Source organism: Mus caroli, unplaced genomic scaffold (genome assembly GCF_978045245.1).
Source record: "Mus caroli unplaced genomic scaffold, Mus_caroli_1 scaffold_11, whole genome shotgun sequence".
In the NCBI taxonomy this organism is placed as follows: domain Eukaryota; kingdom Metazoa; phylum Chordata; class Mammalia; order Rodentia; family Muridae; genus Mus; species Mus caroli.
In genome coordinates this window covers 56,008,985-56,146,147 of record NW_028227266.1, presented here as the reverse complement: position 1 = coordinate 56,146,147, position 137,163 = coordinate 56,008,985, and the positions used below count along the sequence as shown (strand labels likewise).

The 137,163-nt window shown below is 47.2% G+C and overlaps 4 protein-coding genes and 1 pseudogene across 9 annotated transcripts; 2 read left to right on the top strand and 3 right to left on the bottom strand.

Moving 5' to 3' along the window:
* Window positions 1–19,630: 19,630 nt before the first annotated feature.
* Window positions 19,631–34,673, top strand: Clk3 (CDC like kinase 3). Of its 5 annotated transcripts, none has more exons than XM_021171661.3 (13): window positions 19,631–20,347; window positions 23,556–23,707; window positions 24,356–24,572; window positions 26,684–26,780; window positions 27,057–27,123; window positions 29,824–29,940; window positions 30,543–30,709; window positions 31,596–31,690; window positions 31,791–31,920; window positions 32,467–32,549; window positions 33,186–33,265; window positions 33,554–33,644; window positions 34,260–34,673. In XM_021171661.3, the coding sequence occupies exons 1-13, from the start codon at window positions 19,904–19,906 to the stop codon at window positions 34,434–34,436; spliced, it is 1,917 nt and encodes a 638-aa protein (XP_021027320.1). In that variant the 5' UTR covers window positions 19,631–19,903; the 3' UTR covers window positions 34,437–34,673. The 5 variants fall into 5 exon arrangements, with proteins under 5 accessions (XP_021027320.1, XP_085700784.1, XP_021027321.1 ...); XM_085844658.1 differs by having other exon boundaries at window positions 19,968–19,986; XM_021171662.2 differs by lacking the exon at window positions 19,631–20,347 and adding an exon at window positions 20,363–20,384.
* A 566-nt stretch (window positions 34,674–35,239) lies between these two features.
* Edc3 (enhancer of mRNA decapping 3) lies at window positions 35,240–77,243 on the bottom strand. 2 transcript variants are annotated; one of them, XM_021171667.2, is made up of 7 exons: window positions 77,108–77,243; window positions 72,298–72,478; window positions 69,429–69,748; window positions 58,187–58,522; window positions 45,426–45,579; window positions 40,674–40,891; window positions 35,240–37,247 (listed from the first exon to the last, which is right to left on the bottom strand). In XM_021171667.2, exons 2-7 carry the CDS (start codon window positions 72,459–72,461, stop codon window positions 36,913–36,915), a joined length of 1,527 nt encoding a protein of 508 aa, XP_021027326.1. In that variant the 5' UTR covers window positions 72,462–72,478; window positions 77,108–77,243; the 3' UTR covers window positions 35,240–36,912. The 2 variants fall into 2 exon arrangements, with proteins under 2 accessions (XP_021027326.1, XP_085700785.1); XM_085844659.1 differs by lacking the exon at window positions 69,429–69,748.
* A 3,975-nt stretch (window positions 77,244–81,218) lies between these two features.
* Window positions 81,219–88,162, bottom strand: Cyp1a1 (cytochrome P450 family 1 subfamily A member 1). Its single transcript, XM_021171665.3, has 7 exons — window positions 88,064–88,162; window positions 84,838–85,688; window positions 83,878–84,004; window positions 83,701–83,790; window positions 83,484–83,607; window positions 83,247–83,333; window positions 81,219–83,102 (listed from the first exon to the last, which is right to left on the bottom strand). The coding sequence occupies exons 2-7, from the start codon at window positions 85,672–85,674 to the stop codon at window positions 82,793–82,795; spliced, it is 1,575 nt and encodes a 524-aa protein (XP_021027324.1). The 5' UTR covers window positions 85,675–85,688; window positions 88,064–88,162; the 3' UTR covers window positions 81,219–82,792.
* A 13,610-nt stretch (window positions 88,163–101,772) lies between these two features.
* On the bottom strand, window positions 101,773–102,254 carry LOC110301285 (large ribosomal subunit protein eL28 pseudogene; annotated as a pseudogene).
* A 1,990-nt stretch (window positions 102,255–104,244) lies between these two features.
* On the top strand, window positions 104,245–111,188 carry Cyp1a2 (cytochrome P450 family 1 subfamily A member 2). The gene is made up of 7 exons (XM_021171666.3): window positions 104,245–104,344; window positions 105,394–106,229; window positions 106,804–106,921; window positions 107,607–107,696; window positions 107,974–108,097; window positions 108,871–108,957; window positions 110,444–111,188. Exons 2-7 carry the CDS (start codon window positions 105,402–105,404, stop codon window positions 110,736–110,738), a joined length of 1,542 nt encoding a protein of 513 aa, XP_021027325.1. The 5' UTR covers window positions 104,245–104,344; window positions 105,394–105,401; the 3' UTR covers window positions 110,739–111,188.
* Window positions 111,189–137,163: the final 25,975 nt, after the last annotated feature.

Below are 137,163 nucleotides of genomic sequence, written 5' to 3'. Positions count from 1 at the left end.
AAACTAGTTTCCGAACAAATGAAACAGACACTTGCCCCAGGGCTATGAAAACTGGCCCCTGGGTGTGTGTCATGGCAGTGAGCACTGATGGCAGTAATGAGCAGCCACTGAAGCTGGTGTGGGCTGAGGTCTCTTTGGCTTTTACGTGGACTAACTCCTTTCATTTGTGTGGTGATTTGAATGAGGATGGGCCCCATAAGCCCACATATTTGAATACTTGGTCCCCAGTTGGTGGACATGTTTGGGAAGGATTAGGGGGTGTGGCCTTGTGACTCTGGGGGAGGGCTTTGAGGTTTCAAAAAGCCCACATCATAAACAGTTAGCTCTCCTCTCGGACTCCTTGTGCATCAGACGTGAGCTCTCCACTTCTGCTTCAGCGCCTCGCCTGCGTGCCTGCCACGCTCCTGTTGTAATGATCATGGACTCTAATCCTCTGGACTGTGAGCCCCAATAAACATTCTCTTTTAGAAATTGCCTTGGCAATGGTGTTTCCTCTCTCCCCCAGCAATGCAAACATAACTAATTCAGTCCTCTACTTAGTTATCAGGTAGGACCCGTCATTTTGTTTACCTACTTTACAGATGAGGAACTAGGCAGAGAGGTTGAACAGCCAGGCCCACAGTGAGCAGGGCCTGGATTATCTGTAACCACCATGCCAAGCACTGTTGTGTCTGGCCAGTAGATCACAACCTGGGTTTTAGCCTGGAAAGGCATCTTGGAAACCTGTAAGAGAAGAGGGGCTGGGCTGTGCAAGATAAGGAAGGAACCAAGACAAAGCTCTCTGCTCAAGGTTTAATTTTTACTATTCTGGCACTCGGTTATAAAGGAAGGGGGAGGGGCCCAATTCCCGCCAAATAATCTCGGGGTCCAGTAGCAGGGTGATCACGTGATGGCTTCGGAACAGCAAAGCGGCAGGTTCCAGCAGTGGGCGTGGCAGAACGATTGAGCGGGAAGCTCCATCCAGGTGTAAACAGTGGAACCATTAAGGCTGGGGGAGGGGAGGCTACAAAGCACCCTGTGCACAGTGCTCACATTGTGGAGCCTGTGAAGTGCTTGCTGATCATTGTACACGTGTAGAAGTGTGCTTGATGAGCCATAAGGCAGTGATTAGACTTCAAAGTGGCCACCCTTCTGAGAAGGAAAAAAGAGAGGCAAAGGATCCATGGGTGTCTATCATCAGGTCTTGGCTCTACCCCATACCTATCCTGGGGCCGCCTAGAGGCCCTAGCACCCTGAGGGAAAACCTCTGCTGCTATCCATGTGTCTTGGCTAGGGTTTCTATTGCCTTGACAGAACACCATGACCATAACCAAAGTTGGGGAGAAACAGATTTAGGAGGTGGAAACTTTAAGGGCTCTTGGGAAGTCAGTTGTGTTGGATGGTGTTTTACTGGGGCAAACCTGTGAAGGAGTGTTTTCCTGGAGTGGACACAGGTGAAAGGCTAAGGCAGACTCCTGAAAGAACATTTCACTGAAGCAGCCACAGGTGAAAGGATGTTCAGTTAAAGCAAGCATGTGAAAGGACACGTGATGAAGGATTCTTAGCTAACAACAGGCATGCATTGGTCCACCTTACCTCAAAAGAGCAGAAGGCCGAGATGGTGAGAGAGTAGGGCAGTTTTAACAAGTTAGTGGCTTTTCCTACACTGGAGCCACTGAGACAAATAGGAGCTGGGGTTGTAAGAAATTGAGAGGCTGGGGCAAGGGAAGAGGGAGGCCTGGGATGCTTTGTCTATGGATGGTAGCCCCCTCCTGCTATAGATCACCCCAAGAGGTCAACTTGATGTCTTCTCAATGTGTGAGACCCCCTTAACCTGTCTATAATCTCTCCATCAAAATACTTCCTGAGAAATAATCTGCTCTCACCAAAATCCAGCTCTCTCCATGTAGGGAATTGGGGCAGTTGGCAGATTTACTCTCGTTACACATCCAGCAGGGGGCCCACAATCACATAGACCTTGTAGATTCTAAAAAGCTGGGTTAGAGTCTTAGGAAACCCAGCAGAGAAGCAAGAAGGTGACATGGCTGACTCTGTAGAGCCCTGCTGATATAGATGGGAGGGGGAAGTCACATGGCAGGGAAAAGAATGGCCAAGGGCTTGAGGGGACTGAGTTAGCCAGAGCCAGGCTGACTCCATGACAGGCTGCAAACCGGCAGTTTGGGAGACTAGGCCTAAGTTTCTGTTTCCCAGAAATGAGAACCCAGATCCAGGAACCTGTGGGCAGTCAATCTGAAGACACCTTGTCATCTGGTCTGAAGTAAGAACAGGTAGCTAAAATGAGTAAGCAACCCCCTGGGAGGTCTCCAGAGCCTGACCAATTGTAGAATCAGTCAGACCCCTAGAGACAGAGCTAAGCAATCAAGGTGAAAGGGCACACACCCCTCCCTGGAATTCCCCTAACTGACAATAAAAGCCAGGCCTGGGAGTCCACTATGCGTCTCCGTTCCCAATGGGGGACCCCTGCATGCAGGACATTCAGCTGAAGTGTTTAGTTCTTTGCTTTTGCATACTATTTCAGTCCAGGGTATCATTTGTTGGCAATTCTTGGACTCTAACAGTCTTGGGTTTCTATTGCTGTGAAGAAGCACCATGACCAACTGGAGAGGAAAGGGTTTATTCAGCTACCACTTCCACTTAGGGATGGAACTCAAACCGGGCAGGAACCTGAAGGCAGGCGCTGATGCACAGGCCAGTGCCACTCTCTGACTTGCTCCTCATGGCTTGCTCAGACTGCTTTCTCATAGAACTCAGGACAACCAGCCAAGGGATGGCATCACCCATGGGCTGGATCATCCCACGATCAATTACTAATTAAGACGATGCCCTACAAGCTTGCCTACAGCCTGAGCTCATGGAAGCATTTTCTCAACTGAGGCTCCTTGCTTTCTGATGACTCTAGCTTATGACAAGTTGAGATAAAACTAGCCAGCACAGCTGACCCCTTGTCATCTTGACACACAAACACATCATTGTTAAGCCATGACTTTTTTTTTTTTTTTGGTTTTTCAAGGCAGGGTTTCTCTGTGTAGCCCTGACTGACCTGGAACTCACTTTGTAGACCAGGCTAGCCTCGAACTCAGAAATCCACCTGCCACTGCCTCCTGAGTGCTGGGATCAAAGGCATGCACCACCACTGCCCGGCTCGACTTTTTCCTTTCTTGTTCACCCCGGAGAGCACACATTAATATGAACATCACTATATAAAATATTCCAAGTCTTAAAAGTCTGACAGTCTTCACAAGTTCAAACACTTAAAAAGTCTATTTAAAAATTCAAAGTCTCTTTTAAAAATCCAAAATATCTTTTAAAATTCAGCCTCTCTTAGGACTGGAGAGATGGGTCAGCAGTTACCAGTACTGACACTGCTCTTCCAGAGGACCTGGGTTCAATTCCCAACACTCACATGGCAGCTCACAACTGTCTGTAAGTCCAGCTCCAGTGGACCTGACACCCTCACACAGACATATGTGCAGGCAAAACACCAATGAACATAAAGTAAAAATAAATAAGTCATTAAAAAATGTTTCAGGGGCTGGCGAGATGGCTCAGTGAGTAAGAGCACCCGACTGCTCTTCTGACGGTCCAGAGTTCAAATCCCAGCAACCACATGGTGGCTCACAACCATCCGTAACAAGATCTGACTCCCTCTTCTGGTGTGTCTGAAGACAGCTACAGTGTACTTACATATAATAAATAAATAAATCTTTAAAAAAAAAAAATGTTTCAGAGCCGGCCGTGGTAGCGTACACCTTTAATCCCAGCACTCGGGAGGCAGAGGCAGGCAGATTTCTGAGTTCAAGGCCAGCCTGGTCTACAGAGTAAGTTCCAGGACAGCCGGGGCTATACAGAGAAACCCTGTCTCGGAAAAAAAAAAAAAAAAAGGTTTCAGGCCTCTCAAACTATGGGCTCCTATAAAATCAGACAAAGCTCTTTCTCCCTTTGAGAGGGAAGAATCAGGACACAGTCACAATCAGATCAAAGCAAAACCAAGCTCCAACTGTGTAAATGACCGAGTGTCTAAAGTCTGAGATCTAGTCACAATCTTCTAGACTCCTCCAAAGGGCTTGGGTCACCTCTCTGATTCTATCCTCTGCAGTGTACAGGGCTTGTCCTCTAGGCTTCAGAGGGCTCTGCTCCCTGCTCTGCTGGTTTTGGTGGTCATTCTGGTTTGGGGTCTGTTGCAACTGGGCTGCACTTTAACCAATAGCCTCTCCTGGCCTCTCTTCACAGTACCAAGACTCAGTTTCTTCTCATGACCCCCTCAGTCCTGGCCTGCCAGCTGCTACTGAGGCTACACCTTCACATAGTGCCGAGCCTCAGCTGTTCCCCATGCTTTCAAAACCAGTACCACATGTAGGTTCTGACGCTACCAGTTTGATTGCCAGTGCGAGGCACATCCTTAGCAATCTCGGAACACAAGTTCTGACTGCTAACTCTTTTTTTTTTTTTTTTTTTTTTGGTTTTTCGAGACAGGATTTCTCTGTGTAGCCCTGGCTGTCCTGGAACTCACTCTGTAGACCAGGCTGGCCTTGAACTAAGAAATCCTCCTGCCTCTGCCTCCCGAGTGCTGGGATTAAAGGCGTGCACCACCACGCCCGGCCTGAGTGCTGACTCTTAGAAAGCACCTCACAGAGCCTTCACCTTAGTGATGCTGGTCTCAGTCACAGCTAATGTCTCAGCTCCAGCTGATCCGCATCAATTGTCTCAGTAAGGCAAAGGTTTTACTTCCATGATGCCAGCCTCTTGTTAATCACTCTTCAGCCCCAGCTGACCAGACACCATAGACTTTACAGAAGTGGCCCAGTAGAAACCTTACAAACCAGGCCTCCCTCATCTGAAAGATCAACATTCTTATCTTCCAAGCTCCTAAAGAAGATCCGCTAAGCTCTCAACACTCAATGGCTTTTCTAACCCAGCCATTCCAAAGTCCTTCCACAATCCTCCCCCAAACACGGTCACAGTCATACCCTTTGTCCTGGTACCAGTCTCCGTTGGGGTTACTGTTGCTGATGAAACATCACACTCAAAAGCAACTTGGGAATGAAAGGGTGAATTCGACTTACCCTTCCACCTCGCTGTTCATCACTGGAAGAAATCAGGACAGGAACCTGGAGGCAGGAGCCGATGCAGAAGCCTTGGAGCAGCGCTGCTCAGTGGCTTGTTCCTTATGGCTTGCTGTATGGCCTGCTTTCTTTTTCTTTCTTTTTTTTTTTTTTTTTTTGTTTTGTTTTTTCGAGACAGGGTTTCTCTGTATAGCCCTGGCTGTCCTGGAACTCACTCTGTAGACCAGGCTGGCCTCGAACTCAGAAATCCGCCTGCCTCTGCCTCCCGAGTGCTGGGATTAAAGGCGTGCGCCACCACGCCCGGCTGCTTTTTTTTTTTTAAGATTTATTTATTATTATATCTAAGTACACTGTAGCTGTCTTCAGATGCATCAAAAGAGGGTGTTGGATCTCATTATGGGTGGTTGTGAGCCACCATGTGGTTGCTGGGATTTGAACTCAGGACCTTCGGAAGAACAGTCGGTGCTTTTACCCACTGAGCCATCTCTCCATCCCATGGCCTGCTTTCTTACAGAACTGAGGATCACCAGCCCAGGGCTGGCACCACTCACAATGAGCTGCCCATCCTCCCATCAACCACCATTTAAGAAAAGGTCCTACATGCTTGTCTGCAGCCCAGTCTTATGAAGACATTTTCTCAGTTGAGGTTCCTTCCTTTCTGAGGACTATGCACTGTTTCATGTTGACATAAAACTAGCCAGCTTAGCCGGGTAAGCTGAGGGAGATGCAAATCCCAAACTTACCTTGCCTGTGGCTGCTGAGGATGCTCAATGCAACCAGCTGAGCGCAAACACCTTTCTGAGACAGATTAGGAGACAGAGGGCTTAGCGGCTCTTGGACTGTGCGATCTGGGGCAAGCTACTCTCCTAGCAGTCTTCCTGCCTAGAAGGGGGATTATGCAGCTGCTCAGGTGAGGCACCAGTAAGCAGTACTGAGTCTCTAAAGCCAGTACTCAAGGGCCTTCCCAGCAGGACATAGGGTCACTGCTGGCATTCCTATGGCAGCAGGCACAAGAAGCCATATTGTGGCACCTTGACCTGATGATGTCTGTACCTAGCTCTCCTAGCCACAAGATCCAACTGGAGAGGGGCACGCACATGGCTTCATCCACCAAGAGTCAGCAGTTCGGTCAATGTAGGCATTTTTAGGCTCCATACCAGACAAGGACAGGGTTTTAACAGAGGGAATCTCTGACTCTGTGTGTCCAGGTCCCTTTGCCAGGTCTACCTATCTCCTAGAAGCAAGCAGGGTTAACCTGGGCCTCTGGAGCTTCAGGAGCACATCTGTGACAGTCCCAGTGGTCAGGGCCAGTTTTACAGAGCCTGGGCTTGTCCCCTGGCTCCCAGTTGCCTTCAGGTGCTCTCCTGGTCTCCAGGGCTGGGATTGGAACCTAGGAGCAGATGAGCAGAGGCTGACACCAAGAGACCAGGAGACACCCAGCTACCTAGACATGAGGCAGAAAGAGGACACAGATGATGAACCTACTGAGAACCAGTCAAGGCCCCAGCTGGGAATACCTTCTGAATCTTTTCTTTTCCTTCAGTTTGCTGGTGAGAGACCAGGGTCCAGACCAGATCTTCACTCGGGCTGCTCAGGGAGGAGTCACTCTGCTCACTCCTTCTGAGTGGGTCCCCAGGGGCTCTCCTCGGGGGCTGCAGTGAGACCCTGAAGCCCTTAGTGTTGAGAGTGGCATCAGTCCTACTCCCTGAGGACACAGTTCTCCCAAGTCCCAGAATGCCTAGAGTCACCTAGATCCTTTCAGAGATGCTGCTCTCTTCTCTAAAGTCCCCAAGAGAAGTTAGAGCAAAGGACAGGAGTCTCAGTCCCTGGTGCTCCTCTCCTCAGGGTCCCAGTGAGAGTATCATATCTGAACACAAGTGGGCCAGTGCCACCACTCAGTGGGTGTCTCATCAGTGACTACTGGCGGTCTCTCATATGTGTTTCTCACCGGGCAGAGGTGGCACATGCCTTTAATCCCAGCACTTGGTAGGCAGAGGCAGGCAGATTTCGAGTTCGAGGTCAGCCTGGTCTACAGAGTGAGTTCCAGGACAGCCAGGGCTACACAGAGAACCCTGTCTCCACCTCCACCCCACCCCCCTGTCTGGAACCCTCCACCCACCCACCCACAAAAAAGAAGTGTCTGTCGGGGGCTGGTGAGATGGCTCAGTGGGTAAGAGCACCCGACTGCTCTTCCGAAGGTCCAGAGTTCAATTCCCAGCAACCACATGGTGGCTCACAACCATCTGTAACGAGATCTGGCTCCCTCTTCTGGAGTGTCTGAAGACAGCTACAGTGTACTTACATATAATAAATAAATAAATCAAAAAAAAAAAAAGAAGTGTCTGTCAATGAAGCCTCATCCACTGGACATCTGATAAACAGACTGTGACCAACGTGCATGTGCAGTGGGCCCCAGCATGTGGTGTACTTCCTGACTTCGGGCCTCATTCAGTCTGACAGGATTCCAGCTCCAGGGAGAATCGGGGGGGGGGGGAGGATTGGGAAGGTAGCATTGACTGGTGTCACCCTCAGCCCTGTACAGCCAGGGCTGTCATTGCCCTCATTTTACAGACAGGTAGGTTTGAGGAAGGCAAGCCTGGCTCCTACTCTGAGCGCACAGTGGTCCAGTGCGAGCCCAGGGCTTCTAGGCTTGGAGGGCTACTCCTCTCCCATCTGTCACCCAGGCCCCCAACATCCAGAGTCCCGGCCCTAGCCCCTCCTCTTCCTCCCTGGATCCCCTGACCAGGGAGAAAAGGCTAATCAGGAGGTACATTGGTTCAGCCCATGTGCCTCGCAACTTCACCTCCCTCCTGAAGGCTCATGTGCCCAGATGGCCAGCTGCACACCAGGGATTAGGCCTGGGATCCTGAGGGGCCTGACAGACAGAGTTGGAGGTGGCTGCCGATTGGCTGCCCCTGTGTGGCTTCCAGAGTTCATACAAACCCCACAACCTGGAGGAGCTTGCCTGGGGCCTACTCTTGGAATAGAGTAGCAACTGCAGAGCTGGAAGCACTATATACTCTTGGGTCCAAATGCCCAAGGGACTACAGGTACCTGGACAGGGAGTTTGTGACCCATTATACAGAAAGAAGAGGCTCCATGGAGAAAGGGGTGCTAGTGACTGCGCCTGCACCTCTCACTGTTTTACAAGAGCTCTGGGGGTCCTCAGGACAGGTCCATTGAGGACCTGATCTCATGTGGTGAGATGAGATCAGGTCCATTAGCCGGGCGTGGTGGCGCACGCCTTTAATCCCAGCACTGGGGAGGCAGAGGCAGGCGGATTTCTGAGTTCGAGGCCAGCCTGGTCTACAAAGTGAGTTCCAGGACAGCCAGGACTATACAGAGAAACCCTGTCTCGAAAAACCAAAAAAAAAAAAAAAAAAAAAGAGATCAGGTCCATTGAGAACCTGATCTCATCTTCTTTCTGCTCCTAGCTCCTCTAAGTCTCAGCAGACATCTGATTGTCCCCCTACCCCCAGATCCTATGTCCTCCTGTTGGCCTCCAGGGAAGGCCTGGGAGGGGCAAACTGCATCCTCATCCCAGGCCCACATCTCTCCCTTGAGGTTGAGCAGGGCCCCACTGCAAAGCGCCCTACTCTGCAGCCTGGCCTCGCGTGCCCTCATGGCTCGTCTGTGGAGGAGGAGGGTATCCTGAGCAGTGCCCCCCACCATCCTCCCTGGGTCATGTAAGGAGACAAATGAAACAGATTAGCTGGTTCCCAAGATGCTAAGTCACACCCGCCCACCCAACAAGAAAGTAGCAGGAAGCAAGGTGGGGGTGTTGTGTGAGCTGCATCCCCAGAAAAAGGATTTTTGCAGTCTCCTGCACCTTAAGATATGACCATATTTGGAGATTATAACCAGATTAAAAGGAGGCTCCTGAACTAGGTCCTAATCCCACGTGACTGTGATCTTTACAGAGGAGGAAAGGTGTACCTCCTTTCCTTTTCAGATGCAGGTAATGGCAGAAGCTGCAGGAGCCAGTAGAGCCTACAGCTAGAAGCACACAGTAGTGACCCTGCAGCAGGGTCTGCTACTAAAATTCCAGCCTACAGAACTGTTTTAGCCTAAGGCTGAGGCTAGCTAGCAAACTAAAACAGGGGGAGCAAGAATTGGGCAGCTCTTGTGACCATAGATAATGTTGATTTCCATTTTTTTTAGATTTATTTATTTATTTATTTTATGTATGTGAGTACACTATTGCTATCTTCAGACACAGCTAAAGAGGGTGTCCGACCCCATTACAGATGGTTGTGAGCCACCATGTGGTTGCTGGGAATTGAATTCAGGACCTCTGGAAGAGCAGTCAGTGCTCTTACACACTGAGCCATCTCTTTAGCCCCAATAATCCTGACTTCAAAGGAAACTTTGTCTCCCTTTGTGTGTGTGGCCACACTTACAGCCCAAGATGCATGTAATAGTTAGCTATATGTGTAACTATGTGATGAGGGGGAGGACATTTGTCCTCATTTTTACAGCTGAGGCTCAGAGATGTAGGTACCAGTGACTTGCCTAAGGTCACACAGGTAATATGGAGCGGGGATTTCAAACTGGCATTCACATTTCTCATCTCTGCCTTAAACACAGCGAAATACTCCTTACTCCTGGGATTAAGGGCAGCCTGAGGTAGCGACCAAGAGAGAAGTTGGGTGGAAGGATCTTGAAGCCAGGAAAAGAATTAGAAGGCAGAATTTGTTGGCGGATTTGGGACCCTAAGTTCTGGACCTTTGCCAATCAGATGGCATAGCATGAGCTGCAGCCAGCCCCTGGCCATCTGCTGTTCTATGTGGTAGAGCCTCTACCTGGTAAGAGTACTGTGCTGAGCTTGGTCCATGATTCATGGACCACATGCCACAGGGCTATAGGAACTGGAGTGCACACTCTGTGCCACTTTTGACAGAGCTGGGATTCACACCGGTTCACAGGTGAGTCCTTGGCCAGTCTCCTCTCTCATCCCTTCCAGCCACATCAACAGGTCAGCCTAAGCAGAGGCCCATGGCTCTGTGTGGACTCCATCCCTACCCTTACAGCATTGTGTCACCAGGGTTCCCTTGGGAGGCCTCTGTGTCTTGCTGTGTGTACACGCTGCTGGGAGAGTGTTCATATGTGATGTGTCTGTGGGAGCATGCATTCACACTTCAGTCTGGCCATGAGACCAAAGAAGAAAGGCTGCCAGGAGGAGGCAGCTACTGAGCTGGAACTGGAGTGGGGGTGGGGATGTGGAAGGGGAGGGGATGTCAGGGCCTAAGGCACCTGAGCCCTTGATCTGGTTCCTGTCCCACCTCCCACAGTAACCCCTTCACCAAGCTGTCATTTAGGACAGGTATTATTTTTTATTTGTGTGTGTGTGTGTGTGCACATATAGAAACTAGAGGACAACTTTATGAAATCCATTCTCTCCTCCCACCTTTAAGTTGGTTCCAGGGATGGAACAAACCAGGTTTGTCTAGGTGCTATTCCCTTCTGAGCCATCTCTCCAGTTGTTGTGTAGCAATTTCCTTGGAGATAAAACATTCCATCTCGGAGGAACCTCACTAAGACTCAGGAAGTGCTGGGCAGTGGTGACAAATGCCTTTAATCCTAGCACTTGGGAGGCAGAGGCAGGTAGATTTCTAAGTTGGAAGCCAGTCTGGTCTACAGAGTGAGTTCCAGGACAGCCAGGGCTACACAGAGAAACCCTGTCTCGAAAAAATCCAAAAAAATAAATAAATTAAAATATATATATATATACACAGTGTTCTGCCTGCGTGTATGCTTGCAAGCCAGAAGAGGGCACTAGATCTCATTATAGATGGCTGTGAGCCACCATGTGGTTGCTGGGACTTAAACTCAGGACCTTTGGAAGAGCAGTCAATGCTCTTAACCGCTAAGCCATCTCTCTAGCCCTGGATTTATTATTGACATCCATACAAACATAAGATATTCTCTCTACAGAGGTTAAGACTCAAGAAGTAAACAACTCAAAAAGCCTCAGGAGGTCCCTGAAGCAGATGTGCTAGGGCCTTTCTCCCTGAGCTTGTGTGAGCAGTCATACTGTCAGCTGAGTTGCCTGTGACTTGTGTAATGAGCTCCAGGTTTCCAGCTTCTAAGAGCTGTCACCAGGGCTGGAGTGGGCTTTCAGTGACACAGCTGCCCTTGTGTCCTTCCTGCTCTTGAGAACCGCCCTTCGTTCATATACCTGTAAGGAACCCCAGCAAACTCAAAGCTTTCACCAAATTGGACTTGGGTGGTATCCTTACTTTGTCCGAAGTTCCTTATCTTGAGTGAGCAGATGTTTGTTTATGCCCCAGCCTGGGTCAGGGGTCACTTACAAGCTCCCACCCAGCTCTCTTTTTTCTGGACTTGTTGCTTGCTCTTTCTGAAGTGTCTTGTACTTAAGCATTCCTCCTGGAAAATACCCAGTCAACTTTCAGGAAGGGGTCAGTGTAGCTAGTCTTTGTAGGTTCTTCTTTTCCCACTTTTTATCCACCAGTTTCACCCCCATCACTAAATAGGAGAGGTGAGGAGGGAGAGGGAGAGAAAGAGAGAGAGATCACTGAATCTAATTTCTTTTCTTCTGTTTCTTCTTTAACCATGGCTACTAACTACAACTCCCCACCCAACATCACCAACCACCAACCCTATCAGGGCTCTAGCATTTATAGACCCTCTGAAAAGTTCCCAGAATTCCAAATGCCACACAACCACAGAAACTATCTTCAGCTGGGAAAACCGTGCTTCTACTAGAACAAAAGGCAAATCCTAGCTGCTGTTGACAGTCCAAGGCAGCCTCACATCCCCATACCTGGATTAAAACAAAAGCACATTCTTATAATATTGCTGTGTTTTTTTTAACTAAGCCAAAATTCCAGAATTATCAAAATGTTACTCCAGGTGAGAGGTATAGAATCCCCTCCTTTGGAGAGGCTCTGTCTCTCTGTTGTCCAGCCCCTGGATGAGCTCTCTAAATTGTAGTCATTTGTTTCTTGACTTGTATACTCCCAAGTCATGTGCTTTTGGGGACAAGGAACAGGCTTCTCTGACATAGGTTCTGTACGATAGGAGAAGCCCAAGTGTATAGTTAATGCATACTGAGTAGATGGGAACTCAATCAAGGGCAGGAAAAGAAAGAGAGAGAAGGCATAGGATACAGCTAGGGGAAGAACCTTGATGGCTTGCAGTTAGGAAGAGAGTGGAGAGCAGAAGGAGTGGAAAGAACACCCATCTGAGAAAGCCAGCCCCCATTTTGCCTCTGGAACCATCTATGTATCTATCTATGCATGTATCTACTATGTGTGTATCTATGTATGTATCTATGTATCTATCGATGTATCTATCTATATATCTATCTATATCAGAACAACTGCCACCTGGTGCTAGAATGCCCCCCAGTAGTCAGCTCCCTCCTCATGGTACAACCTGGGAGGTGACTCTTCCTCAAGGTCTCTCCTGAGGGAAACTGGCAACTCCCAGAAACTGAGGTGTGCTGATAAATGAGGCACTCTGGACCCTTATGGGCCTTTATTCTTTCAAAGACAGATGGCACTCACTGTCTTATTAGCTGGACAGGAAAGTCTCTTTTGTATCTTCCTCTACACCTGGAAGCCTTCTGTTCTGGAACTCTAGTTCCCGCACATCTTGAGTTGAGCAGCTATCTTCACGTTACGCTGCTCAGAACTGAGACTTAACTCCAACATTACCCAACCCTCTGCCTCTGCCTCTGGGTGAAGCCATGAGTAGTGGAGATAGAAGTCCCCCTCCTCAGTTCTTTAATACAGGGTCTCCTATAGTCCAGCTGGCCTCAGACTCATTGTGTAGTTGGGGATAACCTTGAATTCCTGACCCTTCTGCCTCCACCTTCTAAGTGGAGGTTATGGAAGTACTCATTACAGGGCCTGAGTATGCTCCTCGAACACTGTCAGCTTTCCTGGCAGCTGCTCCAAGAAGGCCCTTGTTGATCTGTAGCTCTGGCCCAGCTCTTCTGAGTCTCTTGTCTACCTAGGAAGAATCCAGCACACTCAGAGTAGTGGCTCAGCCTCCCCTGGGCTGTGGGGCCCAGGCTAGTCCTGACCAGTTTACCCAGATGCAGTCCCCTCCTCCCTGAATCATTGAGCCACTCTTTCTTGGGAACTACACAACTATTTTAGTCATTGTTCTATTGCTGAAAGAGACACCGTGACCAAGGCAACTCTGATGAAAGATAGCATTTAATTGGGGGCTTGCTTACAGTTTCAGATGCATAGTCTATTATCATCATGGTAGCAGAGAGCATGGTAGCAGATCAGACAGACATGGTGCTAGAGAAGTATCTGAGAGCTACATCCTGTCCAGAGACAGGGGGAGAGGGGAGGCAGAGGCAGAGAGAGAGGAGAGAGGAGAGAAAGGAGAGAGAGAGAGAGAGAGAGAGAGAGAGAGAGAGAGAGAGAGAGAGAGAGAGAGAAAGAGAAGCAGCATGAGTGCTTATGCCTGGCATGAGGAAGATTTATTTATTTATTTAATGTATATGAGTACACTGCAGCTGTCTTCAGACATGCCAGAGGATGACATCAGATCCTATTACAGATGGTTGTGAGCCACCATGTGGTTGCTGGGAATTAAACTCAGGACCTCAGGAAGAGCAGCCAGTGCTCTTAACCACTGAGCCATCTCTCCAGCCCCTCCTAATCCTTCTAATCCTTTCAAACCATGCCATTACCTGGTGACTAAGCATTCGAATATTTGAGACTTTGGGGGCCATTCTTATTCAAATCACACCAACCTTTCCAGGTAGTGTGGTGCCACCATTCCAGCTGCAGAGACATATTTCCATGGACCAATTACCAACTTTGGACTACCAACCAGCAGAGGTGGGTCAGCTATGGGAACTGCTGTATAGATGAACCTCCTCAGGTTACACTGTGTGAAGGCCTATTCCAGCAGGTCTCTCCTGGTCTTTCTCTTTCCCACCTGTTCTTAGTAGCCCTTGCCCAATCTCAGAAGTCCCCAGGAATAGGGCCTGGCTCTTCTTTCTCTGCCCCCAGGTATATATGTGCTGTCCTCTGTACCCAGATTTCTCCTAGCAGGGGTCTTAACCCACCTGAACAAGTATCAGATGATGTTCCTTCACAGAGGCCATCCAGAGCCAGGGCAGAGATGTCAGCTATTCCCATGGGGACTCTGCCTGGGCCCCCAAGGCATCTGGGCCCTGTCATCATCACAGCTCAGCTCCTGGCTCTGCAGGCCAGGCCTCAGCATTTGCTATGAATACACAGTGCAGGATCCTGGGGGCTTTTTTCCATTCAAGGGCTACATTGTGGCTTGGACCTCCCCACAACTTGAACCGTGCATCTATGTAAGCTCTCTCTACAGTCTGGTCTCAGTTTCTCCATCTGACCAGGTGAAATTGGACTGAAAGACTGAGAAGGGTGTCCTTCTACCTGGGTGAAAGCCTGCTTATTGCACTCCTTCCTTGGGTCCTGCTTTAAGATGGAAGACCAGACAATGAAGTACGGGGCAGGGTTGAAGTTGTAACAGATCTGGAGGCAGAGCTTTGCCATACACCCACTAGGAGGGGGAACTCTGGTATCATCCCTACCCTAGGGGTCTCTAGGCTAGGCTATGGGCCAAGAGGCTGTCAACACATCTGGTCCAAAGGCTGCTGAGCCTTTTCTGTCACTGTCTGCAGTAGAAAGACAAAAGGGGCTGTCTGCCTGCCCACTACCACTCCTGTCTCCTCCCAGTTCTCACCCTCACTTGCTTTCTGGACTGGCCTCTTCATTTCTGTTGTTCCTGGGGTCCCCACAGCAGGTGCCGGAGAGCATTCCACCTACTGGGAATAATCCTGAAAGTAGCAGGCCTGCAGAGTGGCTGGGGAGTGCTGGTTTAATAGCCCTCTTCATCTCACCCAGCACATCCTATAGCCTTGGGTAAAACAGATTCCTAGGCCAAGCCGCACACCTTTAATCCCAGCACTAGGGAGGCAGAGGCAGGTGGATTTCTGAGTTTGAGGCCAGCATGGTCAACAAAGTGAGTTCCAGGCCAGCCAGGGCTACACAGAGAAACCCTGTCTCGAAAAACCAACAACAACAACAACAACAACAACAACAACAAACAAACAAACAAACAAAAAAACAGATTCCTAGCTAGGGGCTCAGCTGATGGCCAGTCAGGAGTCTTGAGTCATAGCTTGTACACAAGGGGGTGTGGCTCATAGCTTGGGGAAGGGTGGGGTGGAGAAAGGTGGACTGCTCCACTGTTATCTATTACTGCAGAGCAAGCCAAGATGTGCAAGTTCCACCCTAGCTGATCTAAGGCTCACCACCTCTCCCTTGTAGCTGCAGAGGGCTCCAAAGCTCAGGACAGCTGTACCAAGGGCTCTGTTATAGAATGCCAGAGAGCAGGAAGGCTAAGGAGATGGGTTGTCTACCTGGTCCTGAGGGTTACCTAGCCCAGGTGAAGAGCAGTTGGATTCATGAGAATCATCAATGGGCCGACACACTGAGTCATTAAAACTTAGACATCTTAGCCAGGCATGGTGGTGCACACCTTTAATCCCAGCACTTGGGAGGCAGAGGCAAGTGGATTTCTGAGTTTGAGGCCAGCCTGGTCTACAAAGTGAGTTCCAGGACAGCCAGGACTATAAAGAGAAACCCTGTCTTGAAAGACCAAAAAACAAAACAAAACAAAAACAAAAACAAAAAAGCCACCTTAGACATCTTGACAGTCAAAGAGGCTTCACCCATATCCTTGCAAAGAGCAGAGATGGTGGTGGCTTTACCAGGAAGCCTCAGCCTACAAAGTCACCTCCCTATCTCTGGTGATAGCCACTTTATCTGGTTATATAAGGAACTGCTATCCTGCCCCTTCCTCTGTCTCCAGCCAGTGAGTGTCCCTCACCAGAGCCAGCACATGCCTTCCAAATATAAGCACAGCTCCACAAGAGAGAGAGAGAGAGAGAGAGAGAGAGAGAGAGAGAGAGCGCTGTCAACAAGGCCTCCCTGCTGGGTGTTCCATTCCCCTGTCTCCTTCATACTCCTAGAACATGAATCCAGATGTGGACAGGAGCTCTGAGCATCTTGGAGCTTTCATGCTGGTAAGGGGAACTTGTCAGTTTAGAAGAAGTTTGGGGCTGCAGGTAGGCAAGAAGGACCTGGAGGAGAGGATGGGAGAGTCGTTTTTCTTTTTGATCATTGACTCACAGCAGGCCTGGCTTAACCTCGTCTTGTGCTCACACTTCTGCAGCATTTGGGCTTGTTCTGACAGGGCCTCTGGCACTGCTCACAGGTGGCTGGCCAGCTTTATGTACAGCCAGCCACCTGTTCTCTGCCAGCCACACCGGAAGCTCCTTTGACATCTTCCTGTCCTACATGAGTTTGTCTGAACACCTGCCAGGAAGAAAGGAGACATGCTGTGACCTGGATTCCAGGAGGCTGCTGTAGTTGATTCCCTCACTTAGCTGTTTAGTGGGGTTCAGGGTGCCAGGCACAGCTGGCAGGGCTGTGTCTGTGTCCACAGATACTGTGCAGCAAGCCCTGCAGTTTTTAGATAAGGAACAGCCCTGATTCCTAAGTATAGGGTTGAGATACAGAAGTGGGGCCCATCCCACCCTTCACCCCTGGCCCAGAGTCCCTCAATGACTTGATTCAAACTTCATATAGACATCAACCCCACCCAGCTTGTGCTCAGCTCTAGGCTTCCCTGAGCTATGGGTGCTGACTGCAGGCAGCCTTCCCCAATCAAGACCTTGTTTGATCCTCACAAGAGCCAGTTTGGGAGGGGACTTGAAACTGAAAACAGGATGATGGGTGCCTTAGGTCATGCTGGCCATCCGGGAAAGCCTGGAGTTTGTACCCAGTACTGACTGGCTCAAGAGCCCACTTTTCCCAACTCTGCCACTGCCCAGTAGTCTTCCTCCAGGTACGGAATATGGAAACAGCAGGACTCAGGTGGATATTTGCAAGCTACTTACTTTATGATGTGGGGAGCCAGAAGCCCTCATCCCTACGATGGTACTTCTTTGGTTTCATTCCTGCCCTCCATGCCCACCACTTTGGTGAGGGGACTCATGGGATAGCAGCCCAGTTGGCACCAACGTTTCTCACCACTGGCCTCTTCACAAGGACTGGACCAAGTCCTCCTGGGATTTCATCTACTCACAGGATGTGGGAGGACTCTGGGACTTTCCCATTCCCAGGCTTCAGGTCTCCGGTTCCAGCTTTAGGAAGGGCCTAGAAGATGCCTCCACTTGAGCCCCTCTCCTACCCCACCCCTCAGGGCCCCAACATATCATTTTTTTTAATTGGATATTTTATTTATTTACATTTCAAATGTTATCCCCTTTCCTGGTTTCCCCTCCGGAAACCTCCTATCCCATCCTCCCTCCCCCTGCTTCTACGAGGATGCTCACCCAACCACCCTTCTACCCACTCCCACCTCCCAACCCTGGCATTTCCTACACTGGGGCATTGAGCCTTCCCAGGACCAAGGGCCTCTCCTCTCACTGATGTCCGATAAGGCCATCCTCTGCTACATATCCAGTTGGAGCCATGGGTCGATCCATGTGTACTCTTTGGTTGATGGTTAAGTCCCTGGGAGCTCTGGGGGATATAGTTGGTTGATATTGTTGTTCTTCCTATGGGGTTGCAAACCCTTTCAGCTCCTTTATTCCTTTCTCTAACTCCTCCATTGGGGACCCCGTGCTCACCAACATATCTTATATTCCCAGAACTTTGTCCCTCTCAGGTTGGCACCACCTTCCAGCAGGCCCCTCCCCCTTTAAGCAGGTTGGCTCTCTCCACTCCAGGCCCAAAGCCCCTTCTTGTCTTCCTACGTCAGCATCACCCAAGTTCACTCTAAAACAGACTGTGAGGACTGATCCTACACTCTGACATAACATCCACAAGTCCACCCTACCTAGGCCCAAGAGGAAGCGAGACTTCCAGAGTTAGGGTGTTTCTTGCCTGATTTGGGAAGCAAAGCTGTACTGACCTTCCAGAGTATTGGGTGAGAGCCAAGAGAGTGGCATCACAGCACAGAACCTGACCTCTCCCAAGATACTTTCCAGGGAGGTGACTTTAGAGCTGAGGCTCAAATGTACATCAATTCATTCCAGGCAGGATGAAGCTAGATATAGCAGAGGAGAATTCAAGGGCAGACAGAGGAGAGAGCACTGGGGCCCACGAACCTGGGAGGGGAAAAAAAAAGGTAGAGAGAAATAGAAGCTGTAGGAGTTGAGTACAAGCAGAACGGGACATCACCTTGGTACCCTGGAGTCATGCTACAGACCAGGCACACAGAAAAGGCTTGACAGGCACAGGGCACAGGCTGGAGGAAGTTGGTGCCTTGGAGCAGTGGGTAAGCAGCAAGTCTCCTTCTGGGGGAGCACATGGCTGAGCATGGGTGGAGGAGCTGTTCCAAGGTTCCTCTCAACAGAGTACTGCAGAGATGAGATGTGTATGCAGGGAGACGTTCATCAACCTAACTTTACTTCAGGACCAGTTCTTTTCTTCTGCTAGGTTTTATGAAGAGAGACAAGAGGACGAAGGTCTAATGGGAGACCATCCAGGAGGAAGGCCAAGCTGCAGCCTCTGGAGAGGACAGGGCTAGGAGACAGCTCCTATATCAGCTGTCAGCAAGAGGTCCTCTCTGTAGAGAGAGTGGGGGCTGCAGGCAGATCGCCCTGATTTTTCCTGTTAAGATGGTAGGCAGGAAGATGGTCTAAATTATCCCATTTCTGACACTTGGGGTAGGGCAGGAGATGGGAACTTTTTGAGGATGTCAGCCTTAAACTGGAGGATACTGTTTTCCAGTAGCCATGGAAATATGGTTGGGCAGCATTGGTAGGAGGTGACAACACCACAGAAACCTGTGAACGAAGGAAATTCTATCAGTGTGGGCCTGGCCTTAGGTGGGAGCTGCATCTTCTGACGCCTGGATATTTCAATCTTTGGCTTCTAGGCTGGAAACCAATGGGGCAGGACTCGGGCAGAAGCAGTTGAAATGGCTGTTGAATGTCTGTGGGGTTAGAAGGTGACTATGAGTCAGTTTGAGTTTGCGTTAGCAAAATATAATCACCCAGCTTTTTAACTCAACCGCCTTTTTTTACTTGGTGATGAAGATGCCGGGCCATTACGTCAGAACCAGAGGCAAAGCTCTCTAAAGACAGTTTCATCACTGCAGGGGGGCCTCGGGAGCCACAGCACCTGGTGGGCGTGCATCCCGTACGGGGAGGGGGCACCTGGGAAACCCTGGCTGTCCCCGCTGAGTCAGTAAGATCCTAAAGCTGTGCCCCGCCCTGGCCGGCCGCCGCAGCCTCGCGGACCTCGCGTGGCGTGGGGCAATTAGGCGCCGCACCCGCCCGCTTGGCTGCGCGACGCGCGGGGGCGGGGACGCTGTCAAAGCGAGGCCCAACCAAAGGCCCGCGACTTGTATTCTCTTCTGAAAAAAATAAGACCTCATGATCCTGCCACGACAAAGCGTTGGACAGTAGGTGGGAGGGGTCTAGACTGGGTGCCTCACGCCCGATGCCGCAGCAAAAGGACGGGCCGAGTGACTCGAGTGGCAGAGCGGGAGCGCGGCGCGGCGCGGGGCTTTTGTGTGGCGCGGGTTTCCTAGCAAGACTGACAGCAAGACGCTCCGAGGTGTTCAAGGGAAGGGGACGATTTCTCCGTCAGACCCCACCGCCGAGGCTCGCGGGGATCTTCCCGGAGACTGCTCGCTCGAGCGAGCTGGGGCGTGGCGCCAGGACTTTCAAAAAACCCGCACAAGCCGAGAGCAGCATGTGTCGTTTGCTTCTTGCGCGCAAGCGGAGTCGCGCCCGCCTTCCTCTGCCCGGGCGCACTGACCGCCTTCGTCTCTAGCGCCCTCGCGGGCCCCGGAGAACAATGCCGGTCCTCTCCGCGCGCAGGAAGGGGCTGGCAAGCACAGCCAGGCCGCGGCGGGGAAGCGGCCCCAGCCTGGCAGTCCGGTGGGTTCCTCCTTTAGGCCCAGAGCCGTCCTCAGACCGTGGTCGCGCAGCGATGCGGCCTCGGGGGCCTACGTGCAGCACCGCATGGAGAGGGGCAGGCCGCGGCCCGAGGCTGCTCCCGGGACCTCCGGGAAGAGACCTCCACCGATGTCGCCCGGACCCTGGCGGGGCAGGCCAGTCCCCCAGAGTCTGCGAGTTCGGGGCTAGAGCGGTCCGGCCTCTGGGCCGGGTCGAGCCCGGGCCGCCGCCGGCTGCGTCACGCGAGGGGGCGGTGCTGCCACGGGCGGAGGCCAGAGCCGGAAGCGGAAGAGGCGCTCGGAGTGGGGAGTGGGGCCTAGCCGCAGCCGGAGCCTGGGAGACGGTGAGTGTGGGCCCGAGCCCGTGGCCGGGCAGCTGGGGTGAGTCGGTGTGGACGGCCACGCCGGTACGGGTACCGTGCCACCCGGTCAGGTCTCGGCTTGGACCTATTTCCCTCTTCGGCCCACGTCAGGCCGCGGTCCCGACCTCTCACCCCTGACCCGCCGCTTCTCTCCCGGAGGGCGGTCACTGCAGACCCCTTTTCTGGTTCCCGCGGTGTTGGAGGCGGAGCTCCAGCGGCCTCGGAGCCGGCTGGGAGGCTTCACTTTGGGCCCCGCGCCGGCCCGCTGGCTGGGGTCGCGTCCGACCTAGGCTATCCTGGAAAGGCTTTCCCTGCCCCGAGCTCGAGGCTTAGCCCGCAGATCTCCTTCGCGCGCCGCCTGGAGTTTGATTCTGGCCCAGGCTGGCCATCCCTTTGGTCGCCGGGTCTTCCCTTGGCGGTTACGGGGAACGGGGCTCTGAGATCCCTGGGATTCGGGCAGAAGGAAGGGACTCGAGTGCGGGCCGCCGGCCCCCTCGGTGTTTTGTTATGATGGAACCGCTCCATCCCGGAGAATGGGCCAGACCAAGCCAGGAGTACAAATGTCCAGGCTGCTCCTCGGTCCGGTCGGGAGCCTCTATGCTTTAGTTCCGGGTGCGGGTGCCCTGATGCTTGGGTGGGAATTGCCCGAGTCTAGCCCCCATCAAGGCGGAGTTGGCGGCCTTCCAGCTTCCCTCCTCCGTGCCCTTGAAAAGGAGGAGCGTTTTTGCCCGGTGGCAGCCGCAGATTGCGAGGTGGCAGGTTTGAGGTTGCAGTGGTGGGGCACTGCCAGCCAAAAATAACCATGGGTCGCTTGGGTGGCAGGAATCCGGGAGGGTAGCCGCTGACCTGGCTGGCTGCTCTTCTTGTTAGCCCGGTTCTCTAGCCAGGAACAGCAAATGAGAAGCCAGAGAGGCCTGTGCTCATAGAAAACCTGGCATCCAGTAACTTGGTCTCATTGGTCACATTGTCTTTTTCATTGTTCAGAGCAGAGCCTCCCAAAGCATAATTGTGGCCCTTAAGTTTTAAAAAGCTTCTTTGCCGAGGACTCATGGAATCGGAGAATTTGTGAGAAATAGGCTCAAACGACCTGGCTGGGAGGAGGACGTGGGCCACCTGGTAGCTCCCATTTTTCACCTGCCTGGGATGCGTTGCAAGGGAGATTATCTCCATTACTGCCTATGTGTGGTACTTCATGGCCAAAATATTGGGCCATCTTTGCCAGTCTGAGAGGCGTTATCTTCATTTTTCAGGCATGACAATTTAGGTCTAGAGTGACTTGTATAAGGCCACAGGGCCAGTAAGTGGCAGCACTGGGATCGAGTTCAAGGTTTCCTGCCAAAACTTTCTACCCGGTCCCTTGGAAGGAATTATAAATTAAGGCATTCATCATAGCCCTGAGTGTTAGCCGGAACCTTCTCAGTGCTAATGAAAGGCTGTCTTTAGTACTTCTTGTGGCCCAAACCTGTGCGAGGCTTTTGACTTTATAGGGCAGACATTTAATTCTTATGGAGCCTGTAAGAGATTATTGTTCCCTTGTTTCAAGAGGAGGTTGAAGCTTAAAGTGGTTTAATAACTTGCCTAAAGGCAACAGTGAAGTGGTATTGCTGTGGAGCAGGTTGGCATTCGACTCTGAGGCTGTGACTTTCCACTCAAGTAGACATATGTGGTCATAGAAATCCACTTAGGTCCCAGAAGGAAAATTTTGGTCTGCTGTAGATTAGACCGCATTACAACATCCTCCACATAGGATGCTTAGGGTGCTCTGTCTGCCTGGTGAGGATAGGCAGGACCACTTTGCCTTTTGGGAAATGTATGCCTGGCCAGTAGGTTGTCTTTTGGGTCAGTTGGTGAGACATGGGCTTCTGCTTTCAGGCCACAGCCTGAGCACCTGCCATAAGGTCATGGGGTGGGGGACATTCAGATAAGTGTGAAAACAACAGTGCCTTTCTTAGGGCTCCCAGAGGTTTCCATAAATTGTCTCCCCATCCTACTCATACACAAGTACCTATTTCATCTTTGGACTGTGCTGGTGAGATGGAGCAGCCTTGATGGATTTGTTTAAAAGGTGCTTGGCTGGGCAAGCCTAGGACTATGCACTACTAGAGGTTGGGTGTGAGCAATTGAAGGCTTGGAAAGCAAACAAGCTGTGCTCTCATGCCTGGCCATCTGGTGGAGAAAATGTGAAGGGGCTGGATATGGGTGAAAACGGTGCCAGACTCACGTAGCCATCTCTCTGAACTGGCTGCTGATCCCACTTGGGAGTCTCCTGTATTGGATCTAAGTACTCCGTGGTTAAGGAATACTTGTCCTACTTCCCAGTGTAGACCTACAGCCACGTCGTCTTGGCTCCTTCAGAGATAGGGCACAAGAAAGGGAGCTGGAGTAGGGGGAGTTAGAAGGGATGGCTATGATGCTGTTAGTTAAAGAGGAAGCACCTGGTATGGGACTCTAGTTGGTCTGAGGGCCACTAAAATGTGCCTCAGGCAAGCAGCTTAGATACCTGAGGATTGTGGCTCCTTCCTGGGCCGAGACTCTGGATGGGTCAGCAAGAGCTGGGCAGGCCTGGGCCCAGGCCCACTTGGCTGGAACCTGATAGGAGTAGGGACTATTGGTGAGACATTGTGTCTTTGCTCAAGGGTCAGAGTTCTCATTTCTACTGTGGTTCCTCACTGACTGAAGAGTTTTGAATTTCTTTGAGTTGAGTCCAGTTCATTGCTTTAGCCAGGCAAGTTTCAGTTTAGTACTTTGGCTCTGTGCCACCAGTTCATTAGCTTCAGGCTTCTAGAACATTTAGGTTATAGGATCCCATAGGCATGAAGAAATTGAGCAAAAAAACCTTTCCATTCCTCCTGTCCTTGGCATCCCTGTAGCAGTGCTCAGCATTCCACTACATCTACTTCTGTATTTGGGCCCTGGCTTGCATAGTTTGAGTGTTCAGGCCCCTGGGCCAGGCTGGAGAGGCACCTGTTTGTTTATTCACTTGGCAGAGGAGGGAGTCATCCACCCATTGTCTGCTGTTCTGTCACTGTGACATCAGAGTTCTTCTTTACTTCATAAACCCCTGGGAGGGGCTACCCCTAAACAGAACAATGGGCCTCTTCTTCAGGAGCACCTGGCTGCACCAGGCAGCCCTGTGGCTGGAAGCAGTGAGCTGTGTGTTGAGCAGGGCTTTCTCTTTCTTGTGGCCTAGATGCATCACTGTAAGCGATACCGTTCCCCAGAGCCAGACCCATACCTGAGCTACCGCTGGAAGAGGAGGCGGTCTTACAGTCGGGAGCATGAAGGTCGACTACGATACCCATCCCGAAGGGAGCCTCCCCCACGGAGATCACGGTCCAGAAGGTGAGTGGGATCTGGGTGGGAAGAAGCTTTCCTCAGCTAGGTGAGCAGAGTGGCCCAGAGCTCTGCTGCTCTCAGGCTCCTTTAGATGGCTGCTTCTGCCCAGCCGCCCGTAGATTCTTGCCCTGACCTCTCTGGGATCCTTGCCTGTGCTTGCTTCCTTTCCTGGCCTCAACAGAAGTTACCTTCCTTGTCATCCTTTCTTTGTCAGAGTGGTCTCTCTCCCTCTGTATTTTCTAGGCCAGTACCCTACCCCTGAGTCTTCCTCAGTAGAAGTAGGAACATGACCCTAGCCTTGAAAGACTGGTCCCACGTCCTATCTAAGTCCCCAGACCAAAGTTACAGTTGTATCAGCCTGGTCAACTCTGCGATTCTTGGAGGCCTTTCTGTGCTCCCCTTCTTCCTCCCTCTGTGGCGCTAGAGGGACACTGTCATTACCTAAGGCTCTGGAGCATAAGCTTGGTATCTTTGTACCTTTTCTTGCCCTGTTCACTCCCCCTCAGCCTGAATACTTCAGCTCTAACAGGCTTTCCTTGAGAGTCTTTGCAGGGGCCCTGCCAAAGGCCTCTTGCCTGCTGGCTAGTAGGAACCCTGTAGCAGGAACCTGGCTAGTAGGCCTTCTTGACTCATCTCGCTACCCACTCTTGGCAGCCATGATCGTATACCCTACCAGCGGAGGTACCGGGAACACCGTGACAGCGATACGTATCGGTGTGAGGAGCGGAGCCCATCCTTTGGAGAGGACTGCTATGGGTCTTCACGTTCTCGACATCGGAGACGGTCACGAGAGAGGGTGCCGTACCGTACCCGCAAGCATGCCCACCACTGTCATAAACGCCGTACCAGGTCTTGTAGCAGCGCTTCCTCGGTGAGTGGTGGCCAGAGTGTGCTAATAGGGGCCTAAAGGCCTCACCGCTTTCTCGCTTCTCTCAGGCTAGCTGGTCTGGGTGAGTACTGGCAACCCTGTGTACATACACCATTGTGGGTACACACATGAGGTGTGTGTGAGCGTGTGTGCTGTCTGGTATAGGATTGAGCAAGGATGGTATGCCTTCCATTTTCTGGCCCCTTGCCAGTGGCAACTATAAGGGCTCTGGCTCCGGCGTTGGCTGATTTCCAGCCTGTCTATATCTTCCCACTGTTCCAGATACAGGCTACATGGTACACATGATTGGGACACACTTCTCAGGGCTGGTACTAAGGTACTATTGTTGGTTTGTGGTTTGGGGCTATATGGCCTGGTCTTCACATCAGGTCTGTCCCCATCGGGCCCGCCCCGTAGCTAAGTGCTTTGATGAGTGTGGATTTGACCACCTCTGTAGCCTCATCTCCACAATCCTCCTCTCCCAGAGGACCAGAGTCTGTTATTACCCAATAAAAAAGGGGACACTTTACCAGTTAATTTTATTTTTCTTTTTTAAATGCTGGGAGTCCAACCCAGGGCCCATACATACTAGGCAGGTACTCTACCACCGAACTGTATCACACCCCATCCCCTACCCCATCCCCTACACCTCCTCTTTGTTTTTGAAAGTCTTATGTATTCCAACCTAGCCTAAAACTCATGATCCTTTTCCCTTTACTTCCTGAGTGCTGGGCACCACCGCCTGGCTTCCTAGGCTTTTCTTTTTTTGATATGGGTCTTGAATTTCTGTGTTTACTTTTCCAAGTTGCTGGTCTGTAAGAGCACATCACTTTGCCCTTGTCAGTCAGCTCAGATTGGAAGCTTCTCATCTGACCTCCAGCCAGGCTCTCTTCTACCTTGTTCCTTTGTAGGTGTGCTACTTACGGTAAGGAGAGGCGGCTGTCTGCGTGATCCCAGGCCTCACCTTGTTGCAGGCCACTTAAAGACCAGAGCTTGGCCAGCATTCTAGGGTGGTGTGTGGAACAGACCAAGAGCCCACACTGTATTCAATCACATGGAAAAGGAAGGTCACTCGTGTTTCCAAGGCTATGTGCTGTCTTCTCTTCTTCCTGTTTGTTCTCCCCGTGTTGTCCTCCTGCTGGCCAAGCGGCCTCTTAGTAGTGGTGGGTTTGGTGAAAGTATCTTCTCTACCCAGCGCTTGACCTGAGTGGTGTGAGTTGAAGGTTGACTTGCCGGTGAATCAATCATGGCTTGTGGCCTCACACAGTGCCATATGCTGCCACTGGGTGGCAGTGCAAGTCTGGTGCTCTGCTTATTTTTGGTGCCCTCTGTCGTTGTGGGCTGAGTCTGGCTTAGGAGTGGCACAAGTCCTAAGGCCAGGTCAGGAGCTGGCTTGGGGCCTGAAGGTCGGCCAGCCCAAAGGATCTCAGCCAGGCTCATTTCCTGCTGAAGTCTGGTGGCAGGAGGGCTGCTGGCAGAAGTCTGTTTCTGGTAGTTGGTTAAGTCTGGCCAAGGATGTCATGTGGGGGCAGGTAGTAGCTTGGTTCTACGTGGCAGCTGTTGAGTATGTTGTGAGGCTGTGTGGGCCAGCAGAGGCAGGCAAAGAAAGGCTGAGCACAGTGTTGCTGCTGAAGCCAGGAGAGCCCTACAACCTGCCCAGAGGCTGGACCCAGGCTGGGCCAGCAGCCTTATTTGCGTCGTCTTCAGCTCTGGCCAGAGTCACGGGAGGGTCAGGGAGGGGGAGACTAGAAGAGGAGGGAGTCAGGGCTGTGGCTGTCCTCGGGGCCTGGCCCCTCTGTGTCATAGGCTGGACATCTTTCTGAGCATTTGTGGCACTCTTCTTAGAGATAATGTCCGAGTTTTCTTACATACCTGTAGCTGTTTTTGCTTTTCTGTTTTGAAGTCAGTTTGTGTCTTGACGTGTCCCTTGCAATATCCCTATCGTTATATATGCTGTGTGCCTTATGAAATGCTGGGATCTGGAAAATCCAACCAACCAACCCACCGGCTCCTCACCGTCTCCACCTCTGCCTTTGACTGACACCTCAATCTGTCAATCGGAACCGCCTACCATGCGATTGGTCGGATGGCGTTTCGGGGGGCGGTGCATGCAGAGAAGCCAACAGAGCAGTAAGCGCAGCAGCCGGAGTGTGGAAGATGACAAGGAGGGCCACCTGGTGTGCCGGATCGGCGATTGGCTCCAAGAGCGATGTACAGCCACCTTTCGTAAAACTTTACCTCTCTACTTTCTACCCCCCTTGTTAGATGAGACCTCTCCTGCGTGGAGGGGCCTCTAGTGCGCGTGGCGCCTTAGTGGGGCCACCAGTAATTGCCTGAATGACACAGACTCTAGCAACTTCTGTTATAAAGAGTGTAGCCGTGAGCAAGAACCTTTGTTGTTTTTGAGGATTTGAATGCTGTGAACTTGCAGGAGCTGCCACCCTCCTACCCTCCGGACTCTCATGCCCAGCTTCTTCTTTCTCACAGATGAGATCGTGGGGAACCTGGGTGAAGGCACCTTTGGCAAGGTGGTGGAGTGCTTGGACCATGCCAGGTGAGCGTGCTGGTACAAACATCCGTGAAAGAGCTAGTACAGCTCTTTTTGGAGGGCCGTGCCATTGCTGGATGTGTTGGGTTTGCTGATCTCATGAAACAAGGGAGGTATCCTTGGGGTTTGACAAGTGTGTGACATCACTACAAGAACTTTTGGCTAGTGTGTGCCTCCTCCCTGGTTACCCACTTCTCAGCTGTGGCATTGGATATGTGGCCCAGTGCTTCATCCCATGAGCTTTTGGATATTTTTGGCCAGGCTTCATCCATCTTTCTGGTTTCTTGGGCAGAGGAAAAGGTACATATAAGGTCCTGGGAACCTTTAAAGAATGCAAAGGGAGTCAGTGCAGGGCCAGTGGAGGTGGACTTCAGCTCTGCCAGCAGGGCCAGGGGAATCCTTTGAAATGAGTTACATCTATGTTAAAGATAAGACGGCTGTGGGCAGGGACCTTGTTTCAGAAGGCTAAAGTAGTGGCCTCTCCCCTTGGCCAGAAGGTTGAGGATGCTGCTGGCTTGGCCTGATAGTGCTTTTGTCCCTCCCATGTCTTCCCGAGAGATCCCAGCTGAAGGAAATGAGACTTTGGCCTTTCTCACCAAACAGCTACTACCTACCCCAGTGTGGCTAGGGTCATGAGTAGTCCATGCTGGCTGGCTGGGAAGGCAGTAGCTGTATATGCCATAATGCTGGGGCCAGATCATTCTCTCCAACCCTAGCAGTGTAACACTTACCCCTTCTCATCTGTCAGCCTAGAGTCTTTGCTTCCTTCCCTGTAATGTGTGTCAGAGAGGCAGCCCTCTGGAGAGCCAGTTCCTGCCTTAATAATCTCATTGCTTTAGTGCATTAGTTACAGAGAACTGGTATCCTCATTTGAGCTATGCAGGGCACTGCTTCAGAGATGAAATATGAAGATTCTCGGGAGTTGCCCAAGTTACACCTCAGCCATCGATGACAGAGATGGGCTTGCTGTTCTTGGTCTCCCACATTAAGTGAGCTGCTCAGAAAAGACCATTGCACCCAAAATCAGCCATTCCCTCAGCTATGAGATGAAGTGCTAATGAGAAACTTCCTCCTGCACCCATTTTCTTTTCAACCATTTCTAGGTTCTTCATCATGTACCTAGAATGAGTATAAAGGGACACATACCCACTGTCCTGTGACCAGATGTAGACAGGACAGATCCAGGAACTCTAACCTAGGAAGACAGCTATACTATGGGCTGTCCCTCTTTGAGTAGTTGGGGGTAGGAAATGAGTCCCTGAAGTCACTAAAGGACAGACAGGTCCTGGATCCTTTAAGGTAAATGAATGCAAAGGGAGTCAGTGCAGGATAGTGGAGGTGGACTTCAGCTCTGCCAGCAGCCTGGCAGGGGCTTCTTTTGAAATAAGTTATACATATGTTTAAAGATAAGACTGGGGCCTGGAACCTGGGCAATAGTGGCACACACCTTTAATCCCAGCACTTGGGAGGCAGAGGCAGGTGGAGTTCGAGGCCTACCTGGTCTACAGAGTGAGTTCCAGGACAGCCAGGGCTACACAGAGAAACCCTGTCTTGAAAAACCAAAAAAAAAAAAAAAAAAAGACTGGGGTCTGGAGAGATAGATAGATAGATGGCTCAGTGGTTATGAGCACTGACTGCTCTTCTAGAAGGTCCTGAGTTCAAATCCCAGTAACCACATGGTGACTCACAACCATCTGTAGTGGGATCTGGTGGATCTGGTACACTCTCTGGTGTGTCCAAAGACATCTACAGTGTACTTATGTACATGCAATAAATGAATAAATCTTTTTTTTTTTAAAGGTAAGACTGTTGTGGGGAGGGACCTTGTTAGAGAAGTTGGCAGTGTGGCCTCTTTCCTTTAGGCCTGTACTGCCCAAGAAACCAGAAAAAAAAAAAAAAAAGAGGGTTAGCAAAGCAGGGCATTGTGAAGAGGGTGTCTGCCCAGAGGCTGATGAACTTGTTCCTAGCATCCAGGCCAACCTGTGAGGTATCAGGATACACTGTGGTGGGCCAGGACCACCTCATTTCAGGTCTCCACTGGTATCTCAGTACTAGCTCTCTTTGGCAACATAGGCTGACATGTTTCCTTGTCTGCTCACATCCTGCAAATGGCCTCCTGGAGTAAGAGTGGAGTATGAAGGGTAGAGCAACAAATGCAGGAGCGAGATCTTGGGGGACACGGACAGAAAGTTCTTGGCCCTCTGTAGCTGGTGGTAAATTAGAGGCAGATAGTTGGGGGAAAGGACCTAGATTCAGGTGCAGTATAAGGAGTGACCAAGCTTCCAGTGAAAATTCCACTACTGGTACCCTAACTGCTTGTTCGGTCTCACTACTACCCAAGCCAAGAAAGCTTGGCTTACAGAGTAGGTTGCCAGGTAAGCTTCCAGGGATTTGGGGTAGTCAGGATTACCTCAGCTCCTCTGCCTGGATTCTCTCTCCCTGGGGAGCTGGAAGTTTCTGAGATCCTGAATGGACATGACAACTTGAAAGCCGAGACAGCCCACACAGATAGATGCCAGGGAAGCTTGAATGGTGAGCAGGTCTGGTGTTGCTTTTAACAGGCTAGACCTCAAGTATGAACACAGTCTTAGGACTTGTGGTTTATGTAGTGTAGTTTGTTAGGAGTTGCTGGGTTTCAGGGAAGGGGAGAGAGAGAGAGCTGGACACTTGGCTTATGGGAACCTTTGTTTCTCTCCTCCTCTATAGAGGGAAGTCACAGGTTGCCCTGAAGATCATCCGTAATGTGGGCAAGTACCGGGAGGCTGCTCGTCTAGAAATTAATGTTCTCAAGAAAATCAAGGAGAAAGACAAGGAAAATAAATTGTGAGTATCTGCAAAGAGTGGACAGGTATCACTCAGTGGGTGGCATTCTCCAGTTCCAACTGCCTGGACTCCCTGGGACATCTCAGTGTCCTCGAATTTGGTACTAGTCTCACAGTACTCTGGGGGTTTGACAGTTGTTCTTTCTATAAAGAGCCCTTGGACTTCAGGCTCTACCCTGCCTGGCTTGTGTTCTGAAGTAGCCCAAGCCTTGCATTTATGAATTAAGGGACTTAACAGGTTAGGGACACTTAAAGAAGACCCCAGTGAACTTCTCTGTAAGCACTGAACTACGCTACAGTCAGCAGAGGGGCTGCGCCTGCCCAGGTCCTCTAGAAGCTCAGCAGTACATGGAGGCCTGCGCTGTACTGGTGCAGTTGTATCTGCCCCTCAGTAACTGTGTCAGGGCTGCTTACCCTGGATGCCATGGGTGAGCTGGGATCAGAATGTAGCCCCTCCACACAACACGTACAGTTCTTGCTAAGCACATGGGTGTGGTAGTGTATTGGTATGTGCTCTGGCTCCGAGGCTTGCTTTTTACCTTGGTAGAACAATTGGGGGTCAGGTGAGGCAGAGCTTGAATTTCACCTGTCCTTTTTCTCTAGCCTTTGTGTCCTGATGTCTGACTGGTTCAACTTCCATGGTCATATGTGCATCGCCTTTGAGCTCCTGGGCAAGAACACCTTTGAGTTTCTGAAGGAGAACAACTTCCAGCCTTATCCCCTACCACATGTCCGGCACATGGCCTACCAGCTCTGTCATGCCCTTAGATGTAAGTGTTCATTGTTGGTCACCTGGTGGTCTTGCTGACCTCTAGCACACTGTTGATCATTCTGCAAGGTCTTATAGGCCTAGAGCCTCTGGCTGAAAGGTTGTTCTGCCTTCAGATAGGAATTGTAGTGCAAGAATGGAAAAACTTGAGTCCCCTGGAGGGACTTCATAGGCCAGGTGCTTCCACAGGTTAGGAAGAAAACAGGAAAGTACTCTAGAAGTAGCCTAGCTTCTAACCCTGCCTTCACTTTTATGGAAAAGAGGAAAAGGTAGAATGTGGACCCAACAAATTCTCAGGTCCTGCTAGTCAGATACCTCCATCACTCATCTGTCCACCAACCTTGAAGAGCAGCTTTGATGGTACCACAGTAGAACTTATGTTGAAAGGCAGGGCCTGAATAGGTGACGGGGAAAGAACCAACCAGTAAAGGACACAGCTCTATGAAGATCTGGGGTGTGACTCACTCCACTGGAGAAGGAACATGGTGGGGAGTGCTCTGGCTCAGGGGGATCATGGAGTTGTGAGGATCTTACAGGCCAAGTGAAAACCGGGAGGTTGAAAAGTAATGAGTGTTAAGACATGCCAGTGATGTGGAGTGGAGGCAGGTGTCCCTTCATAAGGCATGTGACCCACAAGTCACACCTTTGGTGCAGTGGGCCTGTTAGATAGCTAGTGCTGAGGAGGAGGATTTACCCATGTTGCGGCTTCAGGAAGGTGGTGAGGCTTCGCCTCTGTAGAGTGTAGAGGTTTTATTGATGGAAACCACTCCTATCCCTGCCCTCAGAATGCTTATGAGGTTTCACAGAGCTCTTGAAAGCTGGGAAAGGCTAGGGCCTAGAACTGGTGGGCAGCCTAGGGTCTCAATATGTGCTTCTCCCTCTCCTAGTTCTACACGAGAACCAGCTGACCCACACAGACTTGAAGCCAGAGAACATCTTGTTTGTGAATTCTGAGTTTGAAACCCTCTACAATGAGCACAAGGTAGACAGCACTGACTGGGTGGGCAAGAGTGTGGCCCTGCTCTAAGGTAGACTAGACAATGCCTGAGCAGACTGACCTAGGTGGCATGCCTTGCCTTCAGAGCTGCGAGGAGAAGTCAGTGAAGAACACCAGCATCCGAGTGGCAGACTTTGGCAGTGCCACGTTTGACCATGAACATCACACCACCATTGTGGCCACCCGTCACTACCGCCCACCTGAGGTGATCCTTGGTGAGTGGCTTCATAGCCTTCAATATTGTTTACATCTGGCAGTTATCAAAATGAATAGCTGGGGGGCTGGAGAGATGGCTCAGTGGTTAAGAGCACTGTCTGCTTTTTCAGAGGTCCTGAGTTCAGTTCCCAGCAACCACATGTGGCTCATGACCATCCGTAATGGGGTCCGATGCCCTCTCTTCTGGCCTGCAGGCATACATGGAGGCAGAACACTGTATATACAATAAATAAATCTTTTTAAAAAAGAATAGCTGGATGTGGTGGCACACACCTGTAATCTAAGCCTTTAATAGGTAGAGGCAGAACAGATCAGATGAGGCTGGCCCTGGGCTACCCAAGACCCTGTTTCAAAATGAGGCAAGTGGTGGTAAACAGTATCCATCAATCTGCCATCCAGGTCTACACAATATTTGAGATGAGGTAGACAGTCCTTGTCTGAAACAGCCTTGTTAGTGGGCTTGGGCAAGAGTTCTGCCAGCCAGACTTGTAGCTTCCTAGGAATTTGGGGTGTTGGTTCTCATATTTTAACATCTTGGCTTACAGAGCTGGGCTGGGCACAGCCCTGTGATGTCTGGAGTATTGGCTGCATTCTCTTCGAGTACTACCGTGGCTTTACACTCTTCCAGGTATAGTACTGCATTGGTGGATTGCAGGGGACATGAGCAGGAAGCTCTATGTGGTTGAGGAATTGATGTGTTCCATCCTTATGATGTGAGTCTAGGTTCTTTTTTTTTTTTTTATTTATTATATGTAAGTACACTGTAGCTATCCTCAGACACTCCAGAAGAGGGCGCCAGATCTCGTTACAGATGGTTGTGAGCCACCATGTGGTTGCTGGGATTCGAACTCTGGACCTTTGGAAGAGCAGTCGGGTGCTCTTACCCACTGAGCCATCTCACCAGCCCGAGTCTAGGTTCTTAAGGGTTATAGTTGCTCAGGGGAAAGAATCAGTCTAAAGCAGGTAGGGAGGATTTTATCAAGGACAAGACTGGGTGCAGAAAGATTCTGTCTGGGCAAAGGCATATCATAGGCATCCTTTTGCATGAAGAACCAACCTGGGATGCCAATAGCCAGCCAGGTCTACCTGTGGGGCCGAAGAGCCCAAGCCTGGCCCTGGTTCCAGGCCTGTGGGCTGCCACCAAGTTGGTTTTTCCTCTCCTGGAGAAGGGAGGGCTCTTGACCTTTCCTCATGCTTTTTATTCTCCCAAAGTGTGCAGAGGTTGGGCCTAATTCCTATTTGCTCTGTCCCTGGTCTTCTGCAGACTCATGAAAATAGAGAACACTTGGTTATGATGGAGAAGATTCTAGGACCCATCCCATCACACATGATCCACCGTACCAGGTAAGAAGTCTCCAAGGCTCTGGGTCAGCAGGGTACCAGAGATACTGCCCTTGCCAAATACTTGATGGTTCTCCAAGCTGCTACATAGCCTTTACTGTACTGTCTCTCAAACCAATCTGGTAAAAAGCCGTTGCCCCCACTTGCTAGATCAGACCCACACCTCTTTTCTGGCCCTGTTCTGCTACTTGAAGGCTGACAGGGGCCACCCTTTCCCACTTCCCACCTAACTCCAGACCCTAAGGGCTTCTACTCCTTGACTCCCCTTTCTCCTCCCCCTTGACCTTCCAGGAAGCAGAAATATTTCTACAAAGGGGGCCTGGTTTGGGATGAGAACAGCTCTGATGGGCGGTATGTGAAGGAGAACTGCAAACCTCTGAAGGTCAGTCTCTGGCTCCCCCAGCTCAACCCATGCCAAGGAGACCCCAGGCATTGGGCAAACAAGCAGCAGAGACAGGATGGGCAGCCAATAGCTGCCTGATCGTCTCAGTTCTCTGTGAGGCTTTCTGCGTGCTGCCTTGAAGGGGCCCTTAGCCCTGCCCCTGTCCACAGGGTGGCTGAGAATATAATGGGGGAAAAACCCAGAAGAGCCAACTGTTAGACTGCTATTTCCTGTCCCTCTCTCTTCTCTGAATTTTGGGAAGAACTAGGCAGGACTGAGGCAGGGGGAGGGAAGACCTAGATGTGGCCAAAGAAGGCCTGTCAACTGTAATTTGGTACCTGGACAAGTACATTTTGCAGAGGTGATTTCTACCCACCCATCAAAACTTTGCATGTGGGGTAGAGGTACCAACCCAGCAAGATCCCACCCAGTAGCCTAAGTTCTGAGCATGAAAGGAAAGGAGTGGCTGTTCTGTCCTAGAAGGCAGAAGTAGTCCTCCAAGGAGGCATCATTGCCTCCTCAACCCATCCCAGCAAGGCATCCCAGAGGCAAGGGGACTGCCGTGGCTCCCCACAACCCTGCCGTCCAACTGAGGCACCTTGTGTCCTTGCGCAGAGTTACATGCTGCAGGACTCCCTGGAGCACGTGCAGCTGTTTGACCTGATGAGGAGGATGTTAGAGTTTGACCCTGCTCAGCGCATCACATTGGCAGAAGCCTTGCTGCACCCCTTCTTTGCTGGCCTGACCCCTGAGGAGCGTTCCTTCCACAGCAGCCGTAACCCCAGCAGATGACAGGTGCAGGCCAGCACACGAAGAGTTGGAGAGCTGGACTGGGCTGCTGGCCCCTTTTCTCCAGCCTCTCCCACTGGCCTCAGAGCCAGAGCCACCGATGAACAGTGCAATGTGAAGGAAGGCAGGAGCCTGCAAGGGAAGGGGGGAATGTGGTGCCCAGCTGCCAGAAAGCACAGATTGGACCCAAGCTATTTATATGTTGTAAAGTTATAATAAAGTGTTTCTTACTGTTTGTAACCCCCTGGTACCAGTGTGTCCATCTCCAGGCTCCTTGCCCTCTCCCTACGCTGACTGACTTATTAATAAAGTCTTTCTTAGCAGCTCAGCTTGTGGAAAGCCAAGTGTGGTTTGGGCCAGACACAGAAAGGCAAGCCAATGAATAAGCTAGACGGGGGAACATCCCTTTTAGGGCAGTGGTTCTCAACCTATGGGTGACAATCCCTTTGGGAACTGAACCACCTTTCACAGGGGTCACCTAAGACCATAGGAAAACATTTACATTATGATGTATATTAGTAAACTGCTATGAAGTAGCAATGAAAAGAGTTTTAAGGTCACAGCATTTGCAAGGTTGAGAACAACTGCTCTAAGGTTAAGTAGAGTTTTGGCCCCAGGAGACTTGACAGACCTAGAAAGGAAAGGCTGTTGCATTTTCATTTAAAGGGATATAGCTCACTACAGCTCACTATAAGAATCTAGTTATGCCTCAGCCACCATGTCTCTATGTACATACCCAGTGATCAGGGTAGGCTCCTAGGGATTAGAGAAGCAGCACTTCACTCTACAAAGCAGTTTAGATAGCACAGGTTTCTGTCACTTTATTGTGCTGGCTTTGGGTTTCCCAAGAGCTGCATGCATTAGTGACAAAGATGACCACCTGACTGAAACCAGCCATTGAGCGGAAACTTCCAAAAAGAGCTGCAGGTAGGAGTAACACTTTTTCAACTCTAGGCAGGTCCAGGCCAAGAGCAGGGAGAACTGCCTAATGCTAACCATCTTCAGGACCAGAGTTCTACCATTTTATGCGTGTCTAGTAGCCAGGAGTGGCTGCCTGCTGTCCCAATTGTAACCCTGCCATTAGGAAACGAGGCCCAGCTTAAAAGCTAAAGTTCTGTCATGCAGCTGAGGCTCCTAGTCCTCTGGCCTCTTTCCTGGAGCTGGAGATAACTGAAGAGAATAGAAGGAAAGGCTATCACCATCTGTTCCTGGCCCTGTTCTTACAAGAGAGCAGCCTGAAAAATTCATGGTACCAGGGTTTACTCTGTACCCAAACATTTTAGCAAGCCCACCTGCCTGTCCACCTATACCCCTCAACCAGTGCTGGGCACAGCAGAAAGCCTGTGGGGAAAAGCTTCGAAGTACAAGACCTTTAAAAGGTCTCTGCTGAGGCTCCAGGCATGGTCCTACCCTCCTAACCTGAAGGACCCAAGCCTAGGAAGATCCTGAGGATAATGCTCTAGGTAGGACCTGAGCAGTGCGATGTTCCCATGGCTGAATCCCACTACTGTCATCTAGAACTGGGCTCATTTTCGGCATGTTTGAGACAGGCCACTAGTTCCAATTGCACACCTGAGGAGGGCAACTATCAAGGATTAAAGCCTAAACATAAGAACTGCAGTGAAGCCATGGCAGGATGGGGGCCATGTAACCTGTTCTGGCAGAGCTGAAAAGGGCCATTTCCAGAGACAGGGAGAGGGGCAGACAGGGACAAGGAGGTAGGAAATGATGACTGAAGCACCAAGCTCCCCCAGGGTCTCCCCCAATACTGAAAAGCTGTATCCTGAAGGTCTGGTTCCTAACTAGGAGATGGGCATTGCGGCTTGACAGGCACAAAACTGCTGATGACAGCAGAGCAGCCAGTCCAAAGTCTCACCACAGTCATCCTGACACACTCCTCAGGAAAAGTCCCAACATAAAATTGGAACATCTCAGGAGGGTCCAAAGTTTCCAAATAAGCTCTGGTAGCCTTGGGGGGAAGCAGAGACACACACGGGTTTGTCTTCTGGACAGCTGCCATGCAGCCTGATCTACATGATTACAGGACCAGTGGGCTGCCTGGTTGCAGGGCCAGAGGAAGCATAGGAGACATAAAGCCTTCTGAAATAAGAGTGGCTGGAGGCCCTAACAGGTTCCGGCCCATCCCTGCAATGTGCCAGCCCACACCCGGTAGCTGTAAACCTGACACAGTCTTAGAGCTGCCTATGTCTGTAAACAAAGCTCCAGTTGAATGGAGGCAAGGTAGGATAGAAAGATGCCTGGAGCCACTGGTCCCCCTGACATACATGCCAGTGGGAAAGCCTTCCCTGGTTAAGGGAAGGTGGCAGGCAAGTCTGAAGTATTATTTGTTCTCTCACAGAAGAAATAAACCCAAGAGATAGTCTACAAGGTCCACAAAGCCTCACATCCTTAAGGCGTCCCATAGTGGGTTTGGCGGCAGGAGTGCAGGGAATACAGGGTCCAGCTGCCCAGAGCCCCTCTAGGCAGAGTGTAGGGGAATGACAAATTTGCAGCCAAAGGGTGAATGGTAGTTGATGCCAACCTCCTGGAAGACTTGCTGGGGAATGCCAATGTCACACAAATAGACTCGGCCTGCGTGCTCCCCGAGTGGCAGAGGCAGGCCCAGTGCCAGGGACCATTTGGCATCAATGCCCTGTTCAACTTCATGCACAGGAGGGTCTATGCTGAGCACTGGTGCCCGGTTCTGGTTGGCCCAGGCCACAGCTGCCTTGTACCAGGGCTGATCCCGCAGGAAGGCATTCTCAGGACAATCCAGGCAGTTGATAACCAGGTCCACAGGGCTAGCAGGGAGATCTGCAGATAGAAAGAGTGCATCTGAAAATTCCTGGAGCAGAGAGCAGGCCAGACCAGGAATACCTGGTTTTCTAGACAGTAGCACTCTAATGCCGCTCCAAAGGCCAGCCTTCTCAAGGCTATAAGGCTCTCACCTCCTCTGCCTTGCAGACAAGGTTTTGTATCTGACTAACCCTGATGATGTTAGCCCTCTCAGGATGCTCTCAGGGTCCAGCAGAAACAGCAGCTGGCCACAGGCATTTCTACTTAGAAGCTGGCCTGTACATCCCACTCCAGCCAGCCTGCCCTTCTCTGGGAATTCCTCATGCAGATGGGTCCTTTCCTCCACTCAGCCCACACTTTAGGAATAGGAGGAAACAATCTCTGTTCTCCCAGAACCTAAAGGGCTTCCCTAACAGCCAGTGAGATGGTTCAATACCCCATAAAGGCAAGCCAGATGACCTGAGTTTGATCCCCAAGATACACACGGTAGGAGAGAGCTGACTTCTTAAGTTCTCCTTTAGATCCCCATGCACATGCACACCCACACAAACTTAAGTAAGATGTAATAGCAATATTTTTTTGTCTTTAAAAAAAAAAAAAAAGACTTCACTGCACGGACCAAACTACAGTCCTCTAGAACAGAACAGGAAGTCTCAACATTTTTGCAAATCTAGGATTAATCTAAGAAATTAACCTGATAAGAGCAACAATGAGACCAAACTGCAGGGTCATTATCTCCAGGCCAGTTTCCTGAAGCAGCTACCATAGGAAGTGTTTCTAGAAAGCTAGAAAAAGGACTGACTGGAACAAGGCATGGTGGTTTGAATATGCTTGGCCCATGGGAGGTGTCGCTATTAGGTGTGGCCTTGTTGAGGAAGTGAGTCATGGTAGGGGTGGGCTTCACCCAGGGTGAAGAGAAGCTCTTCCTGGCTGCCAGCAGAAGACAGTCTCCTTCTGCTGCCTTTGGATCAAGATATAGAACTCTGAGTTCCTTCTTCAGCACCAGATCTGCCTGGATGCTGCCGTGCTTCCTGTTGTGAAGCTGTGAGCTTAACAACAGTTAACCCAGTTAACTGTTTGCCTTGGTCATGGTGTCTTTTCCCAGCATGTATTCTAGTGCTCAGCCTACAGTTAACGATATTGCACAAATCAGACTCGTAGCTTCCCTACTTAAAACACATGCGTATAAAGTTCTAGTGGGCCATGAATAAATCGCTCAAGTGGAACCCTTTGTGTGCACAAAGAAGCCTGTGATTCTGGTCCAGTCCTCCTGACTTGCCATGTGGCCTCTGGCAGGGTCTTTCCCTCTTGGACCATCTATCTATGCTCTAACCCCATTCTCACTTAGCCCCCACTACAGTCACAAGTAGTGACTTAAGTTCTCCTTTAGACCCCCATGCACATGCACACCCACACAAACAAGTAAGATGTAATAGCAGTATTTTTTGTCTTTAAAAAAAAAAAAAAAAAAAAAGACTTCACTGCACGGACCAGACTATAGTCCTCTAGGACAGAACAGGAAGTCTCAACATATATGCAAATCTAGGATTAATCTAAGAAATTAACCTGATAAGAGCAACAATGAGACCAAACTGCAGGGTCATTATCTCCACACCACACCACACTACACCACAACTGTGCTTCCTAAGTATCCCAGGCCTCCACACTGCTAAATCTAGCTGGTCTTCCAGGGATTGAACTTGGAGCTCTTTCCTCCACATGGCTTTTAGTTGTACCTTCTCTCCCTCCCTAACCACTCCTTGGCTTTAGAAACAAAAGAACCAAGGTCCTCAGCCTCTCTCTCCTAACAATCTCTCTACCTCCACAACACCTGAAACTCTAGGCTGGATCCTTCCTTTTACTCCAGAGTCACAACATTTCCTGTTTGAGCAGCACTGGCTCTAACACCTAAACACTCAAGAGACATCTAACCTGAGAGGTTCTTTCTCTGCCAAGTCCTTCTAGGGCCAAAACAGAGCATTTTCTCATCCTTTCTCTCTCAGATCTATTTGCATTTTATTTGTATATATGAATGTGTTCTGCATGTTAAAGGCCAGAAGACAATGTCAGATACCCTCAACTGGAGCTACATATAGTTCTGAGTTGCCATGAAGGTGCTGGGAATTGAACCCAGTACCTCAGCAAGTAGAGCAATTGCTTTTAACCACTGAGCCATCTCTCCAGCCCTTCATCTTTTCATTTTTTAAATTTTTACTGGGTTGCCCAGGATGGCCTCCACGCTGAGAATCTCTCTGCCTAGCCTCCTGAGTTGCTCAGTGAAGCCATTCCTATTTCTTCTCTTGCTTCTCTCTAGTAAGCTGACTCTTGAACTTCACATCACCCCCTCTAGTACAGCTACTGTCTCAGCATCTGCTACCTCTAATTCTCATAAGAGAGTCTCAGAACCTTACTGTAACCTGATCTCCCACTCAAAACCCAGAGTGCTTGTCTAGCAGCTGTGCTTGGTAAGAAATGGGTTTGAGTCTATGGGTTTGAGGCCATCCTGGTCTACAGAATGAGTTCCAGGCCAACCATGGATACACACTGAGATTCTGTGTACAAAGAATTATCCTAGTAGGTAATCACTCTGTTCCTCTCTGCTCACCAATGACTCGCCATTCCACCTAGAGCCAAAGCTCAAACCTTGTGACCTCCAGTCCCAATGACCCCACTCCCAGCTCTGTCCTTCCTGCTCTATTTTACTCCCTAACATTTAATACTATCTGATCTGATGTTACTTGTATGTCCATCTCTTCTAACCACAGTGTGAATCACATTTATTGAGACAGGGCCTTACTGTATAGCCCTGGAACTTGATATACAGACCAGAATGCCTTGAGCTCACAGAGATCACCTGTTTCTGCCTCCAAGAACTATGATTAAAGCCATGCACCACCACACCCGGCTGGAAAAACGGATTGAAAGGAAAAAAAATTGTTTGCACATTTATTCCAAGAACTGGGAACAGTGCCAGTCCCATAAATATTTATGAAATGAAGACAGTGGGTATCTAGCTCTCTCTGAGTGGCAGGAAAAGGGTAGGGCCTGGGGCTTTTCTTCCAGGTAATTTAAAGATGCCCTTGGAAGCAGAACATTGTGTGTACATGCATATACACAAACACACACACACACACACACACATTTTCCCCACAGAGATTCTATGTAATCCCAGCTGGCCTCAAACTCATGAACCTCCTGTCCCCATCTCCTAAGAACTGAGATTTTAGGTGTGGGTTATCACCATATTATGCTAATGAAGAAAACTCTCCCCATGTAATGCCATTCTACTTGGCACCACCAGGTGGCACTACCAGACTGTCATGCTACCAAGGAAGTAGGAAGCTTTGACCCTTCCTGAGGGAGGGCCACTTTCTTTGTGAAGCTAGGTCCTTACACCTAAAGTTAGTATTCTACCCTTGATTCACACCCAGGGCTGATGCTCACCTCTTAGACTCGACACTTGCTGCCCTTGGGTCTTGCTGAAGAGAGACAGCTCATTGGTAATGGACTCCAGCATCTTGACAAAGTTGGGCAGGAAGAGGATGACTTGCACATCATGGTTGGCGAGGTGCCTCCCACAACTGATGCCCTGAGCCCCCTTCACATGGGGCCCGCACAAGAGAGCTACTGTGGGCCTCTGGTGGACATTCTTAGGATTCAACCTAGAACACAAAAGTAGACAAGCAGTTATTGGACAGACTGGGCCAATCCCTTGAATCCCTATCACAGAAACAAGTACTTGTTGTTCTGTGGGCACCTTCCTCTCCATTGCCGACCAAGTGCTGGGCCCCAGGGGGGAAACAAAACCCAAGCCCTCTACAAGTCCACCAGGCCTGGAATGTGGCACTCGGTGCCTGTTCTTCCCACTACTTCACCCGAACTATGTTCTGACCCCAAAACATCTTCATGTGAACAACAGTGAAGTTCAAAACTCCACATGGTGGAACTCCATGGTGCTCCATCTCTGGATCCCAGGCCCCACAAGGTTAGCTGGCTCCCAGGAGGGTCGTCAAGCTCCTCGCTCTTTCCTACAGATGCAAGACTCTATCTGCCCATGTTCAAACTATGTCCTCTGGCCAAACAGCCCTTCACAGTTTTTTTTTTTCCCCGTAATATTTTTATCAATTATTTGGGAATTTCACATCATACACCTCAAAATCACACTTACATCCTAGTCCTCCAAGGTCTGTCTACCGCCCCTGTAACTCACCTCCAAAAAAAGAAGGAAAAAAAATCCTACAAGTCCACTAGTCCAATTTGTATTGCCCATATACTCACTGGAGCACAGTCAAACTCCAAGTAGTCATCCCCTTAAAGAAAAACAAGCCCTTCCCCACCTGTAACCTCGCCAGAAGCACTCAATGGTAGAAAGCTACACTTTAGTATCCTTTAATCACAATTTTTAAGAGCTCTCTTTGATGGTTTCTTGTCTAGGTGGTTACATTTTGGGCGTGGGGTGGAGGTTGTCACTAAAGCCTTCTATGTCCCTCCTTCTCAACTGTGAACCTGCAGTCATCAATGCCACTGCATAAATAGCTAGCTCCCTTGCCCTGTACAGTCAGCAGGAGCATGGACCATGGACTTTGACAATGTTTCTGGCAACAGCATGAACCACGGACCTCAGCATGGTCTCTGGTGGCAGTACAGACCACAGACATCAATATGGCCTTCTGCTGCAGCACAGGCCAAGGACATCAACATGGGCCGAGGATACCAATATGGTCCCCAGCAGCAGCCCAGCTCATGGACATCCACAGGTGGCAGCACAGGCCACAAACATCTGCATGGCTCCTGGTGGTAACACGAAGCCTTCTCCCACACCTGTCACCACTGCTGGGTCTCTAATTTGGCCCTCTCCACCACCCATGCACCTCTCTTCTGCTCCTCCATTTTTCCCTCCTCTCCATATCTGTTAGTTGTAGTGTCACTGGAAACTGCAGGGTGTCACACAGTATTAATTTCTTGCCCAAACAGCTTTACAAGCAAATATTCACTGCAATAAGTTGTCAGTCTGGTTCAAGGCCTCTGGTCTCTGACAAAGCATAAATACTGAACTACTGCCAGCGCTCGTCTAGTATATCCTGCTACTGCCCAGAGTCAGAATGCTCTTGCAGCTAGGCAGGGCATCTCCGAGTAGGCTCTGGGTGAGTTTCAGGCTGCTTTACACCTACCTCCCTGCCCTCTAGGTTTTCCAGAGGCTCACTAGGCTCCACCTTTACACCCATAGCCCTCAGGTGGCATCCCATGTCCCCACCCATCCGTCTATCAGGCAGGGCAAGCAGCAGCTACAAGCTGAGGGCCAGTTGGCAGACCCAGGACCTGCTCCACTCAGCAATGTCTGACTCTGTAGGACCGGCTCCTCCATATGCCCCAAAAGCCTGCAGATGGAGTAGATGCTGGGTAGACCAACCCAAAGTGCTGGATATGGGCCTGGACAGCAAGCAAAGCCATGGGCAAGCAGGGTATTCACTGAGCACAAACTCTGAGCTCCAGATTAAGGCTCTCACCTCTCACTTATAAGTCATGCTAATTTTCTCCTTTTCTCAACTCCTATTGTCCTTGATTGTTTGCCAATCCAAGTTTGCTCCTGAAGTGCCACCAATCTGATGAGAGCAATGCTGTGGGTAACTCCTCCTTACTTCCTAGGGAGTTGTGTGAATGAATGCATCAAATGTGATTCCTAACAAAGAAATCCTCAACTGTGATTTTTTAGGCAACAGGGCTGAACCTGCCTTGGAGAAAAGTCTTCCTGCTAGTCAAAACTGCTGTGCCTAGTCAAAGCTGAGAGCCAATGCCAAGGAGGTTTAGATCAGCCCTAGAGGGGCCCACAAGGTAGAGACGAGGTGAACCATAGATGTAGGGTGGACCAGTGCCAATCATCACCACCACAGAGGAAGATTTACAGGTATCGTCAAGACAAAAGGGAATTTCAGGACTTTCCTTCCCAATATACTTGTGTAGAACTTCTACACAGATGCCAAGCTGGTCTGTGCCCCACTATCCTGCTTCTAGAGCAGCGATTCTCAGCCTGTATGTCACGCCTCCTTGAGTCGAACAACCCTCCACAAGATTCGTTTACCAGATATTTACATTATGATTCATAACAAAATTATAGTTATGAAGTAGCAGCAAAAATAGTTCTATGGTTGAGAATCACCACAACATGAGGAACTGTATTAAAGGGTCCCAGCGTTAGAAAGGCTGAGACCCACTGTTACTTCTTCCTTTACATACATGCTGCGGAGTCCTAGCCCTGACTCGGGGTGGGGGGGTGTCCTGCTTCCCTGGGTCCTTCCTAACGCCATCGTAAGCCCTCACCAGCATGAAAGCAGACTGGTGTCTTAGCACCCATAGCACCTCTGCAGAGTGAAATTCTGGCACCATTACCCCAGCAGTGTTACCTGGGTGGTCCTTCAAGCTTCAAGCCACAGTTTGCTCCTCATAAATCATGGGTCTGTAATATTTCCCTTCAATGTGAAGCTCTGAGGAGCACATAAAATTCTGTTGTGAAAAATGGCACTTGACACACACATTGAACACAGACAGAAAACAGTGTGTCTGACTTCCAAAGGACTAGTAACTGCTACAAAGGACAGAGATGCAACTTCTGAGAGCCCAGACTAAGAAAAACAGGCAAGGCTCGGTGGTGGTGGTGGCGGCACATGCCTTTAATCCGAGCACTTTGGAGGCAGAGGAGGTGGATCTCTGTGAGCTCAGAGCAGTCAGGTCTACAGAGTGAGGCAAGTTCCAAAGATGAGACAGGCTGACTCCATGACAGGCTTCAAATCAGCAATTCAGGAGATTAGGCCTAAAACCCCAGGCTTCAGGCAGCACTGCCATCAGGAATTGGCCTGAAACAAGGACAATGGGTCAGCAGTTTCCAGCCAGCCCCCACGCCCCGGTAATGAAATGTCCTTAGAGATGGAATAAGATAGAGGTCACCTACCCCAGAATCCCCTAATGTGCTTTAAATCTGGCCTGCGAGCTCACTTATTGTCTATCTTGGTAATGGGAAGAGCCCAACATGCTGGACTTGTGCAGAATAAAACACTCTTTCTATTTACATACTGTTTAACTCTGGGGTGCCATTCTTTGGTGAATCATGAACCCTTACACAAGGACAGCCAGGGAGGGCTACACAGAGAAACCCTGTCTCAAAAAAAAATTTTTTTTCCCCAAAACCAACCAACCATAGAAAAATCATAAATGGGTTAGGCACAGTAGTGAACACCTATAGCCAAGTGCCTGCAAGCCTTGAGAGTCTGAGGCAGGAGAATTGAGAATTCCAGGACAGCCAGGGCTACAGAGTAAACTTGTCTTAAAAAGAAAAAGAGGCAAAGGCCCAGCAGTCAGAAGCAGCAGCTAGAGAGGGCATGCATAACCCCTGCCCACACTGTTTCTAGAAAGTCACTTAACGACGTCAGAAACCCTCTCCCCAGTGAGCTCATTCCAAGACAATCCATGTGGCTATTCCTAGAGTAGGCTGTGCAGCAAGCTATCCCCCCTTGGGGAGGCCCCTTCCCTTTCTACACAAGAGTATTGGGCATAGGAAAGAGCAGGCCCAAGCACAGCACAAAGAGGAACAAATACTCATAACTCTACAAAGCGAGGAGTTAGGGCCAGGGTAAAACCTCTCCTTCCTGGATCAAACTCGCTTCTGTTAAGACTGCTTTAGAGCCGGGAGACACTGTTCGGCCAAACACAGTCAGGGACTTTCTAGACACTTTTCTCTGCCTCCTTCATCATGATAATTCACTGTACTTCCTGAATGAAGACTTCTTCAGGCATGAGCAGCGTTGTCTAGGACACACCCTCTGGTACGAGCAGGCTCTGCTGCTAACGGTGGCCTTTGGGCAGGCAGAAACCACCTCCTCCACTAGGCTGTCAGGGGCCTCTAAATGTCCTCATCAGTCTGCATTCAAGGCTGATGTGTCTTCTAGAGAAAGGCCAGATCTCTGCAAGGCGTCTCAAAGCCAGACCTGACGATCAACGTGGATCTCACAAGACCAGACAGCTGCTGTCAGCAAAGAGGGAACAGTAAGGACTTCCAGCAGACGGGTAAGAGAAAGGGCAAAGAAAGAAAGGGGACAGCAGTGACCACCTGGCAGCAGCTCCTATGTGCATGTGAGGTGTGTGGGCTGACCAGGCAGGGCACTGCCACCTCATATTCAGCACTGCCAGTCTAGAGACACTCACCTGTTAGGTCCTCCAAGGAGAGTCAGTGCCATCTGACTGGCACACACACCAGTCATCTCAAGTCTCCGCTCTAAGGTCAGCCCATGCTTCTCAGCCACAGACAACAGCTTTTTATGTAGCTCATAGGAAACACTTGGGACTACCAGGCCAGAGTCTGTGGTAAAAAAAAGAGGCAAGGAACAAGGGGAAATTATTATAAAAAATCAGGTCCAAAAATGTGGGCATTCTATACAGATTCTACAAATGCCAACTTTTTCTTTTTCTTAAAGGAAACAGGACTTTTCATGTAGCCCAAGCATAGTCTTGTTACGGAGCCAAAGATGACCTTAAACTCCGGATCCTCCTGCTTCCATCTTCTAAGTGCTGGAGTTACAATAAGCACACACTTGCCAAGTTTATGCAGTATTGAGAACTGAACCCAGAACTTTGATATGCAAGGCAAAAACTCTATCAAATGAGCTTTATTCTAGGCCAAATGCCAACCTTTTAAGAATAAGCCTTTCTAGGGAGGTTGTAGTACGCCTTTAATGTCAGCACTTGGGAGGCAGAGGCAGTCGGATTTCTGAGTTCGAGGCCAGCCTGGTCTACAAAGTGAGTTCCATGACAGCCAGGACTATACAGAGAAAGCCTGTCTCAAAAAACAAACAAACAAACAAACAAACAAAAATATATATATATTATATATAATAATAAAAAAATAATAATGTCAGCATTCTGAAGGCAGAGACAGTCCAGTCTCTGTGAGGTAAGCCTGGTCTGAAGAGTGAGTCCAGGACAGCCAGGGCTGTGTAGAGACCAAGCCAGCCTCCTCCTCCCTGAGGCTAAGGCATGCTTGAGAATACATGACAACCTACATTGCTTGTTCTAGATCAACAGTTCCCAACCAGTGGGTCACAACACGGAGGGCACAGAGGAGGGTAGAGGGGAGTGGGGTGGCAGCGGCAAATGTCCTTGCACAGAGGTGGCCTAAGACCATCAGAAAACAGAATATTACACTACAATTCATAGCAGCAGCAAAAGTACAGTTATGAAGTAGGAATGAAAATTATCTCATGTCTGGGGTCACCACAGCGGGAGAAACTGCATTAAGGACTGGCAGCACTAGGGAGGTTGAGAGCCACTACTCTAAAAGCAAGGAGGAATGTGCTCTCCCTCCTCAGCAATCCAGCTTAGGCCACTACAGCATCCCATCAAAATAAAACAATATCTTTTCCTAAAATGGAAAAAGTCACCTTGGATTTTAGAGTTTTCTTCACAAACAGGCTGCTCCTCTTTTCCAAGAATCGGAACAGATACTAATTAGTCCTCTGAGCCCTTTAAACACCGCCATTCTTATCAATCTCTTGGTAGGAGGCCACACTCATCTGCTCTCTGCCTCCTCTTATCTCTCTCTTCTAGGTAGTTCTTCCTCTTAGCTTAAGAAATTCAGCCAGCAACTTCTTTTCTCAAGTAACGTTGTCACTTTCTCCCTATGCACATTACCCAACCTTCTAGCCATCAAGAAGGTCTACAGTGGGGCTGGAAAGATGGCTCAGCGGTTAAGAGCACCGACTGCTCTTCTGAAGGTCCTGAGTTCAAATCCCAGCAACCACATGGTGGCTCACAACCATCCGTAACGAGATCTGACGTCCTCTTCTGGTGTGTCTGAAGACAGCTACAGTGTACTTAGCTATAATAATAAATTAATCTTAAAAAAAATATGTGTTGATCATGATATTTTTTAAAAAAGGAAGGTCTACAGTGAAACAACGTCAAGCTTTACTTAAAAGAACATTTTTTTTTCATTCACCAGAAACAAAATTCTAAGAGTTCTGAAGTTTATGTGGTACACATCACATATATCAGCGCCTGCAGACCAGTAACATCTTAGAGGTCAGGGAACCAAGCACAAAGCAACACCAAAGTAAAAACTTGTGATCTGAAGCCCTTTCCTTAATAGCATAGGTCTTGCTCTCCCAAAATAACAATGTCATCTTCCAAATGCAATGGCCCAGAAGACCTTTTAGCTTCCCTGTCTGAACTGGGCTGGAGAGATGGCTCAGAGGCTAAGAACACTGGCTACTCTTGAGAATACATGACGACTTATGTATCCAGACTGGAATCCCAGCACCCACATGACGGCTCACAATCATCCATAGCTCCAAAGAATCTGGCACTCTGGCTTCTGTGGGCATTCATATATGTGGTAGTCATACATGCAGGCAAAACACCCATACACACTTAAAAAACACAACAACAAAACAGGCTCTGGTAAGTCATCAGAGGATTGCATACTATCTGTGTCAGGCATTTTGGATCCCAAATTCTTAACTCCTTCAAGTAGGGTAGTGACCCTTTTATATCAATAGCCATGATTCACTGAGCTTGTTGCATCTCTGTCTTTAACACAGGCATGGTCTCACCAATTGGTCAAATGTACAGACACAAACCTCACGCTATTTATGACCTAGCCTAAAAAAATTAGTTTTCTTGTGGATTTATCATCATCCCATTGCTCTAGCATTCTGATTAGAAAAATCTGCCTGCCTACTGGTCATTTCTAGGAAAATTTCATTTATTTCTATTATGAATCCAGTCTTGGATGTGTAGATTGCCCAAACCAGACACAAGAAGGATATTTGCTGTGGGTTTTAGCAAAAGGAACCAAGTGGAAAGCCCAAGTCTATGGCATTTAGGCCTGTGTCTTCTCAAGGCAGAATAATACAATTTAATGTAAGGAAGACATAATGAAAAATGCCTAACATTTGTCAAAATAAATGTCAGCTGAGTGCTTCTGCCTGCCTGCCTCTCATGTTTGTTATGGGCAGAGGTGACAAACAGTGCCATTAAGAACAAAAGCCTCTCTCTCCACCCCTTTCTAAAATGTAAGTCACTAGTGTCCCAGGTGCCAAGGCTGAAGGTGCAGCCTGACCTTACATGTCAAGAGCTGATTAAAACAGCCATTTTTAATGGCCTGTTTTAGACAGACACATATTATCAGAACTAATTAGGAAGCCCTGGTAGCAGTAAAAAGGCTAGCTGAATTTTCAAGACTCCTAAGCTGTCCTGTCCAACTAGCTGCATACCTATCTACCTCAAAAACCTCTTTACCTCCAAAGTCATGCAAAGGAGAGCTTTCACTCTGTCTACACTCCCTCACCTACTTACCTGAACAAGTATGGCTGGTTTAAAATGGGTGGCCTGCTACACTGTAAATCAAGCTTTCCAAGCTCTTATGCTGTACAGACAGGACACTCTCTGGGAACAAGGAGATTCATTTTCAGCTGGTTCTCCCCTCACAGTCTTAGAGAATATGAATGAAGCTCTGGAGATAAGGGGAAACAAGCAGTTTCTCTCCTGGCTAGGTGCTACTCCAGCTGGGAACAGAGTCTCCTCCCGTCCCGTCTCCCCCGGTCTGTAATGACGGCTGGCATAGTTTGATAGCTAGCCTAGAGTGAGGTGAGGTAGGATCCTCTCTGCCTGCGGTCCTATGCTGGGGACCTTACTGGAACCTGCTCTGTTTGCTTCTCCAAAAGGAACACAAAAGAATCCAAAATGTTCCTCTTAAACATTTATAAATAAAGTTCAAGAAGCTAGACTGGCTTATCAGAAACAGGCAGGAGGAATAAAATAAGCCCCAAAGGAAAGGAAGCAAGAACATAGCGTGTATACTGCGAACAATAACACTGGCCATCTGAACATGGGCCAAGCCTAATTATGTTTGGGTTGGAAGGTGGATCTTTATTGTTTGCAAATCAAGGCAGTCAAATCAGTTGCTGGGTTTCTCTGAATATTGTCTGTATTTTACAGCTGTACTGACTAACGGCAGAGCTAACCGTATCCAGTTCGTGACAAGCGCAGCATTTGTAAGGCTCCCATTAACTTCTAGGTATCATGGAAAACAACTCAAGCACACACTGCATAGGCCAGGAAACGAGGCTCCTCTCTGCACTACTCACTTTCTACAGCGTGGCTGGGCTGACTCTTAGGTCGTAGGACCCAGTGGTCTAGCACTGCGTGTGTCTGCCACTCCCATACTGTCACTTATGCACTCTGCCTTCCGGTCCACACCACTGCAGACTGTGTCTCCTTACAGACACACCTGTCCTGATACTCTCCAGGCTCCAGTCCAGCAGTGCTACATCCAAGCTTCCCTCCCATCCGCCCAGGCCTAGTCTTTCTCCTGCCTGACTTACAGCCAAGTGCCTCTCAGTGTAATGCAATCTTTACACAAAGGTGGCTCCTTAGTGGGAAAGGTTCTGTGCCCTGTATCTCATCAACAATGGATACAGCTCCACTGATGGGCAAGGGAGTCCTCTGGATTTGTGAACTGAGTCTATTCTGTGGCAGTCCCAAAATGGGGAGTCTGGGGGTAAGCATGTCTTCCTTTTACATTTCAAAAACACTGCAAATTAGCACCTTCAGACTAGTAATGTATAGGCAGCCCCTCTAGATCAATATTAAAGTGACCACAAAATGCAATGTGGCATCAAAAGGAATTGTTAAGAGAAGCCTAATACTATAACAAACGTTATCCTGGCACAGGAGGCCTTCCATTCTGGCTGCATCTATCCCACATCCTGTACTTCAGACATCTCTGTCTATCATGCCCCAGCTACCTTGCCAGCTTCTAGTCTCTATTCCAACAGTTCTTTTGGGAACTTTTAGCTTCCCTCTCCTAGTATTAGAATCTTCTCAATTTTTACTTTAAAATATTTTTATTTATTTACTTATTTGTACATGTATGTCATGGTATATATGTAGAAGTGTTAAGAAAACTTGTCAGTTCTTTCTTACCATTATATAGTTCTGGGGATTAAACTCAGGTGGTCAGACATCAGACCAGTAAGTTTTTTTCTGAGACAGGGTTTCTTTGTGTAGCTCTGGCTGTCTTAAAGGCTTGCTCTGTAGACCAGGCTGGCCTCAGACTCACAGAGATCTGCCTTTGCCTCCCAAGTCCTAGGATTAAAGGTTTGTACCACAGCCCCCCTGCTCAGAGCAGTAAAGTATTTTTTTTTAAGATTTATTTATTTATTTTATGTGAGTACACGGTCACTATATTCAGACACACCAGAAGTGGGCATTGGATCCCATTACAGATGGTTGTGAGCCACCATGTGGTTGCTGGGAATTGAACTCAGGACCTCTAGAAGAGCAGCAGTCGGTGCTCTTAACCACTAAGCCATCTCTCCAGCCCCAAGACCAGTAATTTTTACTTTTAACTAATACATTGAACATAAGTTATATATCTTAATGTGGTACCATGTAAAACTCGACAAACACTGAGGATGTGTAAAGTTTAAATTAGGTCAAACCCAGGGTTGGACCCTAGATGCTATAATACCAACCCGCCATGCAAGATGTGCCTACTAATTTAATAGTAGCATGGGGGCTATGGGGTAACCAACTCAGATCCTCAGCAGGGATCTGAGGCCTGCTCCACAGGGGCGAAATCATGCTCAATACTGCAAACCTGATTTAAGCTCATGGCTCTAGAGGCCCTAAGCCCTAGGGGGAACCCACTATTGATAATTTACTAAATGGACATCTTGTCAAACTGCCTTCTATATATTTAAATTTATTCCCATATATTAGTACAGCTCTCTAACCTGGCCACAGAACACCTTACACAGTGGGCAGTGGTTAATGCAGAGGCTCACAGCTGTCAAGGGTGCTGAGAGTAAGTGGTTGTTGAGAGTCCAGTCCTAAACCAGACATGTTCATCAAACCCCCAAGGCTCAAGCCACATCCTGGGAACAGGGGATGGGGAGGGTGCTAAGAAATGCTGTCTTCTGGACAGGACTTGGTCACTGCTCTTACGCACACACTGTGGTCATGGTCACCTGCACAAGAGAATGCCAGAGAGCATGCAAGAGGCAGCACTGAAAAAATAAAATAAAATAAAATAAAATAAAATAAAATAAAATAAAAAGGAGGGGAATGCTGTGAGTGAATATGATCAATGCATGGATATATGAAATTGTCAAAGAATAAATTAAATAATTAAATCAAAAGACAAATATCACTACAGTGAGAAGGTCAGAGGGACACTACTTTACCAAATGACCTACCATAGGCTGGTTACAGGGTAGATTTATACAATGGCCAGGCGGTGGTGGTGCGCGCCTTTTTTTTTTTTTTTAAAGATTTATTTTTATTTATTTTATGCATGTGAGTACACTGTAGCTGTCTTCAGACACTCCAGAAGAGGGCGCCAGATCTCGTTACGGATGGTTGTGAGCCACCATGTGGTTGCTGGGATTTGAACTCTGGACCTTTGGAAGAGCAGTTGGGTGCTCTTACCCACTGAGCCATCTCACCAGCCCTACATGAGAACTCCTAATGCGATGCCTTGAGAAAGACATGACCCTACTCCTCACTAAAGAGCATGTCTAACACGACAGTCTACAAAGCACTGACCTAGACTATTCAAAAGTATGAGGATCACAAAAGATAACAAACATTAGGCAGGGATGTGGGGACATGCCTTTAGTCCTAGCATTCAGGAGGCAACACCAGGCAGATCTTTGTGAACTCAAGGCCAGCTAGGGCTACAAAGCAAGTTTCAGGGCAGCTGGAGCTACATAGTGAGGCACGGTCTCAAAAACAAAAACAAAAACAAAAAAACCCAGCCAAACAAGAAACCAACCAACCAAGAAAGATAACAAACATGGACATTGGTCTAGACTTTATGAAGCAAAAGGAACCTGACAAGTACATGGGCAAAGGTGAAATAACAACACAGCTATTAAAACACTGAGCTGAGCATGTTGGTGTACAACTATCCCAGCACTCAAGCAGCAGAGGTCGGCACATCGATGAGTTCCAGGCCAGCCTGGCTTCGGCAATGAGAAACTGTCCCAAAATTAAAACAAAAAGCATTACTGGAGGGGTGGCCCAATGGCTCAGAGTAAAGGCACTTGCTGCAAAAGCCTGAAATGTATGCAAAGGATGACGGATGGAAGCTGTGAGGCTGTCCTCTGACCACCATGCTCACTGTGGCAAGAACTGGCCCCTTTCTACCCCTACCCTGTTAAAGGTGTGCACCACCATGCCTTGACCAAGGAATAATAATTGAAAATTAAGTCCTGGAGGCAGGCATGGTGGTATATGTCTATAAAGCAGCTTCAGGAGGCTGAAGCAGAATGACAGCCAATTCTTGGCAAAAGGTGGATACACAGTGAAATCCAGTCTCAAAAAGCCAAATAACAAAAAATATCCCCCTAAAACCTGGGAATAAATAACATTTTAGAAACAGTTGTAAAGCTTTGTATATAGGTAATGTATTTTAGGTAATATTTTTGTCTCAATTTAGAATTTCCTGAGAACAATCCTGTAGTCTGATTGTACAGAGTAATAGATATCTCACAAAATATCTGCACTTGGTGGTAGAAGTACAATGGTTAGGTGCAGCTAAATTCTAAAGGATTCAGACATGTGCTGTGTTTACATACTTAAACAAAGATGCCAAATGGTAACCGAGATGCCTTGAGTGAAGGACGTATGGTTGGTTATTCATTACACTATTTAAGTGGTTTTTTTCTTAGAATATTTAAACAGTTTCAATAAGGAGTTTGCACTGCTACACACACATGCAAACCACACACACAGTTTGAAAAAAAAATAAACAAACAAACAATCAAACAAGCACAGTTAAGTGCTACAGAATATGGTCATTATTAACTTTGCAAAGTAACAAAGCACCAAGCCAGAGACAGGCTAAGGAACAGAGTGAGAAAAACAACCATCAGACCCTATTTTCAGAGTTTTAGAATCTGAACAGAAAGAATACACATTCAGGAATCAAAGAGAACACATACTATCCTGAACTGGGTCACATACAGACACACAAACACACAAGTCATTCTTGACCAACTCTCCTAACTTCAGCAAAACAATGATGACAAAGACAAGAACTCAACAGTGCAATCTCAGGGATGCCATGAAAATCCCATGACCTAAGTACTTGGAGTCCTTTGAATTTGGATACAGCAAACACTCACTGCACATTACCTGTTAAGCTGTTGATTATAATGCTACTGCACCAGATGCCACCACCCATTTCAGCCACAGCTAAACATTGAACCCATTTCTATATTTGGATATTTACATATTTGGCTATCTAGTACTCTAAAGATCCTGAGGTAACTGAGTAGATATCTAGTACCTAGTGTTGGCATGTGGTATATTTTATAAATGTTGATGCTTTGAAGTAATCTTGTGGGAAAACTCAGCTAATTAAGGTCAAGGTCCACCATGACCCCGTAGCCTCTGGGCTCAGTGCAATATGGGTAACTCCCTTCCTTAGCTGGTTTTCTCCTTCTCTGACCCTGGCTAGGTAATTCTAAGACCCACCATACCTACCTCTACATGAGGAATGTCATGTAGCCTCAATTAGTTTATGGATCAGTTTCCTTTCCCCTGACAAAAGCTGTTCAGCCATCTAAAATGCTTCCCCATGGTAATGAGGCATTCCAGGTACACTAAACCCCCAGTCAATGCCATTTGTCCATCTTGGAGGTCCCTACCCCTCAGTCCCCCAAAACTTTATATGCTTAACTACCCCAAGTAAAGTGACCTGCAGTCCTGGTATGGTTTATTTACTGTGCATACTCACAGGGCTTTGAACCTCCTCCAATTACCCTGTGGACTGTATCAGTGGATAATCCACGAAGAGCAGGGAGACCCACATAATCTTACTAAGGCAGTCTTTGCAACTACATTTAAACTTTACTGAGTAACCAATTCCTACTCAGAATTGTGCAGCTTGCTTTTCAGTCTACTTTATTTGATAATGATCACCCCACTCTACAAAGAAGGGCATGGGCTCAGTAGCTTCCTATTGGCCTTAGAATTCAAGATCTTTATTACTGAAACTCACAACTACCCTCTCAGCTCTCTATTCTTCAGAGTGAAACCGCTACCTTTTTCTTTCTCTGGGCTCAACTGCAAAGCATTACAGAAGAAAAGAGGGGTGGGGGACTCTAACCACAAGACCATATACAGCTCTCTGCAGTCAAGCAACCTAAGTACAGCTAGGCTCCTATAGCCACTCTTCCTTCACTACACATCCAGTCCCTTTCAGTCCTCTGAAATAGTCAACAGTTTAACTGAAGTGTTCAATTATCCTATTGTATCAAAATCTTCTGTCATATCTTTCTCATCTTTGTGTTTACACTTGATGGCCCAAAATCCTGATATATTAGCTTTATCTTGAATGTCAAACTGATTCTGCTTCAGTGTCTTCTGTTCCTCTCATTCTGTGCTAAGTCTTACCAAAAGTCCAGTAAGACTGGGATCATATAATGCTCTGCTCTAAAATCCTTTGGTTGGGCTGGTGAGTTAGGGTACAGGGTAAAGGCACTTACTACCAAGACTTGCTACAAGGGATCCACACAGTGGAAGAAAAGAACCGTCATCTCCAAGTTGTCCTCTGACCCAACATGTGCACTATAGCATGTATGCAACATACATACACATTTGTGCACACATATACATGTGTAAAAAATTATTTTTAATTAAAATGACAGGTCTGGAGAGATGGCTTAGCAGTTAAGAGCACAGTCTGCTCCTCCAGAGGTCCTGAATTCAAATCCCAGCAACCACATGGTGGCTCACAACCATCAGTTATGAGATCTGACGCCCTCTTTTTGTGTGTCTGAAGACAGCAACAGTGTACTTACATATAATAATAAATCTTTAGACCAGAGCAAGTGAGCAACCTTCATTCCCAACAACTATATGATGGCTTACAACCATCAGTATAGCTACAGTGTACTCATACACATAAACAAACAAATAAATCTTTAAAACAAAAAATGAAAATGACATCCTTCAGTTGCTCCCCAGGTGTAGGACAAAGCTAGCAAAGCTATACAAGGCCCTCTGTGCTCTGGTCCAAAGCTGCTTTTATTGCCTTCTAGTCACCTTACAAACTCTACTCTCAACCAAACCAGCTAGTGACCAACACCCCCCCACACAAGCCTTTTGCTCACTAGTCATCAGTACCTGCATTGTTTCCAATAAACATCCTCTTCTCAGCCTAGACAATCCTGCCCAAGAGCTTCTGTTCTGTTCCTTACTATAAAGCTTGCAACCCCACCTGAAGCTTGCCTGCCTTTCAACACCTAGCACTCTTACGATCCACACCCTCCTTGTGTTTTAGGCATTCAGGGTATCTTTCCATCTCCTATGACTCCCCACTCCTATTCCCATGCTAAGGACTGAGCCAAAGGCCTTAAGCACACAAATCAAGCTCTTGGCTGCTAAGCTATACCCCAGCTCTTCCTACTATATCCTTTTGTTGTTGTTCCTTTGGTTTTTTGAGATAGGGTTTCTCTGTGTACCCCTCCCTGGTTGTCCTGGAACTTGCTATGTGGACCAGACTGGCTTCAAACTCAGGGATCTGCCTGCTTCCACCTTTCAAGTGCTGGGATTAAAGATGTGAACCACCATGCCTGGCTCCTACTACATTAAGAGCAGGTTACAAATAATGAGCACACAGCAGTTTCTTCTGGTGTTTGTGTGCTTTTATGGGTGCATAACAAGGCCAGAGGCATGCACCACTACCACCACTACCCAGTCACGATCTTACTTTTTAAAGCCAGATCTAAAATAGACCCTGACACACTGGTTGGCCAGAAAGCTCTGGGAATCCATCCTGCCTCCATGTACAGAGTGGGCCATTTCTGAGACAGCTCTTTTTAGAGACTGCAGTCTGTTTGCCATTCATCAGATTTCACTTCTTATAACTACAGTTTCCCTTCTTAACTTGTCCACATACACAAGAGAAGAAGATGTATCAAATAGATGATTTCTCCAGATATCCCGGAGATGGCTTATCTGATGCTAAGTGACACGTGGAACTGAAGAGTGTCCAGCTCTTTGCTATTTGAATACTGCTCAGTAAAAACCTGCTTGAAGACTGTGCTTTGAAACTGGTGAAAAATGATGCTTTTTACCTGTAGCAGAGCTGCTCAGTGAAACAACTGTTGCTCTATTTCTAGCAGGAAAAAGGAAATGATTTTCTACTAACTGTTGTCAGGGAAGACAGGAAAACTGGGTGGAAAGAGGCTGCTGGGCTCCTGTGCCTTCCTGTCATGCACTAGGAGAGCCTCAGGCCACAAGCTGCTATCCCTGAGTTCTTGGTCAAGAACCAGCACATGTGGCACATGGTTTCTTGGAAAATAATTTCATGAGGATTGAACTTTCTATTCCTGTCGTTAAAAGATGTATGAAGGGGCTGGTGAGATGGCTCAGCAGGTAAGAGCACCCGACTGCTCTTCCAAAGGTCCTGAGTTCAAATCCCAGCAACCACATGGTGGCTCACAACCATCCGTAACGAAATCTGATGCCCTCTTCTGGAGTGTCTGAAGACAGCTACAGTGTACTTACATATAAGAAAGAAAGAAAGAAAGAAAGAAAGAAAGAAAGAAAGAAAGAAAGAAAGAAAGAAAGAAAGAAAGAAAGAAAGAAAGAAAGAAAACAAAGCTGGAGAGGTGCAGTGTCTGATGGGAAAATGAGCACCTGTTTGGTCTCTTCAGGAAATGTCTTCTTAGGCTCTTAAGGATCTGAAACGTCCTCCTCATCCTCACTGTGGGTCTTACCTTCGTAGTTACTTAACCACAAGGCAGACCATAATGCTCCCAAGCTCAGGCATTCCTTTGGTCTACATAATTCCAGGAAACCACATACCTCCTATTCCAACCCTGCTCTGCAGCATCACAGGGAAGACAGTCCAGAGCCACCGCAAGAACAGCAAGCTGGTAGGTAGGTAGGCCAGGGAGTGCGCCTAGCAGCTAATTTTGAAAAGCCTGAAAATCAGGCTGGGTGGTTGGTGGCGCAATCCTAGCATTTGGGAAGTAGAGGTCAGTGGATCTCTGAGTTTGAGGCCAGCCTGATCTATATAGTGAGTTCTAGGACAGCCAAGGCTACACAGGACTACACTATTCTTCAAACTAGAATGGAAACATACTCATTTTCTTTCTATTTAGTAAACAATTATGGCTTCCCTTTGGCTCCTAGGATCACTCAATGATCTGCATGCTATGTTCTAACAAATCTAGTTACTGTGTGGTTTGAGAAGGAAGGGTACTGATGAGGCAGTCCCCTATAGCCACTTTCATCTGTGCTTCAAGGTCATAGGCTGCTCTTCTAGAAGCCTGGAGCTGTAATACCAGCACCTTCATGGCTGCTCAAAACTGACTCTAACTCCAGTCCAGGGGAATCCAGTACCCTCTTCTGGGCTCCAAGTGCACTGTGCACACAAATAGACATATGCAAGCAAACGCCCATACACATAAAATTAAAGAGTATATCAATCTAAAAGAAAATCACTAAGGAAAGAGAACTACACTATAACACAGTAGCTTTTATAACTACAAAGGGACTACTCTGTTAGGAGAGAACCTTAACCAGCCAAACTCTCAGTGGCCAAGGCAGGTAAGGGCAGAAGGACAAACACATGTAAACTTTAATACTCCAATTTCAATACATGGATTTTACCCATCTTCAATTCTTTCTTGCATCAGCCAAAAACTAGTAAACAGAACTACATTTTTGGTGAAATAAACAGATAGTTATCAGGGAGACCAGACCAAAGAAAATGTCACATGAACACTGTATCTGCCAGATCTAGGACACAAAGGACAAATATTAAAATTACCCCTCTGCCATATAAACAATAACACTGCAGTAACGGCCAGGACACTAATTTCTGATGCAAGATGTTGACTTCTAAACAACCGGGTTTTTCTGTTTTAAGCAAACTCGGCCTGACTTACCCGTGCAGAACTCCTTGCTCACGCTGTGTGGTACTGTGATCCTACGGTACACAATCGGCTCCGATTCCAGGATGTTTTCATCATGGCGGTACCTAGCAGGACGTTCATTTGGGACACCCCGAGAACGGGAGCCACTTCTCCTCTCATAAGTGTCGATCTCCTCAAACACAGCCGCCTTGTCAAAAAGGGCCAGGTTCCCCTCAAAGTCAAAGTCTGTGTCTGGGATCTCCTCGATATCATCTCCAAAGCACTCGTCATCTTTATTCTTCATCTGGCCATTTTTTAAACCACTTTTCTTTGGAGTTGCCTGGTTTGGGTGCCTGCTACTAGATGACCCTGGGGGGAGGGGGGATAGAGAACAAAATCAGTGTGCAATGTACACTGTCAAAGGAAGAGGTTAGTCATCTTGGAGAGTAGAGTCAAAGAGGAAGGCGAGTGTTTCTGTATCACATTAGTAGCAAAAAAACAAAAACAACAACAACAACAACAAACAACAAGCACACAAATCTCACATGGAATAATCAATCTGAGAAACCACCCAAATAACTGAACATCAAAAGGCAGCTGTCCTGAAAAACCTTAATTAGTGCTTCCTTTCAGAAGGGAGGAGATGACAGAAGTTTTGTTTATTGAGGTTATTAATAAATCCCCCAGGCTGGCTCTGAACTCCCATACAGCTTGGATCACAGCGTGCACCACCATACAAGGCAACAGAAGCTTATCAAATACCACCAGGTACAAGAATGGAGCCCATGGGAAAATGCTGTCCAGCTCTTATTCTCTGCATAACCACCAAGGTTCTTTCTGCCCTAATTTACCCTCAGGTGAGACCACAGCAGGCAAGAATCCAGACAACCGATCCAGATAGTCTGAAAGGTCTTTCAATCCTTGTTTTCTCAGAGCTTTATCTCCTCTATATAAACATTTTCCAAACTTCAAAGACAAGCTGAGCACAACACACATCAACACTGTAGCACCCAACCACCCTGTAGAAACAGGGTGGTTTAGACTCTACTTGGCTGCTATAGGTCAATCAACGCTTCTTTTGCCATCAAAGAGAAAGTCCCATACATTTCTCCAAACCAACCATTTGCAGAGAACCAAGAATTATCTTTATAAATTACACCTACACATCATTTCAGCTCAACTGCATTGCTCCTTTTCACAATCCCTCCATGGACCAAGAGCTTTTCATAGTTTTGTCATCAATGTGTAATCTAGAGACTGAGGAAACAGCAATCATTAGAGTATGTGCTGAGCAGACATGACAGCCTGAGCGTGGATCCCTAGTACAGATAGAAAAGCTGGATGCAAGGTGGACACGGCTGTAGCTGAAGGACCCTGAGAGCTATTGATGACCCAACCAGCCCAGGCAAATCCGCAAGTCCCAGGTTCAATGAGAGAGATTCTGTCTCAGAGACTGGAAAGGAATGAAAGTGGGCACCCAGTGTTGACCTCTGGCTGCACATGCACATGTGGATGTGTATTAGCATGCACACACGCATAAAAAACCACACAGACGCACACATACACAATGTACATGCACAGTTACAGTTTGGGGATGGGTTGAAGCCCAGCTGGCAGAGTGCTTGCCCTGCATGCACTAACTCTGGTGCCACACCTGTAATCTCCACAATGAGAAGGGGAGGCAGAACTCAAGGTCACCTACTGGCAGAGGCCACATGAGATCTTGTTTTAAAAAAACAAAACAAAAATCCAGAGTTACATATAGTCTTATATCTCCATTAGACAAAGTGTTCACAGCACAGCTTCCAGGCAGTCAATACACAGCTGACAAATTAATCCACACTAGTGAAGCTATTTTAACATTATTAAATATTATAAAGTATAAATATTATACAAGTATAACTCATGTTTTCCTAATGCTTGGGTATGGAAAAATTTTTGCTGGTTTTGGTAGTAGGGAATCTTGTGATTTCGGTCTCTGAGAAAAAAACAAAACACAATGAAAATACTGAAGGGGAAAGAGTAGCTGAGATACCACTGACAGTTCAGATTATAAACCCCTAAAAGGGAGAATAATTCAGAGAGTAGACTAAATTGCATTTTCATCAGTTTGTCAGACACTTCCCTGAGGCATGCTGAGCTGCACAGCCAAGGGCTAGGAACAGACTGTGCACAATCAATACTGACTACAGAGAATAAAGTATACCAACAGTGAGCACGTGGTGTGGACTCAAATCTTAAAAGGTCCTCAGGTGTGTGTGTGTCCAGAGGAGGACGTCAGCTGTCCTGCTCCATCACTCTCCAGCTTATTTCCCGAGACGGTCTCTCACTGAGCCTGGAGCTAGGCTGGCAGCCCCAGAGATGCCCGTCTCTGGCCTGCACAGGTTACAGACACAGGTAGCCATGCTCGGATTTCACTTGGGTGCTGGAGATCTCAACTCAGATCCTCACACTTCCACACAAGCGCTCCTACCCACTGAGATGTTTCCTCAGCCCAGAAAGTTATCAAGTGCCACAGAGCTATGGGTAAGAAATAGAGCTAGGTTAAGAATGGGAGAACAGGCATGAAAACACAAAGTTAAAACAGTATGCGATCAGGAATATTTGCAGTTAGAGGGCAGAAAGCACAGGACAAAAAGTCCATCTCTCAAATAATCAATGCACTGGACCAATATGAAATCAAGTCCTTATGAGGAAATAGGCACTAATAGCAACCCAATACAAATAGTAGCCCAATTCCAATAGTAACCCAATGGCCTCTCCAGTAGATGTGCTCATCCCAGGTCCAAACAGGACAATCCACTGGGATGCAGAAGATATCACAAAACATTTTATTACTCACTTGTAAGTAAAAACTGTAGGAAATTGCACTTCATGAATTTACTATGCTGATATACACTGGCATCCCTATGAGGTTTCATGCCAGCAAATCACTATCATTTCTGAGGTATCTGGAGAAAAACCTGGGATTCTCTACTTAGTAAGTCTGTACATTCAAGTGCTTTTTGTTTTTGTTTTTGTTTTAAAACAAAGTCTTGGGACTGGAGAGATGGCTCAGTGGTTAAGAGCACTGACTACTCTTCCAGAGGTTCTGAGTTCAATTCCCAGCAACCACATGGTGGCTCACAACCATTCCTAATGAGATCTGATGTCCTTTTCAGGTGCATCTGAAGACAGCTACAGTGTACTGAGATATAATAATAAACAAATCTTTAAAAAAATAAAAAGAATATGTTATATTGTTTGGTATGCAACACTACGGAAGGCAGCAACACAAAGACTGCTGCATCAACAGGCAATACTTACAGGAGCCAATCAATAGCTCTTATGACTATCACAGAAATGTATATATCTGAACACAAGAAACTTAACAAAGTAGTATCAGTTGACAACAACAAGAAAGTTACTATAGTATGTTCTTAATTAATATCACACTAGCAAGGTCATGCTCCTGAAATGCCCAGCACAAGCCAACGAAAATAAGCCTAAGTGGCTGTCCACAACAGCTTCTCAGCATGCTGACAGCACGCCCACCACAGAGGCAGCAGGTTTCATGACAGAAAATGGTGTCTGCCCTGAGATACTGGGCACTGAACCCGAGTTTTGGCTTAGCTGTAGAACTCTCCAAATTTAACTTGCACCCAGGGCTGTTTATTTAGATTTCAAGTATCTGTGGCTTGTGCTCTCTCTCCACAAGAGTATCCACTCAAGAGCTATACTCTAAACTAGAACTATCCATTTTCCCAATACTATCATCGATATTTTTTCCAAGAAAATACTAACAAATCCCAAGTCAGGAAAAAAAATGATTAGGAAATAAAATGACTTGGTTTTTTAGCGAAAAGCAGGTAAGCTAGCCAGTCAGTTGTCAGTCTCGCAGTTCCTTAGACTTTACTGCAGATCCTTGCGCGTCCCTGGTGACTAAGCATGCTCAGTACTCGGCTCATTTCGCCCATGGGTCTGGCAATGCATTTAAGCAGGCTGGCCTCTGGCCACTGAGAGAACAAGGAACGTCCCTTGGGAAAGATAAACAGTCCTTCCCAGGCTTGCATACCTTTCAAACAGGGACCAAGCACTAAGACTGGAAACTGGCCTTCCTGTGCCATTTTTCTGCCAGCCTTTGATACACAGGCCCTTTGGCCAGAACATTTTGTAACAAGCCCACAGTTGTGTAACCCTAGTGTCACTTACTAACTGGCTTCTGTCATGCATATAGTATAAAGAGGAACTTTGTCCTATACTTAAGGTTCTAAAGGGTGCCTGATAGTCAAACGGAAATATTTTGGTTCAGACTCAGAATTTATGACAGAAAGTCTGTCAACATTGGAAACATTCTGATCATTTACCAAATTACAGCCCTATTCTTTCCAGCCTGGCAAACAGACAAGCACCCCCAAAGAGATACAAAGTCAAGAGGACTTCTAGTAGAACCATGGAACCCTATGTTCCAACCTCAGGCGACTAGCAAATCTAATAGTTCATTAAAGCCCAACCACACTGCAACAAGCTAACATCAACATCTGTCCATTTAAAAGGTTTAATTATACGTTCCAATTTCTATCTTCAATAGAGGAAGGGGGAACCTGGCACCAAGTAACATAATGTTGTACCTATGATTTTATATTACTTCTAATTTTGTGCATATGTGTTTCCGGACTGGAGTGGGAAATGCCTCAGAGGCCAGCAGAAATCATTAGATATTCTGGAGCTGGAATTACAAGCACTAAGAGCCCCCAAAATGTCTTATCTGTTAGACAACTTCTGCTTGTATAAAAATGAGCTCAGAGCCCTTTCATGTTCTATGAACAAAAGAACCGTAACAATTCAACAGCATGCAGCTAATAAATGACTGCCACATTCATGACACTGTGATTTCAGAAGAGTGTTTTATCAGTCTCTAAGAGCCGTTACTTTCAGCTGACATGGGACTTAAAAAAGAGTTTTTTTTAATTTTAAATTTATTATTATTGTATGTTTGTGCACATTTGCACCCAAGACACAATGCCCGTGAACCTCTGATCCTCCTACTTCTACCTCTCAATTGCTGAGATTACAGGCATGCCCACAAAGATCAGTTTATGTGGCCCTGGGGATCTACTCCAGGTTTTCATGGTAAGCATGCACTCTGGCAACTGAACCGCATCACCAGCATGACAAATATGATTTTTACCCACACAGAAACCTACATACACTTAATAAACCTTAAGTGATTTTCCTCATCTGGACCATATGGTTGATCCTCCCATGGCCTGAGCATCAGCTCCCACTTCCAGGATCCTGCCCTGTTTGAGTTCCTGTCCTGACTTCCTTCAATAATGAATAGCAATATGGAAGTATAAGCCAAAGAAACCCTTGACTCTCCAGCTTACTTTTTGGTCATAGTGTTTCATTGCATCAATTGAAACCCCAAAGACACCATTCAAACAGTTAAGATATTGTATGACTTAATCTGACATCCTGGAAAGTGAAAACTAGAGGACTGCTAAGAGAAAGTGGAAACAAGGGAGGGGCAGCTGAACAGGTGAGGCACAGAAGCCTGGTTAGGACACTGAAACTATGCTATATGGAAACTGAATGACAAACGTTCCACCATGCACTTGCCAAAAACCCATAAAACATTATAGCAAAAATATTCAAATTACTCAGTAGGTTTGAGGAATCCCAAGATGGAATGAAAAATGGCAACCATCTGTATTATGAATATAAGAAACAAATCAACATGGGTAAAAAACTCTTGAGTAACCCGGAAAATAAATGGAATATGTAAGATGAAAGGCAAGAGTAATCACACATATGCTTACATTCTCTGTGACAGTCTCCCACAGGGCTGGGGAGTACAAGTTAGTAATTCTGATATAAACTGAGTATTCTCCATCTGAAATACTTGGGTTCAGAAGTGGTTGGGATTCTAGGAATATCTGTACATACATAAGCCATCCTAGGAATAAGACCCAGAACTGAACACAAAATTCATAAATGCCTTTTTCACACAGCCTGAAGGTGATTTTATATAATATTTTTAGTATACCTGATTTTGATGGCAACCTGAGACATGTGAATAGGTATGGAATTTTCCAATTGTGACATCATGTCACTATTCAAGTGTCAGATTTTAGAGCATTTTAAACGTTAGGCCTTCAGATTAGTGGTGGTCATCCTGTATCACTACACATACACTGAACCAAGTAATAAACAGATGGCAAATGGTGGGAGTCGAGTTTCTCACTGTTGGCGTGAGGGATGGTAATAAGTGAAAGAAGGTAAAAGTGATCCATAATGCATCATTTGAAGAGATGGCTCTCAGTTGGAAAGAGCCGGACCCACATGGAGGCTCACAACTGCCTATAACTCTAATTCCAAAGGATCTGATTGACATCCTCTTTGAACCTCTGTGCCATGTGGTACACAAAAATTCATGCAAGCAAACACATAAATAAAAATAAATAAATCTTTAAAAATACTAATCCATGAATGTATTAGTTTGTTTCCTGTTGCTCTGAAAAACACCATGACCAAAAATAACATGGAGAGGAAAGGGTTATTTGGCTTACCCTTTCCAATCACACAGCTCATCACTGAGGGAAGGCAAGGAAGGAACTCAAGCAGAGTAGGAACCTGCAGGCAGGAACTGAATGAAGCAGGGCCATGGAGGAATGCTGCTTACTGGCTTTCTCTCCATCATTTGCTCAGCTTGCTTTGAAATACAACCCAGGACAGCTGGCCAAGGAGTGGCATCACCCATGGTGGGCTGGGCGCTCCTACATCAATCATTTGAATCAAGAAAATCTCCAACAAAAGTGTCTAAATGGAGGCCACTCCTTAACTGAGTTTCCTTCTTGCTAGGTGACTGCAGTTTTGGTCAAGTTCACAAAACTAACAGACACAATGAGATAATGGAATAATGTTGGAGATGTCAGTACAGACTCACATTTAGCATAGTAAACATGGTTCCAGACATAAATATTTATACACATTTATAAATATAGACACGTCTGTTTCTTTGCTGTCAGTTATAAGGATGACAGTAATTAGCAATGAGTAAACCTACTGGTTTTAAATACCAAAAAAAGGAGACAAGGAGCCTGATTCATTTCAGGCTAAGGCAGAAAATGCACAAGATAAGCCTCAAGTTATCTTTAGTGTCATAAAGGAAGTATTAGAGAATAAGAAACTATTTCCCTGTAAAGTGTTCCTATAGCCAAAGCTGAAATAATATGGCACCAAGTGGCAGCTAGGGACACAGCTCATGACACAGCACCTGCCTAACCTGCAACACCCTGAGTTTACTCTCCAACAGCAACAAATAATTATAATAGAGTAGGGGCTGGGGAGATGGTTCAGTGTGGTGCTATGTAAGCATCAGGACTTTAATAATTCAGATCCCTACCATATACCCAGACAGACAAACAGACAGACAGACAAACAACAGACACACACACACTTGAAATCCCAGCATTAGGAAGTAGAGACAAGAAGACCATAGGAGGTCAGTGAGCAGCCAGTCTGGTCAACTGGGAGCTCCAACTTGAGTAGGAAACTCTGTCTCAAAAAACAAGGTAAAGTGCAGAGTGTGACCGAAGGAAATACCCAGTGTAAACCTCTGGTCTCTACAAGCACACACACATGGACAGATCAGCATACACAAATGCACAGTGCACACAACAGGCACATACACACATAATCAATGAGCCAAGGACAAAAACCTACTTCTACTACTATCAATGAATCAGTAAGACAGGTATGTTGACACATACCTTTAATCCCACCATTCAGAAGGCAGAGACTCACAGATCTCTGTGGGTTCTAAGCAAGCCTTGTCTACATAATGAGTTCCTAGTCATCCAAGGGCTACATAGTGAAACCTTGACTCAAACAAAAAAGGGCATAAATAAATACACAGGGTAGGGATCTCTGGTACTGATACTTCCAAATAGTTTATGGAGACTTTGTTCCAACAGTAATTTTTCACACTTTGGATTTAGGCTACACAGAATTATTTTACAAAGGACAAACTCAACGTGCTATTTTAGTCAGGTGACCAAAGTCACTGTGGAAAGTCATTATTACGGTCATTACACAGACCCTTGATACACTATAATAAAATGGTATTTTACCCTTTGTGTTTTTCTACCCAAAATATACTAAACTAATCACAAGAAAAATATCAACTCAGGGGCTTTCTACAAAATAAATGACCAGGGTGTATCAAAAGTATCTGTCAACAAAAACAGGAAAGCCTATGGCTCAAGTGATGGTTTAGTGATTAAGAGTATAAACTGCTCTTCTAGGAGACACTAGCAGATCACAGCCTACTATAACTCCAGCTCTAAAGGATCCAATGTCTTTCTCTGACTTCCTTGGATACCTGTATACACACACATACACACACACACACACACCCCAAAATAAACAAACAAACAGACAAACAAATATATAGTCAGTTAAAGATTAGTAATTTCTTTCTTTTTTTGTTTTTCTTTTTTTTGTTTTTCGAGACAGGGTTTCTCTGTGTAGCCCTGGCTGTCCTGGAACTCACTCTGTAGACCAGGCTGTCCTCAAACTCAGAAATCTGCCTGCCTCTGCCTCCCAAGTGTTGAGATTAAAGGCATGCGCCACCCACCCGGCTTAAGATTAGTAATTTCTAAATGTAACAGATGTTAAATAACATCTAAGACAAGACATTAGGGTAAAACATGGGCAACCTGGATGAAATATGGACTTCATTCAAAAAAGACTAAAATCCACGTGGCCTGAGTCATTCTCTATGCAAGCATTCTAAGGAACACCTTAGAGTGCACAAGCACTACTGCAAGCATTTTAGTCTTCTGTTTTAGGCCATCACTAATTAATACAGTTGCTTTACAGGAATTTAAATTGCCTAGAAATATTCTTTTTATTGCTTTCTTCATTTACAGTAGGCATTTCTTTTTCTTGTTTTTGTTTGTTCTGTTTTAAATGATTTGTTTTTACTTTATATGCACTGGTGTTTGTTTGCATGTGTGTCATCTGTCTGAGGGTATCAGATCCTGGAGATTACTGTGAGCTGCCATGTGGGTACTGAGAATTGAAGCCAGGTCCTCAGGAGACCAGCCAGTGCTCTTAACTGCTGAACCAAAGTAGGCATTTCTAAAACTTAAAATGTTAGGCTTGACACAAATGTCACATCACAAGCCAGAACTGAAGCAGCACACTAAAACCTTACGACAGGGTCACTGGAACCAACAGTGAGGAGCCAAAAGAACAGTAAGTGGCATCTGGAACCTTCCATAATCAGTTCTCCCACATGGGCTCTAGAAAGCAGCTCATTCTAAGTTCTGCCTTTTAGTAGGGAATGCCTTGGTTTTAGTATGACTCTAGTTTGATTTTATGTGTTAGTGAATACACACTTAAAATTCCTAATATATTTGCTTCTAGATATAAAATGCAAGAAAAGAAAGAACAGTGTGCTGGACCGTCAACCTGACACAGGCTGGAGTCACCTGAGAGAAGTGAACCTCAATCGGGAAAATGCCTCCATGGAATCAGCCTGTGGGCAAGCCTGTAGCCCACTTTCTTAAGTTAGTAATTGCCTGGGGGTGAGGATGGGAGTCAGCTGATGGTGGACAGTGTCATCTCTGGACTGGTGGTCTAGGATTCTATGGGAGGACAGGCTGAACAAGCCATGAGGAGCAAGCCAATAAATAGCACTCCTTTGTGGCCTCTGCATCAGCTCATGCCTCCCTGCTTGAAGTTCCTGTCCTGACTTCCTTCATGATGAGCTACAATGTAGAAGTGTACACTGAGTAAACCCTTTCCTCCCAAGTGGCTTTGGTCATGGTGTTACATTCCAACAAAAGTAACCCTAAATGAGATAGTTTATCATTTATAAGTACTTCTTAAATATTTATTTTTATTTATATGTATGTGTCTGTGTGTCTATGCATATATACAGGTATCCAAAAGACAGAAGAGGACCTTTAGAGCTGGAGTTACAGGCAGTTATGAGCCATTTGACGTGGGTACTGAGAATTAAACTCAGGTCCTCTGTAAACATAGCCAAAGTGCTCTTAACTACTGAGCTTTCTCTCCAGCCCTTGAAGTAATTTTAAAAATTGTATCTATTTTATTACTTTATATGTATGAGTGTTTTGCCTACATATACACATGCACACCACATGTTTACCTGGTACCTTTGGAAATCAGAACACAGTGTCAGATTCCCCTGGCACTAAAGTTACAGAAAGTTGTAAACTGTCCTTTGCATGCTGAGAATTAAAATGGAGTCTTCTATAAGAACAAGTGCTCTTTACCAACAGGCTGACTATCCAGCCTCCTTAGAAGTAATTTTTAAAAGAACATTCCTATGTATTTAAGGAACATAACAGATGTGAACAAATCTGTTATGTCTCAAAATTACATTACTCTAGTACATATGTTTAAAAACAGTACAGGTTCTAGTGACCCATCTATGGTTCTGTATCTGTTACTAGCAAGCAAAACCAGAGTGTAATATATATCAGTAAGTGCTTTCCTCCGTGGCCTCTAGGGGGGACATTAACCACAACGAAATATAAATTATCAGTCTGGGAGCTGGTGATATTGTTCAGAAAGTAAAAAGGTGGTTGCCACCAATCCTGTCAACCTGAGGTCAGTCCCTGGACCCACACGCTGGAAGGAGAGAACCAACTCCTACAATCTGTGCTGACTTCCACATGCACATACTTGCACACATACACATAAATAAATGTGCTTTAAAAAGAAATAAAAGTAAAATACTCAATTTAGGATAGGGATGGAGCTTAGTGGCAGAATGCTTGCCAGGTATGCAAGGCTCCAGGCTCAGTCCACATCACCTCAACAAACAAAACAAATAAAATGATCAGCTTGCTAGAAATGAAAGGTAACAGTGAGGCCTACACTAGTTCCCTCCTCTCTAAGAACAGAAGTCTACTCAAGACTTAGCTGGAACAGCCCAAGTAGAGTCAATTCAGACATCACAACCACCACCAGTTATCAGACTTAAAACGTCAATACGGCACAGATCCTCGACCTTTCCTGAAGGAAGAAAAGCGACACCGTGGGCAAGAAGCTTGGGTGTACCTCTAACACCTCACTTCCTCTGCCTTGGTTCTTGAGGAACTGGCCCTGGAAGGGCAGAAACAACTGTGTCTCCGTGGTACTCTGCAGGTACCCCCTTTACATGAGTAATGAAGGATTCCCGGACAGAGCGACAGTAGGTAAGTGTTTACAGCCTGAAACACGAGGTTATGAAAGACAGCAACCTGACTATACTTACAGGAGTTGTGCCGACGACGGAAGCTTTTGGACTGACTCAAAGATTCCATGTGCCTGTCCACATAACTCTTTGAGCACTGTTGCTGCTGAGGAGAAACGGCAACATCCTGGCTCTTCACATCTGTCCTCTTAGGGATGCTCTGAGGGGCACTACTGGAAGAGGCTGGCTTCTTGACCACCTTGCCTGTTCCATTCTGACTGATATTCATTTGGTACCCAACACCAGAAGGGCCTAATTCTGTCTGATGAAGGTCTCCAACCTGCTGGTTGTCTCCAGGACCTGGTATCTCCAAAATTTTTAATTCTGTAATATCACCTGCCCTGAAACACACAAAAATCCAAGTCTTAAAATTATAAAAGCAATAGGAAAGTGGTAAGGATGAAACTGGGATTAAGAGAAATCACCTGCACTCTGCAAACTACATTAACTCAGGGTTAACAGGAAAAACTAAGAAAAGTAGTGGAACACTTACAGACAGTGCTCAGCCACCAACTTTCAACTCATGCACTACTTCAGAGAACCAGCTGTTAGTAACAACTCTATAACTATCTTAGATTTCCAGAATGCTAGTGGCTTTTTAAAATTCTTTCACCCACTCGCTCCTTCAATAGGTACATATAATGCCCTTACTATGTGATAAGCCCTGGTTATGAGCAAGATACAGAGTGACATAGTACTTATAAGTAACTCAGTCTGAGCACTGGAAAAGACATGTGCAGTGAGCAGTAGGGAGAAAGATATCCCAGCCAGAGAGTCAGAGACTAGGAAAATCTGACATTGTCCACAGGAAAAATGCTTGTAGAAGGCCATCGGGAAGGTAAAGTGATACCCAAGGGCCAGATCATAAGCACATGGGTTTTTCCATGGCAACAGGAAGCAGGGCGAAACCAACAGAGCATTGCAGCTCCAGCCTAGAACCCTACATCTGGGAGGCAGAGGTAGAATCATAGCAATTTTGAAGCCAGCATGGTTTACATAAAGAGTTACAAGGCAGCCAGGATAATACAGACTCTCCTCCATCTCGTTTCTGCTTCTCTGCGCTGGGCAGCTCCTGACAGGAACTTTCTTCTAAACTCCAATAAAAATGTCCTCTCAAGCTTATCGTTTTGGGGAAAATGTTTATCATGAGTCTTAAATTTTCTTTTTAAGATTTTGTTTTCTTGTCGGGCAGTGGTGGCGCACACCTTTAATTCCAGTACTTGGGAGATAGAGGCAGGCGGATTTCTGAGTTCGTGGCCAGCCTGGTCTACAGAGTGAGTTCAGGTCAGCCAGGGCTACACAGAGAAAACCTGTCTCGAAAAAACAAAACAAAACACAAAAAGATTTTGTTTTCTTAGACCCTGGGCATGGTGGCACATGCTAATGGATCTCTCTGAGTCCAAGGGCAGCCTGGTCTACTCTACACAGTGAGTTCCAAACCAGGCAAGGCTATACTTTTGAGACCCTGTTTTTAAAAAGTTTTTTTCTTGGGCTGAAGAGATGGTTCAAAGGTTAAGAAGCCTAGCTGGTTTTCTAGAGTGACACATAACTGTCTGTAATTCCAGTTCCAAGAGATCCAACGCCTTCATCTGGACTAGTTAGGCACCAGGCACACGTGTGGTACACAGTTATATAATGCAGACAGCTACTCACATTAAGAAGTTTAAGCCGGGCGGTGGTGGCGCACGCCTTTAATCCCAGCACTTGGGAGGCAGAGGCAGGCGGATTTCTGAGTTCGAGGCCAGCCTGGTCTACAAAGTGAGTTCCAGGACAGCCAGGGCTATACAGAGAAACCCTGCCTCGAAAAACCAAAAAAAAAAAAAAAAAAAAAAAAAAAAAGAAGTTTAAATTTTTTAAGATATTCTTTACATTTATTCATTGCGTGGGGGGAAGGGTAGAGGTAGAGGGGACAGAGTGTCACAGTGTGCACCTGGAAGTCAGGCGACAATGTGCTGGGGTTGGTTCCAGGGACTGAGCTCACTTGCTGAGCCATGTCGCCAGTCCAAGTCTTACACTTCTGACTTTGGTGAAAGGTATCAACAATATTATAACCAGCCCTCTGGAGGAAGAGTCCTGCAAACAAGCTTGGTCAGCTGTAGGTCTTCAATTTGAGATATCTTATAGACTATCCAACTGGGAAAGACCAGGGGACAAAGGATCTACAGTTCAGGCACGGAGTTTCAAAGGACAGAGATCTGTGTTCTTACTAAAATACGTAACAAAGGACACAAGGTTCCCTAGAGCCCAGCCAGCTTAAACTGTGGGCTAAGGCACTATATGGAGTCACACAAGTGAACGCTTTGAAAAAACTTGGTGATAGTGAAAGACTTCTGACCATGCAATGACCAAAAATGAGTTCAAAACTCATCATGAATCCAGTGTATTTCTGCACACTTGGCATTGTGCATCCTGTCAGGCCATCCAACACAGAACCACTGCCTCAAATACCTCAGCTCAATTTTTTTAAGACCACTGTACATTATAAATTGTATGGTTTCTACTTTGGACAGCAACAGTGTACTCATATATAATAAATAAATAAATAAATAAATAAATCTTTTCAAAAAAAAAAAGTCGGAGAAAAAAATTAAAAGCCCTGATCCAAAGATTAACCAGAATAAACCAATTTTCGACCCCATCCCCACCCCACCCTCGCAAAAGAAGAGAAGGGGACACTTCTGGATTTGGCAGTTAGGTCATGTGCAAGCCTGGCAGGACACAGTACAGGATGACGACTGCATTACAGCACAATCTCCACTGAGAACAACAAAACTCTATGTAAGGTCCGCATGACTATAAACTCTCCTTCCTGACAAGACTCAACCCCAGTCAGCCTGTCCAGCACCCAGCCCACCAGGCTGGATTGAAGAATGTCAGTCAGGACACTTACCGAAAGGTGACTTCTGGTACAAGACACTTCACCCCATTGTGGAAGGGCCGAGTAAGAGAAATGGTCTGGCTGACCTGATCCACTGCTGATACTCTTCCCTGGTAGACGCCCAGGCTGTCTCCACAGTTGATGGACACAATACTGCCTAGCCAATCCATAGCCATGTCTCAGATGTGAATCGCTGCAAAGAGAAGCAACCAAGTCTGTCAGGCTCTATACTCAGTGCTGTTTGATAGCACTCTGCTACCGAGGAGACAAAGCATGAAAATAAAACACATCAAAAATGAATCTTTGGTAAAAAGTGAGGTGTAAGGGCACACACTTCTGCTTTATATTTGTTTTTGTTTTTTTGAGACAAGGCCTTATCATGTTACTGGCAGAACTAGAACTTATTATGTACACCACAGACTTACAGAGATTGGTGTGTCTCTGCCTCTTGAATGCTGGGGTTAAAGGTACATACCACCATGCCCAGCTTAAAACACCTTTATTCCCAGTCAAGTGGATCTAAGTTGAGGCCAGGCTGGTCTTCACAGAGTTCTAGGTAACCCATACTACACAGTGAGAACCTGTCTACAAAATCAAAAACCTTCAGTAGGAACATGCATATTAATAAGCAATATTGATATAAGACCATGTAGACACCAGGTGGTGGTGGCACACTCCCTTAATTCCAGCACTCAGGAGACAAAGGCAGGTAATTCTCTATAAATTTGAGGCCAGCCTGGTCTATAGAGCAAGCTCCAGGACATCTAGGGCTACTGAGAAAACAAACAAAAAACAAAGACTGTGTAGTTGTTTAGAGTGTGCATTACAGGAAACAGTGCAAAGTCTTACAAAAGAGAGAAAAAGTTTTTCACTGAGCAGTGGAGCAGTATTTACCTAGCAAGCAAGGTTTCTTTTCTTTTCTTTTCTTTCTTTTTTTTTTTTTTTTTTTTTTTTTTTTTTTTTTTTTTTTTTTTTGAGACAGGGTTTCTCTGTGTAGCCCTGGCTATCCTGGAGCTCACTTTGTAGACCAGGCTGGCCTCGAACTCAGAAATCCTCCTGTCTCTGCCTCCCGAGTGCTGGGATTAAAGGTGCGCGCCACCACGCCTGGCTTTTTTATTTTTTTATTTATTTTTTATTTTTTGGTTTTTCGAGACAGGGTTTCTCTGTATAACCCTGGCACAAGGTTTCATTTTTAGCATCATAAAAAAATTTTAAAAATTAAACAGCTGAACAAAAGGGGTTGGAGAGATGGCTCAGCAGTTAAAAACACTGGCCACTCTTCTATAGGATCCTGGTTCCCTCCCATCACACGCATGCGGGTGACTCCAGTTCCAGAGAATCTGACGCCCTCTTCTGGCCTCCTTAGGCACTGCACACACATGATGCATAGGAACACATTCAGGTAACACTTTTTGCACATAAAAATCAAAATTTTAATTAAATAAATTGCTATATATAAAATTAAACCAATTACTATATATATAAAAGACACCTATTGGCCAGACAATGGTGTCCCATGCCTTTAATCCCATCACCCACCACTCAGGAAGGAGTTTGAGACCAGCCTGCTCTATAGAGTAAGTTCCAGGACACCAGGGCTACACAAAGAAACTCAAACAAACAATAAAGACACCTACTTTAGGCTTATTTCCATTCCTTGTCAGATTTTGCCTATTTTATGTCAGGGTAGCATAAATTTTCTTACCTATCATTTACACTCCATTATCTTATTTTGACACCTACTTTAGATAGTAGATAAAGCATAATAAAAGGCTGTCATAAAAACTAAAAAACAAGCCGGGCATGGTGGCCTTTAACCCCAGTACTTGGGAGGCAGAGGCAGACGGATTTCTGAGTTCAAGGCCAGCCTGGTCTACAAAGTGAGTTCCAGGACAGCCAGGCTATACAGAGAAACCCTGTCTCAAAAACAAACAAACAAACAAACAAACAAAACACCACAAAAACACAAAACAACTAAAATTTAACCAAATGGAGAGTAGTTTCTTTTGTTTTTCCAGTGAATATGTATTTTTTTAAGATTTATTTATTTTTATTTATATGAGTACACTACAGCTGTCTTCAGACACACACTAGAAGAGGCATCAGTTCCCATTACAGATGGTTGTGGTTGCTGAGAATTGAACTCAGGACCTCTGGAAGAGCAGTCAGTGCTCTTAACCACTGAGCTATCTCTCCAGCCCATGAATATTTTCAAGGCCCTGATATTTTACATTCAAATTTATACTGTGCTAACTACCGAATCAAAATGTTAGTTAACATTTCGAAAATGTGATAAGTGCAATTTTTTTCTTGCTTCTATATTAATGTGTAACTGTCCATTTTTATTAGAAATTCCCCTGTAAAATATATTAACAATATACTGAAAAATCATCAAATGGGTTATCGTATAAACTCCCACTTGGGTGTGGGAGTTTAATCACAAGTGTCTGTAATCCCAGCACTTGAAAGGCCGAAGCAGGAGGACTGCAGAAAGTCTGAATCCAGTCTGTTCCAGAGAGCAAGTTCTAGGATATCCACAGCTACACAGAAAAACCAGGCTAAAGGGAAGCAAAATAAACAAGCCAAAATTTCCTAGTACTGAGGACACAGCTCAGTGGGAGAATGCTTCCCTAGACTGTGTGCACAAAACTCTGCATCTATTCCCCAACACTGAAAACAACAAGCGAAACTTTCTCCTTTACACACACACACACTAAATATGTTTCATCTATTACAAGTCTAAGGCTTCCATGTTTAAAAAAAAAAAAAAAAAGCTAGGGCTTGTGAAGCAGGAGGATGACAGGCGCTACAGAAGGACCTTTCTGTGGTTGGGAAGTCCTCTGGGTAGCCCTGGCTGTCCTGGAACTCATTCTGGAGACCAGGCTACCTCAAACTCAAGAGATCTACCTACCTGTATCTCCCAGCTACTGGGATTAATGTCACTATGCCTAGCTGGCTTTTTTACTTTTGTGTGTGTGTGTGTGTGTGTACACAATCATGCATGCATTTTGATGGAGATCAAATACAGAGCTTGTGCTAGTTGCTACACCTGTCACTGAGTTACATTATCTAGCACAGGGCAAATCTTGAGGTCTTTTATTTTATACTTTTCTATCAAGTTATAATCTACATAAAAGTGTATCACTACATTTAAAAAACTACAAACCAACAACAACCAAAGATGTGGCCTCACTATGTAACCCAGACAAGCTCAAACTCAAGATCAGCCTCAGCCTCCTGAGCACTGTGACTACAGGTACATACCATGACATCTTGTGCTCAGAAATGTTCACAGTAATCCCCAATGCAGCTGCGACCTAAATATCACAAGAGGCTCAACTGTGTCTCCATAAAAGAGCTGCTATTCTGACATCATGAAAGACTAAGTTATGTTGTTTTCAAACTACACAAAAGTGGAACCATGTAGGTTCATGTGTCTGGTTTCCTTTAATCAACAGAACAACTGTGAAATCCAGTTGTTGCATGTGGGAGAAATTACCGTGTCTGTACTGTATTGTTTAAGCATCAATGAATTTAGCCAGTCTACTATTATAAACACTGGAATTATTTCAAGTTCTGAGTTCCATTTTAAGTAGCATTTTACATGGGTTCTTGTTCATATTACACAGAAAAATCTGAGATGAAACTGCATTTGACTTTATTAGAAACTGCCAGAGACAGGTGTGGTGTGTACATCTATAATCTCAGAAGTCCAGAGGCTAAAGCAGGAGCATTACTCGGTAATAGGGGATCCAAGTGGACAAATGTCTCAGTAACATCAAAACCAGTAATCCTGGTAGTCAAAGAGTCAAGGCCTTTAATCCCAGCACTCTGGAGGCAGAGGCAGGAGGATCGTTGTGAGTTCCGGGCCAGTTTGATCTACACGGACAATTCTACAGGTTCTCACTATGTAGCTCTAGCCTGGAACTATATACTGAGTGCCTGTCACCAAAAAAAAGTTCATTCTCTGCAACTACTTTTACTTCAGAGAAACCAACAAAGAATTTTATGCCCAAACAAAACAGATACATCATTCTTTTTAAAAACAAAAACAAAAAACAAAAAAACCCAAAAATCAAAAAACAAAAAACTGGGTTCCACCTGAGGGTTCCAGATGAGCCACGAATAGCTCGGGGATAGTCACTTAGATTGTGCAAAGATTAAGGGTCCTCTTAACTCTGCAACGGGGAGACTGAAAATCAACTAAAGTTGATGAAGACTATTCCTCCAACACACCCCAACACTTAAACCACAGATCAAGTATTACTAATATCTGCAGTCACAATACAGAAAGGATAACTGCGGCAGTAGATCGAGGGCAGTTAAGTGTGCGTGCGCACTGGCAGGGCCTCAGTATCTCTATTCCCACACCCCAGTCCCTCACAAGTTACACAAGTTCTCATCTACCAAGTGGCACTGGCACGACTGGCTATTAACCTCACTGGTCAAAGAAAATGAAGGCAAAGAGCAATGGCTCTTTGAGAAGTCACAGTGGCAACCAAAGCTGGCCTGAGACAGACCAAGCCGTTATTGCCTCCAATCCGAATCCTTGGGCTATACCTAACCCAGTGAGTACCCCACACGCCCGCACGCGCGCACCCCCACAATTTGTGCGCGCACCCCCACAGGGTTCTTGAGCGCGCACGCATACACACACGCATACACACACACACGCACACACACACACACACCGCAGTTCCTGTCCGCCAATATAAAGATCTACAAGGCCCGGAAGCCTGCAGCCTAACAAGCAAACCGAGCTGACCACCCGGAAGCGCCAGCCAACGGGCACCCGCGAACACGCAGCCTTCCTCGTGCTCACCTCCCCGCCGCCTGCCCCCGCCTGCGCTGCACAGCACACCAAGACGACCTCGCTCGCCAAAACCCCACCGAGGGGCTTCACGCCCACCGCCACAGACACAGAAGCAGCCGCCACCTCCGCCGGAAACACCCCCGCGTCTCGGCCTACCCGGAGTGATGTCACTTCCGTTGACACAGGGCGGAGCCAAGGGGCGGGGCTCTCGGGAAATTTGAGAGCTTTGGGGTAGTGTTAAGGGTTGATGGGCAAGGCAGCTAAGATGTTTTCTGTGTGTGAAGCCTGAGTGAAGTGAGAAAGAGAGAATAGGAGGAAGGAACTATGCTGGCTAGTTTGTCAAATTGACACAAGCTAAAGTTATCTGAAAGGAGGGAACCTCAATTGAGAAAATGGCTCTATAAGATATGGCTGTAAGTAAGCCTATGCAATATTTCTCTTAATTTGTGACTGAGTGGGGAAGGCCTAGGCTATTGTGACTGGGGCCCTCCCTGGGCTGGTAGTCCTGGGCTTTTTTCCTGAGAAAAAAGGCTGTGCAAGCATGGGGAGCAAGCCAGTAACCTGCACTCTTCAGTGGCCTGTACCAGCTCCTGACTCCAAGAACCTTTCTTGATGAATAGTGATATGGAAGTGTAAGCTGAATAAACCCTTTCCTTCCCAAATTGATTGTGGTCATGGAGTTTCATCTCAGCAATAGAAATCCAAACTAAGATAAATTGGTACCAGGAGTGGGGTATTGTGAACAGACCAGATCATGTTTTGGAAAGACTTAGGAATTTTGGGCTAGAAAAGCCATGAGAGCTCAATGAGCTGTTCTATAGGAGACTGAAAGATAAGAATGTTGAGAGCACTGCAGATTGCCTGGCTTGTGAAGTTTTGGAGGAAATTTTAAAGACTATTGGGGCCATTTGTTATTTTGAATTAAGATTCTGTGGTTCTGGTTAGGTGGGGCTGAAGAAATAGCTGTGCTTAACAAGAACTACAAATGTGAAACTTTTGCCTTGCTGGGATACTCAATACTGTTTGACTAGAGGTGAGAAATTAGTGGTGCTTAAGAAAATAAAAACATTGTTGAGGTGAAATCTCTTTCCTTTTTTCTTCTTGGTTTTTCAAGAGAAGGTTTCTCTATGTAGCTCTGGAACTTGCTCTGTAAATCAGGATGGCCTCTGCCCCCCAAGTGCTGGGATTAAAGGCATGCATGCACCACCACTGAGCATGGTTAAATCTTATGGGAAGTATTTCTGAGCACACCAAGAAAGAAAGAGAGAGGGTGAGGAAGGAGGGAGGGAGGAGAAAGAAAATAAGAGAAAAGAGAAGCTGGAGAGATGGCTCAGAAGTTAAAAGGATTTGTTGCTTTCCCACAACTGTCCATAACTCCAGTTCCAAGGGATCTAACACTCTCTTTTGACCACTGAGAGGACCAGCATGCTTATGGTGTACATACATACATGCAGGCAAAACATTCAATACACATAAAATAAATCCAAAAACAAAGTTAGAAATGTTTATGAGCTCATGGCTTCAAACACACTTGAGGGGCTTTAATTTATGGGAAAAAATTTTTAGTCAGTTTGTTGCTATGCAGCCCTAACTAGACTCAAACTCAAAGCAATCCTACTGCCTGCATTCTGAGATTAAAAGCATGTGTCACTATACTCCGTAGAAATTATTATCAATACCCAAACTGTGCTATCCTCAGGACTTAACTTGTTCAAGATTGTTCAGCATGACTGAGTCTTTCCCTGGAGTCTTTGTAATGTCGTTACCATCTGGCACTGCCAAGTGTTCCAGGCTTGGCATGACCAAGTGTCCCAGGCTTGCCTTCGAGTCATATAGCTTCTGTCCCAGATTTGTGGCCAATTGTTTTCATAAGAAGCCTTGGATCCCAATCTGGGCATTAGCAAGTTAGGATGCTCATTTCTGTGAATTGGCCATTGCCTCTAAGATTTAGGATATTAGGCAGGCAAGATACATGGTGAAACAGATTTTCACTTTGTAGTGCTGACTGAACTGGAACTCACTCTGTAGACCAGGCTGGCCTCAGACTCAGAGATCTGCCTGCCTCAGCCTGCTGAGTGCTGAGTTTAAAGGTATACACTACCACTGCCAGCTCATAAATTGTTTTACACATACTGTCCAGATTGCTTAGTTTTAAAACAGTATATTTCCCTACCATTTAACCATCATAATTCATTGTTGTAGTTTTTTTTATGAAGATTTACTTTTTGTGGGTATTTGAGGGGGCAGTATACTCATATGTTGGAGTGGGTGGGAGTGCCCACAGATACCAGAAGAGGGTGTCAGTTTCTCTGGAATTGGAGTTGCAGACAACTGTGAGCTGTTCTACAAGGGTACTGGACGTGGAACTTGGATCCTCTGGAGAAGGGGCAAGAATTCTTACTGCTGAGCCTGTAGGCCTCCCAGGTCTGCTGCTTTTTGTTTTGTTTTTAGTGTATACAAAGTTATACTATCATCGCTCATGATTTTTGAATATGCTCCCTATGTTTAGAAGAAACCCCACACCTCCCAATTTCCTTTGCCCTGTCTTTCTTAATTTTTTGGCTCTAATTAATTTGCCTATTCTGGATATTTTATGGGCTCCTCTATATTATAGCTGTATTAGTCAGGGTCCCCTAGGGTCACAGAACTTATGGGTAGTTTCTACATAGTAAAAGAATTTGTTGATGACTTACAGTCTACAGTCCAACTCCCAATAATGGTCAGCAACAGCTGTGAATGGAAGTCCAAGGATCTAGCAGTTTCTCAATTCCACAAGGCAAGCAGGTGAAGAAGAGAGAGTGTGTGCATCTTCCTTCTTCCAATGTCCTTATGTAGGTCTCCGGCAGAAGGTAAGTAGCCCAGATTAAAAGTGTGTGCCACCATGCCTTTAATCCCAGATGATTTTGAACTCAGAGATCTCCCTGTCTTAATCTTCTGGAATTCATAGCCACTATGCCTCAAGATCTCCATGCCAAGATCCAGGTCAGAAACTTATAACTCCCAGCCTCCAGATTAGGGTCACTGGTGAGCCTTTCAATTCTGGATTGTTGTTCATTCCAGATATAGTCAAGTTGACAACCAAGAATAGCCACTACAATACCATATAATCCAAATTTCTTTGTTGTTTCAAAGACAGAATTTCACATATTCCAGGCTGGCTGCAAACTTTCTGCAGCTGAGAGTGACTTTTAACTTTGACCATCCTGTCTTTATCTCCTGCTTGCTAGAATTACAGGTGTGTGCTACCACAGGAACGCAAGGCTTTGGGCATGCTAGACAACCATCAACTGAGCTATGTTTCTAGCTGCAACTGTGTTTTGTTTTCTTTTGTTTTGTTTTGTTTTAACAAAAAACATGAGAATGGTAACTGGGCACCCTTGTTCCTTCTGATTTGAGTTTGCTCTTTGTGGTGGCCTGAAACTGTTGGTGGATGGAAACTATCTACTCTAGTCAGAAAGCATTAAGTATGGTCATTGCTGTCCACTACAAGCTGTTCAAGAAGGAACTTGAATGGGGTGATACTAGGAAGGGCCACATCCCAAGATGCATGTCCTCTCAGCACGTTAGAGGAGATTCTGGCTCTGTGGGTCTGACCTTCACCCCTACACGACACTACCATTTTGACATTCCAAATGGTTAAAGATTTCTGCATTAAAATATGAGCCACTCAAGAGAATGCTTCTCCAGGAGAACTGTCCATGCCTCTCACTGCCTGTGGCACTGGGTGAGCTAGCCAGGGGCAAAGCTGGAGAGCTCAACCTGGTGGCGTGGTTGTGGGAGAGCTGACAGGTTGATCAACTTAGCTACCACCCAGGCCCAGATCTAGGGCTTTGAGTTGGCCCACCCCAACATCTGCCCCAGCTATGATCTGCTGGAGCAAGTGAAGGGGCCAGTTCTGCATTGCCAAAGCTGTAAGATCTCTGTGACACAGGGCAACAACAGGATATCTGAGAGGAGTCCTAGAAAGCATCTAGTATTGACAGTATAGCAGAAGCCAGAGGCCTCCAACCGTACCAAGGAATGACTCATTGCAGTGAACATTTGCAAGCAAAGAAGTGTGGACAAAAGGGTGTACTATATGACACACTGCGACACACTGCAGCTACCATGATGAGATTGTTTGTTTTGGAGGGGTTTGGGTTTTTTTATTCTCTCTCTCTCTTTCCATATATATACATATACATATATGGAAAGAGGTTGCAAGGGTGGAGGACAGATACAAACTGATGGGGAGATGAGTGAGATTGGGGTACATGATGTGAAAGTTACAAAGAATTGAGAGAGAGAGAGAGAGAGAGGGAGGGAGAGAGAGAGAGAGATTCTCATCCTTCAAGAAAGGCTCTGTTCCAATGTCCCCCAAAGACATGGGGTCTTCTTCCAGCATTCTTCCCCACCTAGCCACACTCTCAGCTCTAGAGTTCATATTCCCTATGAAGGACTAGTACAGCCCTGGTTACTGTGAGTTAGATGGTATGCTTATGCATCAGACCCTCCTACCAGCTTTGGGGGCTTCCGAAAGCAGTCTCTGTTTGGAGTTCCAGAGAGTACTGCCTATCAAAGTGTGACACATTAGAGAGGGAGACCCCACTGGCAATGTGCCTGCAAGCATTCTCTCCAGCTCTCCATTGCCTCCTTCTCCTCCCCACAGGAAAACACAGCGGGGAAAACTCAAGAAAATGAGCTTAAGGGTGTGAATGTGGCTTAACCTCAGGCTCAGAACTTCTCTACACACAGTACTTCCAGGTAATATTTTTATTTAGTTCAGGTAGGGTTTTTCTATATATATTTCTGAATACTTGAGTTAGAATCTTCTTTGTTACACTAGCAAATTATCTAAATCTCTTAAGGTATAACTAATTCAAATGCATAAGCAAAATACAGCCCATAATACAAAGCTCTTATGCACAAACATTTTCTAAGAAAAACATTTTATACAGTAAAGAAGAGAGACCAAGAGCTGATGCAGTAGTCTATGACTGTATCCTAGCACTTGGTAAGGTAGTAAGAACAACAACAACAACAAAAAGGAGTCCAAGGCCTCCTTTGGTAGCAAGTTCAGAGTCAGCCTGGGCTACACAAGACTCTGTCTCAAAAGTCATTCCTTTACTCTAGACCTGGTTTTACTGCCCAGAGAATCTCTCCCTCTGTTCTTGGGTCTTTCTAGATACAAGTCTCAACCCTTCCTGAATAGAAACATGGGATTTGCAAGGACAGGAGCACCCTGTTTGTTTCTATGTAGGGTGAACAGAGGTGCCCCACACACACACATGCAGTGTCATAAACCACATGGGAAGGCTGTTTAGCCTCAGCAGGTGGCAAGAGCACCTCTGTGCCAGTATTTTAAGCTGTCTTCTCCCTCCATTCTGGGCAGCTCCCACTTGTCAAAGTAACCAGACACACCCTGCCATGACCTGCAGTACTTTTCAAACCAGCTAGCCACTGGAGCACCCAGAGCACTTTTCAGGAGTTCTCTGAGGCCCAGGTATCTCCTAACCCTTTCAGGTCTCCTAGTTGATGCTGAAATTGAGAAGGATCTGAGGTTCCTGTGGGCCTCTGCTGTGCCCAGTGTCTGTGTTCAGCATATAGAGAAACAAGTCCAAAGTAGGAGGCAAGCACAATGTCCCAGGATCTGTGTTTCTGGCTAAAGTTGAATCCCAGGAACAGCCACCTGATCTGGTGAGCATCCTGGACAGTCTAAGCCTGGAGGTGCTGAGGACCAGAAGACCGCATCTGCACTTGGAAGTGTTCGCAGCGGGCGTGTTTTAAAGTTAGCCCATAGGTAGGAGTCATATCCACCTTCTCCCCTGGAGACACCTTAAATTCTATTTGCTGCAGCAAGATGGCCAGGAAGAGAAAGACCTCTGATCGGCCAATGGTCTCTCCGATGCACTTTCGCTTGCCCAAACCAAAGAGAATGACCTTCTCACTCAAGCGCTTGTCCAGAGTGCCGCTGGGGGTGAGAAACCTTTCAGGCCGGAACGCGTTTGGGTCACCCCACAGTTCCCTATATGCAGAGGAAGACAGCTGAAGTCAACGTTCAGGGATTATAAGCATCAAGCAGGTCAATCCCCAAGGGACAAGGGGTCTGAAGCCCAGGAGAGGATGCATCCATCCCACCCAGGAGTTTTCACTGCCCCTGTCAACTTACTGGTCATGGTTAACCTGCCACTGGTTCACAAAGACACAGCACCCCTTGGGGATATAGAAGCCATTCAGACTTGTATCTCTTGTGGTGCTGGGGAAAGAGGACACGTAGTCAGGATCAGGACCACACACAGGGGAAATCCACACCCCGCCCCATGCCATATCCTTCCCATGAATCCTAATGGGCTGTGTACACTAAACTGAGATCTGGTATCAAATGTCAACAGATCTATGATCTGACCTGTGGGGGATGGTGAAGGGGATGAAGGATGAATGCCGAAAGGTCTCCAGAATGAAGGCCTCCAAATAGGGCAGCTGAGGTCTGTCAGAAAGCCGGGGCTGCCGATCTCTGCCAATCACTGTGTCTACAGAATTCAGAGGTTCAAAAGGATTAAGGGGTTGCCAAGACTTTATCAGGGTCCTCCACTTAGAGTCTTTTGAATGGAGTCACCACCTACCTAGTTCCTCCTGGATCTTTCTCTGTACCCTAGGGTTGGTTACCAGGTACATGAGGCTCCAAGAGATAGCAGTTGTGACTGTGTCAAACCCTGAACAGGATGGATCAGAGGCAGCGGTTAGGTATGTGGCAACTAGGGGCACCTGAGCACAGAAATGATACAGCAAAGTACACGTACCAGCTCCAAAGAGGTCCAAAACAATCGTGATGACCTTATCATCTGACAGCTGGACATTGGCATTCTCGTCCAGCTTCCTGTCCTGACAATGCTCAATGAGGCTGTCTGTGATGTCCCGGATGTGGCCCTGGAAGACAAAGGAGATCAAGGTGAGAAATATCCCAGACCTACCCATCCATCTAGGCCTGGCCCCTCACTGTTAAAGAGGTGACATGGTAAGGCTGCTGTCCCAGTTTCCCTTTGCCTCTCCAAGTCTCTTTCTACCTTAAAGAATGGATAACCCAACTCAAGTGACCCTGGAGGTATAGAGCCTGACACTGTTAGTTATTTGATGAGTTCTTTAACTATTTTCTACCATGAAGAACTGGCCCAGGGGGCTGGAGAGATGGCTCAGTGCTTAAGAGCACTGACTGCTCTTCCAAAGGTCCTGAGTTCAATTCCCAGCCACCACAGGGTGGCTCACAACCATCTGTAATAGGCATTTGATGCTCTCTTCTGGTGTGTCTGAAGACAGTGACAGTGTACCCACATACATGAAATAAATAAATAAATCTTAAGAAAGAAAGAAAGAAAGAAAGAAAGAAAGAAAGAAAGAAAGAAGGAAGGAAGGAAGGAAGGAAGGAAGGAAGGAAGGAAGGAAGGAAGAGAGAGAGAGAGAAAGAAAGAGAGAGAGAGAGAGAGAGAGAGAGAGAGAGAGAGAGAGAGAGAGAAAGAAAGAAAGAAAGAAAGAAAGGAAGGAAGGAAGGAAGGAAGGAAGAAAAAGAGAGAGAGAACTGGTCCAGGGCTCCTCCCATTCAGTAGTTCTTGTCCTATGGATGCATAGAAGGACCAGCCAAGAAAAGTTTTGTTGACCTGCTGAGGACAGAGTACACTCTGCTACCAGTTTTAAGCTTGCCTATGATGTTCTGGACCTGGATCCTAACTGTTTCCCATCACCACTTGCTTCTCCCCAGCCTCTACCTTCTCAAATGTCCTGTAGTGCTCTTTGATTAACTTCTTCATGAAGCTGTAGAACTTCTCATTCAAGTCCTTGAAGGCATCCAGGGAAGAGTTAGGCAGGTAACGGAGGACAGGAATGAAGTCAGCTGGGTATCCAGAGCCAGTAACCTCCCCAAACTCATTGCTCAGATTGACTATGCTGAGCAGCTCTTGGTCATCATGGTCATAACGTTGGCCAAAGCATATGGCACAGATGACATTGGCCACTGACACGACCAAATACTTGTAAGGGTCAAAGTGGCCAACCTCTGCCATCAGCTTCTGGAACTTGCTGATTAGGTATCCGGCCTCCTTGCTCACGTGCTCCTCCAAGTAGCAAGAGGATGCTGACGTCGGGTCCGAGGCTATGGAGAAGCTCTTCAGGGCATTCTGGGCCAGGCGCCGGCGGGCAGCCCACACGGGTCCAGAGTCTGGGTTGAAAGTCATGCTCTTGCCGTTAGTGATAAGTGTGAAGCTGTAGAGGTCTGGCCGGCCCTTGAAGTCATCTCCCTGCCTCACCAGGGCCTGCTTGATGGTGTTCAGGCCGCTCAGCACCACCACAGGAGTGGAGCCGATGCGGATCTGCAGCACGTCCCCATACTGCTGACTCAGCCGTGTCAGTGACAGGTGTGGGTTCTTCCCCAGGGTCAGCATGTGCCCAATGAAGGGCCAGCCCCAAGGCCCTGGTGGAGTCTTCAGGCCTTTGGGAACCCAGGTTCTTGTGGCTCTGACCACCCAGAATCCAAGGCAGAATACAGTGACAGCCAGGAGCAGCTCTGTGGCTGACATGAAGGCTGGAAGTCTGTTCATGGAAGGCATGATCTAGGTGGTTGCTGAGAGGTGAGGCCAAAAGAAAGAAGGCATCAGACTGAGGGTGAGGGTATGAATATCCTAAAGTGTCAGGGGAAAGAGAAGCCTTCCTCCTGGAGCTGCTCCACACACACACAAAGCAGGACAGAGCTTATGGGGCTGCCACTGTGTGCTGCAGTTCTTTCTTACTCCACATGCACAAAGGCTGAGGTCAGGGAGACTGAGCTCTCGTGGAGAAGTCTCAGCACCCGGGAAGCTCAATGTGGTTTTGTTTTATTTTTCACACAATATATTTTAATCATACTCTACACACACACACACACACACACACACACACACACACACACACACACTCATTTTATTTTCAATCTTAGTCATAAGCAGATGAAGAAGGCTGCAGTAAGATTCAGAGAGAGTAAGTAACATTCTCAAAGTTATGCAGCTAGGGAATGTTGGGTAAACTTTCAACCCAAGTAGCCCACTTCTAGAGCACCTCTCTCAACTGTATGGTTTCAAACAGTGGCTTCCAATCTCTGTGGTTTCCACTAGTCCCAATTTCCCTTGTGTCTCCTAAAATGAGTTTTACATCCACTAGGTAACATCATCCTAAACAATGTCTGTGCCTAAATACAGCTTTGATTTTTCTACCTAACACATTCCAAAAAATGGGCAACTAACAAATGTCACCCGAAAAATCTCTTTGGGTCTACCCATCACCCTTGGGGAAGCCACCATCTTATCAGGAAATCAGAGATCATTTGTTTCTTTGGCCTCATTGCTTACTCTAGCATCAGGGAAATCAGCTTCCAAATGGGGCATTAGCCAGGGCTCACAGCTCTTGGAGAAAGTTCCATAGAATGTACAGCTGCTATCATAGGTGCCTCCTTTTGAAAACTAAAACTTCTGAGAATCTGAGTTCTCAGTTCTTTACTGTTCTTCATCTCAGGATCTAAAAAACCCCACCAAACCCCAGTAGAGGACAGGAATGGGAGAGGGTACAGGAAAACACCCAAGCCACCTTCCTCTCAGGCCTAGCTCTCTGAGTTCAACTGAGCCACACTTTAAAAGCCAAAGAAGACCAGCTAGACACAGCTCCAAGTAACAGTAATCCAGGCCAAGCTTTTTGTTGTGCTCAATTCTCATGAATGAATAGTCTGGTCCTTCCCCCACTTTTGCTGTCATAAGAAAGCAGAAATGAAAAGGAAGATTCCTATAAGGTTAGGGCTATAAGAAAACCACTGACTGGAGTCAGGAAAACTAGGAATGGATCTGAGCTTAGTCTTGACTAAGAGGACACTTTCTCTTTAGACTTATTCTAGAAAAAGTAAGCAAATTTACCATCTGCTCCAAGGATCTGCCCAGTCAGGAGAGTCACATTACAGTGAAGTACAGTCCAGGTCATCCTGGACAAGTCATATTAACACTGAGGCTTCAATTACATAACTGGGAGAGAGGGTAAGGCAAGCTTGCCCAATTCATCTGGGAGGGAGGCACTGGCCCATGCCTTTAATCCCAGCACTCAGGAGACAGAGGCAGGAGGAACTCTTGAGTTTGAGGCCAGCCTGGTCTACAGAGTGAGTTCCAGGACAGCCAGGGCTACACAGAGAAACCCTGTCTCAAAAAACCAAAACAAGCCAACAAGAAAGATTGCTTAATTCAGAGGGTACAGATCCTAGGAAGAGAAGATCTGAACCACATACGACAGTAAGATGTACAATTCCTACCCCAAATACTACAGTCAGCTTGAAGCAGAAGGGCTTCCTGGAGGAGCTGAAAACACACTTCAGCATAATTGGTGTCCCTAAGGAACCCTAACCTTTGGAAGGTGGAAGGGCCGAGGGAAATGTAACTGGTGTTTCCAGTTCCCTGAAGCTCTCAGTTTATGGAGCTGATTGTGTCCCAGCAAGGATAGAAGAGACAGTCAGTGGGGTAGGGAGCCTCTCTAGCCCAGGTCAGAAACAGCTCCGACATGCTGCCCTTTGGGAGGGTAGAGGCTATTGGGGGGGGGGTAGTTTTTAAATAAGACAGAGAACACCAGAAAAGCTCAGTGCATCTCCACTGTCCACCCTACACATCCAGAGAGGAGCCCTCACCCCCACTGGCAGTCCTGAGGAAGGGACTAAAGGTGCAGGGAAGAAGTCCTAAGAGGTCAGTGAGGAGGGGGAGGGGCCTGAAGTGGAAGGGTATCTCATTTCTATCTAAATAGCTGATACCTCTGGCCTCAGTTTCTCCCTTAAGGAATTTACCTGGTCATAAATAAATAAATAAATAAATAAATAAATAAATAAATAAAAGTTTAGTTCCCTGTTTTGGAGGAGCTACCCAGTAACTCTTCACCAAAAATTTCCTTTTCTTGGGAGGGAGGGAGGGGCAATCCAGGAGCCCCCCAAGCACTCACCTTGGGCTGTAAGGAGGGACTGACGTGAAGAGTGTTCTCTAGGACCCTAGGGAGGATCGGAGAAGCTCCAAGAACTACCACCTTCAGGGTTAGGGTGAAGGCACCACCACCTTTATAGGACTCTGTGTCTGTTGGCCACGCCTCCTTATCTGAGCCCAGTGGTGGGACCGAGGGAGGGACAGCCTTAGGGAGTGCTCTAGGCAGGAGGGGTGGGGGGGGGGGGAATGAGATAGGCAAGAAGCCATACCGGGATACCTGATGTAGGTACAGGCACAAAAAAAAACCATAAGAAAAAGAATAAAGGTTGAGGTCACCCCCCCACTTTCAAGGTGCTCCATGGACAGTGCATAATCCCACTGAGGGAGGGGTTTGAGGAAAACTTCTGGGGTAGCCTAAAAAGTGAGTACTGGGGCGTCCATTCCGGGTCATAGGGATTCCTTTTCACTATTTTTGCACCCCTAAAACATTAGGTGTGTAAGATCCTCTTGCCAACTACAAGCCAATGGGTGCCCGGGAAAGGCTGGTAGAGGGAGAACAGCTGGGTGGTGACTTTGCTTCCCTGGATTACTGAGTCCAAGCTCGCGTGAGAAGCGCAGCGACCCCAGCCCAGAGGTCACAGGACAGGAAGGCCAGTGGCGCCATTGGACTGACTCTGTGCCCCACAAATTGGGTATCGGCCGAAGTTCGCGCTGCTTCATCTAGGGGGTGGAGATGGATGGCAGGCTTGCAGATCTCACCTCTAAGGGTCACCTTAGGCAAGCTGCAAGCCCGGGAGACTCCGCTTGCAGCTCCCTGCAGGCTCCCGGGGCTTGCTAGTGTTTTGCATACATACTGAAGCAGGCAACACAGAGAAGTTGGGCGGCGGGTGCAGAGCTATCTACGTATGGTGGAGGAAAGGGTGGGGGGAGGATCCACGCGAGACAGCAGGAGGGGGTCTGGGGCTACAAAGGGTGATGCTTGGCACGCACACAGGTTCCTGAAGCTAGCGTGCGTAAAGCCTGCTCCATCCTCTGGGGGCAGAGGTCGGGCTGCCTGTCTCCGCCCCACCTGGCTGGGGACAAGGTGCCCCGGAGTTGCGTGAGAAGAGCCTGGAGGCCCGCGCAGCCACCCAGCTACCCAACTCACAACCGGGCGCGGGTCCCAGTGCTGTCACGCTAGCTGGGGGGAGGGGAGCCGTGGGTGAGGCTCTTAAAGGGCCAGCTCTCCTGGGGCGTTGGGGTGGGGTTTAAGAGATAGAAATAGTCCAAGCTTTGCAAGGGCGCGACAAGACAGCGCCAGCGGTGCAAAGGGCCGGGTTTGCGTGCGATGCTCGGCTTCTGCCTGAGAGCAAAGGCCTGAACAGCGTGTGTCCACATTTTTAGTGGCAGGACACGCAGCACCACCCGGCACGCCTACCTAGCTGGCTGTTTGCAGGTGCTCTCTGGCCCTGAAGGGTGCTCCCAGAGTGAGATTAGTGTAAGGAGAACACCTGAACTTGCGTGTCTAACTCAACCTGTTCCTAACTAACACCTTCACCTGCCCTCCTCTGTGAGCTCCTGAGCCCAGAAAGAACATTGCTATCTGCTCTGTGACCAAGACCAGAAAAAAACAAAAAATAAAAAACACTTCATCCACCCCCTCACCTCCCACTCTAGTTACATGCCGCCCTCATGCATTGCGCAAGTATTCGCCAAGCTCCTGCTACACTGGATGCTGGTGATTGATGCAGAGGTGAAAAGGATTAACAATACTCCTTTGACGAAGCTTACCCACTGCTATGGGGGAAACAGGTGATAAGTAACAAAACACAGAGACAGGCATAGTGCAAAAAGAGCACTAGAAAGATAAATGATAAGCAGGGAACAGTTTACAACTGCAAATGAGGTGGTCAGGGGAGTGCTCTCTGAGATAGCACTGAACAGAGGCAAGAGTGTCCAGTCAAGCCTCCCAGGTATCTCCCTGGAGGATGCTCCTGGTAAGAGGACCCACCTCATAGGCACAGTGTTTCCAGATGTTCTAGTTATGTGTAGAGGTTGTGGTAAGGGGATGGTGTTCTCCAGACATGTCTACCTATTCAAGAAGTATCCCACCGAGGAAGATGAGAGTCAGTAGGGTGGATGTTGTCTAACCTGAGCTAACCTCAGGCTTCTGTGCTGGAGGTAGACTGGAGGGCAGGAACACTTCTGTCCATTTTGACATGGGTGAAGTCCTACATCCACACTCTCATCCAGACCCCTATTGATCCCTATAGAATGGATTCCCCTTTGCTTTTTGATTCTTTCAACTTCTTCTTCCCCACTGTGCCTCTCAGAATGTGAAATCCTTTCTGTCACCATGTTTACTGAAATCCCTTAGGTATCTGAAGACAGGAACCAGAGCCTCTTGCAGAATCTACCAGGTCTGCCCATCGAGGGATCTAGTAGTTTCAGTTCTGAGTCTAAATAAAACATGGCTTCCCCCTTGTATTCCTTCCTGGATCCTCGTCAAGCAAGTTAGATTTCACTTGGTGTCACTCTTCCTCTGTTTTCCATTGTCCCGACCGACCGCTGCCTTAGCTCCAGAGAATGAAGCATACAGGAGGTGAGGCGGGCCTTCTCAGCATCTTTGCAGCCATTCTCAGGACACCCGACCCTTACTCTTCTTCCTCTATGTCCCAGAACAGAAAATATGCATGTGGAAAATTAATCAGATATACAGGTCCCTATGAGATAGAAATGATTGTCAAACCACATTATAGGTGGGGTACACAGCAGCAGAAGTATTGAGCTCCAACTATGCAATGATAAGAGTTAGGTGAGAAGGGCTGGGCATGATGGTACATAGTTATAACTCTGAAGCAAGAGGATTTTCATGAGTTCAAGGTCAGCCTAGACTACATAGTAACAGTGGACTAGCCAGGATTGCACAGCAGATATAGCAAAATCCAGAAAATAAAATAAAATAAAATAAAATTTTAAAAAGGGAGGAAGAAGAAGACAAGGAAAAGAGAGAGAGAAAGGGAGAGAGAGAGAGAGAGAGAGAGAGAGAGAGAGAGAGGAGAGAGAGGAAATAAAATGGGTATCAGAACAAGCAAGCCACATAGGAGGTGAGGTGGGCCTTCTCAGCATCTTTACAGTCAGCCATTCCACTCACTGCATCTCTGGATATGATACTCAAGTTGGAGCAAGAATCAGAGAATTGAAAGAACTTGTATAGAAATAACTCCCGGCCGAGCAGTAAAAGCACTACTTTTGTGTAGATCCCTCTACAGTCACTCTTCCTCCTGTTTCCATTGTCCCTACCAATGCCTTAGCTCCAGGGAGTGGAGGAAATCTGTATTTCACTGCCAGCCGGAAGGCCCAGCTCTGAGGCTTGCAGCCAGGAATGCAGGAAGCCCTACTGTTTTGCTCATGTTCTTTACCAAAAACTTTATTAGCTAATAAAGCCAGTTCCTCTCTTTCTTCTCTGCTGGAGAGATGGATCCCAGAAAGGAAAGGCCCAGTGACCTCTGACAAATGAAATCTGAACCTAAGACCCTGACCTCTTGCTTCCAGGCAATGGTTCTACCAGCTAAGGGAAGCCCTGGGCAACAGGCTCAGGCTTTAAGCAAAGGCCTTCATTTCCCTAGGCCCTGCGCACTGGGGTTATGGGCCTTATACTCACTATCACCAAGACTTGTCTGGGCTAAGGGTCACAATGGAAGAAATGGGCCTCACTAATCCCTCACTAAGTGATGGACAAAAAGTTTGGAGACCTTGACACAGAGCTAATCACCCAACTAAGGCCAAAGTTTATAAGCCTATGCGTGAGAAGCTCTTTGGCTTCCCTAGTAACTGATACCAGGAGCACATTAGGAGGGGAGAGGGCTTTGGGCCAGAGGGAGACAGAGAGCTTGCTAGTCAACCTGACAGAGAAAGAGCTGGGGGTTTTTGGTCAGTACTGCTGAGGGCTAGATAGTGGAAGCCAGGAAACAAGCAATACCCCCTTGCAAAAATCCCCTTCTCTACAAGGAAGGCAGGAGCCACACCCCAAAGAGAGCCTGAGGAGAGCCCAGAGATGTTACCAAATCCAGAGGAAACTGAGGCAGACTCTGGAGAGCTTAGAATAAATGTGAAGAACTTGGGGGAAGATATTGCTGGCATGGTGGGAGACATTGTAGTCTAAAGAGTGAGAAGAAGCCAAATCACTAAGACACAATGATTTTGGTTCCATGAAAAGAAGGAGGAGGAGGAGGAGGAGGAACAGGAAGAAGAGGAAGAAGAGGAATAGGAGGAAGAGGAAGAAGAGGAGGAAGAGGAGGAGGAGAAGGAGGAGGAGGAAGAGGAAGAAGAGGAGGAACAGTAGGAAGAGGAAGAAGAGGAGGAAGAGGAGGAAGAGGAAGAAGAGGGGAGGAAGAGGAGGAGGAGGAGGAAGAGGAGGAGGAAGAGGAAGAGAGGAGGAGGGGGAGGAAGAACATGTCCAAAGAAGGATAACCCTAGAGGAGGTGGCTTGGAGTCACAGGCTGGAGGAGTTGGTTGACTGGAGGATTGGAGGTGCCTTATCACCAGTGCTTCATGATGGTGAGGTACAAACAAGCATCTTTAATGGAAAACAATGTACTTTCTTGAGGGCGGGGGAGTGGCTGGAAGGAGGGGTTGTGTATTCTGGGTAATGGGCACAACACATGACAATGCAGAGGCAGCAGCTGGAGGAATCCTGTGACGTCTCCTCTGGCAGGTGGGAAAGTTACACTAAGTGGAAGACGGTGTGGGAAGACAGGATCACACGCTGAGATGGGGAAACTTGTTTTAAATGCCATGAGAAGTTAACAAGCAGCTCTGAGGGGAATCTAGCATGCAGTTTTACAAAGGTCACTTAGGTGGAAGCATGGAGCACTCATTGGAGAGCTGTGAATCTCAACCACACTTGAAATTCAGGAGAATAAAATGTTCAATATGTCAGTTCTGCTAGCACACTTCACAGCTGTACCAGTCAGACAGCAGAAATAGAAAACCCTTTTGGGGGGGCAGGAAGGATAGCCTGTCAATCTGAGTTTAGTTCCCAAGATAGTCTCATGTAGCTCAGGTAGGCTTGACACCTCCTATGTAACCAAAGATGACCTTGAACGGTGGGTCCTGCCTCCATCTCTCAAGCTTTGGGGTAGCAGGCTTACGTGTGGTTTTATGCAGTGCTGGAGACAGAACCTTCATGCCCGCCAGGCAAACTCTCTACCAAGTGAGCTCTATCCACAGCCCTAAATAAAAATTTTGAGTGACACAGCCTCTAGTTCCTCTAGTTCTTCACTCACAGTAACTTTCAGATTTGCTCTCTCCTCTGCCCATGCCCTATATCTGGCTTAGGGTCAACCACTTACCATCTCCAGGTCTCCATTGAGTCAAGTGAGAAATGAGGTTCAGGTAGTGATAGCAGCTGACGGAGAGATGTCCTGTGTTAACTGGTAGGAGATCCCGGGCTTAGTAACACTAACTATTCTTATTCATCTATATGACCAGAGCAGTATATTCCCTAAGAAGAGCTGTCACCAAGCTCTTGTGCAGGTTCATATACCTGCTTGTGAGTACTAATTAATTTATCAAACCTTTTTCTGAGTGTGTACTGTGTCCTGGTCCCAATATTAGAGACTAAATGTATGGAGAAAAGTTGAAGCTGTGTCAACCTCTTTCTGAGCCAACTTTCCATTCTTATTTTTTTTTTTTTAAGATTTGTTTATTTATTATATGTAAGTGCACTGTCACTGTCTTCAGACATACCAGAAGAGGGCATCCGATCTCATTGTAGCTGGTTATGAGCCACCATGTGGTTGCTGGGATTTGAACTCAGGATCTCTAGGAGAGCAGTCAGCACTCTTAACCACTGAGCCATCTCTCCAGCCCCCAACTTTCCACTCTTACAACAAATACTTGTGTTTATCAGCATAGAGGAGGAAAGAATTTACATGCTCACAGTTTTAGAAATTCAAATCCACAATCAGAATGTCCTGTTGTTTTGGACCTGAGGAGGGGAGAGTATGGCAGAGCAAAATTGCTCACCCTAAAACTAGGAGGTAAAAGGAAAAAAAGATTGGAGATCTAGGGTCTCACAATCCCCTTCAAAGGTGGTTTTTTGGTGACCTAAACCTCCAACAGTGTCACACTTCAAAGTGTTCACCCCTTCTTTATAGCATTGATCAGGGAATCAAACCTCAAACATATGGATCTTTGGAGAACACTCAGATATCTCAAATCAGAGCAAACTCCAAGTTACTCCCAGTCCTGAGGGAAGGCAGGTGATGACAGACGAAGAACTCAGAGGGTCCTGTTTGCTGATGACTGAGAAGGGCATTTAACAAGGAGCAGGAGTTGGGTCAGAAAGGCAGGGTGGAGCTCAACATACAAAGACTGTGGAAGTGTTCCTCCTCTCTTGCTCTGTGGTGCTTAGCACAGTGTTGGACGCAGCCCCTTACCTCTAAATTCAGATCCCTTGAACCAATGCAAAGAGTTAGGTGTGGACTGGGGAGATGTCTCAGTGGATAAAGTGTTTGCCACACAAGTATGAATACCTAAGTTCAGATCCCAGAAACGCACGCAAAGCTAGACTCTGCAGCAGGTGTCTAATTCCTGAGCTCCTACTGCTGATGAGTGTTGGAGTCAGAAAAATCCTGGAAGCTCAAGGGTCAGAGGTCCAGTCGTGAGCAGTGGTGAATAACAATAGACCTTGTCTCGTAAAAGATGGAGACTGAGAACTGAAACCCGAGCTGGACTCTGACCTATGGCGAAGACATGCCCACATTCATGCACATGAATACTCACGCAGCATACACACAGAAACACTTCTAAATACATTTTAGAAGTGCATTTTAAAGGCCGGGAATGGTGGCATATACCTGTAACCCAAACCCTGCGGGGGAGGGGACAGATGGATCCTTGGAGCTCACTGCCATCCCATCTAGCCAAACCATTGACTTTCAGGGTCACTGAGAGACTCCCTCAGAAAATAAAGGTAGGACCAGGTGCACACCTTTAGTCCCAGTACTCAGAAGGTGGAGACAGACAGATCTCCATGACTTGGAGGACAACCAGGACTGCATAGTAAGACCTTTTCTCCAAAACAACAACAACAACAACAACAACAATAACAAAACCCAAGAAACAACTATTCCTTGGCTGGAAGACTCAGCATTAATTGCCACATGGCAGCTCACACCCATCTGAAGCTCCAGTTCCAGGGAATCTGATGGCCTCTGCAGGCCTCCATGCACACCGGGCACACATGTGATACACATACATACATGCAAGCAAAACATCCATATGCATAAAATAAAATGTAAAGGTCTGAAGGATTGGTCAATAGCTCAGAGCACTAGTTATTCTTCCAGAGGGCCCAGGTTCAATTCCCAGCACCTACATGAAGGCTCTAAATCAACAATAATTCTAGTCCCAGGGGATCTAAAATCCTCTCTGGTCTCCAGACATATATGCAGGCCTCTGCATCAGCTCCTGCCTCCAGGTTCCAGCCCTGCTTGAGTTCCTGTCCTGACTTCCTCCAATGATGGATTGTAATCAGGAAGTGTAAGCCAAATAAACCCTTTCCTACCAAACCTGCTTTTCAGTCATGGTATTTCATCACAGCAATTAAACCCTGACTAAGACACACATAAAATAAAAATTTTCAATATTTGAAAAAAATTTTAAATAATAAAGATTGCTAGATGTGATAGGCCACACCTTTAATCTCAGCACTTGAGAGATAGAGGTAGTTGAATCTCTGTGGGTTCAAGTCTAGCCTAGACTACATAGTGAGTTCAGGATACCCAGGACTATGTAGAGAGACCCTGTCTCAACGTGGTGGAGCCAGGCATAGTGGCTTACACCTTTAATCCCAGTATTTAGAAGAAAGAAGCAGACTGTTCATTAAGGCCAACCTGGTCTATATGGCAACTTTTGGGCCAGCCAGAGATATGCAGTGAGACTCTCAAAAGCTAAATAAAATGAATGTGTAAAAGTTGGAGCTAGGGGCTGGAGAAATGGCTCAACAGTTAAGAGTACTAACTGCTCTTCCAGAGGTCCTGAGTTCAATTCCCAGAAACCCCATGGTGGCTCTAATCCCATCTGTAAAGGGATCTGATGCCCTCTTCTGATGTGTCTGATGAGAGTGACAGTACACTCATATACATAAAATAAATAAATCTTCTAAAACAAATTTGTGGCTAGAGAGACGTCTCAGCAGTTAGAGAGTGTTTACTGCTCTTGCTGAGGACCCAAGTTCAGTTCCCAGAGCCCACATGAATGTCACAGGGTTCTGCAACTCCAGTTCCAGGGGATATGGACTCTGAGAGGTCCTGAATGCAATGTGGTGTGCACACACTCGTGCCAGCAAGTGCATATAACACAACATAAATAATAAAGGAAGATATTTTTCAAAAGCCAGACCAAGTTAAGCCATACAATTAGAAGTCAACATTGTAGCTACTTTGGAGGGCCAGGGGGACATGCAGGGGATTCTGGGGTCTGGCGACATTCTACCTTCTGACCTAGAAGTCACCAGTTCAGGTTGTCAGGTTTGTAAAGATGCACTGAAGCCAGGCATTAGAGCTATGTGCCTATAATTCCAGTATTCATGGGCCCTAGGCAGGAGGCTCTTGCGTTCTAGGCTAGCCTGGACTAGATTGTAGAGAGCAAAGTAAGCCCCGAGTGAGTAAAGTCCTGAGTGAATGTGTGATATCGACGTGGTGCAGCCGTGCTGAGCACCCCAGAGCCTCAGGCCCATGGGGAACACGGCAAAGCCTTCTCCCTTGAGCTGAGACTCAGAGGCAAAGCCTTTTCTTCTGATCTGTGTGTAGATATTGTTGGTGTGTGCAAAAAATGTCCATCACAGCTTTCTCCCTCTAGATATTTACAGTATGAAGACTCCTCCCCTACAGAAACTACTACTACTGAGATTAGCTAAACCTGTCTCCTTGATCTAGCTGTGTACCATAAACTCCACCTCCTTGTTTATCTCTACATGATAACCCCACGTCCTTGTTCAGCTACTGCAAAATCCCACCTCTCCATTCAACTCTATATAGTAAACGCACTGAACTCTAGGGTACTCCAGTTTCTCCATTTGAGAGCCCAACTCTCCTGTGCTTGCTCTCTCTGTGTCTCTCTCTCTGTCTCTGTCTCTCTCTCCCTCCCTCCCTCCCTTGCTTCCTCCTCTCTCTGTTTGTCTCCCCCTCCCCCACCTCCCCTGTGTGTGTGCATGTGTGTATGTGCGTGTGTGCCTGTCTGTGTGCTGTCTTCTGGCTGTCTTTTCTTCACTCCCTTGCTTCCCCAGTCATATTCAAAATCCTGGAGTTATACATGGACACTGCATTATATATAGCGAGACTGTCTCAAAGTAAAACAAAACAAAACAATTCACCGAGCTAGCTATGATATGTGCACTTTTCTTCACTGTAGAATTTTGGTTTTGAGACATACTCTCACGTAGCCCAGGCTGGTCTCTAACTCCCTATGTATCTGGACATGATCTTGAACTTCTAATCTTCCTGGATGCCCCTCCCAAGTGCTAGGCTTATAGGCATGTGTCACCATGCTCAGTTGACAAAATGCTAAGAATCAAACCAGGTCCTGGTGCATGGTGGGTAAGTTTTCTACCAACTGAGCTACATCCCTGCCCTCTTGTAGTTTACTTTTAAAAAACAAAAGCTAAACAAAAGCTATCTGTCATAGATAAGTGTCCAAATATTTATATATGCTCCCCACTTCCTGGGTGTAGCCTGTGCTCAGTGACTTCTTTCAAAGGATGCCAAACGGAAAGAGGGGAGATGACTTAAAATGGGTGAAATTACTTCTCAGCCTGTTTATTCTGGAGAGACTTGCCAGGCTCTGTTCAGCCAACCAAAGTCACAAAGACACTGCTTAGTCACATTAGAATCATTTTACCTTTCAGATCCTTTTACCAACAACCCCCCAACCACAGGCTTGTAGGAAGAAAACCCCAGACCAATTCTAGCAGAGAGATATACTGTAAACACTTGGCCCAGGCTCCTGAGAATTAACAAAATCGTCAAAACCAAGGATAGCCGGAGAAGCCTGCCACAGCCAAGAGTCTAAAGATCACCTGGAGTCCCAAAGGGGATCCTGAAACAAATAAGAACATTAAATAAAAATGAATAACATCTAGGAGCTGGACAGATGGCTCAGTGGTTAAGAGCACTGGCTGCTCTTCTAAAGGACCCTAGTTCCCCAGCCCCACCCACATCTTGGCTCATTACTGCCTATAATTCCAGTCTGAAGGGAATTTGATGCCCCCTTCTGGCCCCCCTGAGTGCTGCACCCATGTGATCCACAAACATGCATGAAGGCAAAACATTCACACATGCTTATAATAAGATAAAAATAATTTTTGTTTGTTTAACTTTGTATTGGTTCTTTATGAATTTCACATCATGCACCCCAATCCCACCCATCTCTTTGTTCCCTTGTACTCACTCTATGCCCTTCCACTTCCTCCCAAAAGAAAAAAAAATCTTGTGGAAGTTGTAGTGAGTCATTGGTCTGGTTCAAGGCCTCTGGCTTCTGCTACACTATCAGTACTGGACCTCACTGAGACTCCTCTCAGATACCCTGCTGTTGCTCTGTGTCATAGTGATTCTGCACATTTGGACCTGTAGAAGCAGTCCCTTCATGTGCTCCGGCAGTTCATAGATGAGGTAGATGTTGGTGTGGGACAACTCAAAGTCCTGGATCTGGGCCTGGGAGGTATCTGCGCTGGTCAGCCTGGCAACTCTCCTGTACCCACACCACTGGGGCAAGCGCTCCAACACTGCCCTGGCTAGCTCATCCAATGCTGCAGTCAGCAAGAGGCAGAGCCAGCTCTTCCACTCTCATGACCTCAGGGCCAACTCTCCCACCTGCCATAGGTGGTGAGGAACAAGGGCATCTCTCCCTCATCCATACCACTGGTCACTGCATGACCAATGAGTCTCAGGGCTAGATCTCCTACATTCACAACCTTGGGGCTGACTCACCCACAACTCCAAAACCAGGGTCAGCTCTACTGTGCTCCGTGGGTCCGGGGGCTGCTCTTCTGAGTACTGAATCTGGTGAGGGGCAGGGACCCCTCTCTTGCTCTCACCCTCCAGGCTAGCTCTCCTACAATACCTAGGCAAGGGATAGGGCCAGTTAGGCACAGCCCTCAGACATCAACATGGCTCTCAGTGGCAGTTGAGACCAGGGACATCCACCTGGCCTTGGGTGGTAACAGACCTTGTTACTGCAGGGCCACTGTGGCAGCACAGGCCAGGATATCACCATGGCTTGGGTGGCGTCACATCTGCTGTTCCTCACTACCCTTGAGTCTCCAGTTCTTCCTCCCTTCATTGTACACACATCCTTCTGCTTCTCTTTCTCTTCCATCTCCCCATCACTCACTTGCTCCGTGGGGCCTCTGGATATCTGGGATTGCCTCATGAGTGGTCTCAGGAGTGCTATACCCTGCCCAGGCTAACTGCCACCAGGTGGAGATTGTCTTGAGTGTGGTTGGCCTGCATGGGCCTTCGAGGCACCAGACTGGTAGTCATCTTGGACTCATGCTCTGCCCTGGTCGTGTGGCACCAGGTGAGTTGTGTAGTTTGTTGTGGTTTTTTTTTTTTTTTCAAAGCACATCTGGATGTATGAAGTAACACATACCTTTAAATGTTTTGTAAGCACATCTGTAGCTGTAGGGATATATAGTGACATACACACATTTAATCCCAGCACTGTGGAGGCAGAGACAGCAGATCTCTATGAATTGAAGGCTAGCCTGGTCTACATAGTGAATTCAGATCAGCCAAGGGTACATAGACAGATTTTGTCTCATAAAAAAATGGAGGAGAGGCATCTAAAGAGAATAAGCCATAAGCTTTACTCAATAAGAAAGAAGAAAACGGCCGGGCGTGGTGGCACGCGCCTTTAATCCCAGCACTCGGGAGGCAGAGGCAGGTGGATCTCTGAGTTCAAGGCCAGCCTGGTCTACAAAGTGACAGGACAGCCAGGGCTACAGAGAAACCCTGTCTCAAAAAACAAAAACAAAAAACAAAAAAACAAACAAAAAAAAGAAAACGAATTTGTATAAAACCTAGCCTAATTTTCAGGTTGACCCTTTTAATTGAGGGAGCTGAACCCAGTAAGACAGGAAACGGTGCTCCTTCCTTCCCAGCTGCCTTCAAACAGCTTTGTGACTGCAGAGTCTTTTTTTTTTTTTTATTATATGTAAGTACACTGTAGCTGTCTTCAGACACTCCAGAAGAGGGCGCCAGATCTCGTTACAGATGGTTGTGAGCCACCATGTGGTTGCTGGGATTTGAACTCTGGACCTTCGGAAGAGCAGTCGGGTGCTCTTACCCACTGAGCCATCTCACCAGCCCCAGACTGCAGAGTCTTAATCCTTAACACTTGCAGAAGTTAATCCTGAAGCTTAGTGTGTGTGTGTATGTGTGTGTGTGTGTGTGTGTGTGTGTGTGTGTGTGTGTGTGTACAGAGTTTCTCTCTGTAATCCTGGAACTCCATCTGTAGACCAAGCTGGTCTTGAACTCACAGAAATCCACCTCTGCCTCCTGAGCGCCCACCACCTGGCTGCTGCCACCACCGCAACCTCTGACACCACCCAATATCTTAAAATTGTAGTTATCTATTGTGTGTGAGACAGACAGAAAGAGAGGTAGGTCAAGAGAATACACATTTGTTAAGATGTACATGTGCCAAGGCACACATGGAGATCAGAGGACATTCTTTCCACCACGTGAGTCCTGGGGATCCAACTCAGGTCATCAGGCTTGGTGCGTGCAGGCACCTTTACTCACTGAGCCATCTCAACAGTCCCAAAATGTAGGCTTTTGTTTTTAAACAGAACCAATTGAAAGAAGGTTGCAGGCATCATGAAACTTCACCCCTAAAGCACACAGCATTAATGTCCTAAGAACAAGACTATCTTCCTACATGTGGTTTCAATGAGAATGGCCCCCCATAGCTCATACACTTGAATGTTTGGTCCCCCTGTAAGTGGAACTGCTTGGGAAGAATTAGAAGGTGTGGCCTTGTTGGAGGAGATGTGGCCTTGGAGGATGTGTGTCACTGGGGGTGGGCTTTGAGGTCTCAAAACCCCATACCAGGCCCCATCTTTTTTTTTTTTTTTTTTTTTTTAGATTTTATTTATTTATTATATGTGAGTACACTGTAGCTGTCTTCAGACACCCCAGAAGAGGGCGTCAGATCTCATATCAGGTGGTTGTGATGGTTGTGAGCCACCATGTGGTTGCTAGGATTTGAACTCAGGACCTTCGGAAGAGCAGTTGAGAGTTCTTACCCGCTGAGCCATCTCACCAGCCCCCAACCAGGCCCCATCTTGATCTCTCTGTCTGTGGCCTGAGGATCTGGATGCAAAGCTCTGGGCTACTGCTCCAGCACCATGCTTGTCTGCTTTCAGCTATGATGATGATGAACTAACTCTCTGAAACTGTGACCAAGCTCACAATAAATGTTTCATTTTATAAGCGTTACCTTGGTCATGGTATCTCCTTACAGAACCAGAACAGTAACTACGGTATCATGTAAGCACAACTGCATGTCACATCTGAGAAAATCGGTGTTCATTTGAGAATGTCATTTAAGCTCCATGTTCAGACCATGTCCTTGAATCACCAGTTATCTCTCCAAAAATGCCTTCAGTAGCTTTCAAAAATTGCTTTTTGTTAAAAATAGAATCCAATCAAGTTCACATATTGCATTTGGTTGTTTTTGGGGGGGGGAAGTCAGTGGACTCTTTATTGCTTCGGGGGTGCGGGGCTCAGGAGCTCTTGGTGGGGCGGGTCCGTTTCCTCTTCACCACCACAGGCTTCTGGCTTCGAAGGATGGCACTGGCCCTGCGGATGGCCGCCATACGAAGATCAGGGCGGTACTTGTTCTTTCGGATCATGTGTCTGATGCTGCTGAGGGTAGTCCGAGCATTCTTGTTGATGGTGGTCCTCACATAAGAAGTGGCAGGTTTTCGCTGACCGGATCTGCGTTTCATAACTACCACGACCCCTTTGCCATCGGCCGCCGGCTCCACTCCGATGGTCTTGCGGTGAATTAGCCCGTTGTAGCGGAAGGAGTTTCGGGCCTTCAGATTATTTGGTTCCGTGCTGTAAGTCTGCTTATTCCTCTTGATCAAGAAACTGGAGCAGTTCCGGACGACCATCCACTGCAGATGCACGGACATGGCGGCGGCTCCTCTCCCTACGGCGGCCGGAGACGAAATTTGTTTTTTTTTTTAAGGGTCTTATAATGTAGCCCTGGCTGTCCTGGAATTTACTCTGTAGACTACGCTGACCTTGAATTCATAGAAATCCAGCTGCCTTTGCCTCCCAAGTGCTGGGATTAGAGATGTGTGCCACCATACCCAACCCTGCATTAGCTTTTAATTCTTTTGTTTCTTGTTCCTGGAACCTGTCTGGTTTATTTGGATTTTTTTTTCTCCTCCAATAGTGTTGATCAGAAGAGTCCAAGCCAATTGTCATAAAGAGAAATCCATGCTACGAATATTCTTTCTTTAAAAAAAATAAATTTCTTTACTTTTATTTTATGTACATTAGTGTTTGGGGGTTTTTGTTTTTGTTTTTTGGGTTTTGTTTGTTTGTTTGTTTGTTGTTGTTCTTTTCTTTTTAATATTTTTATTATAAGTAAGTACACTGTAGCTGTCAGATGCACCAGAAGAGGGCGTCAGATCTCATATCAGGTGGTTGTGAACCACCATGTGGTTGCTAGGATTTGAACTCAGGACCTTTGGAAGAGCAGTCAGTGCTCTTACCCGCTGAGCCATCTCACCAGCCCTGTTGTTCTTTTCAAGACAGAGTTTCTCTGTGTAGCCCTGGCTGTCCTGGAACTCACTCTGTAGAGCAGGCTGTCCTTGAACTCAGAAATCTGTCTGCCTCTGCCTCCCAAGTGCTGGGTGTTTTGACTGCACATATGTCTGTGTGAGGGTGTCAGGTCCCCTGGAACGGGAATTACAGACCATTGTGAGTTGGCATGTGGGTGGTGGGAATTGAACCCTCTGGAAGAGCAGTCAGTGCTCTTTACCTTTCTCTCCGGTCCCCATGAGTTGTCTTTATTGGCTTTTAATTCCTTACCATCTTCCACAAGAGGGAGGGTGCAGAGAGAGCCTCCCTTTAGAATACAAAATTCTAAAGAAAATAAAAGTTGGGAGAGGAGTCAAGACCTAATTCAGTGGCAGAGTCCTCATCAAGTATGTTTGTGGATGTAGGTTCAGGTATGCACACACACACACACACACACACGGGTGTGGGGTGTGACGAGGTAGCTACAACATACATGTGATGGTTAATCTCCAGTGTCATCTTGATGGGATTTAGAATCACCTAGAAGATGGTCCTTGGGGCATACCTTTCCTGAAAGGTTACTGAGGAGGGAAAGCCCAGCCTGAGTGTGGGCTATACCATCCCTAGGCTGTAGTCCCTGGTTAACAACAACAACAAAAGACTCTAGTACCAGCAGTCCTCTCTGTCTCTCTGTCTCTCTCTCTCTCTCTCTGTCTCTCTCTGTCTCTCTCTGTCTCTCTGTCTGTCTCTCTCTCTCTCTCTCTCTCTCTCTCTCTCTCTCTCTCTCTCTCTCTGTGTGTGTATGTGTATGTGTGTGTATGTGTGTGTGTCTTTCCTGACTGTAGATGCCATGTGACCAGCTAACTGCAGATGCCATGTGACCAGCCACTTCACATTCCTTCTGTTGCAACTCCTCTGCCACAATGGACTATACCCCAAAAGCATGAGCCAAAATAGTCCTTCCTTCCTCCCTCCCTTTCTTCCTCCCTCCCTTCCTTCCCTTCCTTTTGTCAGGTAGATTGTTAATTCCAGAAAAGTCAGGAGTACAATGCATCTACCTATCTGCCTCCGTGGAGAGCATGAGCTGCCCTGGTTGGCCTGGGGGCTAGGCATGTCCATTCTCATGGGTGGAGAAGAGGTTATATCTGTTCATCCGCCTGATTTTTACACCCTGAACCCTGCCCTGTCTTTGAAAGAAGTGTATTCTTTCAAAGAAATATACCCTGGCCCCTAAAATGTCATATTTTTTTATCTCCATGAATATTTATCTCCATGGACCCCAAGCCACTTCTGACCCCAAGTGGAAGGTGGAGCTGAGGAGCCATGGCTTGAAGCCAAGAATTGATCCTTTCAGCTTTGTGCGGTATCCAGCTTTGATATCAAGTGACCTGAGCACCTGAGCCAGTCCAGTGTGGGTGGTGTTATAAAAGGCCCCTCATCGGAACCCAGAAGTCCTGGACTGACTCCCACAACTCTGCCAGTCTCCAGCCCCTGCCCTTCAGGTACGTCTGTGTGTCTTTCCAGATCACGAGACCTGCTTCTATTTCCTAAATGCTATTATGATGGAGAAACGGGGACCCTGTGGGAAGTGAAGGAAATCTGAGAGGTCTAAGGTTTTGCTTCTTAATTCTCAGCCCTGGACCTTTGCACCTCCGTGTGTATGTTTATATGTATGTGTGTGTATTTCTGTCTGGTCTGGTCTGTCTGTCTGAACAGCACAGCTTATGTGTGGAGCTCAGAGACAACTTTCAGGAATCAGTTCTTTCTTTCCACCACATCAATTCCAGGGATCACACTCAAGTCATCAGGCTTTCAGCAAGTGCTTTAACCCCTGAGCCATCTCACCAGCCCATTATCTTTAGTTAAACAGTGTCAACCAGGCTTTTTCTGAGGACAGTTGCCTGGAGTAAAGAGGTAGGGAAAGAATGCCCACCTGGCATTGGACAGCCCCGGACCTAAAGGTAGCCCACTTCAGCCTCTAAGTATAGAGGTAAGTGAAGACTCACTTTTGGAGGAGGTACCTCTGCTGGGTGTTGTTAGAGTGTTACAGAGAAAGGAGGATATCACAGGTCATTGATATCATCCCAGGAACAGTGGCTTCCTGTCGCTTGGGCAAGGAGGCATCTTCTATTCCTTGGGTCTGTGGAGGGCACCACCAGTGTGTTGGACCCTCTGGCAGAAAGTGGTGCAAACTCTGTTACTGTGGCTGTTGAGGAGATGCTTCTAGCATCATGGTTTTGGAGTGGTCACTTGCATCCACGCCAGTCTCAGAATTGGAAATGAGAGAGGTAGACAGAACAGCCTGGGATGGAAATCCAGACACTAAAGTTGTAAATGCAAGGCTCCTTCCCAGCCCTTGGCTTTTGGGATGGGGGGTAAGGGCAAATCCCTGAAAGAACAAGACACGCGACAGGTATATTCACTTTTCTGATGCGTGGCTGAAAGCCAAGCCCAGGATGTATGTCAACACCTACTGAATGAGTGAACGAAAGGATAAATGGAAGGCTCAGAATCCATCCCCAACCACTCCATCTTTCCATTTCCCCTGCAGTGGTACAGATGGCGTTCTCCCAGTACATCTCCTTAGCCCCGGAGCTGCTACTGGCCACTGCCATCTTCTGTTTAGTGTTCTGGGTGGTCAGAGCCACAAGGACCCAGGTTCCCAAAGGCCTGAAAAATCCACCCGGACCTTGGGGCTTGCCCTTCATTGGGCACATGCTGACCGTGGGGAAGAACCCACACCTGTCACTGACACGGCTGAGTCAGCAGTATGGGGACGTGCTGCAGATCCGCATCGGCTCCACTCCTGTGGTGGTGCTGAGCGGCCTGAACACCATCAAGCAGGCCCTGGTGAGGCAAGGAGATGACTTCAAGGGCCGGCCAGATCTCTACAGCTTCACACTTATCACTAACGGCAAGAGCATGACTTTCAACCCAGACTCTGGACCCGTGTGGGCTGCCCGCCGGCGCCTGGCCCAGGATGCCCTGAAAAGCTTCTCCATAGCCTCGGACCCGACGTCAGCATCCTCTTGCTACTTGGAGGAGCACGTGAGCAAGGAGGCTAACCATCTCATCAGCAAGCTTCAGAAGGTGATGGCAGAGGTTGGCCACTTCGAACCAGTCAACCAGGTGGTGGAATCGGTGGCTAACGTCATTGGTGCCATGTGCTTTGGGAAGAACTTCCCCCGGAAGAGCGAGGAGATGCTGAACATCGTGAATAACAGCAGGGACTTTGTGGAGAATGTCACCTCAGGGAATGCAGTGGACTTCTTCCCGATCCTGCGCTACCTGCCCAACCCGGCCCTCAAGAGGTTTAAGACCTTCAACGATAACTTTGTGCTGTTCCTGCAGAAAACAGTCCAGGAGCACTACCAAGACTTCAACAAGGTGAGACTGGGAGGCAGGCTGTAACCCACATCACCGCCAGAGAAACGCCCTCTGGAGTCCTACTCCCAGGTACTCGCCGTGTGCAGCGGCGACCTTGGGAAGCTCTGGGCCCTTAGCAACTATGACCTGAAGCCTTTCCTTCTTCCTTACAGCTCGCCTCTGGGGACTGTTCCAAGCCCCAGAAAGTGGAGGCATGTGATGGAGCCTTGGCGAGCTTTGCAATGGGGGTGGGGGTGGGGTTCACTAAGTTAAAGGCAATTTATTGTTCTGCAGGAAAATGAACCTCAACAGAGGCTACGTAAACTCCAGCTTTGTGTCACTTTCTTCCCTGTGTTCACCCTACCTCTTCCTCCTCTGAAACCTGAGCCCTGGGGTTATGGGAAAGAAGGGTCAGGGCTACATGAAATGACTACACTCTATTTAGGGCTGATGCTAGTTCAAAAATCTGAGCTCCAGCCCAGGGCCTGGAGGCCATGGCAGTTCCCAGACCCCCGGGACATATCAAATGGGATGGGCAAGGTTGGGCATTTGGCCCTGGAAGTGCCAAAGTTACCCTGAACTTATGTCCTCTTAGAACAGTATCCAAGACATCACAAGTGCCCTGTTCAAGCATAGCGAGAACTACAAAGACAATGGCGGTCTCATCCCTGAGGAGAAGATTGTCAACATTGTCAATGACATCTTTGGAGCTGGTAGGAGCCACCTTTCTGCCCCTCCATCCACCAATTGCTATTTACCCATATACAACCTCATCAACCACATCAGGTGACACACAACAGACTCCTGCCCTAAGATCAAGGTGTGACCTCACGCTGTGCCACCAACTCCTAGAAGTAACTCAACTAAGTCCCTGTCCTTTGGAGGTCTGGGTTTACCCACGGGGAAAGAGTAAGAGTTCCATAACTAGAAGTCCAGGCTTATAAGCCCAGCTGCTGACTAGAAACAAGTTGTCTATTGGGTTTTGTTTGGTTTGGTTTCTGATTTGGTTGGTTTTGACTTATTACGTTTGAGACTAGGTTTCACCTCGAAATCCCAGGCTGGCCTCAAACTTACTACAGTTCTCCTGCCTCTGACTCTGTAGTGTTGGGATTCTAGATATAAGCCATCATGTTCAGCTTTTAAGATTCTGCTGAAGACTCAGTCCTTCCCTCAGGGTAGACAGGATGGGAGCCAGAGAGAGAGAGACAGACAGACAGACAGACAGACAGACAGACAGACAGACAGAGAAACAGACAGAGACAGAGACAGAGACAGAGAAGGCTTGCTCCATTTATGCTAGTGCTTGGTAAAAACAAACAAACAAACAAACAAAAAAAACCCAAAGAGTTTTCCTTCTGTCCATTTCTCTTCCCCTTCACCCTCCCCCCTGCTGCCCAGGCTTTGACACAGTCACCACAGCCATCACCTGGAGCATTTTGCTACTTGTGACACATCCCAATGTGCAGAGGAAGATCCATGAGGAGCTGGGTACGTACTGTCCCCAACCCTAGAGTCAGAGAAGCCTTGAGGCTCTGGGTCACTTGACCCACAAATACATTAATACATGTTTATGTGCCCACGATGAGTAAGCCCTAGGCATATGGCATGCCCCACTTATCCAAATACATTGTTGGGTGGGGGGACTGTGGGGAGTCTCAGAAACGTGAGTAAACAGTACAACACAGACAGAGTGATACTAGTACAACAGGGACCCAAGTGCATGCAGCAGACAGAACATCCCATGAGGTCTGCTCGTGCTTTACAGACACGGTGGTTGGCAGGGATCGGCAACCACGGCTTTCTGACCGTCCCCAGCTGCCATATCTGGAGGCCTTCATCCTGGAGATCTACCGATACACATCCTTTGTCCCCTTCACCATCCCACACAGGTAATGACCCTGTTCTGTGCCCCTCAAATTTTCATACTTTCCTCTACCCAACTTCCCAGCTCTGGCCCCAACTCAGGATCCATCTCATTCCTGAAATGTGTCCTTAGCTCCTGATCTCAGTTTCTGGTCTGCCCCATCCAGTCCAGTCCCCCCATGGCCCCAGCTGTCACTTACTCACCTCCACTTGTATTTACTCCCTATGGACATCTTCTTCAGCCAGTCCCTCCTCACTATCCCTCACAAGGGTAATCCAGCCACCTGCCAACTTGGCTTAAACTTGACCTTCTGCCTGGAAAGACTTCTAACCAAATATCTGGCTCCCAAATTCTACTCTAGCCCAACACCAGTCCTGACTCATGTACTCTTCCATGTGAGCTCCTTTGGGCTCACAAATCCTCTGAGGATTTGTAGAACTTTCAGGCCCATGTTCCCTGATTGTAAGAGCAAACATTTAGCTCAGCTCATACTCAAATCTAGTTGCTTCTTATACAAAAGGCTGCAGATTCTTCGGGGCAAGCCCCATCCCTGATTTCTTAGGTTCAGACTGCCCCAGTGCACCTCTGAGCACAAAGACAGTCTACTAAACAAATGTCCAAGAGCAGGATCCCAAAAAAGGAAAGGCAGTTGCCCCATATTCCATGACCCTCACATATTTCCCAGTACTGGGTTTGGAGACCGTGATAGTCAGACACTGGGATGAAGTGGAGGAAGGAACAAGCCATATCTCAGCTTTTTCAAGCCCTGAGCTGGACATAGCTGTCTTCTTTCCTCAGCACAACGAGGGACACCTCACTGAATGGCTTCCACATTCCCAAGGAGCGCTGTATCTACATAAACCAGTGGCAGGTCAACCATGATGAGTGAGTACATAGCCCTCAGGGGGGAAAGGGCACACTCTGCAGTAGAAAGGTTGTCCGTCTGTCCCTTCAGAAAGTGCTTATAAAAGGAACGCCTCATTGCTAGATAGTCTATTCTAAGTGACAAAACTTAGACCCTGTTTCACAAACTTCAGTGTACAGAACTTAACTAGGTATGTGATTTGGGTGGCAAATGTCTGTAATCCAGCCTACTCAGGAGGAGACTGAGGCAGGAGAATTACAATGAGTTCAAGGCCAGTGTGAGCTTCTTGATAAGTTTTAGGCTAGTATAGGTTCCATACCTGTTGAAAGAGAGAAAGGAAGGAAGGAAGGAAGGAAGGAAGGAAGGAAGGAAGGAAGGAAGGAAGGAAGGGAGGGAGGGAGGGAGGGATGTAGAGGGAGGAAGGGAAGGAAGAAAGGAAAGAAGGAAGAAAGGAAAGGAAGGGGAAATTAACTAGGAAGTTTCCTCATGCCCTAAGGTTCCAGACTGATAGATAACAAGGATACCCCAAATGATTTATGGGAATCGTCTAATGACCTCCTTGGAAAAGTCCACTCTAAATTGTAGGTAGGAGATCCCTCCAAACCAGGACATACTGAACATGAGAACACCATCTGTATTTGTATTGTCAACTTTCAGACAGAAAAATGAGCATAGGCTGAGCGTGCAGTGAGCTCCCGTGCTGCTGGGCTAGTGGGAAGGGAAGGGAGAGAGACATGTCTTCCTTCTTTCAATAGCTCACTGGTAGTGTATGTGATATGGAAGGCCCTCACCAAAAAAAAAAAAGGGGGGGGAACTAAACGAATATTAAAACCACCGCTCTCTTGGACCATGGAAATGGTTCATTAGGTAAGGGGTGTGCTGCCACACCTAACACCCAAAGCTCAATCCCCAGGCCCCACATACGAGAAGGTGAGAAGTGACCTTTACAAGTTGTCCTCTGTCCTCTGCATGTGCACACAAGTAAATAAATAAGAAATAAGTTAAAAATTAAAAAACAATCACAATCCACTATCTTTTTTATTCTTCTGTTATATATTATATCCCAACTGCAGTTCCCCCCCCTTCCCTGTCTTTCCCCCTACCTCCCCTCTTCCACAAATTCCCCTCCCCCAAAATCTACTATTTTTAAAGTTGATCATTTTAGATTGAATTTTATTTTTTTTAAATAATCATTGGTATGGCTGGAGGTGCAGCTCTTTGGTAGAGTGCCCACCTACCATGCCCAAGGCCCTGGGTTCCATCCAAAGCACCGGGTGTGGTACCATATGCTTGAAATCCCAGCACTTGGGAGGTAGAGGCAGAAGGGTCAGAGTTTCATACAAGGTGAGCCTGGGGTTACAAATGGCATTCAAGGCCAACTTTCGGTGCATGAGACCCAGTCTCAAAACTAACACAAAAGGAACACAAAGGAAAGGAAATCAACAGAAAAGTTGGTACTTTCCCCACAGAGCCCACAAGCTCAGGTCCCATCTGTTCCTCCTGCAGGAAGCAGTGGAAAGACCCCTTTGTGTTCCGCCCAGAGCGGTTTCTTATCAATAACAACTCGGCCATCGACAAGACCCAGAGTGAGAAGGTGATGCTCTTCGGCTTGGGAAAGCGCCGGTGCATTGGGGAGATCCCAGCCAAGTGGGAAGTCTTCCTCTTCTTAGCCATCCTACTGCAGCAGCTGGAGTTCAGTGTGCCACCGGGTGTGAAGGTGGACCTGACACCCAACTATGGGCTGACCATGAAGCCCGGGACCTGTGAACACGTCCAGGCATGGCCACGCTTTTCCAAGTGAAGATTGTCGAGGCATCGGTGGGGCCGTCACCCTTGTTTCTTTTCCTTTAAAAAAAAAAAAGCCGGGCGTGGTGGCGCACGCCTTTAATCCCAGCACTCGGGAGGCAGAGGCAGGCGGATTTCTGAGTTCGAGGCCAGCCTGGTCTACAAAATGAGTGCCAGGACAGCCAGGGCTACACAGAGAAACCCTGTCTCGAAAAAACCAAAAAAAATAAAAATAAAAAAATAACAGCTTTTTTTTTTTTGAGATACAATTCTTTCCCCATTTAATTCATCTCCAAGCAATTTTACAATAGTGTCTATCATGTTCACCCCATAACCCATACTCATTATGACTTATGATTTAAGATTCCTCCTACCCTGTCTTGCTTGCCACACCTCATGCTAATCTAGTTTTTGACTCAGTAGATTTGCCTACTCTGGCTGTTTCATATAAATCCTATGAATTATGGTCTGTGACTGGCTCTTTTCAGTTAACACGGTTCTTTCCAGGTTCATGCTGTCATGCAGGTTCATAGGCCTTGCTTTCGTGAATCCTGGGACTCAAAACAGCCCTCAAGTCTGTTTTCTCATAGTCACGGTGGCCATTTAGTTTACTGCTTTCTCCTCCTGCTGTTCTTCTAGGAGCTAAGTCTTTGGACACTTGAAAGGGACAGAGAGGAAGGAATGCAGACTGTGATAGGTAGGTAGCTCCTATGTCCTATCCTCAAGTAGAAGGTGTGACTTCTCATGGTCTTCAAATGTATTCAAGTTCACTGGACAGTGAAAATAGGGACCTGAGGAGATGACTCTGGGTAAAAGCAATTGCTGTGCAAGCATGATGACCTAAGTTCGAATCCCAAGCACCCATGTAAAACAGAGACATGGCCATACCTGCCTGCAAACCCAAAGCTATGGAGCAGAGATAAGTAGATCCCAGGAAGCTTACTAGCTAGCCTAGCCACCCAGCTAGCTCCAGAGTCAATGAGAAACCCTGTCTTAGAGGAACAAGGCAGAGAATGATAGAGGAAGAAACCTCACACGCTCCTCTGGACTCTGAATGCATGTGCATGAGTTGGGCATGCACACTCCAACATACATGTGCACATGCACACAACACAACACACCCACACACAACACATGAAGAAAAGGTAGAAATACACTTCATAGAACGGAAGATAATTGTAAACAATACCTCTGATGAGAGGTTAATGTCAAGAGCATGTAAAGACCTTCAATAACTCAAAGATACCCCAGTTTATGGTAGACAAGGAACTAGCATCAACCAGTCTCTTAAAAAGATATACAGTTGGGGCCAGAGAGATGACTCTGTGGTTAAGAGCACTGACTGCTCTTCCACAGGCCTCAGGTTCAATTCCCAGCAACCAAATGGTGGCTCACAACTGTCTATAATTCTGGTTCCAAGAGATGTGATGTCTTCTTCTGACCTCCAGAGGTACCAGGCAGGTATATGACACACAGGTATATATGGCATGCTGGCTAAACACCCATACACATAAAAATAAATAAATCTTTAAAATTTATATAACTAACCAATAAGCATAAGAAAAGACATGGAAATGTAAATGGAAACCACAATAAGGGGAGTGTGGTGGCAAACACCTGTGAGCCCAGTCACTCAGGAGACTGACAGGAGGGTCACTTGAGCCCAGGAATCCAACATAAGCTTGGGCAACATAGCAAAACCCTCTTCTCACACAATCAGTTTTAGCTAGATGTGGTGGCACATGCCTTTAATCCCAGCACTTGGAAGGCTGAGGCAGAAGGATTTTTATGAGTTTTAGGCTAGCTACAGCTTATGAAGGGAAGTCAAGGCAAGAACTCAAGGTACAGGAACCTAAAGGCAGAAACTGAAGCAGAGGCCATAAAAGAACACTGCTTAGTGGCTTGCTCCCCATGGCTTGCTTTCTTATATAACCCAGAACCACTTGGCTGGGAGTGGCACCGCCCACAGTGGGCTGGGCCCTCCCACATCAATCATTAGTCAAGAAAATGTCCCATAGACACACCCATCAGCTAATCTAATGGAGCCAATTCTTCAACTGAGGTTCCTTATTTCCAAGAGACTCTAGTCTGTGTTAAGTTGACAAAAACCAACCATTATAAATAGGATGTCAATAATTTTTAAAATGGAACAAACATAACAAGTATCGGGGGAGTATGTGGAAAAAGTATAACATTCATACATTGCTGGTGGAAATATACAGTGGTTCAGCAACTGTGGAAAAACGGTTCAGTGTGTATCCTATGATCTGGCCACTCCACTTCTCCTCCATGCCTTCCCAGCCAGAAGAGAGTGTATCTCCTCAAACTGCAACTCAAAATAACGCCTTCCTCCCTTAAGTTGTTTCTCACGAGGCATTCAGTCACAGCCCTGAGAAAGGTAACTCATACAAGTGGTAAGTTCACAGAAAGAACTCTTCAGCACTAACTAGGTGTACTGGCTGGTTTTGTGTCAACTTGACACAAGCTGGAGTTATTACAGAGAAAGGAGTTTTGTGGGAAGCCACGTGTGCCATTGCAGGGTGGTGCTGGCTTCCGCTGGCCACCACGCATACATAGGCAGTAAAGTTTTTTGCCAAGATGAGGTTTTGAGAATTAACCAAAATTAACCAATCAGATGAGAGACAAGTTAACCAATCAGATGAGAGACAAGTTAACCAATCAGATGAGAGACAAGTTAACCAATCAGATGTAGGCATGCAAATGAGGTGGTAAGCATAACCCAAGCACAACCAATCTGGGTGTGAGACACACCTCTCCTAGGCCTATATAAGCAGCACCAGTTCTGGGCTTGGGGTCTCTTCGCCTCTACAATCAAGCTCTCCCAATAAACGTGTGCAGAAGGATCCTGTTGCAGTGTCGTTCTTGCTGGTGAGTCGGGCACGCGCAAGAGAGCTTCAGTTGAGGAAATGCCTCCATGAGATCCAGCTGTAAGGCATTTCCTCAACTAGTGATCAAGAGGGATGGCCCCTTTCAGTTAGTATTATCCCTGGACTGGTAGTCTTGGATTCTATAAGAAAGCAAGCTGAGCAAGCCAGGGAAAGCAAGCCCGTAAGTAATATCTTTCCATGGCCTCTGCATCAGCTCCTGCTTCTTGCCCTGCTTGAGTTCCAGTCCTGACTTCCTTGGTGACAAACAGCAGTGTGGAAGTGTAAGCCGAATAAACCCTTTCCTCCCCAACTTACTTCTTGGTCATGATGTTTGTGCAGGAATAGAAACTCTGACTAAGACACTAGGTAACTTCACAGAACAAAAATGAGAGGTTTCCATAGGTTCAGAGGAAGAGAGAGGAGCTGGCTGTCATCATCTTGTTTTGTTTTGGTTTGATTTTGTTTATTAAAACTTGGTATTTAAGGAATGCAGTTTCTGTTTAGGATTACAGAAAAATGCTAGAAGGTGTCTGGTGGTGACCATTGTAGCACATTTTGGATATACTTATCCCAATGAACTGCATACTTACATGGTAAATTATAATGTGTTTTGTCACAATCTTTTTAAAATGGCAAATGACACAATAAAATATTGTGTGATGAAAAGTGATGAGATACCATGGCCACCATGATCTACATAGCAAGTTTCAAGCCAACTAGGGATATCTAGAGAGACCTCATCTTAAAACACAATAAGCCGGGCGTGGTGGCACACGCCTTTAATCCCAGCACTCAGGAGGCAGAGGCAGGCGGATTTCTGAGTTCGAGGCCAGCCTGGTCTATAAAGTGAGTTCCAGGACAGCCAGGGCTACACAGAGAAACCCTGTCCCAGGGAAAAAAAAAAAAAAAAAGCAAACAATAATAAAGCCAAGCGTGGTGGCGCATGCCTTTAATCCCAGCACTTGGGAGGCAGAGGCTATACAGAGAAACCCTGTCTTGAAAAACCTAAATAAATAAATAAATAAACCAATAATAAATAAGGCTGGAGAGATGACTCAGTGGGCAAGAACACATATAGCCCTGGCAGAGGACCCAACTTTGGTTCCCAGCATCCATGTTGGACAGCTCCCAACCACCTGTAAGTCCAGCTCTGAGAAATCCAAAGTCCCTGATCTCCATGAGCACTTACACACACGTGCAAGTCCTCCTACATAGATACACGCACATACGCATAATTTAAAATAATATGAGAATAAAAATCTAAAATAATAAAAATAACAAGATGTGAAGATGTTTGTGGTGTTTCCTCTGTGAGAGCAAAGCCAGTTTCCTGTGGTAATCAGAGACTGGACTGTGGAGTGTGCAGAGGCTCGGGGCACAGGCACTTCCAGCTCTGAGCCAGCACATCTAAACTAACCTGAGGTCTCTTTAGACTCTTCAATCACTGTTGTAATTCTAAGGACATGGCTTCATGCTCAGAGGGGCCAGCTGGCTATGGTGGGATTAAGGGTTCTCTGGGCTCCAAGTGTTGGGAAACAAGGAAGTAAAACGTTAGTGGAGTGCTCAGGGTGAGACTGGAGGAAGGAGGAAGAGGCTGACACAAAAACCAAGGCTGTGGGGCTGGATGCTCAGTGCAGCATGCACAAAGCCTGGGGATGTTTGCACTCTGTCTTTGAGTTCTGGTTTGAGGCAGGGTCTCACTATGTAGCCCTTTCCTGGCCTGGAACTCACCATGTAGACCAGGTTGGCATCAAGCTCACAGAGATTAACCTGCCTCTGCCTCCTGAGTCCCGGGATTAAAGGTGTGTACCACGTTGGGCTCCACCTGCACTTTTGCTCCCTAGGTTCATTTTTTGCTTTTTCTATGACTCATAAAGTTCAAAACAAATATGACCTACAAGTTATGACTCTGAGCTGAAATAAGAAGGAGCCAAGCTTATTTCCCAGGATACTCCAGTGAAATCACTCAACAGTCTAGACAGCCATAATCATGGTTGTCTGTGGCTTTGAGAAATATTAACACTGGGGCTTACTACTTTTGAAAAAACTAATGTTGGAGTTCCTAGCAACTGACCACAGTGCTGGGAACACGTGGCTGTGGATGCTCAGCCCTAAGCAGAACACCTGTCTCAACCCTTTGAAGGCTTAGGGAAGAGGATGTGGGAAGCCTGTGAAAGCTAAAGAAGTGGTGCGTGCTGTGACCCACAATCAGTATCCTGCTTAGCTTCTGGTCAACTTCATTCTAAGCTTTGGAGAGATGGTTCAGTGGTTAGAGCAGATACTGCTCTCCTGGAGTTTTGTTTCCCACCATCCATATCAGGAGGCTCACAACAACTTGTAAGTCCATAAGCGGATCAGATGTTTTTGACCTCTATGAGCACTCTCTCTCTCTCTCTCTTTCTCTCTCTCTCCCTCTCTCTCTCTCCCTCTCTCTCTCTCTCTCCCTCTCTCTCTCTAACAGATACACACACGTAACTACACACAATTTTAAAATAAGATAAATCCTTTTGAAAAGAAAGTAATAATGATAATGTTTAGGAGGTGAAAGCAGGTGAACCTATGATAAACTCCATGCAGGAAGGAAGCCCCTTTCTGGAGCTCTACCTGTCTGTGGTGTGCCTGTCTTCAAACCCAAGGCGAACGCCTCAAGGAATTCCAACTAGGATAAGACTCAGCTCGTCTCTAAGAGCATACCTTGGCCCTGGGCAACCTCAGAAAGAGACTGTAATGCTCCAGGATTTCAAGACTGATCAGGCCATAAACCAGTCCTGAACATCTCAAACTGGAAGAGGGAGGCAGAGTAGGGGTTCCCCGTGCTCAGAAACAGCCCATTTAAGGAGGAAGATGGAGTCCAGTCCTTGGAGTGGGGCAGTAGCTTTGCTCTGGGATTCCTTGTAGAGAGACATGGTTCCAGTCTGAGGGGGCATGGACCTCCCTCCAGAGCCTCTAGCCTGGTGGAAGATGTCCTGAGCATGATAGGTAGTCTTGTAATATATATTAGTTAAACATGATAACAGGTATTAATTATGACGTTGTCAGAGGTGGATTTATGTATTTGAGTATATGCACATCACTGCTCTCTCTTGGCAGACTTCACTCCCACTAACGCCCTTCCTCTTCCCGCCAGTCTTCCTTCTGAGTCCATGGGTACGTATGGGGGGGAATCCACACCCCAGTGAGTTTAACTAGGGTTTCTTAAATGAGCACAGGTGAGGGATTATTTACAGGAGAAAGGGAAACTTACAATGTTTACATCACTGAAGAAAATGTGCCCCCCCGCCCCCGGCATTGTCAATATTGCAAAAGAGTGGGGCCTTGTGATCTCCTCTGCTGCTCATGGCTGAGCGTTGGCTGGCCCTGTCTCGTCAGTGAATCACAGCCGCTGTGAGCTCGTGCGGGCAACAGTGGAAAGCAGCATTTCACAGCACCCTCGGCTCTCTCGGGATTCCCACCTCCTCCTCACTAAGCCTCCAAAGGGTTGAGACAGATGTTCCATGTAGGGCTGAGCACTCCACAGCCACTTGTTCTCGGTGCTCCAACCAGTCATGAGTCTCTGCATTGACTGCTAGCTACCTCTGGAAAAGAGCCTCCTCTCATCAAAGCTGAGAGGAGCACTGATGTGGTCATAAACAAGGCAGTTTAAACAAAAACAAACAAACAAACAAAACAAAGCCGGGCGTGGTGGCACACACCTTTAATCCCAGCACTCGGGAGGCAGAGGCAGGCAGATTTCTGAGTTCGAGGCCAGTCTGGTCTACAAAGTGAGTTCCAGGACAGCCAAGGCTACACAGAGAAACCCTGTCTCAAAAAACAAAAAACCAACCAACCAAACAAGGCAGTTTAACAATATCCTTTTCAGCAAAACTATGGTGGTAGCTCTCCCATTAGGGCCTATGAGCTCCCCAGCTAGGAACTTTTGACAGCAGAGCTTAAATTCAATCAGAAAGTGGTTGTACCATAATAGCCATGCTGTTATTACGCAAGTGGGCACATACTGATGGTTAATCTTGATAACGTGATTGGATCTGAAGTCAACTAAGAAACACATTTCTGGATGGATCTGTGAGGGCATTTGCAGGAAGGGTTGACTGAGGTGAGAAGGCTGGCCAACAGAACGGACAGGGGGTACTTCTCAACAGCAGGCAGCACTTCCCAACAGCAGCCCAGACATAAAGAGGTCTGGGGTGGGGGGAGGCGAGGTGGAAAGAAGGCTCAGTGGTTGAGGTCATTGAGTGCTTTTCCAGAAGACCCAGGTTTGATTCCCAGCACCCACATGGTGCCTCACAACTGTCTGTAAGTCCATCTCCAAGGGATCCTCTGACCTCTTTGAGCACTAAGCAAACTCATGGTGCACAGGCGTGCATGCAGGCAAAATATCCATCACAAAATAAAAATAAAAGTAGGTTATTGTTGTTGTTGATGATGATGTTGTTGTTCTAAGAAAAGGAAAGCATGAGAATAGAGAGAAAAACATAACAGGTAAAAGAAGTCGCTGCTTTTCTGCTTCGCTGCTTTTCTGCTCTGCTTCACTCCTTTTGTTTGGTTTTTGGTTTGGTGGGGTTGGTTTATTGGTTGGTTGGTTTTGTGGGGTTGGTTTATTTGTTTGTTGGTTGGTTTTGTGGGGCTTGTTTGTTGGTTGATTGGTTGGTTGGTTTTGTGGGGTTTGTTTGTTGGTTAGTTAGTTGGTTGGTTTTGTGGGGTTGGTTGGTTGGTTGGTTGGTTTGTTGGTTGGTTTTGTGGGGTTTGTTTGTTGGTTGGTTGGTTTTGTGAGGCTTGTTTGTTTGTTTGTTTGTTTGTTTGTTTTTGAAGCATGGTCTCACTCTGTAAACCAAAATGGCCTTGGACTCAAAGAGATCCTCCTGCCTCTACCTCCCAAATGCTGGGATTAAAGGCTGTGGCCACACCCAGATCCACCTTTGCTTCTTGCTGGTGAGTGTCTACTGAGCCCGTATTGTACAAGCTGACTGAATTTTGCAATGCGTGTTCAATCTGGCTCCGATATTCCTCTGGAGACCACGGACTGATCGGGGCACATGGAAACCCTTAAGAGGCACCAGGCAGACATCTCCATACTTCTTCCATCCAAGTTTTGCAGAGCTCAGCTTCCTGGGAAGTTTCAGGACAGGTCTGTTGATTGACATCTAATGGTCACTGCCCAATCTGACCACAAGTGGACTGGAGTTGGTCTGAGCTTCTCACGCACACTTGGCCAATCTTTAACCAGGTGGCCTCAGGTTCTGCTCTGGCCAGAGCCAAGGCAGGAGGAATTGGACATAGAGACTTTGCTCCTTCACTGACTATTGTCTCTGACAGCAGGTAAGAGACAGATGGAGCCAGTTCTGTCTTGCTGTGTCCTGGGCAGGCCCTGGACATACATCATCTCAGGCTCTTCTCACTCTAGGAGTTGGAAAAACACTGAAGTCTATATAGCACACCCAAATGGATAGTTTGGGCAAAGATGAAACAGTAGACAAAATCCTAGGGTGGGCTCCTGACTCTGTCTCCTAGTGGAGGTTGAGGGACTCCATTGGACCCCCACATTCTGTGCAGGTCAGGTCCCCAGTTCTTTATCTTAATCGTCTCCCATCAATCAGGTCTTCCCTTTAAATTGCTTAGGTCAGCTTCCACCCCCACCCCAGCTGGAAATTTTGATTCAGTGGTGGGATAAGGTAGGAAGTTAATCACAATATCCAGAACTACCTTAGGAAGTGAGCCTGATACAATAGGCCCATGGGAAATAATGTCACAGAAGAAAGCTAGCAGAGGTGCACAAGGGTTGCCAGGTGTCACCTTGCTGATCTCTCTACTAACAGTAAAACCCAGCTCACTCCAGTTCTCAGAGGGGCCTGAAGACCCCAAGCCAGGTTCTGCTGACATTTCCACAGCCTGACTCCACCGCTTTGATTCCATAGTAGTTCACCCTTTTGGAAGGGCTCTGTGGCCCTAAGCCAGGTGGTCCTTCCTGGTCCTTTTATCCTCAGGGTCATCTCTCTCTCTCTCTCAGTATCCCTTCATCCCGAGGCAGATAAACCTAATCACTAAGTTTCCTCTCACCCAGATCTGTCATGTAAATTTCTTCCTAAGGCCATTCACTTCCCAAGCAAGGATTTTCCAGTTGGCAAAGGAATCTATGGATTAAGTAAGGTATCTGGAACCAGATGTGAGTGTGCCTCTCACAAGAAATTAGATGCTGCTTCTCCTAGACCAGGGTTGATGGAGTTCAGAGAGTCAGCCCCTGAGTTTGCCCTGCACCTTATTAAGAGCTCCCCAACTCTCAGTGACCCCCTCGGCGAGCTCTCTAAGACCCCGCTCTCTGATTTTCAGGACACAGGATCCTCTGGTCTGGCAGCTCTCAGGTTATATAGCAGGGACATTTCTAGGCAAGGACTACACCTGGTGCACCTCACACCATGCTGAGGAGGAAGGTAGCCTCTGGTCTTTGCTAAGGCCACCTGTGCTCTCCCAAGGACAGACAGTAAGGTGACATTTGTTTGCTTTTTCCTGCCCCTCCCTACCTTCACCTCTGCACTTCTGTCCTGGGCCAGCAGTTAAAGAGGTGTTCCAGCTCTGCAGGGGGAAGCAGAAAGTGAAAAGCAGGTGGTTGGCTCAAATTCTCTAGCCAGTTGCATAACCTGGCTTTTCTCATCTTGCAATCGAGGATAATAGGTCTACCTCACAGGGCTGCTAAGAGGCTTAATGAGATAGTATGTATAAAGTGTCAGGCCTCACGTGAGTGGAGAGAGAGAGAGAGAGAGAGAGAGAGAGAGAGAGAGAGAGAGTGAGTGAGAGAGCATCCTCAGGACTTGTACCCTCTTCACTGGGGTCTTGCCAGGGCCCAGGCTTAGCTCACTTCCTCCACTCCTACCCACCCAAAAGCTAGGGAGGGCTGGGAGGGGGGTGGATAGCGTGCCAGGGAACAATAGGCCCATAACCCCTTCCGGCCCATCGCGTGAGAAGGAACTTCGTGAGAAGGAGCTTCGGGAAGGAACTCATCTCCCAGTGGGAGAGGCCACCGCCCCCTTGTTGCCAGCCCTGTGGGAGTTTCAGGACCCTTTCTCTGTTCCAGACCTCGCCCCCACCCCCGCATCTGTAGTCTACATCACCTGGACTGGCTCCCCACGTGCCTTCCTTCAGAGAAGAGCATCCGAGCCAGGCACCCTGACTCCCTGTCTGCAGCTGGGAGTCCCTGGAGCCCAGGGTCTGCTCTCACTTGGCTTTCTGTGTCCTGGCCCAGAGCAGTCTCTATGAGTGCTAAGCGCTGACCAACAGAAGGAGTGGCCTAGTAAAGGAAGCCAAGTCTGGAGACCATTGGGGCCCCGAAGCTAAGCCAGGAGAGATAAGAGAAGGATCCAGCATAGACAAGCCAAAGTTCCTGCCCTTTACATAGGGACAAAGTAACAGCTCCCAAAATGCCTCCCCAAAGCTGACAGCTGGAAGTGAGGACATTCGGATACTTCTAACACTCAGCTCACCACTTCATGTAAGGAAGAGCATTAGCCCTCTCACCTACACTCCCAATTCTGCAAGCATTTTCTACTGTCAGACTGGGAGCCCTTATAGACAGGGGACAGGGCGGGAAAATAGCTAGCTCTCCCACTCTACCTACCCACATCCGGCTGCTAGTTCAAAGGAACCCCTCCAGACAGGCTGCTAATCAAGAACTCTGGGGCTCCATTTCTACACATAGAAGACATGGTAAGGGTTGGGGCCTGGCTGAAACTAGCCCTGCCCTGGCCCTCCTGATTTGGGCTCTATAAACAGAGCCTCAGTTTTTGGTTTTTCGAGACAGGGTTTCTCTGTGTAGCCCTGGCTGTCCTAAAACTCACTCTGTAGACCAGGCTGGCCTTAGACTCAGGAATGTCTGTCTCTGCCTCCCGAGTGCTGGGATTAAAGGCGTGTGCCACCACTGCCCGGCCTGAAGTCTCACTGAAGCTCTTCTCCATTTCCTTGCTGTCACCCCCAAAATTCTGGACAGGAACCCTGCTCCTCTGTGCATGGTCTCGGTGTCACCAGTTCCAAGACTCCCCAGCCTCAAGTGTGACCGTTGCCAGGGAGCAGAGGAAGCAAAGGCTTCCCAGATCTGAGTTAGTCACCTCCCACGGCCACCTCCACTGAGTTCTCAGGGCTCCAGCTAGAGACTCCTAGGGCCTGAGGGCACAAGAATGACAAACACACCCACCAACCCATGCCCAGTCTCAGGCACATACACACTTGCCTGGCACGCTGACCCACTTGAATGCACACCTGGCGCACTCACGCACATACACCTGGCTGCACTTGCCACAGAGAGTAGACCCAGTGCAGCTCAAGCCTTGTGCACACACCCCACCCCCACCCAGGCTAGCAGGGGCTGTGCAATTCCACTTCCCACTTGGCCATGCTAGAACTCTGTCAGACGGCCCCAGGAATTAGGAGCCTTTTTTTTTTTTTTTCCGACTTGGGATTAAACCTGTGACCTCGCCTAGGCTAGGTAGTGTTTCTATCCAACCTTATTTTAAAAAATTTATTGTGATCATGTGTGTATAATGAGCAAGGGAGTATGCCACAGTATACATGTGGGGGTCAGAGGTCATCTAAGAATCCACTTTCTCCTGTCACACTGATCCCACTGTTCTTCAGACTTCACAGCAAGCGTCTCTGCCATCTAAACCATCTCAAAGGCTTAGTTTGTTTTATTAATTAATTAATTTATTTATTTATTTATTTATTTATTTATTTTTGGAGTCATGTGGTCCAGGCTGGACTGGGACTTATTGTGTAGATGAGGCTGTCTCTGAGTTCCTGATCATCCTGCCTCCATCTCCCAAACGCTAGGGTTACAGGAGAATGACACCTCCCCTCTTCTCTCTCTGTTTCTGTCTCTCTCTTGAAATCGTCTTTCTATGTAGCCCTGGCTATCCTAGAACTTGATATACAGACCAGGCTAGCCTCCAACTCACAGCAATCCACCTGTCTTAGCCTCCCCAGTGCTAGGATTATGGGAATACACTGCACAGCTAGCAAAAACAAAAACAAAAATCCCCCACTATATACGTATTTAATTTTACTTTTGGGGGGTGGGTGGGTTTTGAAGTAGGGTAGCCCAGGCTGTCACAGAAGTCACAGCATTCCTGTCTCAAGTTCTGGAGAGCCACAATGACAAGCACGAGCCACCGTGCATGACTTTTTAAAAATAATAAAACTTTATTATTCATTCACTCATTTACTTATTTGTTCATTTTGTTTTCTTGGGACACAATCTCATACCAGAATCTCATACCAGGCTGGCATGGAACTCAAAGCCATCCCCCCTGCCTTAGCCTCTTAGTTTTTGCTAGCTGTTGGTATTATAGGCAATGGATTGCTTTATTATACTTGGCCAAAGGCTATAACTTTTAAAAGGCAAAAGAGAAAATGCTAATAAAACCAGTACATGGATTTTACCAATTGGATTGGCATGGTTAAAACGTTCAACAATAGACTGTTGGTCAGACAGAGTATTGAAAGCTGAACACATGAGTTATGGAACACACCTATAATCTCAGCCTGTAGAAAGTAAGGGCAGTAGGACCCAGAGTTCAAAGTTAACCTTAGCTACATACAAGGATTTTAAGCTAGCCTGAGCTACATGAGATTCTGTCATTTTAACGAATGTGATTAAGACATGACTGAGGGGCTGGTGAGATGGCTCAGTGGGTGAGAGCACCCGACTGCTCTTCCGAAGGTCCAGAGTTCAAATCCCAGCAACCACATGGTGGCTCACAACCATCTGTAACGAGATCTGGCGCCCTCTTCTGGAGTGTCTGAAGACAGCTACAGTGTACTTACATATAATAAATAAATTAAAAAAAAAAAAAAAAAAAAAGACATGACTGAGGACAGAAGCATGTTCGGACAGCTCCAGGTGTTTGAGAGAGTGAGGTGAGAGGCTGAATGGGCACCGGAGTTTCACAGAAGCCTGATTGAATGGAGAGAGAGAGGAGAGAGAGAGAGAGAGAGAGAGAGAGAAAACAGAGGATAGGGGATAGAAAGAAAGCCCAACCAGCCGGGCGTGGTGGCGCACGCCTTTAATCCCAGCACTCGGGAGGCAGAGGCAGGCAGATTTCTGAGTTCAAGGCCTGCCTGGTCTACAAAGTGAGTTCCAGGACAGCCAGGGCTACACAGAGAAACCCTGTCTCAAAAAACCAAAAAAAAAAAAAAAAAAAAAAAAGTAAAGGCTATGTGTGTGTCTATAATTCGGGAACATAAATGGTCAAAGGCAGGAAGAAACCACAAGTGGAGATGACCTAATATATTTTTAACTACAGTTCATTTGTGAGAGCTTCTGCAGCATGCTCAAGGCCCTGAGCTTTATTCCCAGTATCACCACAGCTGTTAGGCGGGGGCAAGAGAAACAGAAGCTCAAGGCCAGCCTAGGTTTTGCAAGACTCTGTCTCTCAAATAAGTAAATAAACAAACAGATAAATAATAAGTAAATGAAAGAACATGGAATTGCTTTTGTCAAGTATTATAAAATAATAAAGTGAAATCTAGAAAGAACTTTCACAAATGGCTAATAAGAATAACTACTGACAACAGATGATGTCTTCACCTCACACAGACTACATGGCCTCATCATTGTCTGCTCAACCTTGGACAGAAACAGCCCTTGTTATTGATCCTGTGGCCAAGAATCGTTGCATCAACATAACTTACGAAAGCCTCCTCACTTTACCTTTGACACCTGCCCTTTGCCTCGGCCTCTTTACAGACACGCAATTTACTATGACACAGTATGGCTATGGCAATGCTACTCCAGCAAACACTGAAAGGCTGACTTGTGGGTGCAGATCCGCTGTCCCAGGGCTGGGACACCTTTAGTCTCAGCACTCAGGGGACAGAGGCTCTGTGTATTTGAGGCTGGCCTGGTTCCAGGCCAACCCAGGGCTACACTGCGAGACAACACCTCAAATGAAAACAAACATATAAAGGTCTTCAGAGATGGCTCAACAGCTTAAAACTTCGGCTGCCCTTTCAAGACCGGAATTTGAGCCCCAGATCTCACATGGAAGCTCACACCCCTCTCTAAGTCCAATTCCAGGAAATCCAATCCCCTTTTTTTGACCTCTGCAGGTATTGCATACATATGGTGTACGAACATAGAGGCAAAATACTCATACACACACAAATTAAAAATTAATAAGTCTTCTTTTACAAACCCTGGAACTGAACAATAGTAACGACAACTATTTATGTTTGGAAATTCTTTGTGTTATTCAGGATGGCTCAGTATTCCACTGAAACCAGTAAGAGTTAAAATGACTGAAACTATGACAGACCTATATAAAACAGTACCTTGATGTGAAGATTTTTCCAGACCAACATACATGGCCTTGTTAACATTCACGGTTTTCTTTTTTGTTGTTTGTCTTTTTTTTTTTAATTTAATTTTATGTGTTATGGTGTTTTGCCTCTATGCATGTCTGTGTTCCACTGGTGCTCAGTGCCTTTAGAGACCAGAAGAGGGCAGTGGGTCTCTAGGAAATAGTTACAGATGGTTGTGAACCACTTTGTGGGTGGTGGGAATCAAACCCTGGTCCTCTGTGTAACTGTTGCCTGTCTAGCCAGCCATTTAATGCTGTTACTACTGTAACAAGGAAACTTTCTCATGTGCTGTTACCAGGAAACGTTTCCATGTCTGAGTTGACTGCATATTCTGTTAAGTTCTATGCTTGGATGTTCTTAGAAACCAATCACAATAGAGGTCAGTTAGAACTGCTTTGTATAGTTACTCAAACAAGCTTGGACCTGATCCAACTGCCTGGCAGCACTTCCTGTACCTATCAGCTGCCCCTGGGATGGGCCCCAACATAAGAGAGACGCCTACACCAATATAAGAAGCCATTAGGAATAAGATTTCCATTTTGAGTAGGGGTTGAATAAAGTTTTAAGTTCGCCAGACCTCCCTGGAAACCGGCATCCTACTTGGCTGAAAGAATCATGTACGTGGGCAACTAGCATCTGGTTGGCAAGTTAAGACATAACTGTTAAGGCAAGTCCCCTGACACAGCTGAATACCCCAACCAGTTGGAAGTCCCCTATCCCTAAATCCTGATTGGTGGAATAACTTGCCACAGATGTTCATAGATTTCAGGCTTAAAAGCTCTATGGTGGGGGCTGGTGAGATGGCTCAGCGGTTATGATCACCGACTACTCTTCCAAAGGTCCTGAGTTCAAATCCCAGCAACCACATGGTGGCTCACAACCATCCATAACAAAAATCTGATGCTCTCTTCTGGAGTATCTGAAGACAGCTACAGTGTACACACATATAATAAATAAATAAATAAATAAATAAATAAATAAATAGGGGGAAAAAAGCTCTATGGCATTTTGGCTCAGGGTTGCAGTTTAGCTCTGGAGTCTAGACTGCATCCCTGATCAATCAGTCTTGGGATGTGTGTTCAATAAACCAGCCAAGCTATCTCTCCAGCCTGTTCTTTTTTTTTGAGACCAGAATCTTACCATGTACCCCAGGCTAACCTGGAATTCTCAATCCTCCTGCCTCAGACCCCAAGGCTTGCAGGCACTTGGTTACAGATGTTCACCACTCTGCCTAATCCATTTATGATTTTTCTGTAGTTGTTTTTTTTTTAAAAAAAAAAAGGTTTGGTTTTGTTTGTTTGTTTTTTGAGACACGATTTCTCTGTGTAAGCCTGGCTGTCCTGGAGCTGGCTCTGTAGACCAGGCTAGCTTAGAACTCAGAGGTCAGCCTGCCTCTGCCTCTTTTTTTTTTTTTTTTTTTGGTTTTTCGAGACAGGGTTTCTCTGTGTAGCCTTGGCTGTCCTGGAACTCACTTTGTAGACCAGGCTGGCCTCGAACTCAGAAATCCGCCTGTTGCCTCTGCCTCTTGAGTGCTAGAATTCAAGGTGTGCCCCAGCACTGCTGAGCTGGTTTTGAATTTTTATGTAAGGTTTCACTGTATATCCCAGATTAGCATGGAACTTGTGATGCTCTTGCCTTGGCTGCCCCAGAGGTTTTATTTTCCTGCTTTTCACACTTATTTTATTTGTGTGTATGTGTGCAGTGGTGCATCTGTGCATCAGATGACAACTTGCAGAAATCTGTTCTCTCCTTCTACCATGTGGGTTCCATGAGGAATAAAACTCTCCCCTCAGGCTTGGCTACAAGCACCTTCATCTACTGAGCCATCTCAAAGACCTGCTGAGGTAGAGTTGGTTGGTTTGTGTGTGAGCCCGGGAGTCAGGTATACCTTTGTTTGGCTTTCCATTTATATTTTAACTTTATTTCTATTTTTTGTTGTTATTGTTTTGTTTTGTTTATTTATTTGTTTTGGTTTTGTTTTCACAAAGGTCTCAAAAGAGAGACCTGGAACCACAATATATCCAGTCTTGGTTTCTTTACTATCGCTGTGACAAGATCCCACAACCGAGGCAAGTTACAGTAGCTAGGTTTTATTTAGAGTTTCCTGTTCTGTCACCACCGTGGCAGGAGCCGGCAGCAGGCATGACACCATAGCAGCTGACAGCTCCCATCTTGATCTGTGAGATACAGGCAGAGAGCCAACTGGAAGTGGTGGGAGTCTTTTGAAACATCGAAGCACACTCCCAGGGACACACCTCCTCTGATAGGGTCCACCACCCAAACAGTTCCACCAAGTGAGGATTAAATATTCAAGCACACCAGCCTATGGAGGCCATTTTTATTCAAACATCACAATAGCCTAGTATCACTTTGCCTTTCCCATCTTCCTGCCTGTATCACTGATTGCTACAGGTACCTGTGTGCACCAGTGAAGCCAGTGTGTGCAGTGCTGGCAACTGAACCCAGGGCTTTGCTATGTAAGTACTCTGCCAACTGAGCCACAGCCCTATTATGTTTGTTTGTTTGTTTGTTTGTTTTGGTTTTTTTGTGGTTTGTTTTGCTTTGTTTTGTTTTCTGAGACAGGGTTTCTCTGTATAGCCCTGGCTGTCCCGGAACTCACTATGTAGACCAAGCTGTTATTATTTGTTTAAAAACAATTATATGCTAATGTATACAGAGAAGATGGGGAAAGGGTGTATTTCTTTTCTGGAAAGGCTACAGATGTCTATGGAATATAGGATCTTTTTATTGTTTGTTTTAAGACAGGGTCTCTCCATTATGTAGCCCTGGCTGTCCTGGAACCCTGGACTCAAATTCACAGAGATCAGCCTGCCTCTGACTCCTGAATATAAGATATAGATTTCTTTTTCAGTTCTAAGAGTTGAATCCAGAGCCTCTCCCACACTAGGCAAGCAAGCTCCCACTGAGCTAGGCTCCCTGCCTCTCAGCAGTTCTCTCTCAGTTCTCCCTGACCCCAGGAAAAAAAGGGGGGGCACCTGGCTCTAAGTGTCAAGCTGCAACTGTAATCTTCAAAGTCAACATTTTTCCCATTGGCCGGACCCAATGTTCAAAGGAAATTATCCTCCCCTCCCTCCTTGTGTACACTTGAAATAAAAACCAAGCCGGCTGGTCACGGTGGCACACACTTGTAATCTACACCTGCAGGAAGCCAAAGCAAAGGCTGCAAAGATAGCTCAGAGATAAGAGCTCTTCCAGACCACTCAGGTTCCATCCAGCACCCACAGGGCAGGTCACAAACATCTGAAACTCCAGTTCCAGAGGATCCAACGCCCTCTTTGAGCTGCCCTCCTTGGGCATCAGGTATACACATGGTAGTTATGTAGCAAACAGACAGACCTATGTGCAGGCTAACCTCCCATACACATGAATAATAACATTTCCAAAGGTAAGGCTGAAGTAGGGTGGGCATGAAGTAGGCAAGACTCACTGAGAGCTCCAGGATAGCCTGAGCTATACACAGCAAGACCTTGTCTCAAACAAACAAACAAACAAACCCACAACTGCAAGTAAAACCAAGAACCTTCTGGCATGGTGGTGATTTCCATCAGTGAGTTCTAGGCCAGCCATGAACTATACAGTGAGACACTGTCTATAATAAATAGAATCAGGATTGTGATCTGCGGGGAAAAGAAGTCTTCCTGTTTCTTAGTTGCTAGTTTTCGTTTAAGGTCTCACTCACTGTGTAGCTCTGGGCTCTGGCTGACCTGGAACTAACTATACAGATCAGGCCAGCTTTGAACTCAAAGATCTGCCTGCCTCTGCCACCCAAGTGCTAGGATTAAAGATGGGCACCACTAAATTGTCGGTTTTACTCTCAATTCCTGCCTGGTCCTGAGTTCTAAGGCCAGGCAGGCTCTGCCTCTTATCTTTGTTCAGGATGAAGCACTGAGAGTGTGGTCTGTGCTGCCCCTTGGTGGTCATTGAGAAAACTGAGTTTCCCATAGTGCTTGGCCTCTACCCACAGTCCCTCAGCCCCAGGCAGTCTAATGGAAAGTGGTTTGTGTCAAAAATGCAACTTCAAGGTGAATCTCAAGTCTTTCCAAACCAAAAATTCAGGAGAAATTACTAAGAGTGGCTAGAACATGTGCCTCCCCCTTCTCTGCACCATTTTTTTCAATCTGGTTTTTGCAGACTAACTTGAAACAGCCAGGTGTGATGACACACACCTGAAATCTTAACCATTTAGAGACTGAGTCAGGAGGATTGTGAGCTAGAAACTGGACTGAGTTATATAGCAAGCTCCAGGCTAGCCTGGGCTAGATAATGAGACTCTCACTGTAAGACAGTAGAACCAGTTAACTATATAACTTAGAAAGACCCAAATCGTCATCAGCCCCAGGAACTTGGAGGACCGCAGCTCTTGGAGCCCTTCTGATTGGCTGACTGGGAAGTCTTAAGATGCATCTTCCTCTCCCCCAAGTCCTGTTCCTAACCCTTCCCACTCTAAACTCCAACACAAATAACCAGGAGAAACTCGGACATATTGCTATCACAAGAACAGGGGCGGGGTGGGGGTGGAGGCGGTGGTCAATGAGGAGAAGGGTTAGTAAGCCAAAGAGAAAGAAGAAGAAGAACAAAACTAAGAATGAGAATAAGGAGCTGGAAAGATGGCTCAGTGGGGAAGAGCAGAGGGCGCTATTCCAGAAGACATGGGTTCGAGCACCCACATGGCAGCTCACAACTGTCAGTTAACTCCAGTTCCAGGAGGTCTGGTGCCCCCTTCTGGCTTTCACAGGTACCAGGCATACACATGGTATACAAACATTCAAGCAAAATACTTATATGCATAAAATAAATTAAATAACTATTTTTTTAAAGAGGAAAAAAAAACCGAGAGTAAGAAGGGGCAGGGGAGAAGAGAGAGAGAGGAAGTTGTCACGTTGTCCCTTGTCCCTCTCCTCCTACAGTGTTTCTTTTTGTACCTCCAAGGCTGAGGCCTTGGTTGTTTTGTGTGCACACAGTGCTTATGTAGAGATCAAAGGACAGCCCTGAGCAGCAGTCCTGGCCTTCCACCTTGTTTGAGACAGGATCTCTTTATTTTCTCTGTATCACACAAGCCAGGCTAGTGGCCCATGAGCTTCAAAGAGTCCCTCCCTTGTCTCCACCTCCCATCTTGTAGGAGTGCAGGGATCCCCATGGGGTGTTGAAGGCTTGCTCAGCAATCAGTTTTACCCACTGAGCCATCTTCCCACCCACCCCCACTGTCTTTGTTTGTTTAGTTAGTATGCTTTCTTTCTTTCTCTCTCTGAGACACGGTCTCTCTATGTAGTCCTAGCTGTCCCAGAACTCAATATGTAGACCATGCTGGCTACAAATTCAGACATTCTCCTGCCTTTGCCTCTGGAGTGCTGGAATTAAAGGTGTGTGCCACCACATCCCACTTGGTTGCTTTATAGAGACAAGGCTATACTATATATAGTACAGGCTGACCTCAATCTCATTTTGTAACTCAGGCTGACCTTGAACTAAGATCACTCCAGTGGATCAGCCTGTGGAGTGCTGAGATTATAGGTGTGTGCCACCGCACCTGATTCCATCATCTTTTTGGTACTGGGGCCACTGATGCACACCCATTCTTTTTTTTTTTTTTTTTGGTTTTTCAAGACAGGGTTTCTCTGTATAGCTCTGGCTGTCCTGGAACTCACTTTGTAGACCAGGCTGGCCTCGAACTCAGAAATCCGCCTGCCTCTGCCTCCCGAGTGCTGGGATCAAAGGCGTGCGCCACCACGCCTGGCTATGCACACCCATTCTTAACTTAGCATACACATACTCACGTTTACCTAGAATGACAGGCAAGCAAATGAAGATTACAGGTGTCTAGAGGCACAGGGACAAGGGGACAAGAATGAGGGGAGATACACACACACACACACACACACACACACACACACACACACTTTCAGAGAGAGTATATACAGGGGAATTAAATTCCAAAATCTTGGAGATACGCGGAGTCCAGCCACCTCTTGGTTCCACTTGAACGCCAGCCAAATTCCCTGTGGGGGAGCGCCTGCCCTCTGCTGGTCCCTCTGGGTGTTTGCGCCCACTGCATCCTTAAAAGCTCTACTTTAGCTCACCAAGAAGGTAGGCTGAGGTGCAGAGTAGAAGGGCTTACATTACAGTGACACTTCCGGTCGTTTTCAGAGTTGGCACTGTGAACAAGTCCTTGGAAAGAGGCTGCACCTACAACAGCAGGTTGATTAGGATGTAAGGGTTTGAAATAAAAGGTTGGAGAGTGGTAGGCCCGGGGCGTAAGTACACTTATCTTGGTTACCCCGAGCCTTTCATTTGAATAGTCATTTGCTGCCCACCTCCTTGGGTGGCCTAACATAACTATTAGGTAAGTCCTTTTGGAATGGTGAGTAGTGCCCTCCCTTCCACCAATCCGAAAGCTAAGAATGCCACCCGACAGCATCTGGGGCTGATAGCCGAGATGTCCCCAATTTGCTGTAACCGCCTACCTTTATGAACTCACCCATGATGTGAAAAGTCTTATGACTTTCTTAGTTCTATATTTAAAACTTCACAAAACTTACTGCCACAATGGAACATGGAGTCTGGGGGGAGCCTAAGTCTCTGTTCCTAGGCTGAAATAAATTCTTTCTTATCTCCCTTGAGGAAAGAGGTCGTTTTTTACATTTTCTTCAAGATTTACCTTCTTTTTTTTAAAAAATATATTTTCTTTTTTTTTTAAAGGTTTATTTATTATTATAAATAAGTACACTGTAGCTGTCTTCAAACACACCAGAAGAGGGAGTCAGATCTCATTATGGGTGGTTGTGAGCCACCATGTGGTTGCTGGGATTTGAACTCATGACCTTTGGAAGAGCAGTCAGTGCTCTTACCCGCTGAGCCATCTCACCAGCCCAAAGACTTACCTTCTTTTACACGTATGTGAGCATATCTACAGGTATATCCACCCAAGTGCAGTGCCCACCATAGAGGCCAGAAGTGTGGGAGACCCCGGAATTGACGCTGCAGACACCTGTGAGTCCCTCTCAATCACTCCTCTCCAGCCCTGGTGTTTGCATTTGCTTGGCTTGTTTCTCACACCCACAGCTGATCCTGGGTTTGCTGGCAGCTCTTGCTGCTGGCAGAGAACTGCCGGACAGTGCACAACGCCCCAGTCTGGCACCAGTGCCCTGAGCTGCCTCTCAAAGAGCCCGGGTCAAACCACATCTTCCAAAGCAAGCTCAGAGAGGACTCTAAAGCCTCCTTCCTACCCACCTTCCCGACCCTTCTCTGTTTCTCATCTGAGGGCCTGAGATGACAGGAATCAGAATCTCCTACCCAATTTCCAACAGGCTAGGAGCACCCACGAGTGGCTACCATATGATAAATGAGGTTGGGGTGGGCTGGCAGGAGGCAACCATCTCCTCCTGCTCATGGCTCCTCTCTGCCAACCAAACCCAGCTAGTGGGGGCTCTGGTTTCCACAGCTACCATCCGAGGCCTGTTGTGGGGCAGGAGAAAGCCCAGGTTTGCACAATTCTGTCAATCAGCCTCACCATCCAAAGACAATCTAGATGCTACCGTTTTACACGAAGGATCACGATCAAATGATAATTTAAAAACCATCCAGCGCCCGGCAGTGGTGGCGCACGCCTTTAATCCCAGCATTTGGGAGGCAGAGGCAGGCGGATTTCTGAGTTTGAGGCCAGCCTGGTCTACAGAGTGAGTTCCAGGACAGCCAGGGCTATATAGAGAAACCCTGTCTCGAAAAACCAAAACCAAACAACAACAAACCATTCTAGCACGCAGTAAGTGCTCAACAAAGTGCCCTTCTCACCTGTCCTCACTAAGAAAAATCCTGGGATTGCCAGCAGCGCTGGTGCCAGGAGCCAGTATGGCAGTTGCCTTAGGATCAGAAGCAGCCCAAGGAAGGGAACCCAAGATGTCCTGCCACCCATGTGCTGACCTGGCTGTGTCCCTTCAGGAAGGGGGACCCCCTGTAGATGGAAAACGCCCTTCCAAAATGCCCTTCTATAAAGCCACACAGAGTCCTTGGCCGTGGTTTATGGAAAGGCTTGTTCCCTCCATCCCGTGGAAGGATGATTAGTGCTTCAGAACTTTCTGGAAACGATTTTATCTTTTTCTCGGTCCAGGCTGGCTCTGGCCAATACAGGCCCTGATGTTAGTCTAACCTGCGACGGCGTCTCCGCAGGCTCCTAACTGCCTAGCTTCCCAGAACGGGCAAGCACTGTCTGACAGACTATCCCAGCGCTTGGTCTGGCATCCCGGGCAGGGTCATGTGACTGCCCTTCCTCGGGATCTCTTCTCCTGTTCTTCCCTTTGTGGGTCTGAGCTTTGGACACGAGAGGGCGGTGTTGCATCTCGGATCTGATGAAACACTATAGTGGCTGGCATCAGAGACAAACATAATTCTGAGAGAAGTCAGGAGAAAAGTAAGGGCAGGGTAACAATGGCGTAATTCTATCGTCTCCCCTTGAAGCGTAATCCCATCAGATGACAGGGTGAGGCAGAAGGATTGCCACGAGTTTGCTAGCCAGGGCAAACTCTGATGTCTGGGGCTACAGAATCAGAGTCAGAGTGTCTCAAAACATTAATAATATTATCATTAATTGTGCTGGTATAATAATCACCTGCCTTGCTTTTAGTTTTGTTCACTTGTTGTGACAGGCTTATGTAGCCCAGGCTGGTCTCCTACTTACTATATGTAGCTGATAATAACTTTGAATCCTGCTCTTCCTACTTCTGTCTCCTTAGTGCTGGACTACAGGCATGGTTTTTGGTTTTTTTTTTTTTTTTTTTTTTTTGGTTTTTGGAGACAGGGTTTCTCTGTGTAGCCCTGGCTGTCCTGGAACTCTCTCTGTAGACCAGGCTGGCCTCGAACTCAGAAATCCACCTGCCTCTGCCTCCCGAGTGAAAAAAATAATTTACGAAGGAGATGAATGAGGTGGCACATGCCTTTGATTCCAGCATTTGGGAAGTAGAGGCAGGTAGATCTCCATGAATTCAAAAGCAACCTAATCTAAGTAGAGAGCTCCAGGACAGGCAGGGCTAGAGAGCCCTCATCTCAGCACAACAACAAATGTAAGGAAAGCCTAGTGACACCCAGTTACTTGGGGGTCTAAAGCAGAGCTGAGAGCTCAAGGCTTGCCTGGGCTACAGAATGAGTTCAAAGCCACCCTGGGATGCTTAGTGAGATACTTTCAAATTGAAAATACAGGGGCTTGAGAGATGGCTCAGTGGATAAGGATACTGGTTGTTTTAAAGATGCCATTATCTCTTCCAGAACCTGGGTTCAATTCCCAGCACCCACTTGGCAGCTCATAACCACCCAAAAGTTCCCTCTTTTGGCCTCTAAGGGCACTAGACATGCAGGTGGTGGACAGACAGACACGCGGGGAAAAGGCCTGTACACACACATACAATAAAATAATAAATTAAATTTTCAAAAAAGTCTGGTGATGTAGCTAAATGGTGGATAGAGCACTTGTTCTGTGTGAGGAGCCTGGGCTCCATCCCAGGTACCAAGGACAAAAAGAGAAAGAGAGAATGTAGCACCTGCCACAGAGACCTCACCTCATCTTCTATAGCCCCAGTCCGTGGAGCGGGCTGCCCTGGGGTAGCTAGTGGTCAGGATCTAAGTCACAACCAACAGAAAGCGACCTCTTCCAACATCAGCAAGAATTAAATAAATGCACTGCTCCTAAAAGAAACAGCAGCAGCCAGAGCCACGCTGGGGAGGAGACAGGCGGCTAGGAAGAAGAGGCCTCCTGTGTGGTTTGAACAGGATGCAGGCCCTGGCCTCCTCCTTCAGCTGCTGGGGAGAACAATCTCCAAGTCTTGGGGCACGGCTTCCCTTCCTTTTCGCATCCCCACTCTAGCTGTCTGGAAGCGAACAGCACAGGGAACGGACCAGCTGCTCCAGGCTGTGTTTCAGTCACATTCCATCCATTTCCCCTTCAGTCTTTCACTCTGGCACAGGTGAAGCCCCCATCCCCAAGGCCCCCCGAGGGGTGCAGGAGGATGGACAGGACAGTCCTTGCACCTGACCAGCAAGTTTGACTTCTCTTTGACAGTGCCCCTCATTGCTAACTGGCCCCACGGCAGAATGGTGCTACGGAGTAAGAGGTGACAAACTACTAGCTTCTGCAAGCACAGCACTCAGGGCTGCTAGACAACAGGCTTGGGGAGGCAAACATGGCCTTAGGGGTCAGGGCAGACAGTTTCTGGGGGTTGAGAGGCAGGTCTCCAACCACAACTGACCCTGACTGAAGAGAGAATTGAGTGGGGACCACCAGCCCCCACAACTCCCGCCAAGTTATCCCCATGCAGGGAGGAAGCTCCTGGAGGACAAGAGGGTAATTAGGGCTGGGGCCCCAGGAAGACGGACAGAAGGCAGGCAGGCGTGGAACTCCTCCTTGGATCGGGGGTCCTAAGACCTATGGCGGGCATGACAGCTCAAGGAGACTTTGCTCACTAATTTTCAGGTGTGTATTACTAGAGGCTTTGTGCCACCTGCCGACGGAGTCAGAAGGAGAAGAACCAGTCCCTGTCCTCGCTGGTTCCCCGCCATTCGGAGGAATCACTAAGCGGCTTAAGGAGAGAAGGCAAAAGGCTTTTCCTTCCAGGCCTGCTGGAGCCTGTGGAAGTCCCTCCAGGCCTCAAGTCCCACTCCCAGGAAATATCCACAGTCCTATGCTTGTGGGGTTTATCGGCCCTTTACAGCTCCACCCCACCTTTGGCCAGACAGGGGACAGGTGTTGTCATGTGGGGTCTAGCAGGTACACCTTCTGAGCAGAAGGATTTGCATAGGATTTGCAAAAGCTGGGCTGGAAGCAAGCTCCACCCTCACGCACCCTGCCCACCCTGTCAGATAGCCAAGCCCTTCCCTCAGTGGAGTACCCCAAGACCTCTCTGCTCACCTTCCCCCCACTGAGGAAGCTAGCTCAGCAAGCAGCTAAGAGGCTTCTTCTCATCAACGGGCAGAGCCTGGGGATTTCTGGGTGGGGTGAGTCCATCATAAAAAAAAAAAAAAAAAAAAAAGACACCCAGAAGCCTCAAGACAGCACGGAGGGGTGAGTACCAACATCATTGGGAGTGCTGTGGAGAGTACTAACTGCTGGGGGGCTTGGTGCTGGACGAATGAGGCTTTCTCAGCTCCTCAGCCATTGTGGCACTGTGGGCTCAACAACAAAAGCCCTGACCCCACCCTGCAGAGGCCAGCAGATCCCAGAGAGGGGAGGGCCAGACTACAAAGCTGTTCCAGGAGAAAGAGAGAGAGGGAGGGAGAGAGAGAGAGAGAGAGAGAGAGAGAGAGAGAGAGAGAGAGAGAGAGAGAGAGAGAGAGAGAATATTCATCTAACTGCCAGTGAGTGCCGAAACACCAAGCTAAGCCACACTCCACCAGGCCTCTCAGAGCAGCCACTCTCAGATCTTTAGAAATAGGTCCCTAAGGCTGAGAAAGGCTCACTGTTGGGCCACCAAAAGGGCTCAGAGAGTAAAGGTGCTTGCTGCCAAGCCTTATTACTTGAATTCTATCCCTGGAACCCACATGGCCGAGGGAGAGAACCAACTCTCGAAAGTTATTCACTCAAATGCCTCTCCTCTCACCTCTAAAACTAAATGAATAAATGTAATTTTTTGTTTTTAAGGCTTGGCGTTGGCCTAGGGATGTGGCTCAGAGGCAGAGCACATGACTAGCATGCAAAAGAGCCTGGGCTCCATCCTCTATTTTGCAGAAACTTAAATTGAAAGGTCACAGAGCCAGGCAGGGGGAAAGTCAGCAGGGTAAGTAGGAAGCTGTTAAAACAGAACTACAAGCGCGTCATCCTCCGACCTTCCTCTCTGCCAGAGACCTGATGACCGGCTGAGTTCATACTCTCTTCAGTTTCCTTTTCTGCAAAACGGGGCTCAGTAATAATCCTGCATCAGGAGGTTCACCCGTAAAAACCAAAGCGCTTGACTGGGGAGGTGACCCAGTCAGCACAGTGCTTGCCTCGAATGCAGGAAACCCTGGGTGTGATCCCCAGACCACATACACTGGGCATAGTGACCCATACCTGTAATCCAGACCCTTGGGAGGTAGGGGCAGGAGGATCAGAAATTCAAGGTCATCCCCGGTAACGTAGAGAACAGTCAAGACCAATCTGACAAGCATAAGAGCCTATCCCAAAAACTCATAAACAAATATTACCCGCCATCACCATCACCATCAACAACA

What these genes read in the sequence shown, in the direction of transcription:
- Clk3 (XM_021171661.3), top strand. Translation starts at nt 19,904, where the DNA reads ATGCCGGTCCTCTCCGCGCGCAGGAAGGGGCTGGCAAGCACAGCCAGG. An exon ending in CGGAGATCACGGTCCAGAAG is followed by an intron (nt 23,708 to 24,355) that starts GTGAGTGGGATC and finishes CACTCTTGGCAG; the next exon opens with CCATGATCGTATACCCTACC. An exon ending in CCCACCTGAGGTGATCCTTG is followed by an intron (nt 31,921 to 32,466) that starts GTGAGTGGCTTC and finishes CTTGGCTTACAG; the next exon opens with AGCTGGGCTGGGCACAGCCC.
- Edc3 (XM_021171667.2), bottom strand. Translation starts at nt 72,461, where the DNA reads ATGGCTATGGATTGGCTAGGCAGTATTGTGTCCATCAACTGTGGAGAC. An exon ending in CTCCTTGGAGGACCTAACAG is followed by an intron (nt 40,892 to 45,425) that starts GTGAGTGTCTCT and finishes TTTGTGTTCTAG; the next exon opens with GTTGAATCCTAAGAATGTCC. An exon ending in GCAAGTGTCGAGTCTAAGAG is followed by an intron (nt 37,248 to 40,673) that starts GTGAGCATCAGC and finishes TTCTATCTGCAG; the next exon opens with ATCTCCCTGCTAGCCCTGTG.
- Cyp1a1 (XM_021171665.3), bottom strand. Translation starts at nt 85,674, where the DNA reads ATGCCTTCCATGAACAGACTTCCAGCCTTCATGTCAGCCACAGAGCTG. An exon ending in CCCTTCACCATCCCCCACAG is followed by an intron (nt 83,334 to 83,483) that starts GTCAGATCATAG and finishes CTCTTTCCCCAG; the next exon opens with CACCACAAGAGATACAAGTC. An exon ending in TGGCAGGTTAACCATGACCA is followed by an intron (nt 83,103 to 83,246) that starts GTAAGTTGACAG and finishes CTCTGCATATAG; the next exon opens with GGAACTGTGGGGTGACCCAA.
- Cyp1a2 (XM_021171666.3), top strand. Translation starts at nt 105,402, where the DNA reads ATGGCGTTCTCCCAGTACATCTCCTTAGCCCCGGAGCTGCTACTGGCC. An exon ending in CAATGACATCTTTGGAGCTG is followed by an intron (nt 106,922 to 107,606) that starts GTAGGAGCCACC and finishes CCTGCTGCCCAG; the next exon opens with GCTTTGACACAGTCACCACA. An exon ending in CCCTTCACCATCCCACACAG is followed by an intron (nt 108,098 to 108,870) that starts GTAATGACCCTG and finishes TTCTTTCCTCAG; the next exon opens with CACAACGAGGGACACCTCAC.